The following is a 141,592-nucleotide window of genomic DNA, read 5'->3' on the forward strand; positions in this document are numbered from 1 at the left end:
AGATGACACCACCCTTATGGCAGAAAGTGAAGAAGAACTAAAGAGCCTCTTGATGAAAGTGAAAGAGGAGAGTGAAAAGTTGGCTTAAAACTTAACATTCAGAAAACCAAGATCATGGCATCCTGTCCCATCACTTCACAGCAAATAAATGTGAAAACAGTAACAGATTTTCCTTTTTTGGGCTCCAAAATCACTGCAGATGGTGACTGAGGCCATGAAATTAAAAGACGCTTGTTCCTTGGAAGGAAAATTATGACCAAACTAGACAGCATATTAAAAAGCAGAGACATTACTTGTCAACAAAGGTACATAGAGTCAAAACTATGGTATTTCCAGTAGTCATGTATGGATGTGAGAGTTGGACTATAAAGAAAGCTGAGCACCAAAGAATTGATGCTTTTGAACTGTGGTGTTGGAGAAGACTCTTGAAAGTCCTTTGGACTGCAAGGAGATCCAACCAGGCATTCCTAAAGGAAATCAGTTCTGAACATTCATTGGAAGGACTGATGCTGAAGCTGAAACTCCAATACTTTGGCCACCTGATGTGAAGAACTGACTCCTTGGGAAAGACCCTAATGCTGGGAAAGATTGAAGGCAGGAGGAGGAGGGGACAACAGAGGGTGAGATGGTTGGATGGCATCACTGACTCAATAGGCATGAGTCTGAGCAAACTCCAGGAGTTGGTGATGGACAGGGAGGCCTGGTGTGCTGCAGTCCATGGGGTCGCAAAGAGTCAGGCATGACTGAGCAACTGACCTGAACCGAACTGAAATGAATCAGTGAATTTAGCAAAGTTGCAGGATACAAAATCAAGACACAGAAATCACTTGCATTTTATAGACTAGCAATAAAAAATCAGAGAGAGAAATTAAGGAATTAATCCTATTCACCATTGCAACAAAAAGAATTAAATATATAGGAATAAACTTCCCTAAGGAGACAAAAGAACTGTACACAGAAATTTATAAGACACTAATGAAAGAAACCAAAGATGGCATGAACAGATGGAGAGGCATTCCATGTTCCTGGCTAAGAAGAATCAATATTGTGAAAATGACTGTACTACCAAACACAATCTACAGATTCAACGTGATCCCCATCAAATTACCAATGACGGTTTTCACAGAACTAGGACAAAAGATTCACAATTCATGTGGAAACACAAAAGACCCCAAATAGCCAAAGCAGTCTTGAGAAATAAGAATGGAGCTTGAAGAGTCAACCTTCCTGACTTCAGATTATAGTACAAAGCTACAGTCATCAAGACACTATGGTACTGGCACAAAAACAGAAATACAGACCAAGGGAACAAGATAAACCAATTCTTAAGGGAAAAGATAATCAACAGATGCTAACTCTGAGATAACCCAGATATTGGAATAGAAACCACAAGAGACAACCAAATGGAAATTTTATAACTGAAACATTCAATATCAGAAAAAATTTTTTGAAGTCACTAGGTGAGTTTAATAGCAGAATAAACATAACAGAGAAAGCAGTCATTGAAGTGAGAACAGATCAATAGAGATTACCTAATCCAAAGGGCACAGAAAAGAATTTTTTTAATTAACAGAACCTCAGTGACCTGTGGGGCAATAAGAAAAGCTCTAATATTTCTATCATTGGAATCCCTGAATGAGAGGAGTAAGAGACAATTGGATAAATAATAAATAAAATATCATGCCTGAAAGATTCCCAAACTTAAGTGAGAAAGCATACATTTACAAGTTCAAGAGGTTAGTAAGTCCCAAAGAGGATAAGTCCAAAGAAAACCAGGCACAGGTACAGATGAGCCTATTTGCAAAGCAGAGAGAGAGACCCAGACATGCAGAAGAAGCATATGGACACCAAGGGGGGAGAAAGGGGGTGGGGTGAACTGGGAGACTGGAATTAATACGTATACACTACTACTCATAAAATAGGTGACTATGAGAACCTACTGTGTAGCATAGGAAAGTCTACTTGGTGCTCTGCAGTGACCTAAATGGAAAGGAAATTTAAAAAACAAGGAATATATGTATACATATAGCTGATTCACATTGCTGCATGGCAGAAGCTAACATAGCATTGTAAAGCAACTACACTATAATAAAAATTAAAAAAAAAGAAATTAAAAAAAAAAGAAAACGCAAACTTAATCAAACTTCCACAAATAACAGATAGCGGTCATTAAGGCAGTCATAGTGGAACTGCATGTGGCATAGACAGCAACAGAAATTTAAGGAACCGTGAATTCCTTAGAAACCACAGACCAGAAGACAAGACACCATCTTTTCAGAAAGAAAATAACCACCAAGCCAGAATTCTATACCTAGCAAACACGGCCTTCAGAAATGAAGATGAACTACAGATATTCTTAAATGGAGGGAGACTCAGAGAAGTCTTAACCAGCAGACACGCTCTGAAAGGAAGACTGAAGGATGTCCTGGCTGAAGGAAACTGATGCTAGAGAGAAGCTTGAACTTCAGGAACAAAGGAAGAGCAGCAGACACGGCAGATATTTGGGTGAATATAACAGCCCGTTTTTCTCCTCCTAAGTTCTTTAAAACACTTGCTTGTTTTTAAAAATGTATTATATTATATGGGAAGTTTCAGTGTATACACATGGAACACACAACTATAACATCAAGGGTTGAAGGCATCTATGTGAAGTTGTAAAATATTAATGCTGAGAAGACTGTGAAGAAATTAGGCGTGTATATATATATATATATATATATAAGAATTAGAACCTAATAATTCCTAGAAAGAGTTAAAGTGAAAGTGTTAGTCGCTCAGTCATGTCCAACTCTTTGTGACCTCATAGACTGTAGCCCACCAGGCTCCTCTGTCCATGGAATTCTCCATGCAAAAGTACTGGAGTGGGTAGCCATTCCCTTCTGCAGGAGATTTTCCCAACCCAGGATCTCCTGCATTGCAGGTGGATTCTTTACCATCTGAGCCACCAGAGAAGCCCCTTAGTTTCTAGGTCAACAACTAAAACACAACATAAAGAGAATCAAGAGATAAATTAAAGTGAAGCAATAAAATCTATTTTTAAAAATCCAAGATAGGGCAGGAAGAAAGGAACAGGGAAATTTAAAATGAAGTTATAAAATAGTGAAAATGATAATGAAATGAAATAATGAAAATAGTGAAGTGATAGACCTAAATCCAACTTGTGTGTGCTATGTGTACATATAGTGAACCTTCCCAAGTAAAATAATACTTTAAAAAAATCATATATTTTAAAGAACCTAAAAGGACAAAAATGGTTTGTTATATTTATATACGGCTCAGCTGGTAGAGAACCTGCCTGCAATCTGGGAGACTTGAGTGCGATCCCTGGGTTGGAAAGATCCCCTGGAGAAGGGAAAGGCTACCCACTCCAGTATTCTGGCCTGGAGGATTCCATGGACTGTATAGTCCACGGGGTTGCAAAGAGTTGGACACGACTGAGTGATAATCACTTTCACTTTCGTATTTGTGTTGATTACATTAAGTATATTCAGGAGCCTATTCTTGAGTTTTTATTTATCACACTGTCCTATTTAGGAAGCTATCAGGGAGAACGTTCCTTTAGCAAGTTTTCTAGCTCTCATTCACATTGGTACTTGGGTTACTTATCAGGTTTCCCATTTTCCACTGGCTTCTAGGAAGCTACAGGAACCTCCCCATAATATTAATAAGGATTTCTATGGTGAAAGATCTTGTGGTCACATAAGTTTGTGAAACACAGACTAAAGAAAACTGAGAAATTTCTTTGTTCTGTGTCATTTAATCTTTATAACTACCTTGGGAATTGGTACCATCATTATGGCATTTTTATAAATGACAAGAAAATTGAGTCTTTAGAGAAGTTTAGACTACTTGCCCAAGGTTAGGGCTGGAACATAGAATGTCTGACTTGAGTCTGCCCTCTTAAACAAGTAGAAAAGTTATGTATATGAAGCCCTGGCACAGAGGAAACACTCCTCCTTATGGCATGGGCAACTCAAAGGCTTCTCTCAAGCCTGGCTTCACGAAAGGAGGAAGTGTGGTCCCAGCCCAAACCAAGGCATCCAGCCATCCCTACTCCAGCACTTACCTAAGTCCTACTTGGGGATGCTCCTGCCGAAGCCAGTTTTATCCAAAGCTGCTCCTAGTGACCCACTAACTTCATACAACTTCGATCAACTTTTTTTGATCCCCTAATCCTCACTCTTTTTCTCCTCAGTCTGACTTCCGTCCTTTGGAGGCTTTCTTCGAGAGGTAAATTTTCAGGACTGAGGAAGAGGGCTTCACAGACTTCGAATGCATCATGGAGATAACTGCTTATTGGTCACTTGTGTGCCCATAGAAGTGGAGGAGGCAGAATCAGACAGATTTTTTTTTTTTTTTTGCTAAATCTCTTGTATACTCCCCTGTAGTAGAATTTGGCATCCATACCCTTTCCCTGTGCTGAGATGGACAGAATGGACTTCCCTCACTCTTAACTTTGGGCTTGCCCATGAAACTTGCCGTGGGCAATAGGTTGTTAGTAGATCTGATAGGAAAGAAGCTTGAAATGGGATTCCCCCTCCAAATGCCCTTAGAACTCTGGTGATCTGTAATCATGGCCCAGAATCTCTTTTCTTCATGGTCCTCCCAGAAAAATTATTGTCAGGCTTGCAGCCTGAAGTCCAGCTGCCCATCTGTTTTACTTTTCTATTGCTGCATAAAAAATTACTACAAATTTAGTGACTTAAGACAACTCATTAATTATCTGACAGTTTCTGCAGATGAGAAGTCTGGGCACAGCATAGCTGGGTCTCCTCTGCCGAGGATCTCACCAGGCTGAATTCAAAGTATTTGCAGGGGCTGTGATCTCATCTGAAGGCTTGATGGGGAAGAATCTGTTCAGGGTGTGGGCAGAATTCAGTCCCTTCTATAGGACTGAGGTCTCCTCTTTCTTGTTGCCTGTCAGTCAAGGGTCACTCACAGCTCCTAGAGGGTGACCTCACATCCTAGCAATGGCCCTTTTGTAAGACAGCAGCTTGCGTCTTTTTTTTTTTTTTTTAGCAATTTTTTATTGTGCATTGAGATATAACTGATTAACAATATTGTGATAGCTTCAGGTGGACAGCAAAGGGACTCAGCCACACATACACATGTATCCATTCTCCCCCAAACTCCCCTCCCATCCAGACTGCCACAGCATTGATAGCGCGCTTCTTTAAATGCCGCAGGAGACTTCACTGAAGTCTGCTGTGATGCAGTCTTCTGTAATGTAATGTAATCACATAAGTGACCATCCCGTCATCTGTGCCAGATGACATGACCATATCAAGATAGTGACCATCTCCTCATTGTCACAGATCCTGCCCACCTTCAATGGCAGGGGACTATACAGGACATATATGCCGGGAGGTAGGAGTCTTAGTGAACTTCAAAGGGTTCTGCCTGCCGCACCATCCATGCCTAACTCAGTCAAACCACCATTAACCCACCAGATGGTGAAGGTGAGAGTGAATGCTTATTGTAAGCTGCTGGGTTTTGAGACAGCCTATTCCACTGGCTGACTGATTATTGTGGCAATGGCTGGCTGATACACTTCTTTTCAAGAAGCATTGTCCTCCTATTTCAAACAGTGTCCGATTCCCATTTGGGGGAGGCAGTTTGCTATGCTGGGCAGGGTACTGGGACCAGTGAGGTCTGGGTTTGAGTCTCTGCTCCTCTCTCTCCTGCCTGGGGGCCCATTTCCTTATCCAAATAGTGGGACCTGCAATGCCCACCTCATTGGGATGTCGGGAAGGTTAACTAAAACAATGGATGAGGACCACCTGGCACAGAGTAGGCTCCACAAATGTTAGTGTTTTATCTCTCTCAAGGTCATATTTCTAGCCAACATCTCCTTATCTTCAGAGAGTGGATGTGATACGCCTTCTGGGAGGGGCTGCTGCACGGCTGCCACCTGTGGGCCACCTGGATGGCATCTCATCACCAGCTGGGGAGCTGACCTGCAGGGCTCTCTGACCTCAAATGGGCTCTCTGAGCCAGATTGTGGAAGACAGCCCTCCTTGGTTTCTGTGGAGTAGAGACCCTGGATATCCACCCTCAGACAAGACCCCGCCTCCATCTCTCCAGCACCTTAAAGTTTTAAGCTAATTTAAAAGTGTGACATGGAAGCCTTCTTTTGGATAGTTCGGTCTTTCCCACTGACCAGCAGTGTGAGCTTGGGCCAGTGCCTTCAACTGTCTGACCCTTGGTTTCTTCCCCAAACATTGAGGGCGAGAGTCCCACCTTACACGGCTGTTATGATGGTGATGAGACAAAATCTGTGTGCCTGGGCCACCACCGGAGCTCTGCAGATGGAGTTCCTGTTCCTGCAGAGACTGTCTATGTCTGTCCTTTTATTGCTACTCCCTGCCCTTCCAGACCTCTTAGAGAAGAGTGCAGAAGTGGTGCTTAAGGAAACGTTTGCTTTCACCTTCTCTTCCCTCATTTAATCCTCATGTAGACCCCCTGCAGCAGATGTTGTGGTCAGGAGGGTTTTTCCTAACAGTTCCACCTCTCACCTCCCAGACACAGGATAGATTACGCTTCCCTGCTCCCTTTCAAGTTCACTGTGGCCATCACACTTGCTTTGGTTTATGAAGGTGAGGAGAAGTGACCTAAGTCCCTCCAGTGGAAGCTTTGGGAGATAGTGTGCGACTCGCCACCTCTCTCCTTCTGGTACCAGTGACCAGTAACATCAAGATAATGTCCACTCTCTATTAGGCTGACTGTGACAAGTCTTGAACATGAATATGAACAAGGAAAAATGTAAACCTCTGGTGTTTTGAGCCCCCGAGATTTGGGTTGTTGCTACTACCTTCCAGCCTTGTTATAGTGTGACAGATTTTATCTCCACCTGAAGGATGACAGGGAGTAGCTTGTCTACAGTCTCACAGAGGGCACCTTGAACCAACGATGGAGCTTCACCTGAGACAGCACACTTGATTCATTCCAGGGGAGAGAGTGGAGGTGTCCGGAGGCCTGAATGCACTCTCCTGATGCCTCTTGCAAGTGAGTCCCTGCTCCCTGCCCCGGACATTTACATGATCAGGAGGGATTCTCTGTGCAGAGGAAGTCAGTGCCAGCCTGGGGAGTGAATGGGGTGGAGTTGTGGAAGCTGCGTTCTTGGGAGGACAGACATTCTAGACTTAACTTTGCAACAGACAGGATTGTACTCAGAAACCCCAGTCTCTGTTCTGGGTTTCCTCCCATCTCAAGGCCCATTTATCTCCTGTCTCAGGAAACTCTTTCCTTCACTAGTAAATTTTCTCAAGGAAAGGCTGTGAAACTCACCCACCATCATGTGTGCCTCACAAGCAAGGCACAGAGACGGCTATGTTACGCAGCGTTGCTGCAGCAGAAGCTGAGCGGTACGCACTTGTCTATTAATAATGAATATCCATTCCTTGCTTCCCTTTAGGCACAGAACCCTAATTTTATTCTGGACAGTATGTGTGTGCCTGGGCACAGGGGTATGTCTGTCAGCTGGCTGGGGTACAAACAAAGGTTGCTGAATGGGACCCCAGAAAGCTCCCTGAGAGGGGTTCTCTGGGAGCCCCCAAGGGCAGGCCTGGGTCTGGGGCAACTTGACACTGTACACTTAACATCGAGCACTTTGTGTTGCACTGGTGATGGACAGCTCCTAGACACCTGGGCATGCTCCAGGCTGCTTTGGGACCAGCCTGTGGCTCAGTTTATTGTCATGCTAACCTGGAAGATCTTTAGATACCATCCAGTCTGCTTTTTAAAAAATATATGGAAATAGGGTCTTACGGGGAGAGAAAACTGTCTCAGGGCCCACAGTGAGTCATATGCAGAGGTCAGAGTAGAACTTGACTGTTTCTTGACTCTCCCCTTTATCTTCCTGATTTACTGAACAACAGTTGCTCAGTGGGGGTGGCAGGGAGCCAGGGAGATAGACATGGGTGAACTGTGGCTGAGAGCCCTGATTCTGCCGCAAGCTGCCTGGGTTCCTTACAGGGCTGGTATAGAGCTCATTGCACTGTAGGGATTCTCCGAGGAGAAGGGTGCCTGGCAGCCTTCCGATCACTCTGACCTTGGGAAGAGAACTTGGCTGGATTGAGGGGACTCAGATTCTTCCTTTGTGTGCGTGTTACCAATCCTTCATGCATATCATCTCCCCCAAACTCCTCCACCTCGCCCCTCCCTGCTCAGATGACCCATGTAAACCAGCACCCGGAATGGCCCAGGTGGCCGGGTTTAGCGCCAGAGGAGTATGTGGAGTCGATGGTGCTAGTCCTTGCCCAGAGCCCCTTTGATGGGGCCGGCGCACCCGTCCCCTAACTGATGAGAGTTGCTGCTGAGGGCTCACTGCCATTCCTTTCTCTGGAGAACTGCCTTCAGCCCACAGGGGCCACGTTAACCAAAGGTGCTTGGCCACACAAACCCTTTACCCACCCATTCCATCCCGTCCCCAGGCACAGCCAGCAGCCAGTGAATGACTGATCTGTGCAGCAAATATCCCCTGATCTCAAGGTGGGGCTGACTCTATTCTCCGATTCTCGGTCCAGAGCTCTCTGCCAGACCAGGCTGGGCCTAGACTCCAGGTAAAACCTCCCCTTTGCCCAGCTCCTTCCCCTGCCCCATCCTTCTCCTTTCACTCTCTTAAGCAGGGCTCCCCAACTGCCTGCATCTAACGGCTGATGATCTGAGGTGCAGCTTATATAATAATGACAGAAATAAAGTGCACAACAAATGTAATATGCTTGAATCGTCCTGAAACCATTACCCCTGCCTCAGTCCCCCATGGAAAAATCGCCTTCCACGACATCAGTCTCTGGGGCCAAAACAGTTGGGGACCACTGCCCTCAAGGATTTCTCTTGAAGGCTCTCCAACAATTCACCTGCCCGCAACCCTCTCATATCAGGCTCTGCTTGAAAGACAATAAGTAAACTTGTGAGCTCTCTCCCACCTTGCAAATTCTGTCTATTGATACAAGGAGAGGCCACAGAGGGTTCTATGTTTAGTGGCAGGAAAATCCTGGTGAAGAGAACTGAGGCTTCACCAGAGAGATGTGTCCACTAAACAAACATTGCTGAAGCTTTTGCTGTGTGTCCAGCATCTGCTTAGCACTGGGAGACCTAGGGGGCGCCAGAGAAATGGAGTTCCTACCCCTCGACACACACTCTCCAGATTAGGTCAAAGGTCTTCTTGACTGCCCCTCAGTCCCGTTTAAGGGCAGTCCCACATGGAGATCAATTGAGTACACGGAATCCTGGAGATGCTTTTAATTTCTTTTTAATGTATATTTAACAGTTACGCCTGAGTTACAGAGGAAGCGCTTACAAGCAGGTAGTTAAAGCAAATGCCAGTTTCTCTTTCTAATCTACTACTCCAGATAGCTGAATAAATTATGGTGCGATTATACTTAAACACACACCTTCGCGCCCACGCGGACACCCCACTCACACTCTCATGCACACACACTCGCTCCCACACGGAGGAAAATGGCTGTGAGTCACACACGGAAGCAACCAAGTTGCCATTACTAGGAAGAAGGAATGATCTAGAGTGCTATGCAGATAGTTCCTGGGTTGGGATTGGCCTTATCGATATGCAGATGTCTCTGAGCATTTGAGGATGGTGGCTGGAGGACCCCCATTTGGCCTCGGGTGTGGTGCCTCTGTGGGAGGGGAAGGAGGAGGTCAGTCGGCCTCAGAAAGCATCCCACAGTGGAGGGCACGCTGGGGGGCTTGAGGGGAGCACCAACCCGAGAGAGGCCCCAGAGCATCATGAGTTTTGGGGGCCACTGTGGGGCTTCCCAAGTTCCTGGATCCACACGTCTGAACGCACTGCCCGCTCCCTGTCCAACAACACAGGATTTCAGTGGGGTGATCAGCGTCATGAATCTGCTTTGTCCCATCCGGTGGTGGACCAGATGGAAAATCTGACCTTCTCGTTTTCCTTCTGGGCAAACCTCTCTCGATTATTCCCTCCTTCTCTTTCGTGCCCCCCATCTCTCTCCTCCTTCACGTTCCTCTGGCAAAAGAATGGCAAATGTAAATCAAGGAAAACATATGAGTAAAAAATAAAACATAGCTTGGTTCTTACATGTCACTTTTTTTTTTTTTCATAGCAAGAGAGAAATACCAAGTGAAAAATGAAGCAATAAAAATGAAAGAACCCAACAGAGCCCGGAATGTACAATCTGAAACTCACGGTATGCAGATATGTCCTTACAGATGGTCCCTGGCGCTAGCACGACACGCACTGTGGGGGTTTTCGTTCCTTCTTGTTTTTTTAGTATTTATATATATATTTATAAAAGTCAACTTCCTATAAACGAACAGCACATCACCACATTTCCAACTAATGTACAATGAGTTCAGAAGTGGGGCCCCCATAGGTAGGACCAATAGCTACTTGTGAGAAGTTGGAGGAAGCATGTTTTATTTTGCTATGGACTCTATTTACAGGGCTAGAGCGGGATTGTTTCTGGGCCAGCCTCGCCACTGGGATTCAGACCTTCTTTCTCAGCCTGTGGTCAACCCTCAAGCGTTGGAAGCTTTATAATTCTTATCCAGTATCATCTTGCTGGTGAAGCTGCAAGCTGCCAACACCAGACGGAATTTTACAGACTGAGTTGGTTAGACACATTAATACACTAGGTTTTAGGAAAAAACCTGTTAGGGTCAGGGTTTCTTTCTGAGGAGGGTGGGGCCCCTGGGGGAAAAAGTCCCACTTTCTACCAAGATGGTCGCTTGGGAGAACTCCAAAGAAGATGGACGTAAGGAGAAATCATTTGGTTTACACCCATTTTGCCATCGCAGGCAGATATTTGGGGTTGGTCCTAGCATTGGAATGTCACTTCCGGAGGTGGGGGCACAGAGCTGGGTGGTTTTGATGTCACCAGCCTGAGATCCCTGCTGCTCCTGGAAAACCTAGGGTATAAGGAGATGCAGAGGATGGCTGAGACCGGCTTCCAGAGGGAAAGACTGGCCATTCGAGGAATGTGGATAAGACTGTAGTTCAGCTTAAGGAAGAACTGCCTCCTGGCTATGACAGCTACAAAAACAGGGACCGGGTCACCAACAGACAACACGCATCCTTCCTTTTTGTCCAGAGCTTGAAGAGCCCAAAGTCTCCTGCCTTGGATGCTCCCATGGAAACTTTGGCTGAACTTGATGGGCCACCCATGGCTGGGTGTCCACTGCTACCAAAGAGTCTGTTTGTCCCCAGTTAATCACAGGCTCCTCGAAAACCAGAGATCCAGGCCACCCTGGTTGTGGTCCAGGACAGGCCTGAGACTATTGAGTCTGAAGCTGGGAAGCAGGTGAGAGCGTTCATCACAGAGGTGACGTCCATGCAGGGAACTGTCCTAGTATCTTGCTGACCCGGCTCCCCAGAAGGGAGGCGCTCAGGTTGATTCCCAAAGCGGCAGCCTGTCCCTCTGGGAATCTCCTGTGAGCTGAGGACGAGGCATGAGTTGAGCAAGGAGGTGGTGCCAGGTGCCCAGGAGGGGCCAAGCAGCTTGGTCCGGTCTGCGCAGAGTCAGCGCTGCGGCTCCCGTCTCCAGCGCCTCTGACCCAGCGGGACTTGATGCAGGTGACCCACGTGCAGATTAGGATGATGGAGACGGAGATGAATAGAATTTTGATCAAGGGTAAAGGGAAGAGTTACAAGGGAGGCCGTAGTCAGGGGCCTGAGCCACTCCCTAAAGGTCTCACCGTGTAAAGAGAAGGCAGCTGGGGAGAGCCACGGGAATGGCCACGGAAGACGACCTTGCCTTCTTCTCCAGAACCTTTGGTGCCCCTCTCTCCCAGGGGCCGTGGCTCAAAGACTGGCCACATCTCCACGCCCAGGGGTGCTGGATCAGAAGACAGAGCCATCTCAGCTGAGAGCTGAAAGATGCCAGTCTGGGTGGGACAGGGACATGCCCCTCCCGCCCCCCAATGCCAGGGGGACTCTGGCCTTGTCTGTGGGGCAAGCAGTCCCTGATGACCCGAGAACCCTTTTCCAGAGCAGATGGAGGCGCCCTTCCTAGAGGGCAGGGCATTCAGGGGATGGGCCCAGGTCTCTGAAGGAGGCTTTGTGAGAAATTGAAGCTCCATGGGCTGTGCCCTTGAAGGCAGACCGCTGAAGCCTTTGGCAACAAAGGTTTGCTGCCCACAAACAGAGCAACCCCGGTTATGAAACCTCCTCTGAGCCTGCCTCGTCACTCACATGTTCTCAAGACTTGGTCTCCTCCCCGTCATCTGATTCAGCAAATGGGAAAACTGGAGGGTCTGTGTGCTCCCCAGACCCCACCTGGGATGGGCAAGGTTGGAACCGGGGCTTCAGGGTTAGAGCCTAAAGCTGCTTCTGAATATCCGGCCTGGGTCCTGGTATCCTGGACCAGCCCACTGCCAACAAGCTCCACCCATGTGGCCCTGCCCCCTGGCTAAGCTTCTTCCTGGTCCTCCCAATCCCCTTGCTTGGGCTAGATTTCCCCCTCCCCCCAGCAGAGGTGTGTGGAGAGGTCCTGAAGACCTCAAAATTAGTGGGTGATTCCTGGGAGCATCCCAGGGCCAAGGTCCCCCCTCCTTTGCTAAGGAGGAGGAGCTGTGGTTCAGGCCCTGAGCCAGAGACCCACCAGGAGGGCTGACTCCCAGCACTTCCACCGAGATCAGCCCTCTGGGCTCCACCTCTGTCCAGGGGACTCACGGGCACTGGGGTCAAAGGGCTCCTGGACCTCATCCCAGACAGCATCCTCCTTTGGTTGCCCAAGGTGCTCTGTTCAGGGTGAGCTGGGATCTCTGGGTCTGAGATGGCAGAGGCCATGTCAGAATTTGGCTGGGGCAAGAGGGCAGGCTGACCAGAGGCCCTCCAGTGGGGAAAGTGAAGGGGCAGACTCCAAGGGGGTCACTCCAGGTCCCTAACCACAGATGAACGGTGGGCAGGCTGCCTGTCTCCAGAGGGCTGGCCACAGGAAGGGAATGGGCTCCTTCCCTGGCCTCCAGGGACCCCAGGGAGATGGAGGGACTGAGGATGGGAGGCTCAGGGATCAGTAAGGGTTAGGCTGGGACTCAGGCTGGGGCAAGGCGCCCCAGGGGCCCTAGTAAGCCTGGCCAGTTTCCACAGGCAGGAGTCCCAGCACAGCCGAGTGCTCCCCGAGCTTCATGCGACGCTGTGTGGACAGGCTCACATTTTTGGCCAGGTAATCAACAGCAGCTGGGGAAAAAAAGAGAGACTTCTAGAAATTTACATTCTTTTTGCCTGTTAATTCAATTTGTCCTACATCTATTCATCCATCCATATATCCATCCATCCATCCACTTATCAATTCACCCATCCATCCTTCTCTGTATCTACCCATCTCTTCTTCCATCCATCCATCCACAACCATATCTTTATCCATCTCTCTGTCGTCCATCCATTCACCATCAATCTGCCCATCCACTTTTTGTCTGTTTATCCACCTTTTCATCCATCCACCCACCTATCCATCAATTTATTCATAAGATTCTTTCTCTCACTTCCTTTCCGATCATTCAGCAAATATTTGCTTCCCACATTGTTTACCCAGCTCCCCTATGGGCTCTGTAGGAAAGTACCTAGGGTATCCCATTGTCTAGCAAAGAACTGTCCCTTTCCCCAACACGCCATCCCTGTTCTGAGGCACATCTGGGGAGTCCCCTGGTGGCCAGGTAGTAGTAGGGGCAAGGTCCTTCTGCGTTTTCTGGATCCTAAGCCCAGCTCACAGCTGAGGCAGAGCAAGACCTCTTACTCAAAAATGAAGAGAGCTTTTGCCAGGGAGCTGAGGGGTCCCTGCAGGAGGAAGGGCCAGGAGCCTGTAATGCAGGGAAATGAGACCTGCAGCCTTGCCAGTTCTGGTCACCCGGAGGAGAGGGATGAGAGTCTGAGGGCGTCTATTCACGTGTGTGTGAACCGTGGGAACAAGACTCTCTGTGATGGAGTGATGGACACGAACAATGCTTGTGTTTGTATGTGTGCACAGACGTGGGTGAGGTGTGTGCACCTGTGTGAGGTAAGCGGCGGGAACACAGGTGACTGCACAGCTGAGTGCCACCTCAGCCGGGCTCACACATCAGATGTGTGCAGGTGGCCCGCTTGTGTTCTGGGCCGACTCTCCTCATTGTGCCTGCCTGGGGCTGCAGCCGAAACCATCCTGGACGCGATTTGCCTGGCTTGTGATCGAGGCCCCTTGAGGCACAGACAGGCTGCCTCCCAAGCCAGAATTTGCAGCTCTGGCCTATCCTACCTTCTGGGAACCCTCCGATCTGGAGGTGAGAGGAAGCTGGAGAGAGGGCTCTCCCTTCACTGTCCCCTGCCCACTGAGGGGCCCGGTAACACTCTCCATGCCTTCCCAGAGTTGGGGGGCCCCTGCCTAGGGTGGGTGAGTGGAGTCGGGAGGTGATGGCGTGGCCGGAGGGCAAATAGGGAGCTGAGATGGGCTGTATCAGTAACTGAGTTCCAGGAGGCCCTACTGCCTAGGGGCTCAAATGCCCTACATTCAAACTCTGCACCTGTCAACGTTCAGTGTGTGATCTGGGGACATACCATGTCACCTTTCCAAGCCTCAGTTCCGCTGTAAGGCGATACTAGCACCTGGGTTGAAAGGTTATTGTGATTAGATGAGAACATGTATATGCAGCGGTCAGTCAGCCCCACGCCTGGTGCACAGGGGGTTGGATGGACGAGGGCTCGTAGGGCTGAGGTGCAGTAAGAAGGCATGCCCTTTGACGGGAAAAGGAGGAAAGGGATGGAGAACTGGGTGACTCAGCCTCCCGACTACCTCCTGCTCACGTGGCTTTGGGCAAACACTCTGTCTCTGCAGCCCTGCCTCCCTGTCTGTAAAACGGGGAGGACAAATTCCAGCCTCCTCAAGGGCTGTTTTAAGGACCAAATGAGACAACGTGCTTTGAGATGCCTGGCACAGGGGGCTCCCTGGATTCCTAAAGGATATACGCACGCGCTGGGCCTTACTGGAGGCCTGGACTCCACGCCCCTCAGCTTCCCACGCTGAGCCCCCAGGTGCTGCCTCCAAGGTTACTCAGCCTCCAGGCTCCTAGCTGGTGGGGCAGAGTGGTGGTGGCCCACCTTACCCTTGCCTCGGGTCCAGCCCTTACTCTGGGGGAGGGTGAGAAAACCTCCCATCTCTGGTCTCAGGGGGACCCAGCAGCTGTGACCACACTGTCTCTACTACGTGGGGTCTGTCTTATCTGGGTTTCAGATCTCGCCCAAGAGGAGGCCATGTTGTCAGAGTGGTAACAGGAAGTGGGGGGCAGGGAAGAGCTGATGTTTCCCCAAAGCTGACTCTATGCCAGTCCCACTCTAAGCATTTTACATGCATCATCTCACTTAATTCCCCCAATACCTCTATGAGGCTGGGATTATTACCATCCCCATTTCACAGATGACAAAACTGAGGCCCTGCCCTGAGAGGTTGCATAACTTGAAAGATCCCAGCGTTCCTAAATTGTGGAGCCGTAATTCAAATGCAGGCAGTCTGATGCTAGCTGCTAACCACCCCTGCCAGCTCCACCTCTTGCAGAATCATCCCGGGTCCCCACACAGCACTTGAGAGTGTATGGAGGTCCCTACATCCCGAAGCCTGGAATGGCCCCCTTCTCTACTCCAGGCAAGGTAAGGGGTTTGTCTAAGGGCCAGCTCTTCTGCAGGAGTGGCAGAAAGGTCTGGCTTTGAATAACAATGATGGAAACTGCCAAGTGCCAGGCAGACGATATCTCATCTAATTCCTTCAGCTGCCCCATGCTTTAGGCTACAGTTGTTCCCACTTTACAGATGTGGAGACTGAGGCTCAGGAAGAGCCACCGGCCCAGAGGCACATGTGGGCTGGAGGCTGCTTGCGCCTCTGGTCACTCTGTCCCTTCCGCTTTAGTCTCTCCCTGTCACCAGCCATGGCCCTGCACGCTGTAGGGACTTCCCCAGGCCCTGTTGTCAAGACGACCAAGGAAACACCAAGAAACACCGAACTTTACTGACGACTCAGCCAGCTTCAAGGGCACCCGTCATCCCGCAGAGCCTGCCTCTCCCCGGGGTGGGGCCGGGGTCCCGCGAGGGCAGGGCTATGACATTTCTCATTACAGCCTGTCAGTGGCCCTTCCTGTCCCTCTGTCTCTCCGAGCCTCCCCTCCTCTGCCTCGTGCCCGAGCCTGGGCTCTCAACGTCTCAAATTAGATTAATCAGGAGTTGGCAGGAGAGGTGGTGGCGATGCCAACCAGTAAACAAATCTCAGCCGTCAGCATCTCGTCAGCCAGCGGCCCCAGAGGAGGACCCTTCTAGACACAAATTCTTATTGGACTTGTCAGATCTATTAAAATTCTTTTCACACTTCTGCGTTCTATCAGCCCCATCATTAGTACGGCCCTGGCCTCTGGGAACACCAGGGCCATATTAATCTGCCGTGCGCCCTGTCCCTGCCCCCTGCCCCCTGCCCCCTCCCCCTTTAGGGACAGGCAGAGACGGACGGAGGGACGATGGTGGCAGGGAGCAGCGGGGGAGGGTGTGACGGTGTCCCTGGGAAGAGGAGAGGACCGAGGCGAGGCGGCTCACTCTCCTGCTTTGGGGTTTGGTCCACCCGGCCCAGGCACACCTGAAACTGAGGCTCCCCACGGTCAAAGGGGTGGCCCTGTGCGCCCAGACAGGCACTGTCTGCTGGTCCCAGCCAGCCTCTCTGGGACCCCCTTTCCTCATCTGCGCAGAGGGCATAACCCAGTACCCTGCACCGGCTGGCGGTGAGGACGGGGTGCCAGACCCACTCAAGAAGTGATCACTTCTTCCTTTACACACGTGCGTGTTGTAAAGTGACCCCCTGGAGCCAGTACAGACACACAGTAGTGAATACTCACAGAGAAGTAAGCCTCTGCCCACACACAGATGAGTGTGAGCTTGTGAACAGGACTCCACACCCAGGGCTGGTGTCCATCATCCCTCAGCATCTTGCAAAGTTTGTGGTTTGACTCAAAAGAGAACTAGGTTTGAAGTTCAGAGACCCCACTTTCCGTGGGACCGTGGGGAAAGTTCCCGGCCTCTCTGAGCCTTAGCATCTGTAACCTGGGGTTTTTGAGGATTACACGAGATGACGAACGCGCATCTCACCCAGTGCCCAGCGGGCTAACTCATGCACAGCACAGGTGTGGGCAGATGCCAGGTGCCCTGGGCACACACAGCATAGCTTAGAGCATGAGGCTGTCACACACGGACTATGGTGAATTCAGCTGCTGTGGACATGGGGAGGTGGTCAGTGGGAACCCCACGTGTGTCCCTGGGCTGTCCCAGGACGTCACAGCCGAGGGGGGTGGTACCATGGGAAAACATCGAGACAATGGAATCGAATTCCTGGGCCCCCATTTCACAGATGGAAAAACTGAGGCTCAGAGAGGCGGGTGACTTGCCCACATCAGGGTGGTGGTGGGGCAGACTCTCCTTCAGTCCTCTCCTAGTGTGCCCTGGGAGCCTCTGTGGGCTGGGTGGGGGAGAGGCTCTCACCTCTGTCGGCTGGGTGGGGGAGAGATCTCACCTCTGTGGGCTGGGTGGGGGAGAGATCTCACCTCTGTGGGCTGGGTGGGGGAGAGATCTCACCTCTGTGGGCTGGGTGGAGGAGAGTGGAGTCTGAGCTGGGGTACCCCAGGGGAAGGGCTGGAGGAGGTGGCCCAGGAGGGGCTCTGAGCAGCCCCTGGCGGAGCCAAGGGAGGCAGGGTGGGGCTGGAGGGGATGACGGGGGCGGAGCTGGAGGTCGGAAGGGTGAGGAGGTGTCGGGGGTGAGGAGCGGGGCAGGGAGGAAACCGGGGCCAGCTCTTCCCCAGCGACGGGGAACAGAACTCCCTTCTCGCCTCCCGGGCCCTTTCCCTTTTGATTCCCCCCTCCCTCGTGGCCCCCATGCTGACTTAGGGGTAATTTTATTTCCGAGCTGGGCAGGCACCCCTGGAGTCGGGCACGGGCTCCGGGTGTGACTAACGCCTGCCTCGGGCCGGGGCTGCGGCTGCCGCTGGAGCCCGCTGAACTCTTTATCAAGAGCACGTGTGTCCTGCTCCGTGCCCGGGAACGCAGGCTGGGGCCCGGGGCCACCCCGGCCCCTCTGCAGATACTGCCCTGCGCACGTGCACGCCCAGCTCTCAGACTCGCAGGCGCATGCACACACTCACACAGACACAATCACACACACATCATGAGCTCACACCCAGATGCACACCTGGATACCAGTACACACAGCCACACCTGTACCCACGCTCAAGCATATCCATACCTGTAAGTATACTCTGCACACACATGGACTCCAAACACACACGCTCACTCCAGCATACACACATGGCAAACGCATGTCTACACATGTACACACAGCCACACATAGTCCATATTTACACACATGCACACTCCACATAGCACAGCAGGTCACACACACAGGCAGCCACACACACACCTAGCCACATGATCACACCTGAACGCACGTTTCAACACACACGCGTATGTTATGGCCACATATACTCACATGACCAAATGTGTACATGTGTTCACATACAAACCCACGTGCACACAATATGCTCATTCACACACACATGTAAATCGTCGTGTGCACAGATACACTGTGTCACTCACACACTCATGGATCCACATACATACGCCTGCTCACCTAGACACAGAATGTGTGCACTAACACGAGTGTGCCAAAACACACACACAGACACAGACACAGACCGCGACGTACTCTTGACACGGACACTCATGCTCACCTAGACACACGTACGTGAACACACGCCCCCAGAGGGAGGAGGCCATGAACACAGCTGGGAGGTGGAGGCCGGCACAGCTGGCCCGCATTTAGCCATGGAGGCGAGGCTGTGTGGGGGGTGGGGGCGGGGGTGGGTCAGGAAGCAGAGGTCAGGGGCCAGGCCAGGGCTGCGGAGGGGCAGAGAGGGCCCCGGGCTGGGAGGTCACACCCTGCTGCCACACGCCCTTCTGATGAGTTTGACACCAGCAGGTGACGCCTTTGCCCGGGGCCGGGCTGGGGGCCACGTGACCTCAGCCCCCGCCAAGCCTGGCTGTCGGGAATGGCTCCACGGCCACCCAGTCCACCTGGAAGCTGGAGGTGGCGGCCCCGTCTGAGGGCCCACCGCCTCTGCTCCAGACCAGAGGCCAAGAGCATGGCGCTAGGGGTGGGCACCAGAGACCGCCTCATGGTCTGCGGAAACCAAAGCTGGGGTGGCGTGGGGGAGAGCGCTCGAGACACAGCTCTGCCCTGGGGGTGTGGGGGAGAAGGAGAAAGGGGCACGGTCTGTCCCCTGGCTCCCCAGCACTCGGCATGTGCCTGCTGCAAGTGGGGAGCTGCAGTCACCTTCCAATCTGATTTTCTCTTAGATTTAAAACCTCTAATTTGCTTTAATTTAGTGGTTGGGAAGATCCCTTGGAGAAGGCAATGCCTACTCACTCCAGTATTCCTGCCTGGAGAATTCCACGGACAGACGAGCCTGATAGGCCACTGTCCCTGAGTCTCAAAGACTCGGACACGACTGAGCGACTATCACAATCACATTCACAGTGACTGAGAAATTTTTCAAAATATTTGAAACAACTGGAGTGTGTAAATCTACTTCCTCCAGTTGTAAATTTCATGAAACAAAGACAGATCTCATAGTTCCAGTGAAAACTTAGTAACTGAAGGAAAACGCTCTGGATTTCAAAAACAGTCTATGAAAAAAAGAATGTGAAAAAGTCTTGTCATCATGTCATGTGGCTTGCGTATTGAAATGATCATCTTTTTAAGATATCCCAGGTTCCCTAAGAAATGTCAGTAAACTCATCCTCCTTGTAAAAGGTGGCTAGGAGGAAGTTTTAAACGATACCGGTGGCCCGTATCATGTTTCTACGGACAGCCAGGCTCCAAGACAAGAGGAGCGTGAGTGCAGGGTTCCCGGGCTGTATCAGGTCAGGACGGCAGTTCTGCCTTTCTGGACCTCAGTTTCCTCACCTGTGCAATGGGCACCCCCACCCAACACCCCCTCACAGTTCTCTACAAGCAAGTGGGAGGTCCTTGTGGCGGGGGGGTGTTGGGACAGGGAGAGGAGGGGACGCCTGGGGCACCAGGCACTCACTCTGGCCGTACTGGCCGTACTGGTAGCCAGCCACGGGGTCCACGCTGTAGCCGGTGGTGCTGTAGGTGGGCGGGCAGTATGACTGCGAGGTGGGCAGGCTGTCTCCCGGCTTGATGGAGTCCGCCCGCTGGCTGCAGCTGGCCGTGATGGAGGTGGCGGAGTCCAGGCCGCCGTGCAGCGGCGAGATGGAGAAGTCAGCCTGGGGCTGCGGCGGCACCGCGCTGGGGTTGCTCAGGATGCTCATCACCTGTGGGGAGAGAGCGTCAGGGCAGGGCAGGCAGGGCAGGCATGCGGGGCCCCTGGGGGACCCCACAGAGGCAAGCAGGGCGCAGGGGCGATGCTGGGCTGGCCTTGGACAGACCTTCACTGGAGTGTCTCCCTTGAGGGCCCTGCAGCCTTGCGATCCTCCGTTTACCTGGCTTACTTGCCTTTGTGGGGAAGATGGTTGGGGGTTTGTCTGGTTAAGTCCCGGCCCTGGGAGCGTCCCTGCACTGATAGCTTTGAAGGCAGGGCAGGCCCAGTCTCCCTCTCTGTTCCCGGGGCCTGAGGGGCACCTTGCGCTTGTCTGCTGAATGCAGGAATACACGTGTGCATCAGTGAATGAATGGAACAGCTAACTGTGTCTCTTCCATCAGACAGGGAGCTGCCCCAGGAACTGCGCCTCCCCATCAGACTGGGATGCCCCCATCTTCCGACACAACGGTTAAACACTCTGGATCTGTCTGGCGTCACCCCCAGTCCTGTACTACGCCTACTACACTCTCGACTTTGAATTTCTGCCGCTACACGGCCGGTGCTTCCAAGTGCTTTCACAGATGTCTGTGACCATCACCCCCTTCTTCACTTGGCACGGTTTGGCAGACAGGAAGTCACTATGGGTGATGGCAAGCCCAGTTCACGTCTCTAGAAACTCAGCTGAAAGAACTTGGTGTTGGTTCACTGGTGTGCTCACTTATTCATTCAACAAACACACACGGATGATGACTATGGCTCCAAGCCTCAGGCCAGGCCCCGGGACTTCAGAGGAGGAAGAGCCCTGGTACCTGACCTTGGCCCAGGGAGAGGGTCTGGGTCTGGGGCGGGTGGCAAGTAGCGGCAGACCACCAGGATCTGGAGTGACGAGGGGCATGACAGAGGGGGTTGTGGGTGCCTGCAGGAGGGCACTCGGGCATCCCGGGGGTCCAGCTCTTGGAGGGAGGGGAGGGGTCAGGGGTGACCTGGCCAATCCAGAGAGGACGGGGCGGGGGGGAGGGAGAAGCAGTCCTGTGGACCTGGCCTGCCGGGCACCCTGGTGACCTCCTGGTGACGCCACCCTTCATGGGAGGGAGACCCCAGGCCCCGGCGAGGCCCGCCTTGCTGACAGCCTGCTCTGCACGGAGCCGAAGGGCCACACTGCCACCCACGTTGGGCACTCGGTGTGCTCTCTGATGAGCCCACCCGCCCCCTGGGGAGAAAACGGACTCTGCACATTGGAGCGACGAAGTTTTGGCCGACTGGACGCCTTGTGAAAACTTTCACCTTCTCGGGTCTGACTCATCCCTGCTCCAGGCAGGAGGCACCGATGTGGAATCCTCAGGCCAGGGTCAGATCCTGAGCTCCTCCACATGCTAACCCTTAACCCCTACGACCACCTCTATCCTCAGAGCGGGGCCGGCAGGCCAGGATGGGCTCTGCATGCGGGACGTGCTCAGGCATCAGCGGCCCCAGGTCCTCTGATCCTCCTTCTCTTTCCCTCCTCTTAGCAACGGACTCGGTGTGACTGCCAGTGCAGAGCCCTCCAGAGACGTGTGGGGCGGAGTCATGACGCCCATTTCTCAGATGAAGAAACCGAGGCCCCCCCAGAGCTGTGTCTTCCCCAGACCTCACAGCGGGGGTGCCAGGGCCTGACCCCCCTAGCCTGATGATGTCAAGTCTGACTCTCAAGGACGGGTTTTAGACACGTGACCATGATAGGGGTTCTCACTCCAGGTGGGGGTTCCCTGGGGGTGTGGGGTGGGATCCCAGGCCCGCGGGGGGCCTGGCTCCTCAAGAATACTGCAAGTACAGCCTCCCCTGACTCTTCCCGCAATGCACCCCGCAGGCGCCTCTCAGCCTTCCTTTCAAGCCCTCTGTCCTTTCTTTCCTCAGCCCACCCCCAGAGCCGAAGTCAAGGGCACCAGGCCTGCTGGGGCTGGCCTTGTCTCCACCGCAGCTGGGGAGCTTTGGGTGGGACTTTGCAGGGTGTCCGCCCAGTGGGGTGGCAGAAACACAGGTGGAGCTGGGTTTGTTCTTTCCTGACTGTTGCGGCGGGGTCCTGGGCCTGAGGAAGTTGCTGGGTGTGTGTGTTTGGTGGGTCTGCGGGGGCGGGGGACACTCAGGAGTCTAACTCTGCCCTGGGGTTAGGAGACCCGATTCTCTTCTAGGTTGCCTGTCAGCTTCCCGGTCTAGATCTCGCTTCCATCTGAATTAAGAAAATCACCCTCCCTCCCATTGTCTACCCCATATAAACACTAACGCTGCTCCTCCTTCAGGGAGCCCTGGCCTCAAGAACAAACTTAGGGGCTCAGGGAAAACACACAGGTCCCATTTCCCTTTCTTCGAAAGGATCACTGTGGGGTGGGAACCCTCTCGTAAGAGTTTGTCAGTTCTGATGAGCCTCTGATATAATCCTTCTCTTTACATATCACCAAGATGCCAGGCCCAGCAAGGATGGGATGGAGGAGACAAGTCAGGAGGTATTTGGGGAGAGAGGAAGGATGCTTGGGAGGACAGGCTGGAAGGTGTGCACAGATCCATACTCATCCTGCAAGGCAATAGCCACCCAACAAATCTGACTACGTTGCTCAAGAATTATCAGTGGCTCTTTGGAACCTCCCAGATGAACAGGGCAAAGCTCCGTGTGACTGGACCTCCACTTGCCTGTCCCAAATCCCCCCCTCCTTCCTACCTTGCAATTTATGGCCCAGCTGTCCCAAACCACATAGTATTTCCTAAAGACATCCTTCCTTCCTTCATTCACTTACTCATTCATAAGACACTTCACAGAGCATTACTATATGCCAGGCTAGAGACAGGGCTCAGCTATGAGCTCTCTGAGGGCAGAATGGAATTGTGTTTCATCCATCACTGCAGCCCCGGTGGCTACACTGTACCTCCTACAAACTATAAGCTCAGAAAATCCTGTCAAATACATGCATGTTCACTTAACAAATATTTATTGAGCACCTAATATGTGCCAGACAGTGCACCAGGCATTGAGATACAGTAATGAAGAGTAACAGCTGCATGACCTCCAGGAGCTGCCAGCCAGTCAAGTGCAGGAAGATGGAAACAAACCATATAATTTCCAATACTGATAAGTGCAGTGGAAGAAAGACAGAACATGTGGAGTAGTGAGGGGAGACCTCACTAGCAAGACCAGAGAGAATCGGCCAGGGGAAGACAGAACCGAGAGTTGTCCGGGTGGAAGAGGCAGCAGGTGCAAAGGCTGGAACACGCCCAGCAGGTCTGAGACACAGCAAGGAGGTCGATGCTAGCCTTCCTGGAATGCTCTGTGAGGAGGGGTTCGTGTGGTGCCCAGTGGCTTGGGGGGCTTGGACCCTGGGCCGTTAGGAGACAGCTCAGAATCCGCTCAGGCCCAGGGAGCTTTCCCTGTACTGGGATTTGTTCAGTGGGATTTGCCCTGCAACGTCAAATCGGGTCCACATCTGGGCTGGGTGTGAATGGGGGCTGTGCAGCATCTGCTCGCTCTCTTCCAGGGTGCCCGGAAGTCTGGGGATCAGAGGGCTTCGCCTGCGTCCAGCCTCCTATCTCAAGGCATGAGCACGTCCAAGCTGATGGGGTCAGACCCCTCTAAAGAGAGGTGGAGCATGGAATGACTTTTCCAGCAAATGAGCTGTTTTACCCCCATTCTGCAGATGGGGAAATCAAGGCACAGCGACGTGAAAAGGAGTGCCTGAGATTGCACCGTCAGGAAGTGGCAGAGCTGGGACTTGAAGCCGTGTCTCCCTACCCCTCGCTATGATCCCTCCCCACAGCAAGCTGAGCCAGACAGCATGGGGAGAGAGGCCCGTGGCAGCCCCGCAGGGCAGAGCTCCACAGACCTACAGGGCCCTCGCCAGCCTCGGGCAGGCTCACAGACCCCCACGGGTCCCCCTTCGCCCAGGGAAGCAGGAAGCATTGGCCCACAGTTAGGGGCCCAGCCAGAGGTCTGGGGCCTGCAAACTTTTGAACTTGAGGAAGTCCTGATCTGATGCGGTAATCACCCCCCTCAAGAATGCTATGGCCTCTCCCCCAGTGGGTTTTACTTTTTTCCCAGTGACCTTGCTTTCACTAATGTATTACTTCTTGGTACCTTACCGTTACTAACTCAAAATCAATACCGACCTCCACATCTGTAAGGTTTTATCTGAAGGCCGATCTCTGGGCTGTCCATCAGGCTGAGTGGCAGCCGTCCCTTCCTCCCCATCCCCCGCCCCCCGCCCCCTTGGTCTCCCTCTCCTCTAAATCAGTCCCAGCCTCCACCGGACTAAATCAATGAGGGTCCGGCCTCACCTCCCCGCGCCCCCACCTTCCGCCCGCTGGGGAGAGGCTTGTAGGTTTTGGGGGGTGGGGGCCACGGGAACCCAGCAGCAGCCCCCCTTCCACATCCTTTGCTCACTGCCCCCTCCCCAGGGACCTGCCGGCGCTCCCCTACTTTAAAAGAAGGGGATGGGAAAATGTAATTAATTCCCTCCGTTCCTGAGCTGGCCCCGAGGGCCTGGGACCGGGGAGGCTGAGCTGTGAGATCTGCACCCTCTGTGATAACCGAACGTGGCTTTGGGAGTGAGGCTGCAATTAGAAGGGCGATCACCATTGTGGGCCCTCCATGGCCCGGCTTGGGGTGGGCGAGTGGGGGCTGTGGCGGGATGCAGGCGGGCAGGGAGGGGAAGGGGCCGAGACGCGTGCGGGCAGGACGGCGGACCTCAAGGTGAGACTGGGGCTGGAATAACGCCAAGGACCACAGGACCAGCAACCAGGCAGTAGGTCAAGAGCCCCACCTCCTCCACACCAGGAGACCCTGAGGCCCGAGGCCCTGGCCAACAACAGTTTCACCGAGGGCACTTGGCCAATCAGGGCTCTGAGGGGTCTCCTTGCAGCGCTGGGAGGCCAGGATGTCTGCATGAGCGTCCACACTCTGCCGCTGACTAGTTCTGACACTGGGCAATTTCTGTAACCTTCCGTACCTCAGTTTTCTCATCTGTATAATGGGAGCGATAATAACTGTTGCTACCTATAGGGTTATTGGAAGGATTAAATGAGTAAACTCACATAGGATGCTTCAGCCAGTGCCTGGCACATTACTGATTCTTGGTAAATGCAAGCTCTCCCCCACCTCTCCCTCTCCCCGCAACTTCCAACTGGATTACGTGTGCCATGGCTTGAGAGAGGGCAGATCCAGGAACTCCTCGCTGTCAGGGACCCTGTCTTTCGTCTCTCTTCTGCCCCAGGGCGCATGGCAGCCAGCGGGTGCTTTCTGAATGAAGCGGCACTCTGCTTGCACTCTGGAGAGGAGCAAGATGGGCCTTTCTTGCCCAAGGAAAGGCCACACCTGCTCCGGGGGATGGTCTGGGTGGGGGAGGGCAGTTCATGGCCAGCCTTGGCCCCCAAGGGTCCTTGAACCTGCTCACTTGTAGACAGTGATGGCGAATCTCGAAGTCCCAGTGGAGAACTAGCAAGGGCCAGAACTCTCGTACCTGCACAACACACACACCGTTCACAGGGACACACACCTGAATCCCAGAAGCTGAGGCAGCTCAAAATGCCTCTTCTCCAGATTGCCAAGAAGCCTTTCATCAAAAGCCCAATAAACCGGCTTGATGAACCTCGCGTATGCCCTTCCGCCTTTCTTAGGCTCATCAGTGCACTTGCACACAACACGCGTGCGTGTAGATGCACCCAAATACACACAGGAAAGCTGGGAGGCACCCTGGAGACGGACCTCAGCTTCAGAGGTGGGGAAACTGAGGCTCCAACAGGCTCGGCGGCCTGCACTCATGCCAAGTGTCGCAGCCAACGAGCGGCAGGGTAGCCAGTGCCAGGACCCACGACAGTCACTCCTTCTGGCCCCAAATGACCAGCTGTCTTGGCACACTGAACACTTTTGTCTCCAAGTCTCAGAAGCGACTAGACCTCTGCCTGGCCCACCCTCTTACTAACTCATCTCTCTGACTTCCACAGGAGCTGGGAGGGGCGTGTTTGGGGGGCAGCCTCTCCCTCTAGTCGAGGAGAGAAGGTGAGGGCTCAGCCTGCCGGGGAAGCAATGCAGTTTCTGTCTGCATGACATGAAGGCTGTCTCTTGGGGGCCAAAACTGCCCAAGCCTGGGGCCAAGGTGGGGAAGCCTGGCTCACGGCCCGCCCTAGTCCCGCAGGGCCCCGAGTCCATCCCCGAGTCCCGCTAGACCCCACAGGGGAAGGCTGAAGGCCGGGCAGCAGGCACAGGGTGGCCCCACGAGGCTTTGTCTGCTGAGATAGCTGCTTTTCCGCCTTGGCCGCCCGGTGCAAACGCCTGCAGAGTCTTCTAGAACACTGATGCCAGCACCCTGTCCCTTAGAGCTGTGCTCCCCAACCTCTTTGGGACCAGGGACCAGTTCCATGGAAGGAATTTTCCCACAGACCAGGAAGGGGCAGGTGGTTTCAGGATGATTCAAGCGCTTTTGCATTTATTGTGCACTTCATTTCTAAACCAATGCCTCCACTGATCTGACGGGAGGTACCAGTCCGCAGCCCAGAGATGGGGGACCCCTGGCTCAGAGACGCTGAATAGTTGACCCGAGGGTCTGGGAATCGAGATTTTCAAAAGCTCATTCCCCAGGTGATTCTAGAGCTGCCAAGTTTGAGAATCACCACTCTCAGATCATCACTATTATTGCTACACACACAACATGATTACACATCCACACTCACATGGGTGAAATCATGGGCTCACACACAGAACACACACAGACACTCACACTGAGATAGGCACGGCATTACACAGACGGACCAACACGGACACACAGAGGACACGCGTGAGCAACGGCCTGCCCCCACGCCATCCACACGCTGCACGGATGCGCACGGGCTAACAGGCCTGAACACATTCGTGCACACTGCAGCCTCTCAACTCCGTGACCACCAGCTCACTGAGGCCAGCTTCTGTGCCTACATTCACCTCTGCCCACCCCTGCCTGCTCACTAAGGCCAGCTTCTGTGCCTACATTCACCCCTGCCCACCCCTGCCAGCTCACTAAGGCCAGCTTCCGTGCCTACATTCACCCCTGCCCACCCCCACCAGCTCACTAAGGCCAGCTTCTGTGCCTACATTCACCCCCACCACTCCCATGGATGCGCAGACACACATCACAGATGCGCCCCGCCCGTCCGGCCGCCGGTCCCCAGCTCCATGCTGGGATTAGTGCAAGCGAGAAATCACCCACCCGGGCTGCCGCCCCCCGCCGCTCCCCCCTCTCTGGCACTCAGTTCTTGCTAAGAGGATCGGGGCCCTCCCCGCTCCCTGCCCCCTGTGGACAGCGGTAATGGGCTTCGGGTGCTGACTTTGAGCTTCCAAACAAGATTTCCTGCAGGTCTCCCTGTCCCCCGCCCGCCTTTCGTTTCCTTCCATCTCTGCTTCATGGCCCTAGCCCGCCACCCCCTCCACCAGACACAACTCACACAGCAGTCCCCCCGCCCCCACCAAGGAGAGCTGGTACCCCGGCAAGCACCCCTCCCCTGCCCCTGACTCCGGTGCCCCTCTCACTTGTCCCCACCCAGCCCTCCAGAGAGGCCATTCTCTTGCACAAGCATAGAACGCTATGGTTCCCAAAGCCATCTCCCTGTAAGCCTCAGAACTATTCTATGAAACTATTAACCCCATTTCTCAGATGAGGAAACTGAGGCTCAGGAGGATCTCAACCAGAATAACCTAGGGGATGAGTGACAGCACTGGGGCAAGAACACTTGACCCCTGACTTCTAGTCCGGTCCTCTAGCCCTGCGCTGGCCGTGGTTGTCATCTACCATAGATGGTTCTGGGTCATTCTTAACTCTGTGTGCGTGCGTGTGTGTTACACGGGCCCATATGGGGACACTGCATGTTTGAGGGCAGTGTGGGAAGGCACATATGCACGTTCACATGAAGGGCTGTGTGTACGTATATTTGAATTTTGCACGTGTGTCTGTGAGTCCGTGGGCACACGTGTGGGCATTCCGTGTGCATGTGTGTCGTGCATGCAGTATTCTATGAAACTACGTGACAGTGCGTGACAGTGCGTGCATGTGTGAGTTCTGTGTGTGAGCTCATGTGAGTCTCGTGTGAGAGTACTTGCATGCCCGTGAGTGAGCACCATGAGTGAGCCTCACATGTGAGTGCTGCTGTGGATGCTGCCCACGTGTCTGGGCAAGTGTCCAGCCTGCCCCCCTCGGTGGCCTCTCTGAGGGTGCCCCCCGAGGTCTGGAGGCCTCAGAGGCTCCCGGAGCACTCAGGAGAACTGCCACCTCCGGCCCCGCCCCAGAGCCCACCGGCTTCTCTCTCCACTCCATGGGGTAGCTCAACGTAAGTGAAAGTCGCTCAGTCCTGTCCCACCCTTTGCGACCCCATGGACTGTCCATGGGATTCTCCACGCCAGAATACTGGAGTGGGTAGTCTAGCCCTTCTCCAGGGGGTCTTCCCGACCCAGGGATAGAACCGAGGCGTCCCACATTGCAGGCGGACCCTTTACCAACTGAGCTGTCAGGGAAGCCCAGTTCAACACAGGGCGCCCGAAAAGACTTCAGGAGTCAGGCTCTGTTTGATTGGAGAGGAAAGCAGGGAGGGTAATTTCTGCAGAGCGAGGACTCAGCCAAGACCTCCTGTAAGAGCCTCCTGGTGTGTGGAGGGGGACACGCAGACAGGGGAAGCCAAAAATGGGCCTCTCTGAGAGAGGATTTTCAGCCCGACTGGGGTCCCCCTTTCTGCCCTGGCCGCAGAGCGACCTTGCCCCTGGGTCTGACCAAGAGCTGCTAGAGGCGCAATGAGCGCCCTCTCCCCACTGCCCATCGCACAGCGGGTGTCCAGCCGGCGCTTGTGTGTGTCTGTGAGTCGTGGGCATACTGTGTGTGGGCATATGGTGTGTGGGCATTCTGTGTGCATGTGTAAGTGCTGCTATGTGCACACGTGTACACGTGTGCGTGTGCGGGTGTGAGTTCTGTGCGTGTGCTTGTGAGTGCGTGTGAGTGCTGTGAGAGGCCTATGTGTGCGAATGTGTGTGAGCATGAATTCACACCTGTGACTGTGAGTGACTCTTCTGTTTATCCCCAGCACAAGGCCTGGCATAGACTGGATGGATGAAAAGGAAGGGAAGGTCCCTCCCCTCCCCTCAGCTCTGTGGGTGTCAGAGCCCCCTCTTCACCTCAGGGGTCCTGAAGGCGTAGCTAAAAGCTGTCTAGAAAATGGGGGTGCACATAGAAATGGGGGTACATTTAGAAAATGAGGGCACACATATAAAATGGGTGGGGTGCACAGAATGCCTTCCAAGAAGCTAAGGTGCTCTCTCTCACACACATTTCCAATGTTTGGTCAATAAGATGTCAAACTGTATCCCTGGAAACATCTAGAAATACCGGTGGGGGAGGGCCGCCTTGGGCTTCCCCCTCCCTCGGTGGACCCCGGGTTGGCCCCAGCCTGAAGGCGCTCGGTGCCAGGATGGGTGTGCGGGGCCCCGTGCTCCGGCCCCGGGACCCGGCGGGTGCTGGAGCCGAGCGGGTGCGGAGGGTTCAGACACCGTCTCCGATGGTGCGATAATGGGGGGCCGGGATTAGCGCAAGTCCGCTCGGAGCGGCGGCAGGGTTGGAGAAGGAAGGGGCCGATCGCCGGGAAAGATATGACTATTTAAAGATAATGATTGCATAAATTTAATTAGCACACTTTCACGCGGCAAATGGCCGTTTTGTAATTAATGTATCTGGCCTTACTAAGCATGAAGGATGCCATCTCCTCCCCCTCCCCTCCCCTGCTCGGCGGCCCTAATGAGAGACAGAGAGCAGGAGACAGAAGCAGTCTGTCAGCGGCTCCAGGTGTCGGGGGCCTAATTGGCTGAGCTGGGGGGGGCGGGGGGAGGGGGAGGGCCGCGGGGGAGGGGGAGGGGGCCTCGCTGACTTTGGCCGGGCAGGCTGGGAGAGAAGGTAGGGGACAGGGTGGCCTGGGCTCTCGGCGCCCCCGGCGGGGTGGGGGAGCTCCCTCTCAGTAATTACCCGAGACGGGACGCAGATTGGCCATGGCAGGGAGTGAGTGGTGAAAGGGAGGCCTCGTTAGAACCTGGGCCGACAAGCTGGCACAGATCACAATGCGTTAGGGACTCTCTGCCCTGATGGCTCAGGCCCTGCTGGCCCTCTGGGAGGAGCAGCGCCCCGAACGTGGAAAGAGGGAATGGAAAGAGGAGCGAACCTCAATCTTCTCGTCTATATAAAGCAGCCCCTCGTGATCCAGAGGCTCACAAGGAAATCCGATCCAACCCTTCCATCCGTGAGCACCTACTATGTGCTGAGCACCTACTATGGGTGCGGAAGGCACTGCCATTCACTCCTTAGCACAGCCGTCGAATGATGTGACTTCAGTCTTGGAAGAACTGGAACGCATTTCACCACCCACAGCACCGTGCTATGCCTATCGGGGCAGCCTGGATGCTGGCTGCGTGCGAAGCATTTGTTGAGGCCTTCTGAGAAGCAAAAGAAAGGGCCAGCCTGAAATCGTCTTGTTGAGTCGCTAAGTCAATTCGACTCTTTGCGACCCCGTGGACTGTAGCCTGCCAGGCTCCTCTGTCCATGGGATTTCCCAGGCAAACATATCGGAGTAGGTTGTCATTTCCTCCTCCAGGGGATCTTCTGGACCCAGGGACCAGACCTGTGTCTCTTGCGTTAGCAGGGAGATTCTTTAGCACTGAGCCACCAGGGACACCTGATCAAATCATTAGGTTCAGTGAAATATGGGTATTGGCTCTTCCATGTTACAGATCAGGAAACTGAGGCTCGAGGAAACTAAAAAACTCGCCCAAGTCTGTACAATCGGGAAGTGGTGGGCTGGGATTTGAACTCAGAAAGTTTAACTCCAAAGTCGATTCTCTTCCTAGCATTTTCCTCCTGCAGGGCCAGCTCGGTACCTCGCCCCGCCCCAACCCCATGGTACCATTCTTTGCAGGCTGCCTATGAAGCTTGCGTGGTCCCACGGGAAGCCTCTTTGTTAGAGGGGTACAGCAGTCAATTGCAGCAATGTTCCCCAAAGTTAGAGCTGCCTGGTTTTCTTGTTGGGGGAGCAGCTGATGGGGTCGAGAGGGTGTCAGTGGTCCTGACTGACCCTTGGTGGCTGTGTGCGCCCACCTCTCTGACAATGACCCTCCACCCGCTTCACCAGCTGTCCTCTGCCAGCCTCCGCCACCAGCCCCTGCCAGGTTTTCTTGGAGGAGGGCAGGGCAGAGAGGCCTTGAGTCAGCCTCGTCTGGGTGGAGCAGGGCCCAGCCAGCCCTCTCCCGGACCAAATTCAATTTCGAAGCTTAATGAGTTTGCAGAGGAGCCGGGTGAGCTCACGGACGCCACTCCTTGCCGGCTGGGTGGTTCCCGGTCGGGCCACCGAGCGCGCAGCGGCCCGAGCAGGGAGAGCCCTGGGCTCCGTCGAAGAGTGGCGGGGGCACTGAGTGAGTGAAAAATGTCAGAGCAAATTGCTCTTGACAGCGTTAATATCTGCACCTCATAGCAATAATTACATGTAAATAAATAGCAAAATCACACTCAGCTGGAGGCAGCTTGGGGAGGACAGGCACTGCAAAGGACCAGCTGGGGACCCTGGTCGCTCTGCTCCATCCTTTCTTCCCTTCTGAGAAGAGTCTCTGCTCCCCGCCCCCCTCCAACCAGACTGCACTGCAGCAGAGAGCAGAGACAGCAAGATCCTGGCTACCACGCTAAAAACGGAAGGGAAAAGCAAATGTTTGAGGCCCCCCGCGTTCTCCTCCACCTAGAGGGACAGCTGGGCCAAGCGTCCTCCCAGCCTCTTTCTCTCCTCTCTCTCTAAACATACATTCCGTCTCCTGGTCTCTCTAGAGAGACGCTGCTGAAATCCACATCTCTGCCTCAACCTCTCTCCTGGGCACTGCCCACCTCCCCTTCCGGCCTTGACCTCCACACGTCCACTTGGACCCGAGTCCTCCTTCTGCACGCCCTGCACCTGCTAGGATTACATCAGCCTCTGGGTCACCCAGACTCCGCACATCCAGCCATCTATGCCTCTCTCCCAGCCTCGACATCCACTCTGCTGCATGGCGTCACGCACCATGCCAAGTCACAAGATGACATGGCACAGCTTCCTGGAGCATCAACTTCCCCTGGTGCTAATTAATTTTATTATGATGGCCAACAAATATGGCTCCACAGCGGCAAAGCAGGCAAAATGAGCATGCGTTTTAAAGGTAATCCGTGAGCAGTCTGTGACATGCTGCTCACGACTCCCAGGGCCTTCTCGGGGGGCACATTTTGGACTCTGGAGTGAGCCTCCAGAAGCCCAGCGTGCCCCGAGTTGCCTCTTGTTGCCATGTGTGGGGACCTCTGGGGGCCTTCTTGGGGGGGCACATTTTGGACTCTGGAGTGAACCTCCAGAAGCCCAGCGTGTGCCCAGAGTTGCCTCTTGTTGCCGTCTGTGGGGACCTCTGGGTTTGGTTTGGTCTGTCGTCTGTAAAAGCAAGGACTGTGTCTCATCTACGTCTGGATTCACAACATTTAGCAAAAGCCCTTTAGAGGCGTTTGAGGGAAGACAGAAAAGAAACAAAAAAAAGTAACAGGCTTGAAGGAAAGCGAGGAGGGAAGAGAAAGGCATCGGAAGGTGGAAGATGGTGAGGAAGCTGCTGTCCAGGGAGGTGACAGTCCCCAGACGGGCCTGGGGTCACAGGTACAGAATGGAACTTGGGGGTCCACCCTCTCCTTCCCAGAGGACCCAAAGGCTGCTTCTGCAGGGGGACCCAATCTCCCTCCCACTTCTGGCTCGCGCCATAGTGAGTTCCCACGAAGTCAGCGCTCCCCTGCCCCGGGAGAAGGAGCTCAGAGGGCCAGCCTGCCAGCTACTCCTCCGCCCTGCCTGCCTCGCTGCACAGGGCAGGGACGCAAGCTCCATTCTTCGAGAAACAAATATCTTCTCCGGAGCAGCCCCCGCGTCCCGCACCATCTTGTTTAGCTCACCGACTAATCCACTTATCGAGGATAAAGCGCCTGTGAATCCCCATTTGATAAAGGCAGCCACAAAATTAGCAGAAACGTGCCCACGGCTCCGATGTACCAAACAAACAAGAGGCTGGGGACGGCCATGGAGAGATGTTGTCTCTTTGCCGGCCCCAGGCTGGGAGAGATGCAGGATGAGATAGGAGCTTTTCGGCTGGCACCCGGGGCTGGGAAGGCGATGCCCTGGGTTGTTTGAGAAGGGGGTGGGGGAAGTAATCAGAAAGGAGTGCCCACCCCATCCTCTAAGGCATGCACCCCAATGCAGCGGGCTTCCCAGCTCCCAACACAATCCAACTCCACGACTCTGTACTGACTGCACATCCCAGCTAACACAGCTTCAGCGCTGACTCCATGCCAAGCAACATTCTAAGCATTTCCTGTGTCAACCTACCTACTGCTCACAACATCCCTGCGAATCAGGCACTGCTGTCATCCACTTTTTTTAGGCGACGAAACTGAGGCCCAGAGACGTCAAGTCACTTGCCCAGGATCACAAAACTGTAACCTCTGCTCCCACCTGGAGCGTTATCATCTAAAGCGCTCCCATTCAACCACGACCAATTGGAGCTCCACCTGCGTCTCCAAGAACGGTCCCCGACTCTGACAGCAGTCCCCAAATCACCTGGCAGTATCCCCAGCTAGCCACAGTCCCCGCCTCGGCCACTCGCGTAAGAGCCTTCAAGTGACTGGAGGCCGCATGCCCCCATGTGGTTCGATGACTGTCAAGTTACCTCCTGGGGTAACTGCCAGAGCCAGACTTGATCTTCTGCGCCCAGGCTCGCATTTAGTGCCTCTGTCATCGGGGCTGTAGGGACCTCCCCGCAGGCCCTCAGAGGTCCCTGTGCTTTGCCCCGAGGGGCTTTGGGTGCTTTGCTGACATGACCTCCTAACCGTGGTTGCAGGTTAAGGATATCACAGAGACAGGGGAACAGGAGCTTGGATGAAAAGTCGGCTCATCTGAATTTAAGTGGCTCCTCTGAGGCCGGCTTTGAGGGAGGGTCTTCCCTGCTCTCGGATCCAGGAGGAGGGAGGACCAGTTGGACTCTGGAAGGCTCAGACCCTGTGCTGCCCACACACCCACCAGCTCTAGGGTGGGGAGCAGGGGCAGGTCCCAGCCTCGGGAGCGGGGACATTAATCACAGGGGGGCCCCTGTCAGGGTGGCATCTGGAACTAAAGAGAAACACTCATCAGAAGGCCAAGACTTTTCACCCCTGGTTCCGGGGGCTGGGAGACCAACCACCGCCACGCCAGGAGGCCAGGGCTGGGAGTGGGGCTTGGGGTGAGGTCCCTGCTATGGACATCTGGCCCATCGGTGTCCACGTGAAGAGGAGAGGGAGCCTGGACGGCAGCTGGGCTCCAGCAGGTTCCCACACCCCCTGATGCGGGAACCCAAGGAGCAGCGCCTTCCTTCCCCAAAGCTATGCAGTTAGCAGGGGGTGGGACTAGGAATCAAACCTGAGTCTGGCTGCAGGGCCGGGTCGGAGCTCCCGCATGCCCTCTGCACTTGCCCCCTCCAGCTCTGGAGTCCCCCTGCTGTCTGGGATCCGGGGCCCACCCCACTTCCGTGAGCTCATCTCCCTGCAGCTGTGTCTCGACGCCATCACTCCCGGCTCTCCGTCCTCCCCGCCTCGCCGCTCCTGGCTTCTGCCTTCTGCTCCCTGTCCTCGCCCCTCTCTGCACAGCTCTGACCCTGCTGTTCCTCCTCCTTTTCTTTCTCTCTCTCTGTCTCCAGGCATCTCTCTTCCCGTCTCTATTCCTCTGAATGCTTCTCCCCCAGATTCTCTCACCGTCTGCCCACCTCCCTCCCTCAGCCTCTCCTCCTTCCTCTTCCTGACCATCCTGCTTGCCTAGCTGAACCCACCTCCCTTCTCTCCATCAGCATCTCACACCCCGATCCTCTCTAAGAGTCTGTCCACTTCCTCGCCCCTGTGCCCACACACCTCCAGCAGGCAGCGCCCTTTAATCAGCCCTGGAGCTCGGCATGCCAGAGTTGAGGTCACCAGGTTGGAAGGCGAGGTTTCAACCCTGGTCCAGCAGGTTGTCAGCCCAGGCTGGAGAAACCCTCAGCCAGCCTCCCCTGCTTCTTCCCCTGAGGGGTTTTGGCACCTTTCTTCCAAAGCCCCTTCCTGTCTCCTTCCTTTGTCGCCCAGGGTGGACCATTCTGAGTCACTCCAGAAGCTCAGGAGGCATCTAAGAGCTGGGAAGGCACAACACGGTCATTCCGGTCAGTGCTTCTAAACTTTCCTGCACGTGGGAATCCCCCGGGAGCTTGTCGAGGTGCAGAGCAGACCTGGAGAGGCGAGAATTCTGCTCTGACCGCCCGGCATGGAGGGAAGAATTTAATCGCTGGCATCGGGCAGACCGGGCTTTTGAATTCTGACACTGTCCCTTGCTGCTGACCCTGAGCTTTGCCTCTTCGAGTCTGCAAAATGGGCATGACGATTGCGGGCCCTCAGAGCTCAGTGAGGACCAAACAGTTAATGGGGGTGGAAGCACATCATTGGCCCCTCTGGTTTGGAACAGATGGGGGATTTCTTGTCATTATTGAGGACTGTGTAAAGGTGCTGGAAGAAAACCCCATTTCTTTGGGGCTCAAAGCAGAGTGGGACCTCAGCTGGGACAGGCACTTCCCCAGAGGCTTAGACAGGGAGACTGGAATTGGCTGGGGGTGGAGTCAGCATCCAGGGCGTTCAGGGAAGGACACCAGGGGAGTCAGGGGTGGGGATGGCTGTTCTGTGTGACAGTGAGAAGGCAGCCCCCAGGGGGCGGCTCAGGAGCTTCTGCCCCGGGGCGCCACGTCTCAATTTCGGCCTGGATGCGCACTTTTTGTGTAACACTCGACAGTGTTCTCATGGGACCTTAATCCTCTGGTGCCGCAGGTCAGACCCCCGTCTAGCAGGAGCGTCAGCCTCATGCTGGGCTATCATGCTCTCTGCTAGCCCCCAGCAGCCCAGCAGGGTGGAGCGACAGGAGCTGGGGAAGAGATGGGTCTCCCTGTTCAGTGCGCTCAAAAAGGCTTCCCAGGGTTTTGTGCCAAAGTGGGGACTGCCCATGCAACTTGACTGCATTCGCTGTCCACCGATCAGATCTGCAAGGACCTGGGCATGGCCAAGCTCACTGTGCCCTAGGAAAGGCCCAGCTATTCCCGAGTCTTTCTAGGCAGTGAAAAGTGTGCAGCGCTATAGGACGTGTCTATCATAAAAGGAACGAGTGGGTTAATTACTTCAAGGCAGTCGTCTATCCTGGAGATTGCTGAGAGAGGTCTCAGTCCTGCCCCTGAGTAACTTCCTAAAGAAGGAGGCCTGAGGGTCAAGGTGCTGACGAGAGGTTGACAAGGTGAAGGCTCCCTAATCTGCTGCTCAGGATGTGCCAAACCTCACAACAGCTGCCTCGGACGGGGCCTTCTTTAAAATATAGACTCCTGTCCTCCACCAGAGAGTCCCTTGGACTGCAAGGTGATCAAACCAGTCCCTCCTAAAGGAAATCTGCCCTGAATATTCACTGGAAGGACTGATGCTGAAGCTGAAACTCCAATACTTTGACCACCTGATGCAAAGAGCCAACTCATCGCAAAAGACCCTGATGCTGGGAAAGACTGAAGGCGGGAGGAGAAGGGGGAGACAGAGGATGAGATGGTGGGATGGCATCACCGACTCAATGGACATGAGTTTGAGCAAGGCTCCAGGAGATGGTGAAGGACAGGGAATCCTGGTGTGCTGCAGTCCATGGGGTCTCAAAGAGTCAGACATGACTAAGCAACTGAACAACAACAACAATGACCTATCAGGGTGGAGCCTGGGAATTTCTGTTTTTAACAGGCATTCCCAATCATTCTGATGCACAGCTTTGGGAACCACTAACTGAGTCTCCTAACCTTCCGAGAAGCCGCTCTCCAACAGTCTTGTCAAAACCAGATCCTGCCTGTACCCCTAAGATGAGGGTTTGCCTCCCCTCAACTCTGCCCAGCAGCCCCCTCCCGCATCACCTGGACCCTGGGGGCTCTCCCTGTCCCAAACAGACCAGACAGCCCTGGCGGCTTAGGATGGGATTGTGAGGGTTCCCTTTTGCACTCAGGTTACATAATCTGACCTCTTATCGCCTCCTGGATTTCCACGGTGGACCCCAAGGAGCCAAGGAAGGCGGAGGTCTGTCCAGCCGAACCTGGCGGCCGAGGAAGGCGTGTGCTTGTGCGGTGGGTGTGGGGGCCACAGACGCTGTCCCGCCACCACTGCCCTCGTCTGAGGCATCTCCTCCTCTCTGGGGGCTTCTGGCTCTTGCTTTGCCCGCTCGACTATTGCCAAACTAACTGGAAGGCCTCTGAAGGCAGGGGTCCCGGGGAAGGCAAACCCGGATGGATGCCCAGTGTCAGCGCAGCTCCACCCGTGCCTACCGGACCCCGCTATGCGCCAGGCTCTGTGCTGAGGGCAGGCCCCCAGAAAAACCTGGCTCTTGCTTAGGGAGAGAGCAGAATCCAGAAAGTCAGCATCCAGAGGCAAAAGTGCTACCCCGGGAAGGAGCGCAGGTCACTGAGACTGGAGGAGGGACGCTTCTCCTCGGAGGAAGTGAAGAGGGGTTGGTAAGTGAAGGTGGGGCGGCGGGAATGCTCTATCAAGTGCATCACCGGCTGCCCGGGGACCAAAGGAAAGCAGGGTTGGGGCGAGAAGAAGGAAGAAGGGCCCGTCTGCTGGGCGCGCTAGCTGCCCGGCCTCCGGTCCCCCCCAGACTACGCGCACCGGGCCCCATCGGCCGCCGCCGCCCCGCCCCGGCCGGACGTTCCGGGGGCGGCTGGACCCGCCGCCGCTCGGCCGCCGAGCCCGCGCGTCCTTATCTCGGGGAGACAGTTGTTGGGAATCACTTTGACTGAGTGGTTTTGTCTCCCCGCATTTTCCACTGTCAGGCGGCCTCGGGCCATGGATCAAAGGCGCGGCGGCGGCGGCGGCGGCGGCCGCGCGGATCCGCCGTCCCCCCTTCCCCGCCCGCGCCCCGCTCCCCGCCACCCCCGCCCCCGCCGCGCCCCAGGTCCGCTGGGCCCGGGACCGCGCCTGACGGGAGCTGGGTACCGAGAGATGGGGGGGAGCGGTGGGAGACAGAAACGGGGGCGGGGGGCTGGGGGAGGGGAGGGGGAGGGAAGGGGTGCAAAGGGGGAGGGGAGGGGGAGGGCAGAGGGGGGGTGCAAAGGGGGGAGGGGTGCATGGGGGGAGGGCCCGGCAGGGAGGAGAAAGAGGTGTTTGGGGGGAAACCGGGAGAGGCTGTGCGAGATTAGGGGACAGAGCATGGGGGAAGTTCTGGGGGAGGGGGAGGGCAGGGGAGGGGCGGGGGGAGGGAGGAAAAGGGGGTGTTTTCGGAAACCGGACAGGCCTGAGAGATTCGGGGACAGAGCACGGGGGAGGGTCTGGATTTGAGAGAAGGAGAGATGGAGAAAAGCAGCGTGGGACGCAGACAGGGCCAAAATGGGCGGCGGGAGGAAGGCAGGGGCAGGGGCCCTGAGCGTGGGGGTCGGGCCGCCCGCCTTCCAGACACCGGGCTGGCCCTCCTGACTCCCAAGGAGACAGGAGCACAGAGTGGCCGTCTCTGACTGAATCACCCACGGGGGGTGGGGGCCACGCTCGGGCCTCCTGGGGGACCCTGGCTCACGTCTCAGATGCTCCCAGAAGCCCCAGGAGAGGAGCCTCCTCCCCCTGGTTCCTTCCCATCAACTCCGACCCCACAGAAACCCCCTCCAGCCAGAGCAGCTCAGAACACCTGTCCCAACGACCAAGGTGTTGGAGAAAGGTTCCCACCTGGGGAGAGGGCTCAGCAGGGAGGGTCTGGAGGGAGGGGGAACCCTGGAGCTGAGGTTGGGGCAGGTCAGGAGCCTAGACCCAGAGGCAGGGAGGAGCAGGAAACCCCAAAGGTGCCAGGAAGAATTGGCCTGGGGCCCCACACCAGCTCCCCCATACGGCCTTGGGAGCCCCCATCTGCAAGTAGCTACGCCGCAAGCTACCAGATGCCGACTTGCTGTGCGTCTATCAGCACACTCACTCCTCAGACTAGCTCTGAGATGGGGACTATTTATTGGCTCCACTTTACAGAGGGGGTAAACTGAGGCAGACAAAAGCCTGTTCGGAATCGCCCAGGCAGAAAAGTGACAGTGATGGGGTGGGGCCCAGGCCCAGGGATCCCAGAGCTGCTCTGCCCTCCTACCTCTTAGGGCCCTGGGAAAAGCTGAAACCAAAGGGTTTTAAGGACCTCAGAGGTCTCACCAGCGAGTGGAAGACAGACTACTTTTGTGATGTGTACTGGCCAACAGCATGGTCTCTGGGGCCAGGTTCAAGTCCAGGCCCTAACACTTGTTAGCAGCTGACCTTGGACAAATGAATTAAACTGCTTGGTGCCACTGTCCCCCACCTCGTCTGTAAGACAGAAATAATTCCAGGTCCTCCCCTTCCAAAGTAGATGTTATGACCATTAAATGGGATAATCCGTATAACGAGCTTAGGACAGCATCTGGCCTGTGGTGTTAGTGCCCCCAAAATTGAGTTATTACTATTATTACTGAATATTTATCTAGTGACACTTGGCTGACAAGGGTCTGCATAGTCAGTCAAAGCTAAGGCTTTTTCCAGTAGTCATGTATGGATGTGAGAGTTGGACCATAAAGAAGGCTGAGTGCTAAAGGATTGATGCTTTTGAACTGTGATGTTGGAGAAGACTCTTGAGAGTCCCTTGGACTGCAAGGAGATCAAACCAGTCCATCCTAAAGGAAATTAGCCCTGAATATTTATTGGAAGGACTGATGCTGAAGCTCCAGTACTTTGGCCACCTGATGTGAAGAGCCGACTCACTGGAAAAGACCCTGTTGCTAGGAAAGATTGAAGGCAGGAGGAGAAGGGGGCAGCAGAGGATGAGATGGTTGGATGGCATCACCGACTCAATGGACATGAGTTTGAGCAAACTCTGGGAGATGGTGAAGGACAGGGAGGCCTGGCGTGCTGCAGTCCATGGGGTCGCAAAGAGTCGGACACGACAGTGGCGGAACAACGTTTGTCTAGTAATACAGGTACTTTTAATGCCCTGATAAACTGTGATAAATGTACAAGGAAAGCACAACTAACCCAGCATGAGGGGTGAGGAAAGGCTCCTGGAAGGGGCCAGGTCCCAAACAGTAAGTAGGAGTGGGTTTGAGATGATGACAGGGTTGTGGAGGAGACCCGGGCAGGGGATGTACCAGGTACAGAGTCTTGGAGGCAGGAGAAGTCTGGCTCTCTGGGGACCCTCAGAGTCTTCCCTGCCTTTCCTGTCTGGGGACTTGCCTGGCCTCCGAGGTCCGGTATTGTCCTGCCATCTCAGAGTTCTCCTACAGCCAGGGACCCCAGGGATGGACCGGCCCAGTCCTGAGTCTGTGTGCTGTATTCGTTGCTAATCTCTCTTACTGTCTTCCCTCTTCGGCTGGGACGGTCTGGTTCAGCACACTCCCCGTGCTAATCAGAAAGAAGGACCGATTCCTCTCTTTGCATTCTTCTACCATGCCAGGCAGGTCTGGTTGGCTGAACCCCTGGCCTGGTGGGAAGCCCGCCAGCCTCAGCCGGGGCCCCAGAAGGTTGGGGAGGGCAGGGAGGAAGCACAGGCTGGAGAGAAGGGCTGGCCCCTACCCGGAGCCCAGGACTGGGGCTCGTGAGCTCCTTTTACAAAGAACTCCCGGGAATCACAGACTCTGCGCAGGAAGGATGGTTCCTAACTAGTGGGTGGCCCACCGCATTCACGGCACAGATAGGGAAACTGAGGCCCAGGGGGGCGAGGCGTCCACCAAGGTCACACAGTGAGTCAGAAGTAAAGTCCAGAGGGAACTCAGATTGGCCACTTTCCAGCCAGTGACCAGCCTGGGCTGGGCTGAGCCAGGCCTCCGGTCCCAGAAAAGAATGGCTAATTCAATTTCTTTCTTTTTTTTTCCTTTTCCATTATGGTTTGTGACCGGATATTGAATATAGTTCCCTGTGCTCTGCGTGGGACCATGCTGTTTATCCGTTCTATGTATAATGGTTTGCTAATCCCAAACTCCCAATCCACCGCCCACCCCGCACCCCATTTCTAATCAGGGCAGGGAGACGCAGAGAGGGACACACTGCCACTTAGTGAGCTCCTCCCCTGCGCCAGGCACGGCACCAGGCATGCCACACGAACCATCTCACGTATTTCTTGAAATCCTACCGGGTGACTAGTATTGGCCCCATCTTCCGGATGAGGAGACTGAGGCGCAGAGAGCTCATGTAACTTGCCTGTGGTCACACAGCGAGTACGTACAGACAACCTGGGACCCAAAGCCTGGTCTGTATGGTCATCTCACTGAGCCGGTGATGTGTCTGAATTAGACACTGTTTCAGCATTTGCCATATTAGTTGCTGCGTATTGGAAAAGACCCTGATGCTGGGAAAGATTGAGGGCGGGAGGAGAAGGGGACGACAGAGGATGAGATGGTTGGATGGCATCACCAACTCAATGGACATGAGTTTGAGTAAACTCCAGGAGTTGGTGATGGACGGGGGGCCTGGTGTGCTGCAGTCCATGGGGTCTCGGAGAGTCAGACACGACTGCGCGACTGAACTGAACGGTCCAGTCTGCACCAGCCTCCTACTCCTTCACTGATTTTCCTCTGAGCAAATGCTGCAGTTACCCCTTTGAGAAGCCTCCTCCAAGAAGCCTGCTTTGACCATGCCCTCCCTTTTCTGAACTCCTTTGCTCTTGCTATCAGATCTGACCAGAAATCCCGCTCAACTGTCAATAACTCATTCTCTCATTGTTCTTTGGTGAGTCTCGCCCAGAATAGACTTGGGAAGAGCAGAAACAGCCGTGTATATTTCTTTTCTGCGCCTCCCTATACTTTGTGTTGGGCTTCCCAGGTGGTGCCAGTGGTAAAGAACCTGCCTGCCCATGCTAGGCAATATGAGAGTCATGGGTTCGATCCCTGAGTCGGGAAGATCCCCTGGAGGAGGGCATGGCAACCTGCTCCAGTATTCTTGCCCGGAGAATCCCATGGACAGAGGAGCCTGGCGGGCTACAGTCCACAGGTACGCAAAGAGTCAGACACGACTGGAGTGGCTTCACGCACACGTGCATACTCTGAGTTAATAGCAGGTGGTAAACACATGGATGAAGGGCATTGCATGCAATGACGTCCAGACTAGCTCACCAGCTGCCTCGAAAGCCTTGGGCACAGACCAAGCTGCGTGCAGTGTGGCCTGCAGTGCGCCGGGGGGCTCACCAGCACTTGTTGGAGGCTCACTGCGGACCAGATACCAGATTCTGTGTGTCACCAGGATGGACCGTCACACACACACTATGAAGACCATGGTCCCTCCGTCCAGTGGTGTATGGAAACATCTAGACCTCCCCTTCCCTGCTTGATGACACCAGGCCCACGGGGAGGGGCAGAGGCCAGCTCCCACCTATACCTCCTCAAGGAGGGAGGTCTTGATTGCTACGGATGTATGGTGGACCAAAAAAAAGAGAGAGAGAGAGAATCGGAGCATCTGTGGGGGGCAGCCCTGAACCCGCGGCTCTCGTCCAGACTCAGGGAGGCAGGTTCAAGATCCTGTCTTCCCAGAATCCCATTCAGTCCTCTAAGAATGGAGAGAAGCCCAGTGTGTGCGTGCTAAGTCGCTTCAGTCGTGTCCGACTCTTTGCAACCCCATGGACTGTAGCCCACCAGCCTCCTCTGTCCATGGGATTCTCCAGGCCAGAATACGGGAGTGGGCTGCCATGCCCTCCTCCAGGGGATCTTCCCGACTCAGGGATGGAACCTGTGGCTCCTGCACTGCACGCAGACTCTTTACCACTGAGCCACAGGGGAAGCCCAAGGGGTGCCCTCCATGCTAAAAAGACCCCAAAGTCGCCAGGAAGCCAGGCAATAAACCAGGCCCTCCAGTTCCTAGCAGGACTTGCCCATAGGCATGGCCTGCTCCCATCACTAGTGTTCAGGAAAGTTCCCCATCCAGGTCTCGCCCGTCTGTCCCCCACCATCCCCCGTCCCCTTCACCCAGGAAGAAGGGGTGAGAAAAGCAGAGACATAAACACGGGTCTGTTTTCACAGGAGATGAGGGCCTCTCCCTGTGGGCTGGCGCTGGGCTCTGACTGACGTGAGCAGGTGGCTGTGTCTGGCGAGCAGCCTCCAGGGGGGAAATAACTGAGCCTTTCCCACTGAGGTAGGTTAACCGTGGACAAAGGGAAGCTGGGTGTGAGAGCAGGATCTTGGCAGGGTCTGCCCCCCTGGGGGCTGGGAGGGCTGAGGATGTCTGGGACCCCAAGGCTGACTCTCTGAGCACGCAGCTCATCCTTGTCCTGTGCTGGGAGTCAGGCGGAAGGGGCACTGGGCTGCAGGGAGGCCTGATTAGCTGAGTGGACACTCCCCACTGCCCCCAGTTGGTACCCCCATCAGGGCTATGACTAGGGCTGGCAGATCTGTGACTGGTTGGGGGCGGGGGGTCTGGGAGCTGGGCTGTTACTGACTCAGTGAAAGCCAGTTGGGGAGGGCAGATACTGCAAAACGGCATTTGCTTTAGCTCCAGGAAAATCTGGCCACAGACTCTCGGTCATTTTCCACAAGCTCACCGCTGACCCTACGCCATCACCCCTGGTCATCGTGAGAAATGGGTGTGTGAGTGGGTGGCTGGGGTGACTCAGATAGCTTTCCCCTAATCCTGGGGAAAATCAGCGTCCTTCCAACCGGGGTGGGTCACTCCTTCCATCCCAGCTCATCCTTTCCCGGGGCCCGAGGGCGGAAGGGGACAGATGGCCTTTCCTGTGCTCTCCACTCCCTGCACCCTGGCGTCCTCCCTTCCCAAGACTGGAAACCAACTCAGGCATTTTCCAGTACTGAGGGGAAGGGGGGAAAAGTCAGAACAGATGGAATGCCAGTACAACAGAGTTGGGAGGTGGGTGGAGAGCTCATTAGGCGCCTGCCGTAAGGCAGCCCGCTCCAGTGTTCTTGCCTGGGAAATCCCATGGACAGAGGAGCCTGGTGGGCTACAGTCCGTGGGGTTGCAAGAGTCAGACACAACTTAGCAACTAAACCACCACCACCACCACTTGCCAGGCACTGTACTCAGATTCTCCTTTAGTCTTCACAGCAGCCCCGGAAAGGTAAGCATCATCACCACAATTTTCAGATGATGAAAGGAGGCCCAGAGAGGTTAAGCCAGTGACCCAGGGCCACACAGCAACTTGGAAAGAGGCAGAACCAGAACTCCAACTTGGCTGCTCCCTGGCGGAGGCTGTGCAGTTTCTCTTGCCCCAGGCTTCCCGAGAGAGACCTCCCGGGACAGGGAGAGCCTGGGAGAGACCCTGAGAAGGCGAAGGGAAGGAAGCTGGAGGCAGAGGAGCTGCTGGGAAGGGAGGAGAGGGAAGGGCGGGGCAGGGCCCAGAGGAGCGCTCACTCGGCTGGGGTTAAAGCCCCATGTTCCTACAACCCGCTAAGCCGGAGAAATGAATTCTGATCCCTCCAAAACCCAACCTTGGAAAATGTGCGAGAGAAGGGTCTCCTTTCAGGGGAGCGGGAAATCCTTCACACCTCCTCCCGACGCCCCGGTAATGCCAGGATGTCCCCAATCTGCTTTGAGGAATGGAGAGATTAAGAATAATAAAAAAATTGCAATAAAATATGTGTGAAGGAGGGGGTAATTGTGGACAAACGCAGCATTCAAATTCATTTTTCAGCTCTTTTACACACCATTTCAATCTTATTTTCTGCTTGTTAATGAGATCTTGTTGCCTGGGCTAGGCAAAACCTTCCAATATCAGGACGTAATTGCACATAATTTTCTCTCCTACCAGTGATTTGCATCAGTTTTTTAAAAATTCTGGGCTATTTAACACCCCACGATCCCCCTCCCCATCATCCTGCCTACAAATCTCCTACTCCCTCCTCCTTCCCCGTTCCTGGTCCAGCAAGACTCATTTTAAATGCTTATTATAGACGCAGTGTCGCCAATAAAGGAGAGAAAAAAAACACACACACAGAGAGGAAGTGAGGGGGAGAAAAAGGCGAAAGGGAGTTTCCAGTGGCCACTGCGTGAGGGGCCCAGGCTCAGGGGTAAGATCAGGCTTGACCTTATCCAGCCGAGGGCGAGGGGCAGGTGAGATGCGTGGGCCAGGCGCACCTGCTGAGTCCCATCGCCACCACTCGCCTGCTCTGTGACCTTCAGCAAGTCACTTCACCTCTCTGAGCCTGTCTTCCCAAGTCCCAGGGGGCTGGAGTCACTTCCCAGAAGCAAAGGGCTGATAAGGGCCATGGGATCCGTCCATGATCAGCTGATGGATTGTCCTTCCTTGCTGGATCAGGTCCCCTGGAGGCCTCAGTGCATGCCAGAAGGGTCGCAGTGGAGAGGCATTCAGGAGACCCCACAATAAAGAACTGGAAGGCTCTGAGCTTTGTCCCCACTGATCCAGGGAGGAGGAGCTGGGCTTTTTGAAGACGTAGACCATGAACCTGGCCATGGCATTAACTGCCACTGTGGCCTCAAAACGCACTTTCCCCACGTGGATCACAGGACCAACCCTCCGCGGCAGACACGAGAGAACAGCACAGTGGGCTCTGGAGCCAGGCCAGTCGAATCCCGGCTCTGCCACCTTTCCAGAACCTACCAAGGGGCTGGCAGGTGGCAGGGGCCTAATTAACGTCTGCCAGACGGGCGGACGGACGGATCAAAGTTGAAAGTTAGTTGCTCAGTCATGTCTGACTCTTTGTGACCCCGTGGACTGTAGCCCGCCAGGCTCCTCTGTCCATGGGATTTCCCAGGCCAGGATACTGGAGTGGGTTGTCATGCCCTCCTCCAGGGATCTTCCCGACCCAGGGATGGAACCCGGGTCTCCTGCACGGCAGGCAGGCTCCTTACTGTCTGAGCCGCCAGGACAGTGCTGCATAGCTCCTTTTCCTCAGCTGTAAACAGAGGTCGCCAAGCCTGGCTGGACGAAGCTGGCCCAACCTTTCGCTCATCCACGGCTGGCCCACGGTAAGCACTCGCTCCACGGAAGCCGTCAGCATATCTCTTACAGGAGATACGGTGATCACGACCAACCGTGTGATTGACTTCACACTTAGAGACTACTTTCCATTTTTCATTAGTTCCGTGGGGGGGAGACCGTAAATATGTAAATCCTTTCGCAGGTTCCTCCACGTTAAGCTCCAGAGAGGAGCCAAAGGGGATGACGCCCGGGGCGGCGTGATGGAGCAGGCAGAGGCGTGGTGGCAGAAACGCCTGCTTCCCAGGAAGGCGCCCACGGCGGGGGGCCACGGGCCCGGGGTTCCAGCTCTGCCGCCACCCCGACGCTGGGATCTGGGCGATTTTCTCCCCCTCTCTGGGCCTCAGTTTCCACTTCTGACTCGGATGAGAAGCTGCCTCTAAGAAAGCCTGGAGGAGAAGGCAGCCCCAGCTGCGGGCTGCTCCCCCGGAACACGGTGGCACAGGCCCCGCAGAAGCCCTGGGACAGGCGGCCTGCCCATGTGACCATGAGGGCCTCCAGCCCTCGTGACCCTCGAACCAGCAGATCCTTGCTCCTGATTCTTTGCTCAGAAGCTCAGATAGGTCAGCGCTGATTATGAGTCCGTGGCCTGTCTCCCCCGTCACACTGGGAGCTCTCCAAGGCACAGCTGTGGGTGCTTCCACCATCAGACTGGGGCGTCCACAGACAAGGGCTCCTCTTCCGTCAGACTCTGGGATCTGAGCACAGAGCCCCCGAGTCACTCCTCAGGGCGGGGGCTGTGTCTCCCTCATCGCGCTGGGGGATCCAAGGAGCCGAGCGGCCCCTCTCTCTCCACCTGTCACCCTTGAAAGTGTGCCCCGCTCACGACTCCAGCGCAAGGGCTGGTACGAACTGCTCCATCTGCAGGAATCGCATCACCCAAAGGGGTGTCACCGAAGGGTCCTTTGGTCCTAAGTTCTCCTCAGCTGATTTCTAAGAGCTGCTTCCAAGCAAAGCCGGGCCCGTTCACCTGCTGCCTCCCTAATGCTGCCAGGCTGGGCTCTGGGGGTGAGTGAGGGCCTGGGCCCCGAGGGAACCAAGCCTCAGGGTCATCTACACCTCTCAGGAGGCTGCTGCCCGTATGACTCAGCTCCGTCTATTGGCCCCTAACCTGAGGTCCCAGCCTCAGTGTTCTCATCCACAACATGGGCTGAAGGAGCTTTTCTGTCCTCTGAGCTGGAAGGACCGTCTTCCCGAGATGGTTTCCCCTCACTGCCCGTCAGTCTCTCAAAAAGAAGGCAAGGGTGTGCGTTTCTGCGAGGCAGGAGGGCATGTGGGTGGGTCAATCTCAGGCTCTACAAATGAGAGCGGGACCCAGGCTCCGTCCCTTGGCGGAGAACCCTTGGGCCCACCCGTCCCAGGACCACACAGATAAGCTGGAAGCGTGAAGACGCTCAGACAGGGGAGGACGTGCATGGAGAATCAGAGCTCAGAAAAGCCGAGAACGTCCACCTAGGACCCTGAAACAGCCCCTCGCACCTTCAGGAAGCATTTGCAGCGTGACCCCAGGGGGTCCACACCTGGAAGCCACCCGGCCTGCCCTGACGTGTGTCTGCCCCGCCTGCAGCCCCTGTGCTGCCCTCCAGCAGCTGCTCACCTCCTGGCCCCCTCTGCCCCTGTCAGACCCCCTGTCTGTCTTCACACCTTTGATGGGAACCTCCGGACGGGTCTCCAAAGTTCCCTCGATCCATCACGCCCCACACGACGGTCCACCCTGAGGGGTGGGGCGGAAGCTGGGGCCTCCCATATGACTGTCCACCCTGAGGGGTGGGCGGAAGGTGGGGCCTCTCAGAGGAGGGCAGGGGTGCGGCCAGCTTTGGTCTGACTGCCCAGAGCAGCGGGTCAGGCTCTCCCCTTCCCTCCTCCTACCCCCCGCCTGACGTGTCTGGGCCCAGACAGCACCTGGAACCTCCTTACCCTTTAATCTCAGTGCTGAACCATGCTCCCCAAGCTAGGGGCCCCTTAATTTGCTAGTCTTTCCTCTGCCCTGTGACGAAAGTGCTGCTTTCAGGGCTAAAGCTCAGCCCACAATGAGACAGGGGCCTGAGGAGAGCAGCGGAGGGGAGCCAGGTGCCCTGGACGCGTGGGTCCAGCCCAGCCAGCGTGTCCTGTGCCCCCTCTGTGAGGGGCGCTGGAGGGCCCACTCAGACTCCGCTCCCCTCTTCAGATTTCCTCTGATTTGTTTTGCATCACGAGGCTGGGCCCGGGCCCCATTCTCGGGTATGGACGTCCTGGGTCTCTGCAGTTATATCCCTACCCGGCCGGCTGCTGATCCCGTTGTGTCTAAACCTGGCTCTGGAAGGTTAGCTTGGCCAGTTAGTCCCTGGCACCAACGAGATGGAGGTGGTGGCCTTGAACCCCAAAGAGGACAGGTAGGCTCCACTGGAAAACATTCTGGTGGCAGTCTGCATCAGCCCCCCAAGTGGGGCCCGAGAGCCTTGGAGCTTCACCCCGGGGAGCTCTGTCTTCAGCTGCTTCCGTTCACTGGGCACTCACAAGTGTGCGCTAGACCTGGGCCAGGAGCTTTATCTAGGTCTCCTCAGTCAGCCTTCCCAACCCTATGAGGTGTGAGCTGGCATCACCCCCACTTCATGGATAAGAAACCTAACCTGTAGAGCGGGGAAGGGACCCTGCGTGTGTGCTCTCTACCCGTCCGCTTTCCTGTCCACGGAATGGGGTGATGCTAGCTCCTACCACACGCACAGGATGGAGCTGAATGCATGCTCAGTCGCTCCCGACTCTGCCACTCCATGGCCTGTAGTTCGCCAGGCTCCTCTGTCCATGGGATCACCCCAGCAAGAACACTGGAGCTGCCAGGGGGTCTTCCTGACTCAGGGATTGAACCCATGTCTCCAGTGGCTCTCCCACTGCCTGGTGGAATCTTTACCACTGAGTCATCTGGGAAGCCCCAGTAAGCCCTCAATGGCACACATTAACTGCGGCGAATAGGAAAATCCCCCAAACACGCAGAAAATTAAAGGGCATTAAGCAAGGGAAATATTTTACACCAACGGTGGCTCATTTTTTCTATTCGGGCCAGATAATAAATGTTTTAGGCTTTGCCAGGCCATGTGATCTCTTTGGAAACCACTCAACTCTGCCTTCACCCTAGCACAAAAGCAGCCATAAATATGTAAATGAATGGACATGGCTGTGTTCCAATAAAACTTTATTTACAAAATCACGTAGTTGGAAGGAAGTAACTTGCGGGGATGCAGCTGACCTCTTTGGTCCCATTTTTCCCTTTACGTACCAGATTTCTCATATTACTATATCGTCCTGGCAATGGTTGTGGGGGCAGGGAGGCAGAGAACTAATGTTTATTTGACTCCTATTTTATGCCAGCTCTGTGCTGAGTGCTTTGACCTGTTAGCATGTGAAGGCAGAGAAGGTCCTTCTTAGGAGGTTAGCAACTCTTTATTTAATCACTCTTGTTTAATGGGGGATACCCCAAAGCTCAAAGATGCTCACTAGCATAACTCCCTGAACAGTGGGGCTGGGATCCCACCCCCGCTCCAAGCCTCACCTGTTCTTACAGCTGTTCAGGTAAGTTTGCATCACACGTATTCTCACCACAGACACAAGAGAGGTGTCTCAGAAGGAGGGAGGCAGGGTAAAATGAGTCTTGGATTTAATTCTTTCCCTGTGGATGTCTGAGAGCCTGTCATAGCAACAAACATGAACTCAACAGTTCTTCCAGTTCGCTCTGATTTCAAGCATCACTGAGTCCTGCTCCCCAGGCTCACCAATAACCACATCAGCTCCAGCTTGTCTTTCCGCCTTCATCTAAAGATGGTCCCACCACCCCTAACAGCTCCATCAGGCATGGAGTGACTTAACCAGCAGCCAATCACATGTGAGGGAACAGAGTTCCAAGACCCAATGGGAGCAGAGTTCCCGGGCTAGAATCATGCCTCCGCCCAACATCCCCGCCCGACTGATTCTCTCCACCAGGAGGTGGTGGTCTTGCCTTTCACTCGCTAGTCACTCCTGGTGACCAAAGGTGGGAGATGGAGCCCAGGATGGAATCTAAGAAGGACTACTGCTTCTAGAACAAAGCCGCAACCACAGTTCGTATCCCCTAGGAAATAGCGCAAGGCTTCCATCAGTGCGCTGAAAACGCCGACTGTTACGGTCTGCACAGTCAGGAAGCAGGCGATGGGCCAGATTAACAAGCTCTGGGTGGTGAGAAGTATGGAAACCTGTGACGGAAACCTTTTCTCTGCAACTGCCCACTGGGTCACCGGACTTGCAGATGACAAACCCGGGGTGAAAGGCTCACAGAACGACAAGTGAAGGTGGGAGAAGCCCACCCCCACCCAGCCTCCCACGCACACCCTCTCGAGTTGACCAACAGCCAGCGGTGTGGCGGAGACCAGAGACTTCTTCCCCAAGAGGGAGCCACCTGCGTCCCCCTGAACCCTCGCTGGATGGGCTGGCAAGCCTCTGGCCCCTGGGACCCTGGACAGAGAGGCGGGGCCCCCTACCTGAGGTGACAGGCCGTTGCTGACGGGGTTCATGTGGTTGGAGGCGGCCGCCGGGTTCATGAAGCTGTCGGAGTAGCTGGAGAAGCCGTGGCGGGCTCCGTAGGCAGAGCTGGTGTCCGCGGCTGCGGCCGCCGCGGCCAGGCCCCCCTGGTGCATGGTAGACGGCGGGAGCGGCTGGGGCCGGTGCACGGTGCTGCCCCCGTCTGCAGAGAGAGCCAGCAAAGGGCTGAGCCAGCAGCCTGGCCCCAGAGGGTGAAGCGGGGCAGGCACCTCCCGTCTGGAAGGCAGGTCCCCAGCCCCCTTCTCTGGACCTCCATCCAGCAGAGGTGGGTGGGGGGGAGGGGGCTGCCTTCTCTCACTACTGGGGATGGAACACCCGGCTTCTGAGCAGGACACCAGGAACTGGCAGGTCTCGACTGATAACCGAGCAACATTCCAGACAACTTCTCCACACCTACTGCACACCAGCCCTGTTCTCAGTGATTGGCACATAGTAGGTGCTCAATAAACCTTATCTGGGCTAAAACTCAGATCTCATTGAGGACTCTGTCAGTCTGTTTGGGGCTGTTGGATAACGTTTGGTGAGCACCAAAATCACCAGTGCTTTCACAAACCCCATCCAAGGGTATGAAGCAAGAGTGATTCCCATTTTACAGATGAAGAAACTGAGGCTCAGTGGGATCAGGGCCCACCCTGCGCAAGGCGATGTGGCTAGGGAGCAGGGGCCAGGGTTTGAATCGCCACTCTGTTCCTAGCCTCTGGGCTGCTCTTCTCTGTCACAGCCTTGCCACGTGGTCTTCCAGCAGATGGGACCTCCACCGTGGGCGACGGTTCAGTTTCTCATCAGGAATCACAAAGAGGCCTCTCTCCCCAGCTTCTAGAACTCCAGCCTGCCTGTCCTCTAGGAGGAAGCCACGAGGCTCCTCCATGAGACAGAAGTCAAGCAGTGGGTTCCTGCTGTGTGCTAGCGGGGTGGAGTGGAGGGAGCAGGCAGAAGGCAGACAGCGGGGCATGGGCCAGGGAGGAGGGGTGCTACCCTTCTCTACCTACAGGGCCCACCACCGTCTCTTCCGAAATTTAGTAAGATCCAAGAGATTCATGTGACTTTTATAGTTTGAGAAGCTCTGTTAAACGTGCGCATGGAGGCGACCTTGCTTCTCTTCACCTGGATGCAGAGGCAAGAGGTTCAAGGGCAGGACACCATCTCTTTTATCTTCACTGTCCACATCAAAGCAGACAAACACGGTCATTAAAGAGCAAGAAAAACAAATAACCTCTCTCCCCTCCTTCCGCCAAAGAAAACAATTTTTATTCCTTCTTTGTTGAGGAGGGAAGGAGTGGGTGAGGGCAGGGTGGGGAGCTAAGCGGGGGATGAAGGGGCGGGGCGGGTGAGGGGCATGGCCGAGATGCCAGGATGCAGCTGAGACTCACCTTGGGAGATGGTAGTGGTGGGGTAGGTGGAGTCCGGTAGCTGGTAGGGGGGCAGCGTGGGCATGCCAGTGGGCGGGAAGCCACCTGGCAGAAGGTGGTTGAACGCTGCCAGCTGGTTGGCTCCTGCCTGCTTACGCCAGCGGGCACGGCGGTTGCTGAACCAGACCTGGGGGACGGAGAGCCGAGCGTTGAGCCCTCAGCCTGGTTTCCGGCAAGGCGCTGAGGCACAGCTAGAACCGGGCCCCTGCGCCATCACCCTGCGTCCAGCCAGTGTCCTCCTCCAAGGAGAGCCCCACCTTGCTGCAGCTCAGGACAGTTTGCGAAGCACGTTCATGGGTAGGATCCCATTCTGTCCTCATGACCTCACTACCCAGGGACAAAGTCGTTGTTATGACCCCCATTTTACAGATGGGCAAACTGGGCCCCAGAGGGGGGGAGGGGGCTTGCCCACGTGACAGGGTGGCCCGAGCGACTCTCAGCCCAGTGCTCTTTCCATGCAGCTGCTCCTGCCCTGAAGGAGTCAGTGGATGACCATCCTTGTTCATCCATGTTGCACACGCCTCATCTCCTCCAGGAAGCCCCCAAGGAGGAGGCCACACATCCAGAACCCACCTGAATGAGACCCACCTGCCAGACTCGGATGCAAAAGCTAGTTCTGCGTCTGGAGCCTGAGGCCCTGCTTGGCTCACGCTGCACAGGCCCCCTGAGTTAGGAAAGCCCACCACCCCCACGCCCACCCCCAAACATAGGGACTCACTGATACCCTAAGATCTCCGAGTCTCCCTTTCCTCCGAGCCCTGTGCTCGCACTCCCTACATCCGTCCATACGCAGACCCATGAGGCCCTCCCTAGTCCCACTGACCCAGGGGGAAACTGAGGCTCACAGAGGTGGAATCACTTGCCCACAGCCACATGGCTAGTCTGTGAGGTCCAAAGTTCAGTCAGTCTGACTTTCTAGAACCCTCTTGTCTGGATTTGCAGCAAGTTCCCTGGGATAGGCCAGAGAAATATGAGACCGAGTGTACAAATCGGGGCTCCTGAGGGCTGGTGCTTCTCCACCTTTGGACTTTGCACACGCTGTTCCCTCCATCTCAAACACTCTTCCCAGTGCTGGCTCCTTGGCCTGCAGGGCTCGCAGAAACGCCTCCTCCTGCTCCAGTGGGCACTGCCTGCCTCAAAAGTACTTTAGGCCAGTCCCCACCTCCTTTTCTCAGGAGGCCTCCAGCTGTGAGCTCCCTTACCCGAACAATTATTGTCTTTATCCGTTTTTCTTGTCTCCCCTCTGGCCCTAAGCCCCACAGGCAGAGGCCAGGCAATCCTGGCCCCCTGCTCACATGTCTGTAGGAATCCTTGTTGAATGAATGAATGGATGGATGGTGGGAGGCAGAGATGACTCTGGTGAGTCTCTGCTGGTGCTGCCCTCCGCCCTCTGCAAGGCCCAGTGGGGAGTCCTCCCCTTCATGGGTGAAGGCCTAGGCCTCCCCTGGCACAGATCACTTGAGACCCTCAACCCTCTAGTCCGCGTCTGCTGCTGACCTGCGGGAGGGGGAGTCTGAACGGGGGTGGAGGTGTGTTTGTGTCCCCTTGGGTCATTTGTCTTTTCTCCGAGGGGAGAAATGGAATTCGGTTTTCCGAGCTGGATGGACAGAGCTGCTGGCTCTGACCCGTTTAGGGTTCACAAAGGAAGGACATGTGGTGGCCAAATAAAGATCAGAAAACTGCAGGGCCTGGCTGCTCCCACCTCCCCAGGGCAGAGAGGGCTTCCCCAGGGGCATCCAGGGCAGATGAACGCTGGCCAGGCTGACTGAGGCCCTCTGAACAGCTCTGTTTTAAATCAGCATTTCCCAAAGGCTGGGGCTCCTGCACTCCAAGGTGGAGACACCTCCCCAGAGGCGAGTGACACAGACATTAGATAACCTTGAACCACTCCCATCTCTTCAGGGCCTGGGGTGTGTGGAAGAGAAGGTCTCAACTGGGTGCTCAATGTCCTTCATGCCTTCCTAACACTCATCAGGGCCTCCCTGGTAGCTCAGCTGGTAAAGAATCCGCCTGCAATGCAGGAGACCCCAGTTCGATTCCTGAGTTGAGAAGGTCCCCTGGAGAAAAGAAAGGCTACCCATTCCAGTATTCTGGCCTGGAGAATTCCATGGAGTCGCAAAGAGTCAGGCATGACTGAGTAACTTTCCCACACACAACATTCATCAACCTCTCTTTTTAAGACCCAGAAAGGATGCCCTGCCAGGTGATGCCTTCCTGAAAAACCTTCCCAGGTTGTCTCGTTTTCCCTGTGTGTGTCTCTAGTCGCCTTCCTTCTATGAGAGGGATGTGTGTGTGCGTGCGTGTGCGCCCAGTCGCTCAGTCCTGTCTGGCTCTTTGCGACCCCATGGACTGTAACCTGCCGGGCTCCTCTGTCCATGGGATTCTCCAAGCCAGAAAACTGGAGTGGGTGGCCGCTCCCTCCTCCAGGGGATCTTCCCGACCCAGGGATCAAACCCACGTCTCCTGCATTGGCAGGCGGATTCTTTACCCCTGTGCCACCCTGAGAGTGATATGCATGTTTATTTTAAAATACACTGATTTTATTTTATTTAAGGAAGTGAAGATATGGATATTGCAAAAGTGGCCCAAATCCTGAAGATGGTGGAGGATGATTTATGTTTGGGATACTCTGCTCTGGTTTTGTTTGTTTAGCGAGGGTCATCTGCAGATAAAGAGGACTCAGCTAAGGCAGAAACGTTCTCCCGCCTTCTCTCCTCGGCCGCCTCGCTCCTGCTTTCCTTACTTCCCTCCCTCCCATCTCCAGGCGCTCCCGGGACTCCACTCTGCGTCAAGCAGGACAGGAAGGACAGAGGGTGAGCAGGACATGATCCTAGCCCTCAAGCTGCCCTTGGCCTGGCCATATGTCAGACATGTCAAAGGACAGCTGCTCTTCAGTACAGTCAGCTTAGACGGCTGGCGTGTGAGAGGCCATGAGGAGGTCTGAGGAGGGGCTTCCAACTCCTCCCAGAATCCAGGAGGACTTCCTGGAGGAGAGGACATGCCTTTTGCTTTCTCTTTCTCTCCTCTTCTTCCTCACTGTCCTATTTCCACGGGGCTGCCCCCAGTCCAGCAGGCATCTCCATCTTCACAAAGTGTGACATCACACAAGAGTAGGGGCTCTGGAGTCTGATCAGTTGCCTGAATTTGAATTCTGCCAAATTCTGTTATTCCTCTGAGCCTCACTTTCTTTGTTGCTAATAGGCTCAGTTTTAAAGAATCTGCCTGCCAGTGCAGAAGCCACAGGAGACCCAGGTTTGACCCCTGGGTTGGGAAGATCCCCTGGAGGAAGGCACAGCAACCCACTCCAGTGTTCTTGCCTGGAGAACCCCCATGGACACACGAGACTGGCGGGCTACAGTCCGTGGGGTCGCAGAGAGTCAGACACAGCTGCGCGACCGGGTACATGCACAAATGATAGCCCTACCTTCTTGGTGGTTCTGGACCTCAAGGCAGTTAACACAGGCAACGTGCTTATTTAGAACAGCATCTCCAACACTTATTTTGCTGGAAAGCCTCCGACGTCTGAACTGGAAGGGCTCTTAGCCAGTACGGACTGCAAGCTTCCTATTTACAGGTGGAGAAATGGAGGCTCCCAGAAGGACGGTGGTGGACCCAGAGCCCCACCCAGAATCTTTGATCAGGGTTGAGTCGTTTGAAAACAGAGGCTGAGTTTTATTACTCATTTTTGGTCCTTCTCTCCAGCTCTTGCCCTGGGAGCAGGACACCATAAGAAGAGTCTGATGACTGGGCTGAACGTCTCATCTGGCCCTCCTTCCAATGCAGCCCCGAGGAAAGGAGCACACAGACAGACTCGAGCTTGGGTCCCAGGACAGCCACTTATTACCTGTCTTTAGGAAGTTGCTTCTGCTAGTGAAAGGTCAGGCTTCTCATTTGTAAAATGGAGAGACTGACTGTCCCTGCCTCTTCTTAGGATCATGGTAAGGATGATGAAGATAACGCATGTAGGGCGTTGAGCAGCGTGCCTGGCACACGAGAAAGGCATCATGAATGTCATCCAGCGGAACGAAAAGACTCAGTGTAAGTTATTAATTAGCGAGTCCCTCCAGTGCCTCCCAAATGGGATTCGGTTCAGAGCTCTACCCCGCCTGCCCCCAGGCAAACAGCAGGGCTCCAAACTGGGACCAGATGAGCTGCACGCAGCCCTGGTCCCTGGATGCTGCTCATCTGGAGGACGGGATGTTCTCCCAGGCCTTGTGGGAGACACCTGGGCTGGCCTTGGGGGCTCTCAGCTCTCAGCCTCTGTTTCTAGAAGAGACATGCAGGCTTCGGAATCTCGGAGCTCAGGACGAATCAGATTTGTTTACCTGCAAGGAAGATGTCTGAGAGGTGGGGGTCGGGCCCCCAGATGCTTAGAAATGAAGACCCCTCCGGGGAAAGGAGTCACCGGTCGCCAGGCACGTGTCCTGCCTCGTGCCCCTTTCCCACCCTTCCCGGTGGGGGGGCTTCCTGCAGACTGAGATGGGCATCTCCACACTGGGGGTACCATATAACCCCACACAGTGCTCTGTGGGTTTCGAGGGAGGTGCCTGACCCTCTGCTGGGGGGCAGGGCTGGAGGGGAGGCAGAAGCAGCGAGACAGGAGTGACGAGGTCCTGCCTAACCTGCGCCTACCGGCTTCCTTGCTGATTTGGACACCAGCCCTGTGACAGCGGGGCTTTCTGTCTGCCAGGTCCCTGGTGCCTAGGACAGTGCCTGGCACACAGGAGGTGCCCAGTATGACTGCTAGATGAATAAGCCTGGAGGTGCGAGGGTGGCCAGAATTGGGCCCACTAAGAATAGGTGAACTTTAATAATCACAGCCCCTACTCAGGGCACTTCCTGACTCTGTGTGAGCCTGTTTACATGTTATCATTTAGTCCTCGGAACGAAGCGGACCCTGTTACCATCATCTCCGTTTTGCAGAGAAGGAAACCAAGGGCGAGGGAGTAAGTGATGGAGCTGGAATTAGCACCAAGGCATCTGAACCCTCTGGCACCTCCCAGTGCCCCTGAAACGCACAGGACTGCCAGATCCCTGAACTATAGGCTCTTAGAATCAGAGGCCAAGACCACAGAAGCATCCAGCCCTAAGATTTAAGCAGAGCTCAGAGGGCTTCAGGCCCCAGGCCTCCCTGTCCACAGCAGGAACCCTCTCACCGGGGCCTCCCATCCCCCGGACATCGCACTTCAGCTTGAACACTTCTGGAGACGGTGATCTCAGCACCTCCCGAGGCAGCTCTGACTGTCAGTAAGCCAGGACCCTAGAACTTTAAGGAGCCTTCATGCTCATTCAGTTTGGCCCCTTTATTTATAGAGGAGAGATTAAGTCTCAGGAAAGGAAACTGATCTGTTGAGGGTGATACAGCTGATCAGAGGCAGAAACCAGTGGGAACCCAGCCTGTGGCTCCTGGTCTCCCCCTCCCCAGCTCCATTCCAGGGCCTCTCAGAGCAACTGCGTCCTCCAAGCCTTCTCCTCTCCAGGCCAAATGCTCTATTATTCCTGTCTTGATTTGGGGGGCGGTCAGTCTGTTCATTCTTTAAAACTCAACGTGCATCGATCCCTTCTTTGCTGGGATCAGGCCCAGTTCTCAGGCCACGAGTCGGGGGAGAGCCAGCCCTGCCCTGGGGCACTGAGGGTCTGCGAGGGGACCAGCACGTGGAGCACGGCTGCCTTGGCCCCCGCGCCGGGGATGTGCCTGCCTTCTGCTGCTCCCCCTGCTCTCAGCGCCCCCTCACCCTCAGACCTTGAGTGGCACCTGTTTCTGAGTCCCCTGGGCCAATAAAAGCACTGCCCTGACAGCCAGGACGTTTTACAAGGCGCGGTCAGGCTTCAAGGTGGTGGGAAGCAGCCGTGGCCGCCAGACGTAGGAATGAGAAAGCACCCAGGAATGTGCCCAGGAGAACAGCTGCAGAGGGATCAGAGGCGGAGGAGGGAGGCCCGGCCGGCAGCTCGGGTGTCACCCCGAGGGGAGGGGGCTGGGATGAGCTGAGCTGGCTGCGGCCGCCCATCCGCGCCCCCCAGGGTCTCCCTGCGTGGCGGCCCAGGGCCCCCCACTGCAGGAGTGGTGCGGTGGGCAGAGGGAGGTATGCTGATCCCCCGAGTGCTCAAATGCCCGTTTGCTTCTGGCACATTACTGCTTTCAAATGCCAGGCTGAGTCCATTTCTCCTTCCCAGAAGGAGAGAGCCTGGGCTTGGCACGCACAGGCCTGAGCTCTGCACGCACACCCCCGGTGCCGCATCACTTCTCAGTGACTGTGCCTGTGATGAGTGGCCAGCCTGGCCTGACAAGGGGCTCTGAGGTTCCCTGGGGTCCCGTGGGAGGAGCCCCCCAGCAGCGGCCACAAGGTAGATGGCCGACAGGAGCTCTTGGATCCCTCTCGGATAAGACAGAAGAGCCCCCAGCGAGTAGCTGGGGGCAGCCCCTCGGCAGACTCAGCTCCCCATTCACGGAGGGGCCAGGCCAAGACGGGCTCCCACAGGAGCTGTTCATCAGCCTCCCTTCCTCCTCCACCCCTCCCCCCGCCCCGACCCAGCCAGGCCCCCAGAGGCTCTGACTTAGAGAACTACAGACATCGTGCAATCTGAGAACTCAGCTTGGGGAGAGGAGGCGGGTCCTTCCCCCATCCCCACTGCAGGCCTTGAACCCTAGACAGACATGGCTCTTCCTGTGCCCCACCTTCCGCAGGCCCACCGATCGAGCACCAGGCGCTTAGCAGGTGTGGATGTCTACAGGGTCTTCAAAGTCTGCTCACGCTTCCCCGGATGCTTCTAACTGGCCAGGAATATGCGTCCAGGCAGCTTGCATGCTTCCCATAACAGGAAACTCATTACCCATCCTAGGAAGCTAGGTCTGTTCTGGAAAGTTTGGTCCTGAATCTTTCCTCCCCTCCTCAGAGATCTGGAAGTGTTTCTATTCCCTGAGCCCCCTCTCTTGTGGCTGAACTAATGTCCTTCTTTCCTCCTTCCCTTGCCCTTTCCTCTTCTCCCTTTCTGTCTCTCCCTCCATCCCTCCTTCCTTCATCTTCCTGAAGTTCTTGTCGGAAGGAGGAGGGAGGCAGTCCAAGTCCTCCCAACCCCTCCTGGCTTCCCTGGGGCTGTCCGAGGATTGGTTAGTCAATCGATTAATGTTTGCTGTCCATTTACTCTGTACCAAGTGCTGGGGGCATTACTTGTCTACACAGTCCCTGGACCACTTGCCACAGAATCCCCACTCCTACTCCAGGGGCCCACTAAACCCCCTGACCCTGGTCACGCCCTCCAGGTCTCCAGATGACATGTGTGCTGTGGTGCACGCTTAGTCGCTCAGTCGTGTCTGATGCTTTGTGACCCCGTGGACTGGAGCCCGCCAGGCTCCTCTGTCCCTGGGATTCTCCAGGCAAGAATACGGGAGTGGGTGGCCATGCCCGCCTCCAGGGATCTTCCCCACCCAGGGATCGAACCCGGGTCTCCTGCAGCCCCTGCACTGCAGGTCCTTTCCCACGGAGCCACCGGGGAAGCCCGTCCAGACGGCGCCCGCAGCACAAGGCCCCGGTGCCCCTCACCTGCACGCGCGCCTCAGTCAGCTTGGTCCTCTGCGCCAGCTCCTCTCGGGTGTAGATGTCTGGGTAGTGGGTCCTCTCGAAGGCCTTCTCCAGCTCCTCCAGCTGCTCGGCCGTGAACGTGGTCCGACTACGGCGCTGCTTACGCTTCAGAGGGAGGTCGGGTTCTGACTCCACGTCTGAGCCCTCGTCCAGACGGTTCCCTACAGCCAAGCAAGAGGACAGGAGAGGGCGGGGGCCCAGTGAGATGGACGGGAGCTGTGTGCCCACCTTCAGGCCTCCACAGCACTGAGGGTCAGATCCCTCTGAGTACAGGAAGGACGTCCCTCACGGCGCTGTTTATCAGAGCAAAGACTGGGAGGCAACCTCCCTGCCCACCCTGCTGCTGCTGCTGCTAAGTCACTTCAGTCGTGTCTGACTCTGTGCGACCCCATAGACGGCAGCCCACCAGGCTCCTCTATCCATGGGATTTTCCAGGCAAGAGTACTAGAGTGGGGTGCCATTGCCTTCTCCTCCCTGCCCACCCTAGGGGACTGGTTAAATACCTTATGGTCCAGCCATTAAAAAAAAAAAAAAAAAGCACCCTGTAGTTGGGCATTTAGGTTATTACCACTGACGTGAAAGGATGGACATGAAACAGGACTCGGGGGATGCATTTGTCATAATTCCTAGAACTGAACTCTCCAAAAAGGGGAGAATTTTTCCCATTTATTCACTGCACCTCAATCAACGTGACTTTTAGAAGAAGGCAAGGCACAAACCAGTGTGCAGAGCTGAAACCCACTTTTGGAGAAAGCACGCATAGCACATTGTGGAACACCACACTCAACAGATGAACAAACGCGAGCCTTCAGGATGACCGGACTTTTGTTTTCTTTTTGAAATTTGCTTACAGTTTAATATTCTTTAAACGACAATCACTTAGACGACGACGCGATCGCATTTTGGGAAGACACTGCAGAAACTAAGTGAAAGGGGAGCAGGAAGAGAGGCAAGGACCGAGGAAGCAGGCAGACGCTTGTGCCCGGGCTGGCAGCCAGGGAGCGTGGGTTCCGGGCGTGCTTCTCCCCCGGATGCCTTGCACTCTGACCCTGGGTCTCGGACCCCCCGTTCTTTGCCATGAAGAGTTTAGACTATGTGACTCCACACCCAGGCCCTTGCTGGGCCGTTCCAGGATCGCTGAGTGGCCTTGCAGGCTGGAGGGGAGACCTCGCCTGGTGATCTGAGTAATGACTATGACTCCCCCCCCGCCCCATCATCCCCAGTAATTCCCACCCTGGAGCCCAGGGGTGGATGAAGGCCTTTCTTCCTTTGCAGAGAGAGCTTGGGGGTCTGGGGCCAGCCCACGTCCTGACTCTGGATGGGCTGTCAGGCCAGGGACCTACTCCTGTTCTGTGTCTGGGAGAGGAAGGTGGCAGGAAGGGCTCGATCAAGCTCCTCAACAGTCAGGGCTGAACATACCTTGGGGACTGAACTGACTCTGCCACAAAGCTTGGGCCTCTTGCCATCCCTGATCTGGCAGAAGGAATGCTAGCAAGGGGCATGCTGGGGCTCTGAGACTGCGCCCTCAGGAGTCCTGGGGGACCTAGAGGGGGCGAGGAGAAGGGGGCTGGTGAGAAGAGGAAACCAAGGACGAGAAGTGGGAAAGCAGGCAGGGACGATTCCCCTCTCCCCACGCCTGCGTCTCCCTTTCCTTGCTTCGCTTTCCTCTCCCTCCTTTTCCATCTCCACCTTCAGCGTTCCTGGAAGGATGCTATGTTTTCTCCTTCCCCCTGCGGAGCACTGACACAGCACCAGCCGTGTGCCACGCACAGACTATGCACGCAGGCCGTGTTCTGGGAGATAGCCTGGGTTGAGCCTCAGAGCCTCAGCGTGCACGCGCCTGCACTACAGACGGGAGGAACTGAGTCACAGAGAAGCAACCGAAGCGCCCACAGTCTCAGTGAGCACCCGGATCCACACTCAGGCCCTGCTTTCCTGGTTCCCGTCCTGTTCCTACCAATGGCCTCAAAGGTTGCTGACCCGAATCGGTCGAGGCTCCTCCCACAAGGGACAGCCTTCTCCCAACCCTGAAAACAACACAACACCCAGTGCAGCTTCTTAGACGCCAAGTGAAGGCGAAGGAACAGGCCTTCCAGGCTGGGGGAAGAGTGTGTGCAGAGGTCTGGCGTGTCAAAGGGCATGGCGGGTGATGCTATCGTGGGGCGGCGCCCATGGCTGGCAGGCCTCGGGCAAAGCCCCTTTTTCCCCCAGATCACCTATCCATCCTGCTGACACGGCCATCTTCCCAGGTGGCGCTAGTGGTAGCCCCCGATATGCAGGAGACATAAGAGACTTGCGTTTGATCCCTGGGTCAGGAAGATCCCCTGGACGAGGAAATGAAAACCCACTCCAGCATTCTTGCCTGGAGAACCCCATGGACTGAGGAGCTTGGTGGGCTAGAGTCCAGGGAGTCACAAAGAGTCGGACAGGACTGAAGGGACTTAGCCAACATGGCCACTGGGAAGTCATCCCTGCCTTTCACTGGCCACCGACGATGATGCTACGTAGCAAGGAACCAACGGCAAGGGAGACGTGCCTTCATCGCTGCCTCTCTCAGCCCTAAAGGCAGGGACCTGGGGTGGGTCCAGCCCCTCCCTCTGCTCTCTCCCAGCTGCCCAGCTCCCCATCACTGAGAGGGGGCCTCGACGGGCACAGGTGGCATCTGGGGTGCCTTCCCTAGCACGGCTGGGGCTCAGAGCCAAATACAACTAATCCCAAGGATTCATTTCCTGTAACTCACTGCATAGCTTCAGTTTTCTGACATTGACAAGGAGAGAGGGCCCTTGGGGCCTCAGAAGGAGGAAGCAGAGGTTGGCAGGAAGGGAGGCCCGCCCACAGACAGGGAATGGGACAACCGGCTCTGTCCTCTCCTGGGGACTTTGGGCTAGGACAGCAGCTGAGATGAGGAGTAGGGTTGCCCGGGGCAACGCCTATGGGCAGAGATTGAACTTGGAGCTGTGAGGTCAGATTGGGGAGGAGATGCGAGCCCCAGTCTGATGGAGGAGGCACAGCCCTGTCGTGGGAGAATCTCCAGCCTGATTAAGTCTCAGTTCAATTTAGAGCAGTGCCATCCAACACAACTCTTCTGTCATGTGGAAATGTTCCAGGTCTGTGCCGTTCCATATGGTAGTATCAGCCGCCTGTGGTTCTGATCGCTTGAAATGTGTCTAGCACAAGGTCTGACTTTTTCATGTTTTCATTTTCCTGCAAACTTACATCACCACACAGGGCTGGTGGCCACCCAAAACGACAGCATGTCTTTAGCACCACTGGTCTCTCTTTAACAAGGAGAGGACAGGCTTCAAGCTCTTTCTGCCCACACTAGTCTCCGGTAGAATTTAATGACCTCGGTTGTTTTTAGGATTTCGTTTGTATGGGTCCCAGCTGTTTGTGGGCTCCCCAGGTGGCACCAGTGGTAAAGAACCGCCCGCCACTGCAGGAGACACAAGAGGTGCAGGTTCCATCCCTGGGTGGGGAAGGTCCCCTGGAGGAGGCGTGGCAACCCACCCCTGTGCTCTTGCCTCGAGAATCCCATGGACAGAGGAGCCTGGCAGGCTATGGTCCATGGGGTCACAAGGAGTCAGACACGACTGAAGAGACTTTGCACGCACGCATCTGTTTATAGGATGTGATACGTGTATTCCCTTTACAAGATCAGTTTCCTTGAATTCGGTTTTTAAAGATACCTTTGTACCGAGTAGAATATTCCTTAATAATAGGGCAGGCTGGAATCAAAGTCATGCACGCAATCAGCAAACGACCAATGCAGGATAGGTTCAAGGTACTTCTGATACCAGACCTTGCCCAGCCTCAGAGCCTTGCCATCCCAATGACTTCGGGCTTTCTAGGTGACTCGTGGAATTCTGCGTTTATTTCTCCCTTCGTCTCCCTGTCCTTCCTGCCCCTTACTCAGCACGGATCTGGGAACTTCACAGGCCCAGAGACACACCTGGGTGGAAACCTAGGCCGGGAAAGGCAGAGCAGGCCCCTACAGGTTTCTGCTGATTGAGAAGACCCAGGGGCTTCCCTGGAGGTCCAGGGGTTAGGACTCCATGCTTCCACAGCAGGGGGTGGGGGTTCAATCCCTGGTCAGGGAACTAAGATCCCACATGGGCAAAATGAGTAAATGTAAATGAAAGAGACAAAAATACGATCACTCTAAAAAAGAGAAAAGAATGGAGGGGTCGCAGTAGGATGCTGGTGGTTGTAGTGACAACCTTCTGGATGCTGAGTGGGGAGAGCAAGGCCGGGAGATGCAGGGAGAGCTCTGGAGAGTGGGGCTGGGGCCTGTGACTTAGGCCCAGGGGAGGATCTCCCACCTCCTCTTGGCCCTTCCCAGGGGAGGATCTCCCACCTCCTCTTGGCCCTTCCTGGGGGAGGATCTCCCACCTCCTCTTGGCCCTTCTCGGGGGAGGATCTCCCACCGTACGTTAGGTCTGTCTCACTCTTCCGTGTGCCAGCCTCACACAGACCTAGGAAGCACACTGCTGGCTCTTTCACAAACAGGGAAATGGAGCACAGAGGGTCAGTAACTCGAAAGAGGCCGCACCACCAGTAAGCCACGCTCGTTCCAGGAGAGGGATGGGGAGGAAGACACACTGGGAGGGGGTCTGCAGGGCCCCCAGGGCAGCTCTGGTCTGGTCCAGAGTCCTTTCCTGGGAGGCCTGACACCTGGATTCTCAGGTCTGTCTCCTCCCTTGCTGCGTGGCGTTGGACACGTTGCCTCCGCTCTCTGGACCTGTGTTGTCTCAGAGGTAAAAATGAGGATAGTGCTACATCCTTGCGTCCCTCCCTGGATTGCTCTGAGAACAGAATGAAATAACTACTTTCAGAGGAATCTGGAGCCTGTAAAGGGCACATGAAGGATTACTATTATTACTATTAATTATTGATGATGATGATAGAGAAAAAGGAGGCTCAGGGCACTGCTGCTCACCCAGCAGAGCCCACAGGGTAAAGTCCTCCCCTGGAGAGCCTTCCTGGGCCCACCCAGGCCAGGCTGGTTTCTCCGCTCGTCCTTGGAGCCCTCAAAGCTCCTTGGAGACAGCAGGCTGGCCTGTGTCTGGTGCTCTAGGTCCCACTGGACCGAGAGGAGGGACACAAAGAACTCAGATGCCACCACCTCGCCTTGGTTTCCTGCATGCTGCCCCTCCCCGTCCGCACCCCTGGGAACCCTTGAGCCTCTGAAGTAAATTAATCCAAAGGATTAGGTGGACGTGGCCACAGAGAGGCCCTGCTGGCTGGAGCTGAGAGCCACACACTGAAAGCCTCTGGGTGCAGCCTGGGCCGCCAGCACGGGGACGGGGACACATGGAAAGCATGGGCATGGGCTTGCATCCATTAAAGAGGCTGGATTTGGGGGGCGGGCCACAGGGGAGCAGTCTCCCAGGCAGCTTCGGCTCCTCCTCCTCTCTGGCTCTGAAGCAGCTGTAGGTGGACAGGCCCCACAGTGGGCGGGACAGAGCCTGGAACGGATCTGGAGATGACCCTAGGCAAGGAATATTGTGAGGGACCCTCTCTCTGGGTCCCCAGATCCTGTCTCACGTAGGGAGGTGGGAAGTCCAATACAGTTCCTCCCTTGGAGCCCTCCCAATCTTAGGAGGGTGAAGCGGCCTCTGTCTCAGGAAACTCCCATCTGCTGGAGGAGCACTACTCCCAGGTGGGCTGGGGCCAAGACGGCCGTAAAACAGGGAGACGGCTCCGTGTGACTGGAGAGCAGCCCGAGGACAGAAAAAGAGAGGAGAGGCCTCAACAGGCCTGCTCCGGCCAGAGTCCAGCCCAGGCCGGGCTGATGCAAGTGGCCAGAAAACCACTGGGGGCAGCCCTCTGGTTCTTGACCCCAGCCTCTGCCCGCTCCCTCCAAAGCTCCCTGGCTTTCACAGACGCTGACTGGGAAGGCTTCAGTTATGCCAGTGAGGCCCCACCACCCTCAGGCCTGCCCACACATCCAGATTCACCCCTCGCTCCCTGTCCAGCTCTCAGCTTCCTAAACGACCCAGCCAGGCTGCCCCACGCCTCCCTGCCTTTGAATTCCAGCCCCCTCTGCTCACAACACCTCACCCTTCATTGGCGCACTCCTGCTCATCCGGCAGAACCCAGCTGGCGGGTGCCCTCCTCCCCCGCAAGTCTTTCTGGGTCCATGCAGGCCAGGCTGGTTTCACTTGCGTCTCATCCTCGGAGCTTTCAGAGCTCCTCAGGAAACGTCAAGCTGGCCTGTCGCTGGGTCTCTCGGTCCCACTGGACCAGGAGATCGAGGAGTGCAGCAGAGATGGGGCCTGGCACCCAGCAGGGGCTCCGTAAAGCCTTCTTAAATGGATAAGGGTCAGCAGAACGATCACAGAGTTCCTTTCAAACTGACACTCTGGAGTAGTCACCACTCTCCCCTTGCACACGCACTCCACAGCTTACAGGCCTTTTCAATGTTCCGACACAATCTCTCCCGACAGAGGGTCAAGCAGGCGGGATTAGCCCCATTTTACCGATGGTGGGTGGAATCAAGGTCACCGAAGCCGGGAAGACCACCCAGGACCCAGGACTCCCAGCCCGGTGGAAGCCAACTTTGCTATAATTCCAAGGTGATGGAGAATTCCATTTTGGATCATGAGAGCTAAGGCACCTTCTGCTCAATCCTACTCCGACCTTCAAACTTTCTCTGTTCTCCCGTTTGCCAAAGGAAAAGTCTGGAAACAGGATGGTCACAATTTCGGGACCTACCCACCTCTCTCAGAAGGCAGGAGGGACATGACCACCTCCAAACCAAATCCTTGTCATCCCAAAGCTGCGGAAGGCAGCAGGGAGACCCTCATCTCAGCTGCCCCCAACTCAGAGATGCCTTCCCATCCCACTCCTGAGCACCCCACCCCCACCCACGCAGCCTCCCAGCCCAACCTTTATTACAGTTTAACATAGGCCGGCCCGGAGCCGCGGCAGAGAAATGAATCACATAATAGTTGATATGCGTTTTAATCAAGTAATTCGGGCAGAGCCGAGAGCCGGCGAGTGCGGGCTGGGTGTCCCTGAATACCAAGCAGGCCTGAGCGCAGGTCTCGTAAAATGGAAAAGTCATTTACAGCTCAGCTGGGGGCCGGCGAGCAGGAGCCGCGGCGTGCGTCCCCCCGGTCTCTCTGCGTGAACTGCTCAGCTGTGACCAGCACGTGGTGTGCGCAGCTCCTAGGGTCCCTCTGCGGGGTCTGGGCCAGGCCGCTCACAAGGGGCCGGGGGACTGGGGGTGGATACAGGCAGGGATCGGACCCCAAGTTACGCCTCCCTGGAAGTGACCCCCGCCCTGTCCACCTCCTCTGCCCAAACTGCTCTGGGGTACCCATCTCAGCACCACCCAGGCATCCAGACTGCAGACCGTTGGGGTCCTTAACAACCCCTTCGCTCTCCCATCACGCCTCCCAGGCAGCCAGCCCAGCACCCAAACCGGGAGATGCAGCGTCCTTCTTATCTGCAACCCCACCGCCACCCCACGCCGGTCCAGCCCCAGAGTCTGTCCATCTCTCCCCGGACTCCCACGGTCATCTCCTGCCCCAGCAACTGTCAGCCTTCGCATAGGCTGTGCCCTCTGCCTGGAGCACCCCCTCATCCTCCTTCTGGCCTGCCCTGTGCAGCAGGCCACCAAAGAGGGGCACTGAAAAGCACAGGCCCCTGACACAGTTTGCCTGGATTCTGCACACTTCACGTGTTTCAATATGGATAATGATGGGACTCCCCTCCCCCTGCCCCAAGGGCCACTTTCCTTCCTTTACGGTTTATCCACAGTGCGCACCACAGTCAGAGGTGCTAAACGTTCCTTTTCATTGCCTGTCCCCACCCCCTCCATCATCCTGGTCATCACTCGAGTCCAAGTTCCAAGCAGGTGGGCGTTTCCTCTGCTGAATCTCCAGGGCTTGGCATAAAGTGGACACCCGAATATTTGGTAAATGACTGAACGAGTAAATGAGTGAGTCTGTTAAGGCCATGAAAGAGTGCCAGGGACAAGTGAGTGCTCAGCATGCGTGAGCTGCCATCCGTTTTGGACCACTCCTCCAGGAAGCCTTCCAGACACAACCTCTCCATCTGAGTCTGGAGTGCCTGCTTCTGCGCCCTTGTGGCTGGGGCTCAGCCAAACTGTCCACATGGATTCACTTCCGTCCTGCTCTCCCAGAGGCCTCCTGAGGGGACTGGAGGCACTGGTGACGTGGGGATCCAAACAGGTTCCATCTGACTCCAAGTGAAACGAAGTCCCTCAGTCGTGTCTGACTCTGCGACCCCGTGGGCTGTAGTCCACCAGGCTCCTCTGTCCATGGGATTCTCCAGGCAAGAATACTGGAGTGGGTTGCCATTTCCTTCTTCAGGGGATCTTCCCAACCCAGGGATTGAGCCCACTCCTCCTGCACTGCAGGCAGACGCTTTATCCTCTGAGCCACCAGGGAAGCATCTGACTCCAAATCTTATGCTATTTCTCAGCGACTGACTGACACCCAGTGTCACTCTGCCAACTCAAGGAGGGGAGGAAATCGTGACAAAACTTCTTCTCTGGGAAGTGTCCATCTAATCCCAGCAAACTCCAAAAACAAAACAAAACTCTGACCCTTTGGTAGATGACTTGCATTATAAAAAATTGTGTCCGTTGGGGTATTCTCTGACTGTGGTTTCTGTGGTCACAGCAGAGTCCTGTCCTCGGGCACTAGAGGGCGCTCTTCGTACACTCCTGCCAGGAAGGGGCATATCCAGGAAGAAGGAAGTAGTACTGCTGGAAATAGCAGTGTGTTGTTGCCGTTCCAGAATTCAGAGCCACGTTTTTCCTCATGATGGATCCAGAGATCCTGCTGCCCTGAATTGTGAACCACACATTGTGAAGCACAAATCATGTTTAGAGGAGAAGACAGAGTTGGTAAAGGGCTGGAGCTGTCTGAGCCAAGGGCACTCAGTCGGCAAAGACTTCCTGGGGACAGAGTTTAGAAGCAGGTTCACCTCCTTACGGCAAGAGGGTGAGCTGAAGGTAGGTGCTGGGCAGACAACAGAGTTTGCTCTAACGGGGGGATTGCCAACGGGGCGTCTTCTCAAGGAGTGTCCCCGAGGCTGCAGACACTGCGAGAACGTGGGCAGGATAGGAGCTGTAGGGTCAGATGGACCTGGGTTTGAATTCTGGGTCTGTCTCCCACCACTGTCGATGTTGAGTGTGTAACTGACCCTCTAGCCTCATTTTCATCCTTTCTAAAACAGGGGCAGTGATGCGAGGCAGGGAAGAAGGGAAGACAGCCGTCTGGAGGCTGAGCTCTGGGAGTGTAGGTGACTGAGCTGAGCTGAGCCATCTCTCCTCTCATTCAGACAGGAGCCTGGCAGGTGGGGAGCCGGGCCTCTGGGCTCAGCCCTCAGCCTGCTGTGTGGCCCTGAATATGTCACTCACACCCTTGGAACCTCTATTTCCCCATCCGCCCACTGGGAGAAACGCCGTCCACCTGCCCCTCAGGGTACGGATGGAGCTGCATAGATGGAAACTTTGAGAAACACCACGGGGCACCCATGACTCAGTGATCACAGCCTGCTCCCCCACTAACTCAGGAAAGCTGCTTCACTCCTCTGGGCCACAGTTTCCTCTTCTGCAAAATGAGGGAAACCACAGCACGGACCTCACAGAGTCGTCACACATGGAAACTGGCTGAATTACTGCAAGACAAGGCTTATAACACTGCCATGTACACAGTAAGTGCTCAATATATGTTAGTTATTACTGTTATTACTACCGGTGCCTGAATACAAGAACTTCACCTATCTCAGCAGTCCTTGGAGGGAAGCACATTTGCCCAGCACCAAGCACAAGGAATGCATGAATGAGTGAATGAATGCCTCGCTGTCATTTCTTCCTTATCCTCCCATGGTGGAGGATGTCTTTGCACAGACACAGTCACACGCACAGATCCCACATCCCATCCACAGGGGTGGGCCATCACAGACACACGTGGTGCCCACAGAGAGGAAAGGGTGCAAAGGTCTCAGGTGAGCCGTCCAGCTGGGGCACCAACACTGGCAGGGCCAAAGGGGCCAAGCAGGGTGGCAGGCCCCCAGGAAGCTGGCTCGGGGCAAGGCCTCAAAACCAGCCAAGGGGAAATGGCAGCACCTGGGGCCCCGGCAAGCCAGATGCAGCCGCCCTGCATGGCAGTGAGGGAAAGGCAACCTGGCCACCCATCCGCGCCCGCAAAGCCTCTGTGAAAAGACCATCTGCCCAGGGAGCCAAGCCTGCCGGGCCCCCTTCCGCCACCTCCTGACTCCCCTCTCCCCCTCCTCAAAGCTGTAGCCGCTAGAAAGCCATCACGGGAAGTGGGGTGGAGAACCTGGGGTTTCAGAGCCTGGTTCCATCCACCAACCCTCCTGCCTCCAGGCTCAGCCCAGAGAAAGGGCTTAAACCCGGGGCTCATGGAACCCCAAAGGCTGGGCTCTGTGACCACACAGAGCCTCCTATAGCAGGAGTATACAGTAAGTGCTCAGTATATGTTAGTTATTATTGCCACTGCATGAAGGCCACAGGAGAGTAAACTCGAAGAGAGCTGCCCATGGTTGGGGCTCTGCGCTGCTCCTGTAGCAAGCCACGTGGCCCCAGAGCAGCCCTAAGAGACGAGCACTTCCCTGAGCCCTGTGTTGTGGATGGGGAGGCTCGGGAGGAGTTGGAGCAGACTGATGGCTGCGCCTGGGCAGCCTGCGCCCAAGCCCCATCCTCACCGTCGAGGTGGCCCTTGTGAGCCTGGCATTCAGGGTCCTCCCTGTCCTGGCCCAAACGTGCCCCCCTGCAGGCTGTGGCCAGGCCTCCATGCCCTGCAGAGGCTTGGGATGCTGCCCTCACACCACTTCCTAAGGTCCCACTTCCCCCATCCTTCAAGCCCGGACTTGAAGCCCGCCTAGTCCAGGAAGCCCTCCATGACTACCAAACCCTGAACACCCTCCTGAAATCCCTGTGCCATTTGCCCCCCATGGCCTTGACTCCTGCTGGGGACAAACAATTAAGTTTTAAGGCCTGTGTTCTGTTTATGAATATGCCTTATCATCCAGTCTGTAAGAGGTTTATTTGAACTGCTTGAGAATGGGACCTAGGTCTCCTCCATCAAGCTGGGGACACCCCAGAGTAGAGGTTATGCCTCCGCAATAAGACTGGGGGTTTCTTAAAGTTCTAATCTATTGACATGTTTCTTCTTCTATAACTGGGGGTGACCCCAGGGCGGGGTGACTGGGCACACCTCTGTGTTCCTATCACTCTGCTGCTGCTGCTAAGTCGCTTCAGTCGTGTCCGACTCTGTGCGACTCCATAGACGGTAGCCTACCAGGCTCCCCCGTCCCTGGGATTCTCCAGGCAAGAACATTGGAGCGGGTTGCCATTTCCTTCTCTGATGCACGGAAGTGAAGAGTGAAAGTGAAGTCGCTCAGTCGTGTCAGATTCTTAGCGACCCCATGGATTACAGCCTTCCAGGCTCCTCCATCCGTGGGATTTTCCAGGCAAGAGTACTGGAGTGGGGTGCCATTGCCTTCTCCTAGAATGTTCTTAATAGTATCCAATACAAACTGCAGCCGTCAGTTGAACAAAAACACCATGGACCTTGCCATCAGCAAAACGAGGAGAAATGACTCAAGTTTCCCCCGAGTCACAGGTTCTCTCTCAGGACCCTGGACTGATCCCTTTTCCCTCAGGACTCATTTCTGGCTGTCCAGTGTCCATCTGACCCCGCCCTCATCTTTCTTTGAATGGGCCTCCCAGAAAACTCTAACATCATATGGAACATTAAGGGACACCCACACACACACACAAAAGCCAGGGCAATTCAAGTCCACTACCATGAAAACAAGCGGATTTCTGAGAATCTCGCCCCTTTGGAAGGGAACCACTCTGTTAGAGGCAGACAGGGCTGTGAGCTGATTCTAGGACGCGGGTTTGAAGGTGAACCAGCATCGCTGGGAAAACAAGCTGCACCATTAACATTGCTTAATGGAGGCTGGCCTCCCTCCCTGGAGACAGAAAGCTTTACCTGGGAACCCACCTAACAGGACAGACTTCCCCCTCCGCGGACCAGGAGCAGAGGCCCCACCCGAGTCCCGTCTCCCCTGCCCCTGGGGACTCCAGATTAAAATAAAGAGGGTCCCTCCAGACGCGCCACCTCACCCCTGCCACAGGCAGCTGAGACCACAGCTGGAGGAGGGGTTATTACTTTACCCAGAGCAGGGTCCCCAGGGAGCCTGTGAGCTGTTTGAAAAGACAGGGGGCTTCCAGATTGGAACTCTGACCTGTGTGTGGCTGGCTTCACCTCCAACTTGCTGTGTGACTCTGGCAAGTCCCAAACCCTCTCTGGGCCTCCTTTGCCCATCCCTGAAAGCCAGAGGTCCTCCTGGGTCTCTGAGAGTGAGCCTGAGAAGGGGGCTGGACGGTATCTGATTTATGTGTCACTTCCCACTCCGGAACCCAGCACAACTCCTGGCATACAGTAGGGCTTGGGACATGCATCTGTGGCTAGATGAGAGAATGCTGGTGGTCGAGGGTAGCAAGGAGCTTCAGGGGGGACTGGGCTGCTAAGGAGGGGGTGCAGGGTGGGCTATGGGATGCCCCAAGATCATCTGATTCCTGCGGGGATAAGGAAGGATGGACCTCATGGCCCTGGGGTGCGCACCACATGCTGCCTGGCCAGTGGTCCTGGACCCTTCTCCCTCTCTTAGGGGAAGGGGGTGGGCAGGCTCGCACCTCCGTCCCCCTTCCCATCCCTGCCCTCCCCTCCCCGCCTCGCCCCTTCCCCTCTCCCCATCCCCTGTGTCTCCGGCTGGTCGCTGGGCAGCGGGCCTTTCACGGTGCATTCTCCCACTGCCCCTCCCCAGCCTCGCTCCCCGGCAACCTCATCCTGTTGTGCCCCCATCAATCTATGGCAGCCCAGCCCCTCCAGCTGGCCCGGCTGGGCCGTTCCCAGGCAGAGCAGGTCCACAGTGGAAGGTGGTGGAAAAATGTGGACAAATTTCTGATTTGCAACACTCTGGGAAAGAGTTTATTGCCATTGTTTGAGGACGAATGTATAAATAAAGCAAGGCGAAGATGGCAGGGGGAGGCTGATGAAAGGCAGAAAACGAGAGATTTTATGGCCATAAGGAGCGTACCCTAATGGTGATTTTTGAGGCACTAGACCATGGTAGTTACTTAGCCAAATGATCGCTGTGAAGCTGGGCAAGGCGGCTTATTTCTTAATTACTGTTACGTATCATGTCAGGCGGACGCCCCAGCCCGGGAAAACTTGGTCTCGAAGCAGACACCCGCTCAGAGCCAGGTCCCAGGGTTGGGACGCTGCTGGGTCCGCGGGAGGATGTCACTCACCCGCCTCGAGGGCAAGGGGCTTCCCAGGACCCTCTCTCTGTCCAGGCTCCTGCACCCAGACAGTAAAGCGTCCACTCGACACACAGGGGTCGAACACGTGTAGGCTCTGAACCAGCTCCGGGTGACACAGCAGAGGACGGAATGGACGAGGTGTCCAGCTACAGAAGACAACAGCAAAAGCGGCTGGGGCTCATCTGGGGCTCCTCCCGCAAAATGAGTCAGCAGGCAGGACAGCGGAGGGGGGGAGGCAGGCGGTGGGGCCGGAAGGCGGTGGAGGGAAGAGCAATGGCTTCGGCTGTGCCGCAGGGGCCAGGGACCTCTGTGAGCCTCTGTCTCTCTCCCTGAGAAAAGAGGGGGCAGGACGAATTTCCCTCCTTTCGGCTCTAACATCACATGGTTCTGAGATGCTGGGATGCTGTGATTCCATTATTTTTAGAGTTGGTGGGGTTGGTTTCTTTCCAAAGTGAACAGCGTTTGTCCTGTGAAACACTCTTGTCTTTTTCTGGTGGTTTGCGTCTGTCACGTCTCGCAGTGGCAGAAGGAGCAGGGGAGTTACGGTTTATTCAGGGTCTGCTCCGTGCCAGGAAGTCAACACGCGTTGCGTCCTTGCCTGAAATTCTCAGTCATCTCTTGCAGCCGGGGCTCGTTGGTGAACGCTCAGGAAAGGGCGGAGACCTGCTCGGATACTAAGTGGCAAAGCCTCCCTTCAGCCCAGGTGGGTCCCACACCAAAGCTAACGAATGGATTTTAAGTAAACCTAAACCAAACGCCCTTGCCAGCAGCTCCTACAAGGGTGGTTCTCAAGCTTTAGGGCATCAGAATCCTCGGGAAAGTGAAACTTGCTCAGTCGTGTCCGACTCTTTGCGACCCCATGAACTACACAGTCCATGGAATTCTCCAGGCCAGAAGACTGGAGTGGGTAGCCTTTCCCTTCTCCAGGGGATCTGCCCAACCTAAGTATCAAACCCAGGTGTCCCCCATTGCAGGTGGATGCTTTACCAGCTGAGCCACCAGGGAAGCCCAAGAATACTGCAGTGGGTAGCCTCTCCCTTCTCCAGCAGATCTTCCCGACCCAGGAATCAAACCGGGGTCTCCTGCATGGCAGGCAGATTCTTTACCAACTGAGCTATCGGGGACTCAGATTTGAAACAGAGATTGCTGGGTCGCCCAGGGGAGTTTCTGATTCAGCAAGTGGAGCCTAAGAAGCTGCATTTCCAACAAGTTCCCTGTGGACACCACGCCACCTCTGCTGCTGGGGGCCGTGCTTTGAGAACCCTTGCTCCACAGAAATTCAGAGAAAAGTAACAACAGCTAATAAACAAAAACCACACTGCTCCAGGGAAATGGAAAAACATGCAAGTCTTCTTACTCTTATCAGAATGGGAGTAGACAGGCTGAAAGAGACCGCAGACTCTCATGGCACCAAAACCCTAGGTCTTTTTCAGAATGATGAGGGAGAAGATGGTCAGCCCGAAGAGGACCAGCCAGGGAGTCAGCTCAGCAGGTGGACTTTCTTCTCTGTGGTCCTGCGACCTGCCATGGTGGCTGGGTCATCAGACCCGGGACAGACCACTGGCAGGCCTGGAGCCCTACACAGGGCCCTGCCTGTCCCAGCTCCACCCCAGCCTCTTCCCGCTCCTTCTATCTACACTGTCTCCCCTCCTAAGCTCCCTTCCTTCTCCCACCATCTCTCCCTTCACCATCAGCAATCGGGTGGGCACTATTACTAGCAGGGGAAAGGCCTGCCACCCACCCAAACAGCGACTTTAAATGGTTTTCAAAGTCAGGGACCCTGACCCACCTTCCAGCCTCCCAGCTTGAATTATCTGGAGAGTCGTTATTTATTTCTGCTCCAGAAGAACAAGGATTTTGTTCACTGCTTTAATTCCCAATGCCCAGAAGAGAGCCTGGCCCATTCAAAAAGCTCAACACAGATTTGTTGAATGAATGAATGAGTGAATAACTGCACATTTATGGAACGAACGCACAGCCCTCTCCAACAAGCTCAGATCTCTGCTACGACTTGGAACGCTCCGACAGATGCCGACGAAGGCTTGCTCTTCAGGCCAACGTGCTCGTTGGTGAGGTTGGAATCACCCCACACAATGATCTCATTAGAGATGTATTTATGCATCGTCAGACACCTGGCACCGCGCTGAAAGCCCCAGCTAGCCAGCTGAACAGTTCCAAGAGGTCTGGAGGAGCGCTGCTCCGTAAACCAACACACAGGTACTCCACTGAATCCCTCCATCCACATCCAGATGGCTAGTCCACTCAGAGGCGGCCCAGATGCTAATGCACCGTCTGAACGATGCTCACAAAACAGCCTCTGCGGCTGCCACCGAACCCCTTGGCCACCCTGGACTGCGAGAGTCTCCCTGCGAATAACACCTTTGGAAATGGGTGGCTGGAGGAGCCTGTTTTAAAAGGAGTTAAAATCCAATTTGATCCTGCTGCTTACGCCTTTTCTAGTTTGATGTGTTTTTGATAAAAAAAATGTTTTTGATCAATAAAAATAAAACCTGTTACTCACACCCTGGGACAATTATTGCTCTGGCCTCAGTTTGCTGAATCTTGATAGAATAAATAATGTTATTTTCCCCAAATGTGGACAGCCACAGGTTAGGTCCGTTAAACCAGCAGGGAGGGAGCGGAATCTGAAAACACACTGGTTCTCAGAGGGCAAAACCGTGCTTTGAGGTGGTAAGCGGTTGGGCTCCCCAGCTTCCCAGCTCTGGGGACCGAGTGGGGATAAATCTCCATGAGGATGAAGCAGCAATAACAGGCCCTCGCGATGGTCTTACCTGGCCAAGGGCTGTGCTAGGCACGCGTAACTGACATCCTCCCACGAGACTCAAAGCGGCACTGATACGGAACTGATTCTAAGGACAAGACTCGGAGAGGGGCAGTGACTTACCCAAGGTCACACAGCTGGCCAGGGCTTGGACCTGAGCCACCAGGAGTCTGAGCACGCGGTCGGACCCCTTTGCCCCCATCTCCCTTTCACTGGGTGAGGGCAGTGACAAGGCCCGGGACAGCGCGGAACAAGCGCAGGCCGACGCCTCTTTCTCTACATGCTTGCCTTCTCCCCCTCTCCCCGCAGTGCCATCCTGGGCTCGCTCCAAATCGCCCTGAGACGGCTGCTGATCAGACCAGCGCTCTCTGTCTGGCCTGGGGTGGCGTTGGGGGAGGGGCTGCAGCCGTCACCACAGAGGGGAACACGGTGGGAAGGTCTGGATCCCGTGCAACGTGAGTCCCATGGAAGGACCCACATCCACTGTCAGCCACGGTCCCGCTAGGTATGAGCACATGTGCTTACAATTCCTGGGACCTTTATTTCCTGTTAGATATTTCTGAACAAAAGAATTGATCTTCTACCGAAAGAACCTGACGTATCCGGCAAGAGGTTAGGGGCGGGTGCATTGAAGGAGCGGGGATGGCTTGGCAACCTCAAAGGCTGAACTAGACAGGTAATACCAGGCGCCTAGGGCACCCGGTGGCTACCTTCAGAGGGTCAGTGGTGAAAGAGGGGGAGATGGTCCAGGGATTCTGAAAGTGAGGGGCTCGATCAAGGTGCCTGGAGAGTCGGAAGGTGTCAGTGACCGTGGTGTGGAGATGGACACTGGTGGCAGATGAAGAAGGAGAGAAATACACAATCCCAGGGGCCCAGCATGTGTCCAGCTTGCGTGCTGTGTGCTAAGCTGCTTCAGTCATTTCTGACTCTTTGCAGCCTTATGGACTGTAGCCTGAATATTCATTGGAAGGATTGATGCTGATGTTGAAACACTAATACTTTGTCCACCTGATGTGAAGAACTGACTTATTTGAAAAGACCCTGATGCTGGGAAAGATTGAGGGCAGGAGGAGAAGGGGATGACAGAGGATGAGATGGTTGGATGGCGTCACCGACTCAATGGACATGAGTTTGAGTAAACTCAGGGAGTTGGCAATGGACAGGGAGGCCTGGAGTGCTGTGGTCCATGGGGTTGCAAAGAGTCAGACATCACTGAGCGACTGAAATGAACTGAACTGAACTGGATTGTAGCCCACCAGGCTCCTCTGTCCATGGGATTTCCCAGGCAAGAACAGTGGAGTGGGTTGCCAGGCCCTCCCCCATGGGATGTTCCCGACCCAGGGATAGAACCCACGTTTCTCACACCTCCTGTGTTTCAGGCACGTTCTTTACCACTAGCGCCGCCTGGGAAGCCCTCGGGGGATCTTTCCCATCCAGGGACCGAGCCTGAGTCTCTGGCACGGCAGGCAGATTCTTCACCCTCTGAACCACCAGGGAGGCTCCGTGTCCAGCTTGGATGGTATTAAATACATTGCCTCCTCCCATCCTGACAACTTGAGCAGAAAGGAACTGCATCGTTCCCATTCTGAAATGAGGAGACAGATGATCCCACGAAGGCTCTAACTCAGAGACAAGGCAGAGCCCGGATGCAAGATTCGAATCCAAGCCAGCTGAACCCCGGTGACACTGGGAAGGGGAGGCCTCCCCCAGAGTCTGACTGTTACCCTTACAGCCCTCCTAGCACACGGCCACAGGGCGCCCCCCCGCCCCCACCCTGCCCGGGCCGCCTGCCCTCTAATTAGATTCCCCTGGAAATAAAAGTGCATTGTGCCGTTCTGCTGAAGGCAAACGGATTTTACAATTTCTTTTCTTTCCTCCTCTTTAATAACTCGCAATGTCTCAAGGAGGTTTTACTTAGGGTCTGCACACTGGAAAATTATTCTCTCATGCACTCGATTTTCTCTTGAGGAAAATTGAAAACTGAATTTCTCTTCCACCGCCGGCCCCTGCTCCTGGCCGATCATGAGCCCAGAATATGCTAGTCCGTTCCTCAAACCCTCCTTGGAACCTTCTCGACCTCGAAAGCAAGGGCCCCCTGCCTTCCTGCCCCACAGCCTGGAAAGCCTGGCAGCCCCGCTCATCTAGGGAACAGCGAGCAGTCTTTCAAAGCTGAGCGAGCAGGCCGGGGGCCGGGGAAGGGAGGGGGCGCAGCGGTCTGCTCCACTTTGAGATGCTTTTTGCCTCCGGAGAACTGGACCGGCTCCAGCCACTTTTGAGGTGGGAGCTGGGTGAGGCAGGACTTTTATTGGTCCCATCGGGTTCCCGTTAAGTGTCAGGGAATAAATCATAAACAAATGGGTCCCATTTCCATTTCTGAAAGTATCCCAGCCCTGCCTTGGCCCTCCGCATTGAAGGGTACATCCCTTTAAGTGGTGCCTGATGGCAGGAGGAGCCAGGTGGATGGTGTCACCTCAGTGGCCGGGGGGCACCCAGTCTTCAGCCGGACCCACGGCCACGTGTGGCGGACAGTCAGACGGGCAGACAGAAGGGCGCCCCTGGGGGGCGGCGGATCTGGGCTCCAAGTGGACAGGTTTCATAAATTAGCGTTTGAGAGCTCTTGCCCAAGGAGGCAGCAGGGTGGAGGGGAGGCTGAGTGCAGAACGTGCCCAGGGCTGGGCTGGGCGAGGGTGTGGCTGGTGCGTCCCCGGCTGGGGGCTGAGAGGGTGGAGGTGGGCACGGCGGGGCCTTGGGGCCGGGGGCTCAGGACTCATGGGACAGAATGTCTCTGGTATCATAAGCATGGTGACACCCCCTTCACCCCCACCTCCCGGCTCCTACCGCCCCGGTCCCACAGTGTGGGGTGGAGACGGGAAAGCGACTCAGCTACACCCATGCGCGTAATTCATCTGACAATAACGGGGACCATTTGCCAGGCACCCAGGTCCAGGCACTTACAATGGTCTCATCTAATCCTGGCAGTATTCCCACCAGGTAGGCACCGTTGCCCCCACTGTACAGAGGAGGGCTCTGGAAAGCAGAAACACCATTCCCAGCTGTTATTACCGCCCCCAGGAAGCACTTCCTATGCGCCTGGCACTGTTTAAATGTGAATAAGTGAACTCCCCTAACCACGGCAACATGTGGCAACGACTATCATTCCATTTGCAGAAGAAGACCCCAAGGCTCAGAGAGGCAAAGCGTGAGCTGATCCCAGGTCCAGGGCACACACTGACCTCTCTGTGTGGGGAGGGGAGGCTTTCCCAGGTGAACTCGGTCTCTGATGTTTGAAATCCTCTTTGTCAAGAGAGTCTGTTGGTTCAAGCTAGGAGACCTGAGAGTCCCAACTCATTAGGATTCAACTTATAGTTGCAAAAAACCGAGACCAGAGAGGGAGTGTGACTTGCCTGAGGTCACACAGCAAGTCAGTGGGAGAGCTGCACTGGCCCTCCTCTAGAGACCTGTGGACACTCTCGGGTATGTGAGCAATGGGGGGAATGGTGGCCAACAGCAGGCCTCCCAGACAGGGCTCTGCAAAGGGTGCTGCCAGTACAGCCGCTGTGTAGTTAAGCCCTGGGATCACTGACGCAGGATGCACGCTCTGAGCTCTGACGATGCCCTGATCCCTCCCAGCCCTCCCCTGCAAACCTGGAAGCAATTCTATTGGCTGCCACCCCTCAGCTGAAGACACTGCAGGCCTGGGAGTTGGGAAGGAGAAAAAAAAAAAAGAGAGGGGGGCCAAGTGCCAGGAACTGAGTGGCGTCAGCCAGGCTGGGGGCTGGAGCGCCCTTCTCGTGCCTCCCACGTGGAACTAGAGGTGGCTGGCAAGACGTGGCTTTGGAGACCAGCGAGCTGGGAGTCTGAATCCTGGGCGAGCTCACACTGGCCCCGTGGCCTCTGAGCTCCAGCACCTGGGAGACAGGCAGGTGCCCAAGTGACGCAAGGCTCTGAGGACAGGAAGGCAAGGGAGATACTCGCTGTCCCTCACCCCCAAGGAAAACGGACTCAGGTGCGGGCTGCCTCCCCGTGGGCCCCGACATGCTGCAGGAAGAAACTTGAGGAAGACGGGCCTGGCTGGGGAAGGGGCTCCATGGCGGCTGAGTCACTGTTTGCTGACGGTTACCCGAGATGTGCCCAAACAAGAACCAGGCAGCGTCCTTCTCCAGCACCGCCAGACACACCTGCCCGTTCCAAAACCAGGACAAAGGCAACCCTCCTTGTGGAAAAAGGCGTGCCAACCCGGCACCAAGCACGGCTCCATGATGGGAGCTGCGATTATTTTCACGAGCACTTAACGAGCACCTACTCGGCCCCAGGCACCTTCTTGCATGCTCTCCCTCCTAAGCTGCCACCCTGCCATCTCATGGCTCCCGGTTTTGCAGGCGAAGAGGCGGAAGCTGGGAGCGTGTGGCTCAGGCATCCATGTGATGGAATACCCACAGCTCTGACTCTGGGCTCTCATCCTGGGCCACTTACTAGAATCCTCAGGGGAGCCTTTCAAATAAATACTGCTCCCTTCTGATGTAATGGTCTGGAGGGGAAACTTGGGCAGTGAGGTTTTTTAAAGCTCCCCCATGTGACTCTTCCATGCAGCTAGGGCTGAGAAGTGCTGCTCTGGGGCTCCTGGGCCTTGCTCCTGAATTTCCCATCTCCTAGTTAGCTCTGGAGTTGAAGAGACAGATGGTTAAAAGCTCAGAGGACTGGCATGGGAAGTGGGAGCACGTTTGCCAGTGGCCTCGGCTGGAGGAAGAGCTAAGTTTGGACTCTCCCTAACTGACCCCTGGTGCTGGCTGGGTTGGCTCAGGGGCCCCAGCCGAAGGTTACAGGTGGGCAGGAGCTCCTGGGACTGGACTGGGGAGGTCATTCACACCATCCTCCTGCCTCCACCACATTCTTGGAGTAAATCCCACCCTGGCCCCTAGCTAATCTTCCTCCCCGCCACCCTCTACCCAAGACCTCATGACTTGTAGAGACTAGTGGGTGGGCATTTCCTTAAGTGTGACCTCAGTCCTTCTAGCTGCACCCTCCAGAATCCGTCTCCTGGAATCTGTCCTCCTGGGCTCCACTGTTGTGGGGGGATCTAGCTACACTTCTTGGGAAAAGGGTTTCCCTTTATGGGGCTGCTGCAAAGTGAGGGATGTATTTAGTCCAAAGAATATTTCCTTCCCTTGCAAGTCTCTAACAGAGGACAAAAATGAAGACCAGTCACAGAACAAACTTCTCCCCAGCCCTTCCCTTTCCGTAAGATTTAGCACTTGACCATCTGAGAGTGGGTGTTGTTGCTGCCCCATTTACCAATGGGGAGCAGGCACAGGGAAGTCCAGCCCCACTGCACACTTGACTAGCTGTGGCAGGGTCAGGACCTGAACCCAGCTCCTCCTCAACTGAGCTATTGAGTCAAGGGCAAGCAGTCAAGGACCTGTCATCTTTGGGTCTGCAGCAGGAGGGAAGAGAGTCAGACCAAAAGAAGGACTGCCCAACCTTAGATGTCCCAAGTCCTAGAACCAGCTGCTAAGAGGGAGCGGTAGGATGTCTCAGGGGGCTCTTGTGAATGAGCCCCAAAGCACGCCTGCCCCCGATGCCTACCACTGGAACCAGGCTTCCAGATGCCCCCCGCCCCCCCCCCCCCACCAAGCAGCCTGAATCTCCCCCAGGTGAGCCCGAGGGGAAATTCAATCCTGTTTCCTTTTCCCTGAACTTGCCAAGAGCTTGTTTGCTCTGAGAGGCCCGTGAGGCCTTGGCTTCCCCGGTTTCAAATAATTGACTTTCACAGCCTGTCTTCAGGTGGAACGCTGCCACGCACCACCTGGGCGAAAGGTTGAACCCCGAGGACTTTGCCAGGGAATGAATGGGGAGGTGTCCTAGCTCTGAGATTGGGTGGGTGCCTCCCAGAGTCAGCTCGGGGCCCCATTGCGCCCTCCCCGACCCGAAGCCTTGCCACGGTCACTGGCTGCCACGGAGTTGGCTCCTCCTGGGGGCCTGAGACGGGCAGAGTGGGCTGAAGGCCCCTCGCACCCTGGAGGTCCTACCGGGCAGCTCCTAGAGGGAGCGTGTCACTTACAGCTGTGCCCCCCTGCGCCGTTTGCCCTGCTGGGGCTGGAGGCAGAGAGCACACTTCCCCACACCCAACAACCCCTTCTCTGCAGGGCCTGTGGTCCCCACAGGCCAGAGTGCTCAGGTCCCCCTGGACTGAAACCAGACCCCTGTGTGTGATGGGACGGGGCGGGGGACAGGCCTGAGGTTTGGAGTTGCAAAGCTGGGGGCTCTTCTCCTCCAGATCAAATCATCATTTCGAAACAGAATCATTATTCTCAATTGGCAGAAAACAGGTGCAAATTTTCTGCACCAACTGGGGCTTCCCTGGTGGCTCAGCTGGTAAAGAGTCCGCCTGCAACGGGGGAGGGCTGGGTTCGATTCCTGCGTTGGGAAGATCCCCTGGAGAAGGGAAAGGCTCCCCACTCCGGTATTCTGGCCTGGAGAATTCCATGGACTGTATAGTTCATGAGGTCACAAAGAGTCGGACACGACTGAGTGACTTTCACTTCGGGTGCAAATAACCACTCCTTGCTTTCTCCTGCAGGAAACTCCATCATTTCTGCAGCTGAAATGCCCTGCTCCCCAAGCCTGCCCGTGCCCATGTCTGTCTAGCTCCAGACACAAGACACCTGGTCCCTCAGCCTTCCGTGCTGGCTGGAGTTCTGGGAAGGACACGCACCATAGGTGTGTTGTCAAGGCTACTGGGGCGGAGAGCTCCAATTTCAACCCCTCTCAGTCTGCCCCGGAAATAAAAATAATCAGCTGCCACATTTGTCGAGAGCTGCGTCCAGGCTCCCTGCTGTGTGCGTGCGTCTGCCATCCAACTTGCTCAGCCACTGTCTGTGATGGGATCGGAGTGAGTGGACACGAAGGAACTCAGGCCCAGAGAGATGAGGTCACTATCCCAAGGACACACTGCACAGTCAGGATTGGAATTCAGGTCCAGCTGGCTCTGGAGCCTGGGAGCTCAGCTACCACCCTACACTGCATGCTAGAATCCCTGGAAGCAAGAGGTGGTATCTCAGGCTGGGCATGTTCAAGAGCCTGGCGTGGTCCCTGGGGAAGGCAACACATTGTCCTGTTTCCCTCGGGATTTGGGGCTCACCTGTCATATGTTCAGGGGAACAGTATGTGTCCAGGGGAGCAGATCCCAGAATAGGAGCCCCTGGCCTGCCCTCCTCCGGGCCTTACACTTTTCATCTGTATAATGGGGGCAGAGAGCTAGCTGACCCCAAAGCTCCCCGCCCCAGCCCCGGTCTGACACTCTATCACTTACTGTGAGGCTCTGAGTTACTGATGTCGCCCTTCAGGCCTCAGTTTCCCCTTATGTAAAACAGAGTGACAACCCACAGCGGGTAGTGAGGATCCCAGCCTTGGAAGAGCTTCGCAAACTGCCAAGTGAAAGTGAAAGTCGCTCAGTCGTGTCCGACTCTGCGACCCCATGGACTCTATAGTCCATGGAATTCTCCAAGTCAGAATGCTGGAGTGGATAGCTTTTCCCTTCTCCAGGGGATCTTCCCAACCCAGGGAGCGAACCCAGGTCTCCCACACTGCAGGCGGATCCTTTACCAGCTGAGCCACAAGGGAAGCCCAAGACTACTGGAGTGGGTAGCCTATCCCTTCTCCAGGGGAACTTCCTGACCCAGGAATTGAACCGGGGCCTCCTGCGCTGCAGGCGGGTTCTTTACCAGCTGAGCCACAGGGGAAGTGCTGGCCGTAAGTGGACTCCGGGCGTGGCTAGCTCACCCTCAGCCCGGGAGCACCGCCTCCCGCCTCTCCCCACGCTCTGTCTTCCCTTTTCCAGGTCACTGGCTCCCCGTTTGTCACGCCTCCTGCTCTCCTCTGGGTTTGGAGGACTCTCAACAATTGGGAAGGGGAAACCCAGGTGTGGCTGCAGGCCATCGGGCGGGCCAGGAGAGGGGCCACCACCGCCTCAGAGGAGCGAGATCATCTTTCCAGCAAGACGGAATCAGTCCCGGCCCTGCCACTAATTAGCTGTGTGACCTTGGGCAAGTCACTTAACCTTTCTGGGGCCTTTGCCCCTCCATCTGTGAAAGTGAGAGGGTCAGACTAGATGCCTCCCGAGCTGACACATGAGACGGATCTGATGCTGGGGAAGCTCCTTTCTGCTCCAAATCACAATCCTAGTGCCAATGACCTGGGGGAGCTGGGAGCTTCCTGATCCTGGATGGGAAAGGGAATCAAAGCCCCAGGACCTCACATTCTTCATGATGGGTGAGGGGTGGGTGGACATCTCTCTTTCTCTGCGCCCTCTCTTTAGTGGGAGGGAGAAGGAAAGGCGGTGGTACTATGAACGAGCCACCGAGGATGGGCTGGTAGCAGCCGGCCCTGACGTCAAGGCCACGTTAGAGTCTTGCAGCAGTTCCTGGCCTGTCGGGAGAACGTCTGCACTGCGTATCTTTCCCATGGGGCCAGGCAGTTCTTATCTGGAGTCTGTCCTCTGAACTCAGCAGTTGTATTTTAGGATGGGGCCAATTCTTCCGCACACTCCAGAATATTCCAGAGGACTTAAAAAATTCAAATTCCAGCTCAGCTACTTTCTATCAGGAGGCCTGATGGAACCCTCTATTTCCCTGGTCCTCAGTCTTGCCATCTGTAAAATAGGGGCAGCAGTGGCTCCTGGAGTTAGCAGGCGAGAGTCACAGGCCCAGGGCTAGGCACATCAGCCCTCACCTGTCAGACCAACAGCAACAGAGCAGCTGAAGAGCCCACGGCTCGTGAGGCATCGAGAAGGGAGCAGCTTCTGGTACCAGCCTCCAGAAAATGATGTCCTTGACACACGAACTGCTTGAGCCTAGAACAGGGCACGCCACCCATTTAGTCAAAATAAATACATGCATGGATGTGCACATTTTCCTGCAGAGAAATACCTAGAAGATCAGACTCCCAAATAATGCCCAATATGTAACTCTGGGGGATAGAAAGAAGGAGATAACTTTCTACATCCTCCTATGCTTGGCTTCTGTTTTCACGTGAAGCGGGTAATTTTTTATAATGAAGAACTAACAGGTGCTTCCCTCGCGGTCCAGAGGTTGCGAATTCACCTGCCAACGCAGGGGACACAGGTTTGACTCCCGCTCCAGGAAGATCCCGCACGCCATGGGCAACCCCACGTGCCACCACTCCTGAAGCCTGCGGGCCCCGGAGCCCAGGCTCTGCAACAAGGGAAGCCGCTGCAGTGAGAAGCTCGCACCCACAGCGAAGAGCAGCCCCTGCTCGCTGCAGCTAAGGAAAGTCCGAGAGCAGCGGTGAAGACCCAGCGCGGTCAAAAAATAAAACAAATAAATCTCTGCTTAAAAAAAAGAAAGAACTAATAAGAGGTTAGAAACCAGCTTTCTTTTTTCTCATTCCAAGCAGAAGTCTGACCTGCATCTATCACCTCTCTTACAGGGCAAGAGAACACGCGAACCAAAGCAAGAACAAAGCAGTGACTGCAAACTCCACAACTTGACGACGGTTCCCTAATTTTTTCACATCATCACGGAGCATCGCTTAGGCGTCCTACAAGGCTGCTGGGACGCGGCCATCATCTTTGGGTCTGTTTTGAGGACAAGGTCACCAAAGAGAGAGTGAGAGGCTTGGCCAGGGCCCCACGCTTCAGAGGGCTCACTTCAGGCTCCGGGAGGTCAGCCCCACCCCCAGCCCCCAACTCAGGGAGCTCATGGAAGAAAGGCTGCATCTCTGGCCCTTGAGTGCCCACCCTGTCCCTGGCAAAGCACCCATCCCTGTCATCCAGTCCCAGGGCAGCCTCTGAGGACATTGGTGCTCGCTGAGACCAGGCTGTGCTCGACCAGGGACCAAAAAATAAAGAAGCCACTCTCCGGGCTCTGGGAGGCTGGCTTCCACCCCCTCCCTGGAAACGTTCCTTGACTTCAAAACAGGCTGGAGTGTAAAACCAACAACGCGTCCTGTCCCCATAAACAAACAGGCAGCCGCTTACCCCCCTCCTCCGCTCACCCCCTGCCACTCGAAGGCGCGGGCAGAGGGCAAGGCTGCGCGCCATTGTCCCGGGTAATTAATTGCAGTAATAAGGAGCTGCCCTCCGCTTCAAAGGCCAGCCGGCCGGGAGCCCAGCCCTGGCTCCTGCGTGTGGCCAGAAGGCAGCGTGGGCCCTGGGCGGACCTCTGTGCCTGCACCCTGACGACCCACTGCGTGCCGGCTCCGCGCCAGGCCGTTGGCTTTCTCTAAACTGTCCATTGGGTCATTCATCCTATCTTACAGGTGAGAAGACTGAGGGTTAGAAAGATTCTGGAAAGACGCACCGGAGGCGTGAGCTTGAAGAAAAGAAAGACAAACTCATCTCCCTCCCCTCTCAGCCTGCGTGCCCCACCTCAGGCACTGCTCACACCATGGGAGGGGCATATCCTGTCTGTCTGTCTGTCCCCCACACCAAACAAGGGGCCCCAGAGGGCAGGGATGTCCCAGGTCATTCTCCACTTCAGCCCAGCGCCTGGCGCCTAGTCAGAGCTCAGCAACGACCAGCTGACGGACTGACAACAGGGCACCAGTGATTATTCTCAGTCACAGCCCCCCATTCTGTGGCCCCTGCTTTCAGGGCGTCAGCGATTATTCTCAGTCACAGCCCCCCATTCTGTGGCCCCTGCTTTCAGGGCGTCAGCGATTATTCTCAGTCACAGCCCCCCATTCTGTGGCCCCTGCTTTCAGGGCGTCAGCGACCATCCTCAGTCGCAGCCCCCCATTCTGGGACCCCTGCTTTCAGGGCACCAGCGACCATCCTCAGTCGCAGCCCCCCATTCTGTGGCCCCTGCTTTCAGGGCACCAGTGACCATCCTCAGTCGCAGCCCCCCATTCTGGGACCCCTGCTTTCAGGGCACCAGCGACCATCCTCAGTCGCAGCCCCCCATTCTGGGACCCCTGCTTTCAGGGCACCAGCGACCATCCTCAGTCGCAGCTCCCCATTCTGGGACCCCTGCTTTCAGGGCACCAGCGACCATCCTCAGTCGCAGCTCCCCATTCTGGGACCCCTGCTTTCAGGGCACCAGCGACCATCCTCAGTCGCAGCCCCCCATTCTGGGACCCCTGCTTTCAGGGCACCAGCGACCATCCTCAGTCGCAGCCCCCCATTCTGGGACCCCTGCTTTCAGGGCGTCAGCGACCATCCTCAGTCGCAGCCCCCCATTCTGGGACCCCTGCTTTCAGGGCACCAGCGACCATCCTCAGTCGCAGCTCCCCATTCTGGGACCCCTGCTTTCAGGGCACCAGCGACCATCCTCAGTCGCAGCTCCCCATTCTGGGACCCCTGCTTTCAGGGCACCAGCGACCATCCTCAGTCGCAGCCCCCCATTCTGGGACCCCTGCTTTCAGGGCACCAGCGACCATCCTCAGTCGCAGCCCCCCATTCTGGGACCCCTGCTTTCAGGGCGTCAGCGACCATCCTCAGTCGCAGCCCCCCATTCTGGGACCCCTGCTTTCAGGGCACCAGCGACCATCCTCAGTCGCAGCCCCCCATTCTGGGACCCCTGCTTTCAGGGCACCAGCGATTATTCTCAGTCGCAGCCCCCCATTCTGGGACCCCTGCTTTCAGGGCACCAGCGACCATCCTCAGTCGCAGCCCCCCATTCTGGGACCCCTGCTTTCAGGGCACCAGCGACCATCCTCAGTCGCAGCCCCCCATTCTGGGACCCCTGCTTTCAGGGCACCAGCGATTATTCTCAGTCGCAGCCCCCCATTCTGGGACCCCTGCTTTCAGGGCACCAGCGACCATCCTCAGTCGCAGCCCCCCATTCTGTGGCCCCTGCTTTCAGGGCGTCAGCGATTATTCTCAGTCACAGCCCCCCATTCTGGGACCCCTGCTTTCAGGGCACCAGCGACCATCCTCAGTCGCAGCTCCCCATTCTGGGACCCCTGCTTTCAGGGCACCAGCGACCATCCTCAGTCGCAGCTCCCCATTCTGGGACCCCTGCTTTCAGGGCACCAGCGACCATCCTCAGTCGCAGCCCCCCATTCTGGGACCCCTGCTTTCAGGGCACCAGCGACCATCCTCAGTCGCAGCCCCCCATTCTGGGACCCCTGCTTTCAGGGCGTCAGCGACCATCCTCAGTCGCAGCCCCCCATTCTGGGACCCCTGCTTTCAGGGCACCAGCGACCATCCTCAGTCGCAGCCCCCCATTCTGGGACCCCTGCTTTCAGGGCACCAGCGACCATCCTCAGTCGCAGCCCCCCATTCTGGGACCCCTGCTTTCAGGGCACCAGCGATTATTCTCAGTCGCAGCCCCCCATTCTGGGACCCCTGCTTTCAGGGCACCAGCGACCATCCTCAGTCGCAGCCCCCCATTCTGGGACCCCTGCTTTCAGGGCACCAGCGACCATCCTCAGTCGCAGCCCCCCATTCTGGGACCCCTGCTTTCAGGGCACCAGCGATTATTCTCAGTCGCAGCCCCCCATTCTGGGACCCCTGCTTTCAGGGCACCAGCGACCATCCTCAGTCGCAGCCCCCCATTCTGGGACCCCTGCTTTCAGGGCACCAGCGACCATCCTCAGTCGCAGCCCCCCATTCTGGGACCCCTGCTTTCAGGGCACCAGCGATTATTCTCAGTCGCAGCCCCCCATTCTGGGACCCCTGCTTTCAGGGCACCAGCGACCATCCTCAGTCGCAGCCCCCCATTCTGTGGCCCCTGCTTTCAGGGCGTCAGCGATTATTCTCAGTCACAGCCCCCCATTCTGGGACCCCTGCTTTCAGGGCACCAGCGACCATCCTCAGTCGCAGCTCCCCATTCTGGGACCCCTGCTTTCAGGGCACCAGCGACCATCCTCAGTCGCAGCTCCCCATTCTGGGACCCCTGCTTTCAGGGCACCAGCGACCATCCTCAGTCGCAGCCCCCCATTCTGGGACCCCTGCTTTCAGGGCACCAGCGACCATCCTCAGTCGCAGCCCCCCATTCTGGGACCCCTGCTTTCAGGGCGTCAGCGACCATCCTCAGTCGCAGCCCCCCATTCTGGGACCCCTGCTTTCAGGGCACCAGCGACCATCCTCAGTCGCAGCCCCCCATTCTGGGACCCCTGCTTTCAGGGCACCAGCGACCATCCTCAGTCGCAGCCCCCCATTCTGGGACCCCTGCTTTCAGGGCACCAGCGATTATTCTCAGTCGCAGCCCCCCATTCTGGGACCCCTGCTTTCAGGGCACCAGCGACCATCCTCAGTCGCAGCCCCCCATTCTGTGGCCCCTGCTTTCAGGGCGTCAGCGATTATTCTCAGTCACAGCCCCCCATTCTGGGACCCCTGCTTTCAGGGCACCAGCGATTATTCTCAGTCGCAGCCCCCCATTCTGTGGCCCCTGCTTTCAGGGCACCAGCGACCATCCTCAGTCGCAGCCCCCCATTCTGGGACCCCTGCTTTCAGGGCACCAGCGATTATTCTCAGTCGCAGCCCCCCATTCTGGGACCCCTGCTTTCAGGGCACCAGCGATTATTCTCAGTCGCAGCCCCCCATTCTGGGACCCCTGCTTTCAGGGCACCAGCGACCATCCTCAGTCGCAGCCCCCCATTCTGGGACCCCTGCTTTCAGGGCACCAGCGACCATCCTCAGTCGCAGCCCCCCATTCTGGGACCCCTGCTTTCAGGGCACCAGCGATTATTCTCAGTCGCAGCCCCCCATTCTGGGACCCCTGCTTTCAGGGCACCAGCGACCATCCTCAGTCGCAGCCCCCCATTCTGGGACCCCTGCTTTCAGGGCACCAGCGACCATCCTCAGTCGCAGCCCCCCATTCTGGGACCCCTGCTTTCAGGGCACCAGCGATTATTCTCAGTCGCAGCCCCCCATTCTGGGACCCCTGCTTTCAGGGCACCAGCGACCATCCTCAGTCGCAGCCCCCCATTCTGTGGCCCCTGCTTTCAGGGCGTCAGCGATTATTCTCAGTCACAGCCCCCCATTCTGGGACCCCTGCTTTCAGGGCACCAGCGATTATTCTCAGTCACAGCCCCCCATTCTGTGGCCCCTGCTTTCAGGGCGTCAGCGACCATCCTCAGTCGCAGCCCCCCATTCTGGGACCCCTGCTTTCAGGGCACCAGCGACCATCCTCAGTCGCAGCCCCCCATTCTGTGGCCCCTGCTTTCAGGGCACCAGTGACCATCCTCAGTCGCAGCCCCCCATTCTGGGACCCCTGCTTTCAGGGCACCAGCGACCATCCTCAGTCGCAGCCCCCCATTCTGGGACCCCTGCTTTCAGGGCACCAGCGACCATCCTCAGTCGCAGCTCCCCATTCTGGGACCCCTGCTTTCAGGGCACCAGCGACCATCCTCAGTCGCAGCTCCCCATTCTGGGACCCCTGCTTTCAGGGCACCAGCGACCATCCTCAGTCGCAGCCCCCCATTCTGGGACCCCTGCTTTCAGGGCACCAGCGACCATCCTCAGTCGCAGCCCCCCATTCTGGGACCCCTGCTTTCAGGGCGTCAGCGACCATCCTCAGTCGCAGCCCCCCATTCTGGGACCCCTGCTTTCAGGGCACCAGCGACCATCCTCAGTCGCAGCCCCCCATTCTGGGACCCCTGCTTTCAGGGCACCAGCGACCATCCTCAGTCGCAGCCCCCCATTCTGGGACCCCTGCTTTCAGGGCACCAGCGATTATTCTCAGTCGCAGCCCCCCATTCTGGGACCCCTGCTTTCAGGGCACCAGCGACCATCCTCAGTCGCAGCCCCCCATTCTGTGGCCCCTGCTTTCAGGGCGTCAGCGATTATTCTCAGTCACAGCCCCCCATTCTGGGACCCCTGCTTTCAGGGCACCAGCGATTATTCTCAGTCGCAGCCCCCCATTCTGTGGCCCCTGCTTTCAGGGCACCAGCGACCATCCTCAGTCGCAGCCCCCCATTCTGGGACCCCTGCTTTCAGGGCACCAGCGATTATTCTCAGTCGCAGCCCCCCATTCTGGGACCCCTGCTTTCAGGGCACCAGCGACCATCCTCAGTCGCAGCCCCCCATTCTGGGACCCCTGCTTTCAGGGCACCAGCGATTATTCTCAGTCGCAGACCCCCATTCTGTGACCCCTGCTTTCAGGGCACCAGCGACCATCCTCAGTCGCAGCCCCCCATTCTGTGGCCCCTGCTTTCAGGGCACCAGCGACCATCCTCAGTCGCAGCCCCCCATTCTGTGGCCCCTGCTTTCAGGGCACCAGCGACCATCCTCAGTCGCAGCCCCCCATTCTGGGACCCCTGCTTTCAGGGCACCAGCGACCATCCTCAGTCGCAGCCCCCCATTCTGGGACCCCTGCTTTCAGGGCACCAGCGACCATCCTCAGTCGCAGCCCCCCATTCTGGGACCCCTGCTTTCAGGGCACCAGCGACCATCCTCAGTCGCAGCCCCCCATTCTGGGACCCCTGCTTTCAGGGCACCAGCGATTATTCTCAGTCGCAGCTCCCCATTCTGGGACCCCTGCTTTCAGGGCACCAGCGACCATCCTCAGTCGCAGCCCCCCATTCTGGGACCCCTGCTTTCAGGGCACCAGCGACCATCCTCAGTCGCAGCCCCCCATTCTGGGACCCCTGCTTTATCACATCTTTCTTTTGATCTTTTCCCTGCAGCATTCCTGAGCCCCTAATATGCTCCAAGCTCATGCAGGCTGCTTCCAGCCACACTATTTCACGGAATCCTTATTAAAACCCCCGAGAGAACAGGAACCTTAGCTCCATTTTACAGGTGAGAAAACTGAGGGTCAGAGAGAAGAAACACCTTCTTCTCCGGGGAGAGCTGGCTGACCACTGCTTCTCCCCTAATTCTTTCTACCTCCCGATTGCCCTCCCACCCCTCCCACCCTCACCCGGCCCCTCCTTGGCCGGCGTGCTTCCAGCCTGGGTCCCCCCCACCTCTGAGCGCCCTTCTGTTTTTTCGCTCAGGATTCCTAAGTCTAAGGAGCCGGGCTTGTTTATAGCCCTGCCTGCCCTGTTGCCTGGGTCCCAGCTCAGGTCAGCTCTCTGGGGCTAGGAGGGACTTTTGAACGTGCTAAATACAGGTTACAGGGGTCAGAAGGTCACAGCCCTTCCTTGGGGGACGTTTGACTTGAACCATCCATGAAATAGCGACTGTTATCTCGGGGGGGCGGGCTGTGGGGAGGAGAGGCAGATTTCTTAAATTATGATGATGCTTCGACCACCTCCCCATCTCACCGCCCCCAGGCAGGCCTCACTCACCCCCACCCCGCTTTGGTCTCTCTGGGTAGATGCAGCATCTGGATTTCCCGTTTGCTTCCCTCTAATTCCGCCCTTCAGCCAGAAAGGAATACAGGGTCTGGGGGACCAGCAGGGCAGAAGTGAAGGGAGGAGGGGATATTTGCTGGAGGCCTGCTTTGCTCTGGGCAGACTGGGGTTTGAAGGGGTCTCAACTCCCTTTCACAGACCGGGTGACTCGGTGGAAATCACTGGTTGGCGAGAGGCAGGGCCGGGACTGGAGCTCGGTCTGAAGCTAAGTGCTGGGACCCCCAGGGTGGGCCGCTTGGTCAACACGCCATGCTTCCGCTGCAGGGGCACGGCTTCCATTGCTGGTCGGGGAACTAAAGCCCAACGAGCCACGCAGTGTGACCAAATAAAGTCAGGACCGAATCACCAAGTCAGAATTGGGCCCACCCTGGCGACCCCTCTGCTGGTGGAAACTCCCCCGCTCCAAGGCCCTAGCCCCAAGCTCCACTTCCAGGAGCAGCCAGAACCATCCTCAGCCACCCAGCACAAGTACGCAGGCCCAAGAGGCCTCCCCAGACGCTGCCTCAAAACACAGAGCCCTCCATGCTTTTCCAGAGAAGAAAAGCCCCTCTTCCCTTCCCACCCCGCCCTTTCACAAAGCCGGGACGAGGCTGAGATGACCCCACTCGATGCTGACATAGCTGAGCCTCAAAGAGACTTGTCCCCCGAGTCTGCCCAGGACTGAAGTTTCCCTGGGAATGTGAGAGCCCCAGTGCTGACCCAGGACAGCTCCATGCACATCAGGGCAGCCTGGCCCCCCCAGAGAGGGGAGGCCCGATGCAGAGGCTCCGAGGCAGCAGCATTTTCCTCCCACCTGTCTCAGCTTCCGTCTCTTCCCCTGTCCATCCCTTTCTCCAGGGAACAACCACCAGGGAGGAGGACTGCCAACACCCCTCCTGGCTACAAGGGAAGTTACTCAGAAGGTGAAGGCAAGGCATCCGGGTCTGATTCTCTAGCCCGCGATCATGAGGCTCCCTTTTCAGGCCCCCTCAGTACTCAGGCTAAGACAGGTGTGGGAGGGAGCGAGGGGGAGGAGGGGAAGGGGAGGCAGGGCGGGAGAGATTGGCCTCGCTCCCAGCAGACGCCTGGTGCCCCTCTCGCCTCCACTGCCCCCTGTCTCAGGAAAGTTCCAGATTTAGGGGGCAGGTCTTGAGCACCTACTCTGCCTACGGTATTGAACCGAGCAGAGGGGGTCAAAACAAAATAGAATGCAGTTAACTAGTCCTCGCCCTCCAAAATGTTCTAATCTGGCCCAGGAGATGGAAGCACAGAACTATACCCACTAGGACAGTGAAACCTTCAGGACATACACGGGTACATGTACACATACAATACACAACACACACACGCAAGTGCACACACACTATTGCCCACGTGTACTCGCAGTTGCCCACACGTGCACACACATACAAGTGCACACACTATTGCTCACATGTACTCACACATGCACACACGTGTACACATACACAACACACAAGTGCACACACTATTGCCCACATGTACTCACACACGTACACACACATGCACACACATGCACACATGCACAGCACACACAAATGCACACACTATTGTTCATGTGTACTTGCATACACACACATGCACACACATGTACACACATGTACACACATACAAGTGCACACACTATTGCCCACGTGTACTCGCATTTGCACAGACATGCATGTACACATACACAACACACGTGCATACACGCTATTGCCCATGTGTACTCACACACTCACATGTACACACAACACACACAAGTGCACACACCTGCCCACATGTACTTGCACGCACGTATGCACACACATGCACACATGTGCACATGAACAGGGCACACAAGCACACACACAACTGCCCATGTGTACTCGCATATGCACAAACATGCACACACATGTACACACACAACACACACACTAGTGCACACACATTATTGCCCACATGTACTATGCACACACATCCAGACCCATACACAAACACATACACACTCCCCATCCTAGGTCGAGGGCACCTGGAGTTTTCCCCCTTCCGGTGGCTGATCTGGGCGATAGTCAGGAAGGGGTTCTGACCCCACTTCCAGTCCAGTGCCCCTGCCAGCTCTTCTCCCACAGCCCTGCACCCCAAGATTCAGGCCTCTTCCAGACGACTGCTCTCCCAAAACAACACCAATTCTCTCTGATCTGAGTCAGCCAGCCCGCTTAGAAGCCTGCTTATCACTGGGACTAAGATTCGCTTTCGGCTTCAAACTGCGTCCTGAACGCAGACCCTGGAAAACAGGGAGAGGCCTCAAGCGTCAGCCAGGCTCAGAATATACCCCAGCGGCATCTTCCTCCTCTGTCTCACTTCCCACCCACGACTGGGGTGAGTAACCCCATCCTCGACATGAAGGCTCCCCTGAGGGGTGACGCACACCCGCACCTCCAGCCCCCGGGATGCAGTAAGTGCTCAATAAACACAGTTCCGAGGAGGCAGCGAGATGGGAGGAGACCCCAGTCTCTAGCTTTTCTCCAGAACTACCCACCCTGGGGTCCCTGGAAGACTCCAGCAGGCTGTGCTGGGCAACATATGGCCGGGGGGGGGGGGGGAGGGGCGGGACAGCAGGTGGGGGCGGGGAGGAGGCGGAGGAAGGCTGCACTTAGGAAAAAAGGAAAACCCACACAAAACCGGTGAACCCCAGCCGACTCTTTCCACTGCCGCAGATGCACACTAATGCGGGGGAAGCGGGACGGGGCTCCGGGCCGGGGGAGAGAAGCAGCCCCTTTCAGCAGGCCGTTGTCTGGCTTGATCTCGTCACTCTGAAGAGGGCCATTGAGGGGTATTCATGCGTCGGCCCTGGGGACAAAAGGGGCCGGTACACGTACTGACTGCTCAGTTGCCCGCGGGCCTCGGGGCCTTTGTCTAACCTTCCCTTAATAAACTTTTGGGAAGAGTTCATCAATCCGCCTCAATAGCTGATGTTCTCATTTTCGGAGAGGGAAGAAAAATAGCAGAAGGCTGGCGTGGCTTTTTTTTTTTTTTAGGAGGCATTCTCAATGAGAAGGGGAATGGAAAAGAGAGAGAAAAGGAGAAAGCCGGCAGACACCCCACTCTAAAGGGAAAAAGAGCACATCGCAGCCAGAGCCACAGATCCTAGATGGGCACCCAGACAAAACCGCTGTTCACAGGGGCCCCAGGCCCGCCTGCATCTGAGCCTCTCTGGGTCACTGGCGCTGGGTGCCCTGGGCTGGAAAGGCTGAGGTCGCCGCTGCAGGGAGTCGGGGTGAGAGGAGACGCTTCTTAGAAGGAACATGCGGCTCGGGAGGGATGACAGGCAGGCGACTTCTGTCCAGTTTCTGTGTGAGACCTGGGGTCACGTGGCCTCCTTCCCATGAGGCGGTTTTTAAAAGCGGGAGGAGGTGTGTGTTTATTTTCTTTAATTAATCAAGAAAGTGATGGGATGAGGTGGGTGGGCAGCTTTTCCTCTTCTGAGCAATGTTTCCTTCTGCAGTTTCGATCCCCAGCCCCATTTCCCTCTGAAGCTCTGCTGAGGTGGTAGGAAGTGCCCCCGTGCGTGCGTGCGGCTAAGTCGCTTTGGTGGTGGCCGACTCTTTGTGACCCCATGGACTGTTGCCCACCAGGCTTCTCTGTCCATGAAATTCTCCAGGCAGGAATACTGGAGTGGGTTGCCCTCCTCCAGGGGATCTTCCCAACCCAGGGATCGAACCTGCGTCTCTTACGTCTCCTGCACTGGCAGGCAGCTTCTTTACCACCAGCTCCACCTGGGAAGCCCAGAAAGTGCTCCCCCCGCTCCTCCCCAAAGGAGTAAGATCCAGAAATCCGCCCCCCCATTTCCATGATGCACGGTGAGGTAAGGGGAGTGGGCTGAATTGGGGGAACAGGACAGACAGTATATTCCAACATTTCTACCACGCTGGACGCTGCACTAATTTTGACTCGGCATGTGTTAACTCACTTCTCACCACTGTGCTACTTTCTAACACACATTTTTTTTTTTTCCCTCATTTTACTTGGGGAAACCAAGGCTCAGAGAAATGATCCCTGACCTAAGGTCCAAACTCAAGTCTTCTCTAATCCACATTTTCCAGTGTTAAACAAAGCTGCCTCTTACATTTTAAGGTGTTATTTAAAGTCATATTAGCTACAGAAGTCACACTTTTAAAGGTGCTGGGCATTGTCATAAGACTCTATGAACTTATTCTCCCAAGAGCCCAGTGAGACAGGTCCTTCGTTACAACGCCCATAATAGGAAGTGTGACTGCAGCACAGAGCAGAAAGAGCTGCCAGACCGCCCAAGGGGCAGAATCCGACCTGAGCTCAAGCCTGTCCTGACTCTGGGGCTCCACCCGGGTCCCCACGCTGCTGTGAGTGTGGTGAAAGGCAGAAGCAGGAAGATGGAAGCAGATGAACAGAAGAACCTGACTTCTACCCCGACAAGTCATGGTTTCCTAGGTCCTGGTTCAGTTTTGCAGTGCAGGCTCCCAGACACACACACACACACACACACACACACACACACACACACACACCTCCTCAAAGTCTCCCCAGTGGCTCTAGTTCAATGTTTTACAGGCCTAATGAGTGTTGACAAGTTTAATGAGTTTGTTTTAAAGAGGGGAGGGGGGACCTGGTCAAACTGAGATTTCCGAGTCAAATGAATTAGTGGAGGCCGCCAGACTTCAGCTGACAGGCCTGGAAGCCCTCCCGCAGCCCGCAGCCTTGAGCCGCAGACCCTGGCTCCCTCAATGGGAGCAGGGCCCCACACCAGCCAGACACCGGGGGCTTCGGGGGCCTCGGAGCGGCCCTCGGGTGCCCGGGTCCCAGTCAAAGCCCCCCTTTCCACAGCCCCCCTCCCTGCCAGCCCACCCCAGAGGGCCCCCCTTCTGCAGGACTCTCCTCCCCCACTGAGTCCCCAATGAGAAATTTGATTCAAACCCAGTTTGGCACTTGTTTGCATATTGATTGCGTGGTAATTAAGTGGCTTCATCTGAGGAGGGGACGTGCCACCTGCATTTCTAAGCTTCCCAGTCAAGGGCTGGGACAGGGCGGTAGCCCTTGTTTCTGACCATGCAAACTGGAATCCAGGGAGCCCAGCTTCTGGATGCTAGAAGGGACTTATGTCATCCTCCTTTAAAACAGTATTTTTTCTTTCTTTTTTGCGCTGTTGAGATGAATTGGGAAGGAGCTTGCACAAACCTGACCAGCTCCAGATGAAAGAGCAGAGTTAAAATTAAATCATAATAATTATGCCAAAAAGAAAGGAATACATATGCGCTTCTGATGTGACTGTGTCACGGTAAGCCTGTGCAAAGCGAGCTCAGTTCTCCCTTTGATTGGCCCCTCTTGGGGGAGGTGGTCGGGGGGCTGACCTGAAAGCCAGAGAGGCTGGGATCAAACTCCTTCCGCTGCTTTTTCTAGACCTGATCTTATGCAAGTGACTTTAACCTTTCTGGGCCTCAGTTCCTTCATCTGTAAAGTGGGTTTAAGAAAACCTGTGATACTCAACAGGGTTGTGGGCACCTTAAGGAGGGCGATTGCCCGGCACACGGTGAGTCCTCTGCCCTGCCGAGCTCGTCTTCCAGAGCTGCATCGGGGTTTGATCCCTGGGTAGGAAAGATCCCCTGGAGGAAGGAACGGCAACCCACCCCAGTGTTCTGGCCTGCGGAATCTCAAGGACAGAAGAGCCCGGCAGGCTACAGTCCATGGGGTCGCAAAGAGTCAGACATAACTGAGCGACTAACACTTCCTCTTAGCTGGAGAAGAGCCCGACCTGCCCACCTGGAGCTGTCACAGCCTTGCAGCCTAGTCCTGCTAGCTCCCAGCCCAGCTGACCTTGCTGTTTTCTCTCCACCAGCCCTGCCGCCTGTGAAGTTCTCCAGGCGCACATGGTCACCTCCCGGCTTGCCAGGAAGAAGTGGGTGAGCCGAGATTCAGGAAGGAGAAAGGCTCTGCATCGCGGTGAGCTGGTTTTGCTTTATTCTGCTGTGCTTTGTCGTCCACTAAGGAGATCAGAGCTGGAGCTGATACATCTCAGGCTGGGTCACAGCATCCAGCTGGGATCCCAGCCCCCCCGGCCCCTGCCCAGCCTTCTCCTTCTCTCTCCCACATGTGATTATTTATTGGCTATTCCCCCTGGAAGGGGTGCCTCTCCCCTTCTTTAACTTTCCCCTAATCTCTGGTCTAAGGCGGGGAACTTGTGAGCAGTGTTCTCTGGAGTGAGAATTTCTTTACAGGCTGTTTTCCCTTTCTAGCTGGGAGGAGGAGGGGGCGGGGCGGGGGGGGGGAAGGCTGGGGGGATGGGTCACTCCGAGTCAAGTGGGCAGACCCTGAGGACCGCCTCTCTGGACAGGACTGTGGTGCCTCTCTGGTGATTTCTTCACTTCCTAGGTCTTGCCATTGTTCAGGGCTGTAGCCAGCTGCGGGCGTTAATCTTCGGCATATTTGCAATCCCAAGAAAGAAAGGCCCCTCGTGCAACAGGGCTGGGCCGGGGGCCGAGGGAGTGGGCAGAGGCTGACGCCAGGGTGAGGAGGGGGACAAGCATGTGACCGCACACACGTCCACCCGCCAGGCCCCGGGACAGAGGCTGCCGCCATGCATGCTGGCTTGTGAACCTTTTGTTGTCCCTTAAACCCTTCCTGGGGACCAGAGGAGAGAGGCTGGAACGCAGGGCAGCCCTGGTTTTCCTTCTCGGCTCAGCCACTAACTAACTAGGCGGCTTCCGGCAGCTCAAGTCTCTGAGGCTCAGTTGCCATCTGGAAGATGGGGGCAGGTGTGCTTAGACCCCAGAGAAATGCACTGACCTCTCCCATGCACAGCGGAAATGATGTAACCCCAAGAGTACACACGCACCCAGGACCGTCCCCGTGACATCGCCAAGACGCACACCCATATCTACACATCCACACACTCCACCCCTGAACACACTCACACGCCTGAACACACTCACACGCCATCCTCACACCTCACATCACAAGGACACACTCACACATATCAACATCCCAAGACAAAGCCCCTGTCCTGACTTTTCTGGAGGTCTAGTGGCTAAGATTCTGCACTTCCAAGGCAGGTGCCTGGGTTCAATCCCTGGTTGGGGAACTAAGAATCCACATACCGAGCAGTGTGGCCAAAACCAAATTGATTTAAAAAGAAAAAATCCAACCATAGCCAACCCTACCTCGCGCTGACTCCTAAACATGATCCATCAGCAACCATGTGTGCACAGTACTGCCGCAACAACACACACACGGAAAAAACACTCCCTGGACGGATCCCAGCGTCTACCTTCTAACACACTCCCAAGGCCACCTTCGATTTCTCAGTTCAGAGTCCCAAATGCAGATCAGAAATGGGGCAGGGTACCCCATTAAGAAAAACAGATCTTCAAGCCGCCTTCTTGCTGAATCTTCTGTTAATGACAAGCCCCTGGCTCTAGAGACGGGGGAGCCACTCCCCAGGGACACAGGACGCTCGAATCAGTGCAGGGCATTCCAGAGTCAGGTGCCTGTGAAACGGCGGCGCCAGAGCAGGAAGAGTTCGCAGCGCACGGGTTCTGTTTCTGGCTCTGCCGTCTGCTAGCTGTGTGTCTCTGGGGAATCCAGCAAACCTCTCCGAGCTCTGCTTTCGTCTTCAAAATCGGGATAATAAATACCCACAGGGCAGGGTTGAGGGGTTAAGTGAGATGAAGCATCACAAGGGGGATAGGCCAACAGCATGCTGTTCCAATGAGACACCCCTATCTGTCTGTGCCCCAAAGGCTGAATACTTCCTTGTGCCTCATGCTTTGAATCTATAAGCGGGCATCGCAATAATCCCTCCTTCAAGGTGCTCTTGGGAGGATTTCATGCATTCATTCCTATAAAGGGCTTAACCCAGTGCCTGACCCATAGTCGGCTCCCAATGGGCTATTCTCCCAAGTAGATGTTCAATAAATGGCTGCCTCTCTCTTGCCATCCAGGCCTTAGGTCAAATATCACCTCCTCCAGGCAGGCTGCCCTGATAATCACTCTCCTAGCCTACCCCACCCCACCCCACCCCACCCCACCCCACTGCACCCCGTCAGTCACTTTGTCTTAGGACTCTGCTTTATCCTCTTCAAACCTTTGTCCACCTTCTGAAAGTATTTCCTGACTTGGGGATGTGTATGTTGCCTCCCTTCCCCCAAGGTGCAAGATCCAGGAAACCAGGGTTTTGTGTGGTTCGGGCTGTTGTCCCAGGCCCTGGCACAGTGCCCGGCGCACAGTAGGTGCTCAGCACATCGTTGCGGGAATAAAGTGGTAGTTCTAGCTCTGCCCCCTGAGGCGCCGGTGGTGAGGGAGAGGAAGGAGGATGGTGGAGGTTGCAGGCCGAGGAGCCCTTCCTTCTCCTCCCATCCTCCACCCCCTTGCACCCCGCCGCCCCCCTTCCCGACCTGCCGGCCCAGCCTTTCCGCTGCCTGCTGCCAAGGGGCCCAGTGAGCCTTGATGGGTTTACCTGGGTGTTAATCCCCCAACAATCCCCCCTGGCCTGACCCTAGAGCCAGCCTCCATTCTTGTCCTGGGTCTAATTAAGTGCCTGAAATGCCACTTCCCCTTTCAAACCAGGCTGCTTTTCTCCAAGGCGAGGCAGGTAAAGCCCAGCCTGCCGCTTTGAAGCCGAGGAGGCCGGAAGCCCAGGCAGGTGCATGGAGGGGAGGGGGGAGCGCTGAAGGGCCTGGGGGGAGGGGGCACCTCTGTCTGCCCCTCACCAGAGAGGACAGATGCCTGCAAAGCCCCCACCTAGGAACGCTCAACCTTTCGAGGCTCTCGAGCGCTAGCAGGCCCAGGAAACCTAAGGGATTCTCCCTTAGGGAAATGCATACACACAGACAAGCGCCCATGAGTGAAGACTCTGTGCGGGGGGCTCCACGGTCCCCTCCGAAGCCTCTGTGGTCCCTGGGTTAAGCTGACGTGATGTCACTTTCCTTTAAATATACATCTAAATGGATGGATCGATGAATACTGATATAATCTAGATATATGTATATACACTGAGATAGCTATACCCCAGTCTCAACAAAGTTATCTCTAGGGAAGCAGAGGATTCTCGCTAGAGAAGTAGATGATTTTTTATATATTAAAAAACATTTTTTATTTTATATACTTTTTTCTGCTTTGAAATATTATGAGTATTTTGTGGCTTTTGTAATATATTTTAAAATTCATATGAAAAGACATATGCATAGGTATTTTCCAGCCCCTGATAAAACAACGTGTGTTTGGCTCGGGAAGCTCTCTTCTCAGCCACTTTTAGGGACCCCCTATGCCACACGGATCACTGTCAGGCCTGCCTGTTATCTCATGTTAATCACACCTGGGTGCCAGCCACCTTTTCTCCCTCTCACTCGTTCACTCCTGTTGTAATTCTTGCTGTCCACTGGCTGGATGGGAAAACCAAGCCTCAGGGAGGTGAAGCGACTCTCTCGGGGGACACGGGGCAGGGGGCTGGGTCTGGGTCTCACTGGCTCCTTTCATGGCCCAGCAGTGGCTGCCTCGGGATGGGAGGGCTGGAGGCCCGGAGCTGAGATGAGGGTGAGTGTCTGGAGGCCATCCCCGCGGCGTGGGCAGAGCTGGGCACAGGGCAGGAAGGGGGTGCCTCAGCCCTGTGGTTCTCAGCATGGTGCCTTGGCAGGACGCCCCTTCAGTGAGGGCAGTGACAGTGATCAAAGGTGAGGCGCCCAGAGACTTGGAAGGACGTTCCCTGCACGGCGTCTGGTCTCCCAGTCTGGAGGTCGGTCTCTGTTCCGACTCTGTTCTCAATTTGCTGTGCGACAGGAAACAAGTCTCTTTCCCTCTCTGGGCCTCAGTTTCTCCATCTATAAATAGGGCGCTGCACTAGACCAATGGCTCTCAACTGGGGTGGCCATCAGAACGACCCAAACCCCACTCCCCGCAGAAGTCCCAAATCGAGAAAGCACCAGGTGTGTAGGCTTGGCAAAAATGCCTGGGTGACTTGGGCACACCCTTCTGCCCTCCTGGCCTTCCATCTCTCCTACCCTATACTGAATCCTCCTTCCAGGACCAAGCCAAGACAGCGCTGCAACCCAGCCACACCACCAGTGTCCCAAGGAAGCACAGAGAGGGCAACCGCCTCCCCGTGGTCACACAGCAGGCTGGGCAGGGACTCCCACGGTCTGGAATCTAGCCCAGCTCTGCCTGCTCTCCCAGAGAGACCTCCCAGCCAGGAGAGAAAGTTCCCTAATCAGGGCAATAGAAGAGGAGGGGGAACCATTTGTCACCAGATAAGCAATATCAGCTTATCTCTGAAGACCAATGACCACAGCCTGGGGCTCGATTCCAGGCATAAACAGAGCTCCTCCCTCCTCCCCTCCAGAGTAGCCGGGACTACTGTCCTAGTCTCCAGGACAAAGCCCCATCTCATCAGAGTTTCCTCTATCGATAATTCTGACTTCCTCCCCCCGCCACCGCCCAGTGCAGACGTGCTCAGGGCATCCGTGCTTGGTGGACGTTCACAGACTGCATCACCCCTGAAGCTCCTGCATGGAACCCCAAGGCTCCAAGGAACAGCGTTAGAGAACTGCGAGGCTGGTTGCACCTTGCCATTGCTCAGACAGGAGCAGGGACCAGAGAAATTGTGTCGAGTTACATGGCAGTTAGTGCTGAAGAAAGGGCCTCTTCATGGGAGGATCTGAATTCCAGCCCTAGCCAGGATACTGTGGTTACTTTCCCTTGGGGCTTTATTTTCTCTTGCTGCTAAGAGGACTCTTCCCAGACCCTCAGAAGGCCAAATCGGCAGCATCCCTCAAGTCTCAAGATCCCAGTAGGTGTTCATGGGAAGCAGTGGGCGGGGGTGGGAGGGTGGGGGGGTGGGGGTGGGGGTACCAGCTTAAGCCACAGTCTCCCTGGGGCCTGAGGATCTAGGGTTCGTGAAGGATGGGGAGGCTGCTGGGGGCTGCATTGCTCAGAAGTGGCAGGAAGCACAGTGGGGTTTGTGCTCTTCAGCCTTCTTGGGGAAAGAGGCATCAAAGTCCTGCAGACCCTACTAGGGAAGAAGCCCCACGGCCTTCTTCCTTGGGCACATTTCTCCGTGCCTCAGTTTCCTCCTCTGAAATAGAACTTGAAAGCATGCATCACACATAAAGAATGCTGTGCCCTACGGATGGGAAAGGGCGTTGTTTCCATGCCCTTCCCCCAAAGCCTTCAATTCCTGGAGATGAGATTTCCACCAACTCATTCTGACCCTTTACCAAAGCAACTGCCAGCAGACCAGGTTATTTCTTCCTCCTTTGGGCTCTCTCTGGCTACAGCCTCTGAACCTCAGCTTTCCCATCTGTGAGATGAGCTGATGGCCGTTTTAGATGTACAGGCTCTACCGCCTTACCCTTTGGGATCTCAGCCTAGAGAGGATTTCCAAGCTCCCTTGAATTCACCCAGCCAGCCCCGGTCTCAGCACACGTGGGCATCAGGTGGGAAGAATCTGGAAACAACTGCTTCTCTCCCTGCCTCTCCATCGAGGCTGGGGCTCCCCTCCCCTAAAATCCCTCCGCTCATCCTCTGTGCCTCTGTCTCACATCAACCTCCCGGCTGGTCTCTGCACACCCTCCCGTACACACCCTGCTCAGTCCACCTCTGCCCGGCCCTGGCTCCCTACTGCCCTCGGAGTGAGGCCTAACGCCTCCACTCTGCCTCGAGGAGTCTACAGTCGGGGCTCTGGGGGGATCACCCCCAGCACAGCTCGCAGGAAGGAGGGCTTCATGAACACTTGTGGAATGAAGGGACACACAGCCTGGGCCAGGGTGTGTACCTACTCCATCTCAGAATCGAGGAGCTGGGACTGGAGAGGGGAGGTCTTTGGGGGCCTGCTTCCTTTTCCCCTGGAGGGTGCTTCCACCATTTCCTCAGTCACCGCATGCTGCCCACCTTCCTCCCTTACCTGCCAAAGCTGCCTTTCTCTGGGAGTGGGCAGCGCTCTTTAGGAAGGGAAGTCTGTCTGCCCATCTGACAAGCCTGTGGAGTTCTATTTTTGCCTTCTTTGGCCTCTGTTGAATGAGGAGCTGCCCGCTGACAGCTGATTTCTTTCAGTTAAGGAAGAGCTCTATTCGTTGGCACCCAGCTGAGTACCTGCCCTCCCCCCCACACACCCCAGTCCAAATACAGTGATCGCTTGTAGCTTTCTAGCCCCCATTATTTCTGAAGCCAAAGGACAGTGGGCTGTAGATGGAAAGAAGCCTTGGAGAAGAAGAGGTGGAAAGGATTGGAGAAAAATATCAATCGGTCCTGTGATTTATGTCATTATATTGCTGACTCTTTCCAGCGCACTTCACAGGTGTCATCCATGGGGCCATTTTACAGATGGGGTCACTGAGGCTCTCAAGGGAACTCACTCAAAGGTACCCAGACCGTGCAGAGGTCCAGGACTTCTCTCATCTCCTCTCTCCCGGCCTCTCCCTCAGGCCCCTCCTCCAGGGCCTCTCCAGAAGTGGCCTCCGCCCACCAGGCGTCACATCGCAGGCGGCAGGTGGACCCGCGGGGGCCACGCCCTTCTGTTCAGGAGGAGGAAGGCAAGGCCTGAGAGTCAGGGCCACAGCGCTAGCCAGCACTGCCTCACCCCAGACAGCTCTCTCCCTTCTTCCGAGCCCCCTCCCAAGACAGCCAGCGACGCCAGGCTCCGGTGGGACATCCCCAGCCCCGGGGGCCGCCAGGGGCGGCTGACCCAGCAGAAGCCCCCCAGCCCACCGGGGCCTGGCGCGCCCGGGCCGGGGCTCAGGCTCGCGGTGGGGCTTTGCGCGTCCTGTTTTGTTCGGCCCCGGCCCCCCTCCCGGGCTCCCAGCGCGCCGGTTCTTGACTTCATCCACTAAGTCAATAGCCCGGGCGCGGGCAGGCCGCTCCCCCCGCGCCGCCCCCCGGTTTTCTTCTCGGGATAATGGGGGCTCTTTGTGGCCTAATCAGCCTCCTGAGGGGCCGGGAGGCCGGGAGCGCTTCCCCCGCGGCCGTCGGTGAAAATGAAAGCGGGATTAGGCCGGGGCCTCGGCCCACACCATAGTAAAGCGCCACCAGGCATTCGCCCCTTCAAAGCCCCTTTCGGGGGTTTGGTTACTTTATTTCTAAAGTTGTTTGTATTTCTAAAGTGGCCATTGAGGCGCGAGCGGGACGGGGCCGACAGGGCGCTGGGAGGAGGGGGCTGCCAGGGCGGGGGAGGAACTCCCCCTCCTTCCTCCCCCCTTCCTCGGACTCGCGGACCGGTTTCTAAAGAGCCTTTCCCGGCCCTGCTTCCCGCCCGCCTCGCGAGGTGGGGAGGGGTCTTAGCCCCACTAATCAGATCGGGAAACTGAGGCTCCGCGCTAGAAGATGCGCTCCGGCATTCAAACCCACCGTGCAGCCAGGGGCGGAAAGGGGGGTTTGTGTGGTTTTGTTTTGTTTTTTGGTGAGGGGGAGACGGCCAGGGCTCTCAGCTCCGAGCGCACCAGCTAAATCCCTTGCTGTCGCCTGCCTGTACAGGCCACCAAAAGGAAAGTCCCGACCTAAACACGAGGCGACCCCCTGAGGGAGGGAAGTTCTGCCCCACCTATTCAAGAAAGTTCCAGGACCTTCTGTCTTAGGATTCACTCTCCACACTTCGGATAAACCCCAGAAATGGGGGCGCAATAATTCAGAATCTTCCCCCGTCGCCGAAGATGGGAGGGGTGGCAGAGATTCTGCACGTGGACTTTCCCGGCAGCTGGAGGCAGAACAGAGAAGGGATAGAGGTGGGGGTGGGGTAGGGGGGCGGCAGAAGGAAGGAGACTAGTGCGCCCCTTCTCCCAAGTGCGGACGCTGGGATTTCTTTATTTCTGCCGGACTTTTTGACCCTCCGAAGGGTGAATCCGCGCTCAAAAAGTCCAGACTAGGAGGAAAACTGTAAGGATGAGGGTCGCCAGAGGGGGAAGGGAGGGGGAGCTTAGTGCAGATTCTGGGGTCAGGTTCGAGGCCTGCAGCTGGACCAGCCGTGGGTCAGTTGTACCCGTGGATACAAGAGAGATCCGGAGATACAGGCTTTTTATAGGTTTTCATTGGGAACTAGAGAGTTCCAGAAGCTTCCTTAAGACCCTGAGAAGGTTCGTTAGGACGCCTCCGACCCCTCCCAACGCCGAAACTGTCGCTCTAGAAAGAAAACTCTAGCGTGAATCCCATGTTCTTGTCTAGACAGCACAGAAAATTCGGCGCGGGCTTCGAGGATCAGCTTCCAGGCAACAGGAAGGCCTGGCCGCATCTCCACGCACAAGTAGAAACACACTGCACCGAAACCCACGGACACCCACTCTTGCCGGCTCGACACCTTCCCCAGCTGCCCGGAGTCCTGCGGTCCGAATTCCAGCCCCAAACCATCACATCCTCTCCACCTGTCACCCCGGGTGACCCGAGTGGAGAGGGCCCCGCGGAAGGATGGCCGCCCACTCGGCTGGGGCTCTGTTGGGTCTGGGTCCCCCGGAAAGGGCCCCAGAGGGGTTCAGGGGGAGTTTCCAAGCTACCTCTCAGTGCCGGCGCCCCACCCTCTTTTCGGTCCGGCCCGGGGCCTCTTTGATCTCCGGTCAGACAAAGAGCACAGGGAAGGCCGGCGGCTCCGGGCCCCGCGGCCGGCCGGTCCTCCTCCCGCTCGAACCCGCGGCGCGCTTGGAGGCACCGGCGGCTGCCTGCGGCTGCCCAGATGAGCTTGGAGGCTGCGTGCCAAATTCAGCCACGACCCCCAAACACATCCTGCTGTTGTGCCTGCCCTTCCAGCTCCCCACACACACTTCATCCCCCCACACACACTTCATCCCCCCACACACACTTCATCCCCCCCCACACACTTCATCCCCCCCCCACACACTTCATCCCCCCCTCCGCCAGCGTCCACGAACACCCAGACGTACACAGGTAACCAGGCAGGTAGGTAAACACACACAAACACACGCACTGAAGCGTGTCTGTTTATCACCAGCCTTTAATTTTGTGTCTCTACCAGCTGGCTCAGAACTCCACCAAGGCAGGAGGCCTTTTTGATGTCTCAGGGATCCTGGGCACTTAACACAGTGCCGGGCCCTTAGCAGATGCTCAGCAATTTTTAACAGAAAGAATGAAGACTTGGGCCCCTGAGAAGGTGTCTTTCCCCACCTCTTTTTTCCTCTCCCTTTCTGTTTCTCTCTCTCTTTCCCAGGGACCAAAAGAGGCGCACGGCGTTTGGGTTTAGTTCTGCACACAACAGCCTCCTAAGGACCCCTCCAACAACCACATAGGGGTGGGATGGTGGGGGTCACTGCCTCTGTTTTGGAAAGAGGAGGAAGCAGCAAGGGCCAGAGGCAAGCAGGTGCTCAGCCTCACCTCTCGCCCCACCCCGCCCCACCCCACCCCACCCCACCCCACCCCATCCCATCCCATCCACCATCCATTTCCTCCTCCTGGAAGCCTGCTCCTGGAATCCGCTGTTCCCTCAAGAATACCGGAGTCACCAGAAAACGTGTATGTGAAGTTCTTACTGGGGTGTGGCCTCTAACAGCCCAGAGAGAGATCATTTATGTTCCGTCTGTAAAATGCCTCCTGTATGAACCTCTGTGAATGGGCAATTTCTCAGGGTGCTAGCCGATTCTCAAAGGGGTCCAGAGTCCCCCAGAGGATGAGAACTGGTGCAATTCTCTGTTTTTTCACGAAAACAAAAAAAGACCCAGAGGAACCTAAGAGAGCTGTTCAGGATTTCCTTGCTAGTGAGGTGGGGAGTGGGGGTGGCAGAACCCTTACTCTCTCGGTCCCCCGCAGCGCTTCCGGCCCCTCCCGGATTCGCCCTGCTGGGTTCAGGCGGAGACTGGGGAGAGCAGGCCCTCGGAGGCGGGAATCCAACTATCAGCCGCTGGGAGCCGGTGGGTGACTGGATCCAGAGCAGCGCGAAGCCGGCAGCTCGTCCAGTTCTGTAACTCACGCTGCTCACCCTCCAGTCTGCGCGTCCGAAGCTGCGAGTGGAGATGATGGCCTGGGCGCCATCTCCTCCCCAAGCTGGGAATTTCGAAGGGGGCGTCTGCTAAAAAACGGAAGGCGGTGAGCCTCCGTCTCTGGGCTGCGCAGCCCGGACTGGGACGTTTCTTTAGCAACGCTCCGAGGAAGGGTTCTCCGCCCCCTCTCGCTCGCGGCGAGTCCCGGAGGGGCCTGGCGCGCGGGCCGGCCGCTTTCCAGCACCCGGGTCGGCCTCCCGCCCGCCCCGCCGGCCCGACTTGCTCGCCTCTAATTAAGCGGCGGGATCTCAGCGAGCCGCCGGGCCGCGCTGTAATATGATGAACTGCCTTTGTGCCAGTGTCACCGAAAGCTCTTCTGATAAGGGCAGGCCGCGGAGGATCAAAAGGACGGCAGCGGCTCGCCCGCCTCCCGCCGCCGCCCGGCCCTGCGCGCTCGCCCTCGCCGCCCGCGCGCTGTCTCCGGCCCCGCGGTCCGTCCTGATCCGCCCGGCCCAGGCCCGCCTTCTGGTGCTTAGGCGCCTCTTTGTCCTTCTTTCTGCTGCGGCGCGCCTCCCTCGGCCTGCGCGAACGCTCTAGGCAAGGTTCTCTCCTCCCGCGCTGGTCTTTCTCTGAGTTTTCTCGCGCGCGCGCTCTGTTCCGACGCTCTCCACCCTCTACCTGACTGTCTTTCGTGCCCCCGCCCTTCCGTGGCTCTGGGTCTCCCGGGTCTCTACTCGTCCCTCGTTTCCTCTCGACCCGGGCTCGGGCCCAGCACAGCCCGAAGCCCCGGGCGACCGCATCTTGGAAACGTCCACGGGCTGACTCGCAGCCCCAGAAAGCTGAACCAGTTCATTCCTAGCCCCTGGCAACCCACGCTCACTCAGCTGCCCAAGAGAGCCGCCCAAGGCGCCCTGGAATGCCCTCGGGGCCTCTGGGGAGCAAGACTTGGGGTGTACGCAACTTCCCCTCATCGCTCCCTCGCTGCTGTGCTCCGAGACGCCTCACCGCTCCCCAGGGGCTGAAGTTTCAAGTGGAGCCCCCACCCCCCGCACCCCCTTTCCTATACCCCTTCCTTTGGCCCCCACCTCCCCTTTGCCCTCGACCCCTTCTCTTCCTCTTGCAGGCCCCTCCCCTTGGCTTGCTCCTAGTGCCCCCTGCGCGCTCTCCGGACTCCCCCTCTGCCTCGCCTCTCCCTTCCCCCCACTTTGTTTGAAGTTCTGGAGAGATCTGTCTACTAATGGGGAAGTTTCCCCCTTAGGTCACCGTTCTGCCTTGATTCGATTTGGGAAGGCGCGTTCCCTCCCTCCCTCTACCCGACCCCAGCCGGGGCCAATCGCTCCGGAGCGGGTCAGAAAGCGCTGACCCCATTTCCACCTTTCCTCTTTCAGCCAGAGCTGGGGGAAGGGGCGGGAGGGCGCGGGGAGCGGAGAGAAGCAGAAAGGCCCGCGACAGCAAAAACTGAGAAAGGAGGGGGGATTGTCCCAACCTTCCAATCCCTCTTACCCCCAACCCCAACTGGGTTTCCTAATCACCTCCTTAGTCTGGAGTGGGAGACGAAGAGGAACTATTTTTATGGAATTCCTGGAATGTGTCCCCCTTAGTCATGGCCTTCAAGGCCCCAAAGTCCCTGGAGAACGTCCCCTTTGGGGTGTCTTCTATGTCCCTCTTTATAGCAGGAACGCTTCCCCTCACCAGGGACCGTCCATTATGTGGTGTGAGTTCTCTCTGGCTTTGGACTCTGCTTGTCCCAGGGCCAGAGCCAGGGCGCGGGATCCTGTACATTTCGTGTTTATATCCTTAGTCCCCATTAGGAGTGAAGCTTCATCAACTTTGCTGATGATGGTAAATAGAAACGCCAAACAGGCAACCTAGAAGGAAATCTCATTTGCTCAGTGCTCTCTCTCTATATATAAAAATACGTATGTTTGTAAATAATATTATTTATATAAAATGTAGTGTGTGACAACTATCATTTTCAGAAAGACGTCCTTTAAAAAAAAAAAAAAAGCCCCAATAATCACCTTACTGCTTTAAGGCTAGTTATATGTGCTTTTAAATCCTTCCATGTAAATTCCACTGAAAAATTTGGAAAGCTGTGAAAGGGGAGGGGGCCGCGGGAGTGGGAGGGGGAGGTTAATCCGGGTTTAACGCTGCGATGCCGTCTTAGGACCAGGGTTAGCCTGATTGCGTTATCTCTTCCCAACATTTGAGACGCCCATATTTCACCCAGCCAAATAGCTCGGAGAACAGCGCAGATGGCCGCCGTGGTCGCGCCTCAGGAAAATGTGTTATTAATATCTAAATAACTTCCCAATACTGTCTGGTAAATCTCCTCTCCACCATTCCAAATGATGAATTCGTTTGAAGTCTCCCCCCAGCCTCATCTTTTCAATGTCTCTCTCTTCTTCTTAGCCAGGCTTATTTCAAACTGGTAAATATCTAATTCCTTTAACGGCTGTGCCGTGCACACCAAGTCTTTTAGGTACAAACGCCTGGAAACAGCCGGTGCGTGGCGGTGCGCGCCCCGGGGTGAACAGAAAACCCGCGCGCCCTCGCAGCGGGGGACCCCACCCTGCTCCGAAACGCGTTCAGAGACGGGGGACCGCGCGGGAGCCTCAGTCTGGGAGCCGAGCTCCTTCCTTGGCGCCCCGGGGACCCTCTCCCGGTTCCCTGCGGAGTCCCGAAGGCCTCCCTCCTCTGCAGCGCGCGGCTCTCGGCGGCTCGCGTCTCCGAGACCCCACCCGCAGCCCTCGGAAGGCGGCCCTCGCTCTCTGGGGCGGGTAATTACCCTCCGCTCGCCTGCTCTCGCTTGTTTCAAGGTTGTTTTCTAAATGTCTTCTATTAGATTATGTCCGTTCATTCCCCCTCCAACCTTATCTCCTTCTGTCTCTTCTCTCTCTGCCCGTCACACTCGATTTAGGCACGAGTTTATCTGGCAAACAGTTTGCCGACTCTGTTTGCCGTGGGTTCTGGGGCTGCGAGCGCGCGCGCCAGGGCCGCCTTTGTAACAGCTATCTCATTGTTGTCCTGCGTTAGTCCCGGCTCCCTCCGCCCCCCTCTCGTCTTCGGTTGGGGGGAGTAGAGGAAAGACAGGGGGAGTCTTGTCATCCCAGTGTGGGTTCGCCCCTCGCCCGGGGCCCCCTCCGCCGGGGTAGATCCCCCCTCGCCCCGCGCGCCCCCTCTCCGCTGCCCCCATCCCCCCACCGCCCCAGCGCGGCACAGCCCTCGCCCCCTCCCTCTCCCCCTCCGGTCTCACTGAATATCCACCGCCGAGCGCTGCCTAAAGCCGGGGAATTGCCTGACACCCTCCCATCTTCCTCCGAGCCCCCATTATGCGAAGCTGATCCCACTCTGAACAGCCTCAAATCCCGCCTGGACTCTGTTTGATTAGATTGCCAACCCGGGGTAATCCTTTGATTTGGTGGAGTGTCAATTACCTTTCTCTAAACACACATTTACAGAGGAGGGAACTTGTTGGTTTAAATCAATGCAGATTGTTTCTTGATAAATGGACTCTCTTCGACCCCTCCCTCCTCGCTCTTCCAAGGGCCTCTCTCCCTGGGGGCCCCTCCCTCCCCTTTCCCCTTCTCGCCTATCCAGTAAACAATGCCCCTTCCAGGTGTGAAGCCGAAAAAACGGTGTGGGCTGAGGGGAGCCCTGCCCCCCCTCCCGCTATTCATTCGCTCCCCCGGAGCCTAATTAAATTTGGCAGGTCCTTGTACACACAATCAAAACAGCTTCCTCCGGTGTAGCAAACGACCGAAAACCGCATTAGCAGCTATCGCTGCTGCCAAATTAAATTGTTTCCCACCTCCTTTTACAAGTGTCTGAAACCCAGACTTCGGGCTCTCCCCTCCTTCCCCGTCCTTCCCCGTCATTTCTCACTGCACACCTGAAAGTTTGCTGCTATAAAAATGAATTAAGGAAGAACGCAAAGAAATACAGATCTGCCTCTCACACACACCTTGGCCCCCCACTTCAGATGTCAACAGATTCTCAGATGGACTTGGCCCCCTCTCCGCGGGAGAATGCACACTCTTCTTTTTAATCTTGTGACTTTCCCCCTTATTTCATATTAATTGTGACCCAGCTGGGCTTTCTACCCTACAGACCAACTACGGTCTGATCTGGTCAGTTTCAGCCTAAACTTGTCAGATGCAAGAGGCCTCTTACTGATTACTACAGTTGCTACTCTTTTTCTAAATTATTTCTTCACACTCACTCCCTCCGCTTCTCACAGAAGAATGGTTTGACTCTGCAAACCCCTATCAAATTTCCCACAAGCATCTCCCTGGACTCAGGTTGGGAAAATCTTTTTCTTTCCCCACCCCTCCTCAAATCCTTTTCCAGGCGGTCCCTGCCTGGGTCTGCCCTGATTCTCCTCGGAGAAGGGGTGAGGAGGAGAGAGGCCAAGTGGCTGAGGGCAAGAAACCTTTCCAGGTGTGCTGAGTGTGGCCGGAGCCCCTATCCACAGTGGTCTGAGAATTCTCACAACCAACAATCCTAATAACTCAGCCTTAACAAGGATAAGAGCAAAAAAAAAAAAATATGAACAGCCTCATGAATATCAGCCCAAGGGGAGCAGAAGTGAGCTGTTCAGAGATGAAAGTGCACAGAAATAAAAGCTCAATTTAATCTGCTTTAAAACCCTTCAACTTAACGTTTGTGCTTCAAACTCTGAGAGTGAGGACTGATTGCGGATAAATAGTTTCTTACCATGCCTGGAAGCTATTACACCCCTCTCCAACACAGTTTCCTATTCAGCAGTCCCAGTTTTCATTACCAGCTCTAATAAGTCTTAACATTATTAAATGCCAAGCGGACGATAGGAAAAAACGGACTCAGGGAGGGATCTCTCTTTAGCGCTTAAAGAGGAGAGCTCTTAAACCCCTTCTTGGGCGACTCCCCGCCATGAGAGGGGCAACCCCCGGAGAAAGCATTTGTCAAGAGCAAGAAGCCAAAACAAAGTTTGTGGGTGTGCACCCCTCCCCCTGCTCTGCCCAAGGGGATCTCTGCCTCTCCCCACCTGGCCCACTTGGGTGGAGGTTGGGAGGTCTTTTCACCTTTAACTTGGCCATGAAACTGACTCCCGGGGCCTGGGAGAGAGATGAGAGTTTCCAACTGGGTGGTTCAGCAGGATGCCAGTCCCTGGCCAAGGTACTCGAATCCAGAGCTGATAGGGACCCTTTGTCCACAGATGGAAAGACAGCCCTCTCTCTTCCCCGCTCTCACATCAGCCATTCCGCCCGTCTGCGATCGCACCGCACATCCACGCAGAATCCCACGATTCCATTCCAAAGGCCGGTGGGCAGACAGCCACACTGAGACACGTGCACTTACACGGCCATCCAGCTCCCAGCCACAGGGTGCCACACGCCCACTGTCACTCCCAAACCACACAGCTTGCTGGACACCAGGCCCACCACTTTCATTTCATTTCTGCAGCTCTGCTCCTAGACGCCCAGAAGCGCCAGGACTCTGCAACTGCCAGCCTCCTCCTGAAACCCTTGGGGACCTGGAGCTTCCTGGTTCCACTCAGGGAAAACCTCTGTCCAGCGAAACTGCTTGTCCGCTGGTTCCGTAAGCCAGGTCAGCACTAGAAACCCCTGGATTCCTTTGAGCCAAAGGCATCGTCAGACCGGACTTGCTACCCTCTTCCTTTCTTTCTCTTCCGTCTCAGGAGAAATGAGTCTGTTGTGCTTCCTCACAGACTGAATTGGACATACCCCTGCTGCACACACACACACACACACACACACACACCCCTAAAAGTCTCTCCGAACAAAACCAAACCTCCTCTTTCCTCCCAGGGCGCCTCTCAGAAGATGCGTCTGCAGCGCTGCATTGGCCAGGAAAGATTATTCAAGTTCTCGGTCCCCTCCCAGCCCCCCACAAAGGAAGTCTGACTAAGTCCCTTTTTATCCCAAACTGAAACACGGAGTGGGTCCCCACGCAAGGATCCTGGGCTGCCTCTGCCCAGCCAGGGGCTCCTTGGCAGCAGCGGCCCCCCCCCTCCGCAGACCCCAGGCCTTCCGCAGGCCCCGCACAGCGGGGTGCCGGGCACAGCCCGCTCCCTTTCTTTCCTGCCCTTTTGTCCCAGTGGGACTGGGCTCTACTAGGGGCCCTGAATGTCAATAGCCCGCCCATTCCCCAGCCCCAGCCTGCTCTCACACTGGGCTGCCCCTGCTTCCCCCCTCCCTCCTTAGACCAGGCCTGTGGGGGCTGGGCTTCGCTGGGACTTGTCTTTGGAAGCGGGGCTTTGTCTGTGAAGTTCATCTTCAAGGTTGGGACAGACTACTGAAAACCAGAGGGAGATGCGGGTAGAAGTTCCAGGGAGGCGGGGAGAGAACCTCAGTAACCCCTTGGAAGGAAGCTCCAAGAGAACTGTGCACTGGAACAAGTTTCGGGGTTCAAGACACTCCTCCCCGACCTTCTCCAAAGCCACTTTTTCTATTTTTATTCGAGGTTATAAAGGCCACTGCCTTTCCGGCTTGCCTGCTGTCTCCCCGCATTGTGTCTGGGGGTTTAGCTTCTCTCCCTGGTCCGTCTTTGTGATTTGGGGTCTTGCGTTTTTACTTATTTTTCCAGGCCCTCCCTCCCCCACCCAAGCACGCTGACCCAGTCTCAAAGAGACCTACGGAGGCAGTGGTGATGGGGAAGGACTTTCCTTTCTCGTGAAAAATAACCCTTCAGTAAACAAAAGCACACCCCCCCTTTCCTGGGCCTGCAGGCGCTTGAAAGAAAAATGCCTTCCCTAGCTCATCTCCAAAATACAGCCCCGCTAAAAGCGGGGACAGGGCGTGGTGGAGCCCGAAACTCTCCCTCCCACGGGGACCCCCCGCCCACCCTAGGCATCTGGGAACTTGGCCTTCACCCCTGGGCCCACCAGCGCGTGCCCGAGAGGAAAGCGCCTTAAAAATGTACGCTTCTGCCTCCGCGCTGTCTGTGCGGCCCTGGCGTCGCGGGTCGGAGAGTGAGGCGGCGGCCCACGCGGCCCGCGCTAATTTTTATTGATTGCAGCGGTCAGTCAACTGTCAGGCGGGGTTTCAAGGGACCGTTTAAAGAGCGTGTGCGGGTCTGGTTAACAAATTCATTTAGGGAGCCGCGGGCCGGCTCCTCCTTCCTCGCCCCCCCCCCCGCCCCCGCCCCTTTGCCCGTTTCCTATAAATAATAGATCGACACCGGACTACCAGCCAAAACGCCGGCCCCGGAGGACGCACGGCCCGGAGCCCTCGGCCGGAGCGGGCGCGCCAGGGTGCGCGGTTCGCGGCCCCCGGAGCCCCCACGCGCTGCCGGGGTCCCCGGGGACGACTGGACCCCGCTCTGCCGCGCAACGGCGTCGCGGGAGCCGCTCCCGGCCCGAGCCGAGGGCGCCCCGGGGGGCGGGCGCTCCCCGCACACCCCGACAGGCTCTCGTTCCACCCGCCGGTCCGGTGGGACGGCGCCGCCGCCGCCCGCACGCCGGCGCACGAGGAGCCCCGCGTGCTCGGGCGCCCCCGGCCCCGGGCGGCTCCCTACCTTTGTCGCCCAGGATGCCGTCGATGCTGTGCTTGGCTTTCTTCTCGCCGTCCTCCTCCTTCTTGTCCCCTTCGTCCTCCTCCTCCTTCTTCCCGAACTTGATTCTGAGCACTCGGCTAATCGAACTCACTAAACCTCAGAAATTCAAAGGCAAAAGAGCGGGTATAAGTCGTTGGGGCCGCGCAGGCCGGCCGCCTGGGGCGCTAGGAGAAGTCTCAAAGCGCATTTCCCCTTGAACACACTCAGGGGGACTCACAGCCACCCTCCCCCCATCGCGGGTGACCAGCTACACTCATCCGGAGGCACAGGCAGGTCACCCACGTGGAGACTCCCCGGGGGCACGGACCCCCCAAGGCTGTGACAAGAGGCCCCCTGGTGCCAGCCTGCCACGCCTGTGCACACCTGGACTTTGCGCGATCACACACCCTCAGTCAGTCGGTCAGTGAAAGTCTCCCAGGCCTGTCCGACTCTTTGCGACCCCGTGGATTATACAGTCCATGGAAGTCTTCAGGACAGAATACTGGAGTGGGTAGCCTTTCCCTTCTCCAGGGGATCTTCCCAACCCAGGGATCAAACCCAGGTCTCCCACATGGCAGGCGGATTCTTTACCAGCTGAGCCACCAGGGAAGCCCGAGAATACTGGAGTGGGTAGCCTACCTTCCCCTAGTCGCACTCATACCCACCCCACCCCCCAGGACCTCCCTGGGGCCCCTCCAGCCCGCTCGCTGCTCCCCACACTCAGGTGTGCATCGCAGTGGTGCACCTGAATGCTCGGGTACACACAGACACAGACACCCCTGAATGCTCAGGTACACACACACACATACACCCCTACACACACACAGACACCCCTGAATGCTCAGGTGCACACACACACAGACACCCCTGAATGCTCACGTACACACACACACATACACCCCTACACACACACAGACACCCCTGAATGCTCAGGTGCACACACACACAGACACCCCTGAATGCTCAGGTACACACACAGACACCCCTGAATGCTCAGGTACACACACACACATACACCCCTACACACACACAGACACCCCTGAATGCTCAGGTGCACACACACACAGACACCCCTGAATGCTCGAGGGTGCACACACACACAGACACATACACCCCTGAATGCTCAGGTACACACACAGACACCCCTGAATGCTCAGGTACACACACAGACACCCCTGAATGCTCAGGTACACACACACACATACACCCCTACACACACACAGACACCCCTGAATGCTCAGGTGCACACACACACAGACACCCCTGAATGCTCGAGGGTGCACAGACACACAGACACATACACCCCTGAATGCTCAGGTACACACACAGACACCCCTGAATGCTCAGGTACACACACACACATACACCCCTACACACACACAGACACCCCTGAATGCTCAGGTGCACACACACACAGACACCCCTGAATGCTCAGGTACACACACAGACACCCCTGAATGCTCAGGTACACACACACACATACACCCCTACACACACACAGACACCCCTGAATGCTCAGGTACACACACAGACACCCCTGGGGGCACCTTCCCGCCCACGGGCAGCAGATCCGGGGCCTCCACATTTGGGGCCCACTGGTGGCTGGGGCAGCAACAGCACAGAAATGGTGACCTGGAGAAAGAAGTCCAGGGAGCTTGTGACCTACCCTTCCAGGATGGACTCAGCCCTGTGGGCCATTCTCTGCGAAGGCCCCAAGGGAACTTCGCTCGTCACCCAATTTTGTAACTTTCTGCTCAACTCCACCGTCCCCCCTCCCTCCCTTCCTCCCCTCTCCCTCCCTTCTTCTGCTCCTCTCTCCTTCCCTAACTTCGTTGCCTCCCTTCTTCCCTCTCCCCATCTTCCTTTCGTTGTAACCCCCTCCTGTGCCCCCGCCTCCTCTGCGCTCTGGCTCTTTTCCTCCCAGCTTTTCTCCACGCTCCCGGGCTTCCATCACCTCCCCTTGCCCCAGCCGCAGCCCACGCGGCTCGAGCCCTGGCCCTGGGGGCTTGGAGAAAGAGCACACAGGGTGAGGACTGGCGCGCTCCGCGGGCTCAGCTGCCTTCTCACCTGAGGGCACGGTGCTGCGGTCACAGTGCCCGTCCTTCAGCAGGCGGTCTCGGATCTCCCAGCTAAACATGCCCGGGTTTTCCCTCTTGTAGTCCTCAATCTTTTTCTCCACGTCCGGAGTCGCCACCTGCTTCAGAGGTGGAGGTGGGAGAGTCGGAGTGGGAAGATGGGGTGGGGGGAGGGAGACACTTTTAATATCAACCTCCCAGGAGCCCCAGGGCCAGGCTGACAGCTCTGGTCACCATTCCTCCATTCTGAGACTGGCTTCACCCTTTCCAGAAACCTGTTCCTGGCTCCCAGGAAGGCTGCTGGGGTTGGGGAATGTAGAATAGGATAGCTAATAAACTAAAAACCTAATTTGGACCCCCCCCCCACCACCACCATTATTCCAGGCAAGACTGAAGGAAGGTTTCCCCATTTGGGATGGTAATGGGGTTCTGGGCAGCTGTAAGGACAACACAGGAATGACTCATTGGCCTTTTGGGAAATCTGGCCCCCAGTTACCCCCATCTCTGAGAAATTCAAATAATGGAGGAGCTCTGTGCTTGGGGACCTTTTTCCACGGTACTGCCCATAGGTAGCATGTAGACTTACTCCCTACTGCTACTGGATGACACGGGGTAGAGTGTGGCTCCAGCCAGGACCCCCAGCCACGGGAAGGCTGGCTGTCAGCTCTGCGGCAAAGACACTCACTCTGGGCTTGCTGCCGCCAATGGCCCCGGGCCGGATGGACCCAGTCTCCTGGTAGCGGCAGAGGATCTTGGAGACGCAGCCGTGGGACACACGCAGCTGGCGTGAAATGACGCAGGGCCGGATGCCGTGGTGGGCCATCTCCACGATCTTGTGGCGGATGTGATTAGGCAGGGGTCGCCCGTTGATGAAGACCCCACCCAGCTGATTGACCCGGCCTTGGCCAAGCGGGGTGGACACTGGAGAGGGAAGGGGGAGATGAGGAAAAAGAGAGGCATGAGCTGAGGATGAGAATACTGAGAACTGCCCTTTGCACTTCAGTTTTGTTTGAGCTCCAAGACCCCTGTAAACAGATCTCCATTCCCCACATTTGGAGCTGCTGCAGTTCAGATGTCAGGGGGAAAGCTGCTATGAAGCCAAGGGAAGGCCCGGCAGGGATGGGGAGACTCGCGGCTGGCTGCCAGAGTCCCCCCAGATGCCACGTCCCCAGTCCTGCCACGCCACGGGGGAGGAGGATACACCTGGGGGGATCTGTGTCTGAGAAGGGGAAAGAGAGATGCAGAGGGGAGAGCCCAGAGACCGGTGGAGCCTGGGGACTCGAACCGATGGCCCTCTGGACCGGCAGCTTGGGCAGAGGGCTGCTTGCCTTCTAGAGAGGCTGATAACTGGTGAGATGGGGCCCATCTGGTTGGTTCCATGCTCTAAGTGGTCAAGTCTGATTCATTTGATATTGGCCCTGGAAAGACGGGCTGATTACTAGTATTTACAACTCTGGCTTGTGCAGCAGAACTGTCCTACCCATAACTGGATGGTCGAGGCACAGCAGAGGGACCGGCCACAGAAAGCCGTTGGCTGCTGCCCCTGGGGGCTCCTGACTGCCCCTCTAGGGACTCCCTCTCCTTCCTACCCCTCTCTCAGTTCAGATTTCGTTTGGGGATGATTTGGGGGTGATTTGCTCCACTGTCAGCAAGCTCCTAAATCAAATACTCATTTGGCTTCAGACACCCATGAACTGTCCCTGCAGGTTCGGAGAGGCCGGTGCACAGATGGGCCAGAGCCCCTTCTGGGAACCAGGAAGACACGCGGTTTGCCGTGTGAGCCGAGAGGGGAGTATGCGGAGGAAGCTTTCACGCAAAGCCCACACAATTTCTTCCCAGAAGGTTGGGGGTCGGGGGGACACCCGGTGCACTAATCCAGCCTCCCTCCCCCCAATTTGGGGACTCGGCGGCTGCGGAGATCTGGTAGATTAGAACGATTTCACAGCCCGGGGAGTGGAGGGAGCTGACAGTATAATTGAAAGAGGCTCGGTAGCTGAGCGGTTCCTACCGCCTCCTCCCCTCGCTCTGCCGCCCCCCGCCCCCCGCCCATGGAAAAGTGGGTGCCTGAAGCCACCCTCGGATTTAATCAGAAATCGTGCGTCGCCAAGTCAGAGTCACTCGGTCTCCGTGGCGGGATATGCCATTAGCGCTGGAGAGCTCTCGAGCGCCCAACTTTATATTCAAGAGCCTCTTTAGCGACCGGCACTCGGCTCTCCTCAGTATTCTCCGTCATGTTGGGCAAATATTGTCCTAATCCGCTGCGCGGCCGCGGCCGCCTGTTTTACTTGCATTCGCTACAAGAGAGCGCTGCGACAAATCCCCGGGCCGGCGCGCTCTCCCGCCTGCGTGGCTGCTGGCGCGCACTTGATCACGGAGCCGCTGTCCTCGCCGCGGTCTAATTCCGGGACCCGCGCCGGCTAGCTGCCGGAGGGACAGCCCCCTCCCCAGATCACAGGCTGCCTGCCCGTCCTTCCCCTCCTTGCCTTCTTTCCCTTCCTCGCGCACAAGTGGCTCATACAATTATCAGAAGAGTAATTAGAAATAAAAGTCGCACCTATCTCTAACCACGTCTGACATCCTGGGCTACCTACCCCCACAAGCCAAGAGATCCCTCAGTTGACAGGTCGAAGACCTAATATTAGTTTTAACAGAAAGCAAAACAAAAATGCAGGGAAGGATCTCGGTGCGCTCCAGCCCTCGCTGGAGCCGAGAACCGGTTCACTCCCGCCAGTCCCTTGGCTCATCCCCGGTGCTGGGTGTTTAGGGAGGAGACCTTAGGAAACTAACACTTTCCCCTTGTCTGGACATTTCCGTGCCCTCTCGCCGTCTTGAGGTCTCTCCCGAGGGATTTCTAGAGTTCGGAAGCCCGAGTGGAAAGTTTCCGGGGGGCCGAAATCGTTACTGTTTATTATTTCACATTAGCTTGTTTCCAGCCTCGAAGGCGAGGTCCTAGTTAAGACATATAAAACATCACACACTGTTGGTATTTCGAAATAAAAGGGATTGTTAAACCATCCCGGGGTGAAAAGAACAATTCAAAACAAGAGTAGAAAGCCCCGTAGCTGGCAGAACACGGGAGAGCCGAGAAAGTAGTAGGTGGAAAGTATCTGAAAATAGTGGAATGAGTTGAGATCCGCCAGGACTTGAAATTGACTAGGAGTCGAGATCGCCTCGGAGTTCAGCCTGGCGGGGAAAGGCCGCAACCCAGGACGCGTGACGCTGGGGCCGCCGGTCGGTGAAACCCACGCGGAAACGGACAAGTGTGGGTCCCCAGAAACTTCCTGGGTCGGGCGCCGGGACTCGGACTCAAAAGGGAAGGGAACCCCCCGGCGCCCCCCTTGCTGGCGCCACCGCCGCCCCGCGAAGATTGCCACCTCTCCGAGGACTCGGAGGCCCCGGCGGAGGAGGGAGGCCACCCCGGGCGCTCTTACCTTCCAGGGGAAACCCCGTGCGAGGGTAGTTCTGCCCGGGAGCCGGCCGCACCATCCTGGGTACCGTGCCGGGAAGCGCCGCCATTCTTCGCGCACGCCGGCGGCGGGTCCCGAGTCGGCAAAAATCGCGTCCCGTCCGCTCCCCTTCCCCCTGCCGCGATCTCTTTCTTTCCTCTTCTTCTTCTCCGTCTCCTTTTTTTTTTTTAACCTCCTCCCCCTCCCCTCGGCAACCACTCCCCACCCCCCACCCCCGGCAGCAGCCGCTCGCGTCCAGAAGCCGGGGAGGGCGGGGTGGCGGTGAGGTTGGGGGGCGGAGGTCGGGAGGCTGGGGAAAGAGGGGAGGTGGCGACGAGGAAGTTCAAACAAACAAGCACAGCCACCCCGAGGCCTCCTCTGCCCGCCCCGCTCGGCCAGAAGTTGTGCGGGCGGATGCGCGGGGCAGCAGCGGGGGCCGCGGCCCGGAGGCCGAACGAGGCTGGCGGGGGTGGCGAGGGGATCGCGGCCGGAGTCCGGGCCCCCAGCCTCGGACTGGCGAGGGCCGCGCTCCCGCGCTGCGGGCCACAGTTTCTGAGCCGAGCGGCTGCGGGCTGGATTCCTGTTCCCGTATTTATTTATATATTTATCCTCTCGCTCCCCCGCCCTCTCGCCTGCTCTTCTCCACGCCTTCTTTCTCCGACCACACTCGCTCCTCGCGGACGCGCCAGCTTTCACACTCCCGCCCCCCCCCCGAAGATCTGGGGAGGGAAGAAGGAACCTCTCGGGTTGCGGGGGCCGAAGAGGGGGCGACAAGGGGGTGGCGGGGTCGGGGGAGGCGGGGGGAGGCCAGGGGAGGCGAGGGGCGAGCGATCCGCTGGGTAAGTTGCGCAGAAGTGCTGGCTGTAGCGCGCGGGAGGCGGCGGCGGCGGCGAATGGGACGTGATGGGTTCGGACTTTTCTTTTATTCATGAGGAGGGCAGGGGGCCAGGGCGGAAGGCAGCCGAGGACCAATAACGAGAAGAAATCTACGAATTTATTTTTTTTCTCCTCTGTTTTTTAATCCTCGACTCACCTCCCTTTGGGGGGAGCGTCTGAACCGCCCGTTAAAATAGAGCAGAAGGCGGGGGCGTGGTGGGGGTTGGGGGGGCGAGGGAGAAGGGGAGGGGGCCCCCAGGCCCGGTGTCTTCCCTTGACGGATGGGCCCGGCGGCCGAGCCCCCAGCCCCCAGGTCGCCCACAGCCCGGCTCTGCAGTCCGGCTGCGTGGGAACGCCTGCCTCCCGTCGGTGGTTGCCTCGAATTCTCTCCTCAGCTCTAGCCTCCCAGAGTCGGAGTCCAGCTGGATCTCACGTCTTCCCCCTGGCCTCACTCACACACTCTGACATTTCTGCCATTGGGGTCCACCTGGAATTGGCCTAGGTGACCTGGGGCTGGGGGTATGACTTTCTCTGTGAAACTGCCTCTGAGCCCCGGTCTCCTATTCTTGCCTGGCCTCCTGCAGCTCTGGGAAGCCCAGGAGGATGGCGGGGTCTGGGGCTGGGAAAGCCCTCTGCTCAGTGTTAGGGACACTCTCCCTCTTCCCCTCCCCTCCCGGGCCCCCAGTCGTCACCCGTCTCCAGCCAGGATTAAACTCCTGCCCCTGCTAGCCCACAGCCAGAAGCCCTCTCCAGCAGGTACTTCCCTGCCTTGAGGCGGACCCGCAAGGCAGTGCCCAGGATCTGGGGGTCCAAAGGGCTGGGACGTGGGGGGGAGGGTACCCCTCGAGACCCCTAGTTCCAAGGTCCTCTGCTGGTGGGGGGGAGGGAGCCCCAGTTAATCACTGAGTGTGGGAGGGAGGTCCTGCCATTTTGCGCTCTCCCCACCTTTCCCAGGGCCGGACTGACCGGACCCTTCTGCCAGGGGGATGCCGAGTCCTGGGGGCGAAACGCCCTCCCAGCGGGGCAGGACGCCACGACTGCGGGTCTTTTGTCTCCCCCGAGAAAGAGTGTCTCCGGCCCAGCGCTGGAGGCCAGATACAATAAAATAAACCCAGCCCCCAAACTCGCCCCCACCCCCAGCCTGCCCCCTGCCCGCCCTCTCCCCGTGCTGGGGTCAGCCCCCTCCAGCCCTGTCCTGGGAGCCTCCTCAGGCTGGCCCCGAGTGCCCCCTCCCCTCCCCCTTGCCTCACCTGTGACCTTTGCCCCTCTAAGCCTGTGACGGTCTCCTTCCTCTCCCCTCTACTCCAGGACTGGGGGCTCCTCCGGCAGGAGGTGAGGTGGGGCGGGGGTGGGGGAGGCCTTCCAGAAATGGGGGCTGCGGAAAAGCTGTTACACTCATGCCCCCTCGGGGCCCCAGAACTGAGGGGGGGAAGACCAAGTAGCTTTAAAATTGGAAAGCCCCCGGCTCCCAGTCCCTTTAGGAAACCAAGGGGCCGGGCTACCTGAGTTACAGGGGCCCTGCAAGGCTTTCTGTGACCCTTTCCCCACTGAATCCGCTTGCCCCCAAGAGAGATGAGAAGGTGGCATTTTACGCCGCAATGTGTGAGTCTGGGGACCATGAGTCAGCTTTGAGCCAGTCCCTTTCCCATCTCATCTGTGTCTGGCCTGCCTTGACCTCCTGAGGTGGCTGCATATATACACACAGGCATACACACAGACATACCTATGTAACACACACACACGCACACATTGTCCATCTGCTCGTGCGCCCATCAGTAATCGCCATCGTGGTGAGGGAGCGCCTACACCTCCTGGCCTCTGCGTGTGCGGGTGGAGAGGGCCGGCCGGCGTGTCTGTGTGTGGACAGGTTCCTGTCCACATCTGAGTGAGTCGGGGGGGAAGGGGTGTGTGTGTGTGGGTGTGTGTGTGTGTGTCTGTGGGTGTGTGTGGGGTGTGTGTGTGTGTGCGTGTGGGTGTGTGGGTGTGTGTGGGTGTGGTTCATGTCCACATCTGTGTGTCGGGGGAAAGGGGTGTGTGGGGGGGGGTGTGTTTGTGGGTGGGTGTGTGTGTGGGTGTGGGTGTATGGGTGTGGGTTTGTGGGTCTGCGGTGAGTGTGTGGCTTGTGTGCCCACTCAGTGTGTGCTTCTAAGTGAGGGTCAGTGCCAGCGTTTAGTCTCTGCCGTCTCTTCCTTGTTGTTCGAGCGTAGCTCCCAGCACCCATCAGGAAGGGGTGAATCGGGATTCGGTCGATCCCCGGGTGAGAGAAGCCCTCCGGAGCGCGCTGAGCTCCATCCGGTCTCCGCTCACTTGGCCGCGGGCGTGGGCTTGTCTCCGGACCGAGTGGGGCGAGCACGCAGCCAGTCCTCTCAGTTCAGGGCCCCAACCGGTGGCTGCCAAGGACGTTGGGACCCCAGGCGACCCACTCGGGGCCATCTAACTCTTGGCCTGGTCCCTGCCTTCCGCTGCTGCAGACGACTCAGCGGGGTGGGTTCAGTCAATCGCGAGGGAGACCCCCCCAGCCGGCGCCCCTAAACCCGGGCTGGCGATCCAACTCTGGGTTTCCGAGGCTGGGGGATCCCGTGGGCTCCCGCCGGGCCGGCGGAGGGGGAGAAAGAGGGGGGTGTCTGTCGGAATGAGCGTGGCCGTTCTTGCCTGTTGGAGACCAATTTCACAAATGATTTTTGCAACAATTAAGAAGTGTGGCGGGGTGAAATGGCGATTTCACATCCAGCAGGGGAAAAGGGGGGTGGTTCACCTGGGCTCCGGGCGGCACCGCTGCACGGGGAGGGAACACTCCCCCTCCTCTTGGCCCGGAAAGTGTTCCGGGGCTGGAGGCAGCCCCTCACCCCAGTCTCTCTCTTTCCCTGTTTCTTCCCCTCCACTCCCGCACACACTTTTCTGCCCCTCTCCGCCCCCCGCAGTCTGTGTCACGGGCTCCTCTGTCTTTCCCCCCAGTCCGCTCTCATTTCCCCTCGGCCTTTCTGACTTCTCCCGGGCTATCTCCTCCCCGCCTCTGCCCAGTTTGTCCGCCGCGTCCCCCACCGCCATGGTTTCCCGAAGTATGCACTGTCCTCCTTGGCTCTCTGAGCCTGAGTCCCTTTGGCTAGATGGGGATCCACAGCGACCTTTGGGAAGACACCTTCCTCTGTTTGGCATCCGCCTTAAACCCCAGGCCCGGCCCAGTGTGGTTGAGCACCCCACTCCCTGCGGGAACCAGTGTCTCCTAGCTGTTCTAAAGGCTTGAGCAGTGGTTCTCTACTCCCACCTTGTCTGGTCTAAGAGCTCCTCCTCCTCTTCTTTAAGGGCCACAACAACGCTAAAATAAGGCACCCCCACTCCCCCACATTCCCCAATGGAACCCTCCAACCCCAATTGAAATGGGAAAGACAAAGGCCCAAGGGTTAGGGGCAAGACCCCGGGCTGACTTCAGCTGGGGAAGTTGGTCTTTCTCTGGCTGTGAATTGATGAGACTCGCGAGATCAGTTATGGCCGCCACTGGGGCTCCTTTCCCGGACCCCCAGGGGGCCAGGGGTCTCTCCCCAGCCCAAGGGAGAGGACACTCTTTCAGATCCCTGTGCAATGAGCACTTTTTGAAGGCGATTACCCAATAAATCTTCCTTTAAAGGGTGATAAATCCACCTTGAAAACCAAGAGTTTTGATTTTGGCAGGGCCTTTTGCATTTTCTGAGGCTCCAGCCGAAGACGTCTACAAATGGAATTATTCAGTCTTCAAATGTTTGATAATGAGGGAGGTGGGGGCGGGGAGAGAAATGGAATATCCACGAACAAAGGCCCCTCTGGTGGCAGCTCCGGGCTCTCTCCGGTTCCGGAGGCCAGAATTCCTCAGGGCCGTGTTGGAAGAGGCACCTTTCCCCCTACTCCCCAGCATCTTTTGCTATTTTTTTCCTCTTAGGAAGGAACACTCTTCTCAGAGGGACCTTGAAATATTTGCCCAAACCCGAGGAAGAAGAAAAGCAAAACAGGGGTGTTTCTGGGCTTGACATTTTAATTTCCCCCAGAAAAACAGAATGGGGTGCCTTGGATTCCAGTTCCCAAGGTAAACAGTGACAGCACACTCATAGCGAGGCTTCTCCCAGGCCTGCTGGTCCTTCGGCTTCAGGCGGCCTCCTCCTTCCTTCTTCCTGGGGCTCTGTCCTCCTCCTCCTCCCCCTCTTTCTCCTTATTCTCAGGCTGGTCCTGAGAGCCTCCTGAAAACTTGGAAGGAAGGACAGGGAGGTCGAGGCGCCTGGGCCCCTCACTGGCCGGTGGCCTGTCCGCTGGGGCCGCCCCCTCGTCCTGCTCCACCCACTCTGGACATCCCTGTCTTGCCCCTGCTTTCCCACTGACTTTCAGAAGTGCAGCGCTGCCCCATATCTGTACACACCTTCCCTCTGCCCGTGAATCTCTCTTTCCTTGCCATTTCTGGGGTGGGCAAAGGACCTCCCCAGGAAGAGGAGAGTGTCCCTCCGATCGGGTCCCAGTGGCCTAAGGGGCATGGAATGGGGAGTTGGTGACTGTGTGTCAGAGTGTGTGCGTGAGGACAAGTGAGCTGAGTGCATGTATGCGAGTGCGTGGGGACATCTGTATGCGGGCATGTGTGCCTGTGTGTGTGCGCACAGATCCGAGGAGGTGGAAGTGGGTGTGCCACAGAAAGCCCTGTGTGCCGGATCCGTGGAGGAGCCTGGGGAGGGCTGTCTCCTCCCAAGCCCCTGGCTGCCTGAACAAAAGACCACGTGTCGGATGAAGATGGACTGGCATCACTGACCGCTTCAGTTCATTTCTCCAAGTTCAACTTGCCTTGAGTCCAGCGTTAACGGGTTGTCTACCGTGCTCAGACAGTTACCTTATCACAGCTGAGCATCTGTGGAACCGGCAAAGCGTTTTCATTAAACAAATCCAAAAGGGGTGGCGGCGGTCTGCTCCAGCCAGCCTAGAGCTTGTGGCTGTGCACACGTTCCAAGGAAGCCCACAAGCCCAGTCAAGCTTTCCTTCCAGGCCCCCAGGCTTTGGAGGGCTGGGGTGGGACCGGATTGAGGATCCAACCATCAGGCACTGCTGGGTTCCCACTTCGGATGGGCCTGCTGCTAAGGGGAAGCTGGTGGAATTGAGTTCCTCGGGTCCCCAGGGTTTCTCTGTCCTCCTCTTCTAGAGAAGGCCCCTCCTCCGTCATGTGGGGAGGGGTCTTTCTTCTCCTGGGTGCAGGAGCGCTTACTCTGTGTATTTCCTGCCGTCAGCTAAGTTCCTTAGTAGATGTTCAGTAAATACTCATTGGATAAATGGGTGGGGGAATGAATGAATTTGGCACAAACAGGATGTGTGGACTTGAGAAAGGATGGGAGACCTGGGCTTGAATCTTGTGAGGCCAGTGATTTGTAGGGATATTGAACCTTTGGTGTGGCTTCTGTGCGCCAGGTCTTTCTCAGTCTCTTGGAGCGTGAGAAGGGTGACTAGCCACACGTGCAGAGAGAAAGTAGCGCAGGTGGAGCTCGAAGCCTGGCTGACCTGTGCCATCCAGAGCAGCAGTGGCGCACTGGGTGCCATCACCCAGGCTAGCGTCCGATCTGCAGGCGGCACTCCGCGGGCGCTGGCTCCCTTCCTTGCCGCTTCCTCCGTACGGTCTCTTCCTGCAACCGGTCTCCGTTTGACCTTTGTTGTTCAATCGCTAAGTCATGTCCGACTGTTTGAGACCCCACGAACTGCAGCACATTAGGCTTCCCTGTCCTTCACTGTCCCCTGGAGTTTTCCCAAACTCATGTCCAGTGAGTCAGTGATGAGTCGGCCACTGGGTTCCTTTTGCATTTATCTCTGGGGCTGAGCGAGGGCACAGGGTGCTCAAGAAAGGGCTAACCTGAGTGACCGTGTCACACTTTGACCCTGAGCCCCAGGGTAAGTAACTAGTAGTGTTGAACGGTAGCCCTGTGCCAGGCACCCAGGAAAGCCTGTTTAGTCTGAAAGCCACTCCTGGTGGTAGATACCAGCATCTGTATTGTACAGAGGGGGAAGCTGAGTTTCAGGGAGGTCCAAGGTCAAATTGTTTCCGGAGCTATTTTTCCTCTCTTCCCCAATGGCGTATTGGACGCCTGCTGACCTGGAGGGGCTCATCTGGTGTCATCTCTTTTGCCTTTTCAAACCAGCCGATCCTAAAGGAAATCAACCCTGAATGTTTATTGGAAGGACTGATGCTGAAGTTAAAGCTCCAGTACTTTGGTCACTGGCTGTGAAGAGGTGACTCACTGGAAAAGACCCTGATGCTGGGAAAGATTGAGGGCAGGAGGAGAAGGCGGTGGCAGAGGATGAGACGGCTGGATGGCATCACTGACTCACTGGACATGAGTTTGGGCAAACTCCAGGGGACAGTGAAGGACAGGGAAGCCTAATGTGCTGCAGTTCGTGGGGTCTCAAACAGTCAGACATGACTTAGCGATTGAACAACAAAGGTCAAACTGAGACCGGTTGCAGGTCGAGGAGCCATCAGGTGGTAGGGAAAGGATTCTAACTTGGTCCTCCTGGACTCTGAAGGCTGCTCTCTGTCTCGCTCCCATTTCTTTTCTTGTTGCACCAGTTTCCCCTTTGGTAAACTGGATGATTGCCAGCTCCAAGCACAGAGACTGGTACTTGGGGGGTGCTCAGAGATGCTACTGAAGGAATAAATGAATGGAATTGAAACATCCTAATGACCAGAGGGCATTATGTCCTGTACGAGAGTCCGTGGGGGTGAGGAGGGGTGGGGAGGGGATGGCAGGACCAGACCAGAGCATGCCAGAGCTGGGAGGAGCCTTTGAGAGGACCCTGTCCACGCAATTCGCAGGTTCAGGAGAACAGCCCCCTCCTGGGGGCCCTGGGGAACCCAGAAGATGCTTAGACCAAGGGAGGAGGTGGCCAGTCTCGAGGGGGCATTACTCTGCAGCCCCGGGAGGTGCCGGCCTTCACCAGAATGCACAGAGGGAAGGGAGAGAGCACTGCACATTTGTCTAGGTGAATTAAAAGCACAATCCCCATTTCCCAGAGGGAGCGGTTGGTTCATATTTATACATTTAGTCTTACAGGTGTAAAATAGGTTTCCTTTATGCTTATATAATAATTTTTCATTTGAATTTCAAGGCTTTATTCCCTTCTTTGGATTCAAGTCTTCCACCTGAACCCAATTCTCTCCATAACCATTAATTCCTTCATCACAGAAATGAATTCCATCTAATTCTCTATAGTGGCAGTTAGAGGAGATCAAAAAGGGCCTTTGCACAGGTCCCCCCGCCCGCCTCTACCGCCGCGGTCCCAGCTCTCCTGCTCACCCCACCCCCACCAATGCTGGCTTTCAGAAACCAGAGCTTGGAGCAGAAAACCTTATTTCTCTCACTCAGTAAGTGTGCGTGTGTGTGCATGTGTGTGCGTGTGTGCATGTGCGTGCACGTGTGTGTGTGCATGCGAGTGTGTGTGCGTGCGTGTGCGTATGTGCGTGTGCCTGCATGCGCGTGTGTGCGTGTGCGTGCACGTGTGTGCACATGTGCATGCATGTGTGCATGTGTGCATGCGTGTGTGTATGTGTGTGCGTGCACCTGTGCGTGCGTGAGTGTGCGTGCACGCGTGTGTGCATGCGTATGCACGCATGTGTGCACATGCATGTGCATGCGTATGTGTGTGTGCGTGCACATGTGCATGCCTGTGTGTGCGTGTGTGTGTGTGTGTGTGCGTGCGTGTGCCCATGAGTGTGCTATAGAAAACGCTGCTCAGTTTCAGAAAGGCAACAACAGCAGTAATAATAATGATGGCTTATGATGAACCAGACACCTGCTAGGCACTTCATAAACATGATACTTTTGAAAGCTCCTATGTTCTCGTGAAGGAGGGATTGATATCTTCATATTACAGAAGAGGAGATGAAAGTCCAGAAATGTGAAATAAATTGCCCAGGGTCACACTGCTCGGAGGTGGCAATGTTTTAAATTTCTTTTAAATTATTAAGTATTTCACGCAGATGCAATAGAGTGGGCGCCTGTAGACAACTTCCTCATGCTCTCCTCTGCCGGATTATTCCCTTTCTTCTCCTTCAGAAGAAACACAGTCATGAATTTGCTGTTATTTCTGTACACGCTGAAGGAGGCTGACTAATAGCCCCCAAAGATTGCTGTTGTTCAGTCGCTCAGTCGTGTCTGACTCTTAGTGAGCCCACAGACTGCAGCATGCCAGGCTTCCCTGTCCTTCACCAACTCCTGGAGCTTGCTCAAACTCAAGTCCACGGAGTCAGTGATGCCATCCAACCATCTCATCCACTGTCGTCCCCTTCTCCTCCTGCCTTCAGTCTTTCCCAGCATCAGGGTCTTTTCCAATGAGTCGGCTCTTCATATCAGGTGGCCAAAGTAATGGAGCTCCAGCTTCAGCATCAGTCCTTCCAATAAATATTCAGGGTTGATTTTCTTTAGGATGGACTGGTTTGATCTCCTTGTGGTCCAGGGGATATCAGGTCCTAATTCCTGGAACCTGTAAATGTTACCTTAAAATCAAAAAGGATCTTTGCAGATGAGACTTAGCTAAGGCTCTTGAGACAGGGATTTTCTAGGAGGGTCCTAAATGCCATACCATGTGTCCTTCGAAGAGAGGGGAAGGAAGAGATTTGATGCAGACAGAGGAGGATGGGTCACTGTGACTGTGGAGACAGACTGGAGTGATGCGACCACAAACCGAGGAATGCTGGCAGCCACCGGAAGCCGAAGGAAGTAGGGATGGTTCTCCCACAAAGCTTCCAGGGAGAACGTACTTTATGACACCTTGGTTTCGGCCCGGTGACTGTGTGATCCCCAGAACCGTGAGAGAGTAAATTCCTGTTGTCCTAAGCCACCAAGCCTGTAGAGATCTGTTACCACAATCACAGGAAAGTAAAATGTATCCTTTTATCATCTCACAACCTTTTACATTGAAATACGTAGTCTTCACAGTTTATATAATGCTATACGCAGGCTTCATCCTGAAACTTGCCTTTGTTTCCCAGCGTAACGGTTCTGAAACCCACCCTCACTGGCGCGAGCAGCTGCCAGGCTCTGGCCTGGGGGCTGTGCCGGCTCCTCACTGCTCTTCTCGCGCGGGCTTTTCTCCAGCTGTGCCGAGCGGGGCTGCTCTTCGCTGCAGGGCGTGGGCGTCTCGTGCGGTGGTTTCTCTTGTTGATGAGCACAGGTTCTAGGACCCGAGGGCTCTGGGGTGCGTGGCTTGGCTGCTCTGAGGCACGTGGAATCTTCCCAGACCAGGGATCGAACCCGTGTCTCCTGCATTGGCAGGTGGATTCTTATCCCCTGCAACACCAAAGAAGTTCCAAATAGTGTTGGTTCAAAGACAGGGAAGTATCTAATATCCTGGGCAAATACACTTGGATCTGGAGTGGCCTGATTTTCGCCTCTGTGAAATGTTCTGCTGGGTAGAAGCTGAGATGTCTCTGGCTGCCGTGTTCTGTAAGGGCAGGCCCATACTTGCCCTCCCTGTACCCCCAGGTAGGGGACCCGGATGAACACAGATTTGCCATGTGTTGGGAAGGCTGGGATCGTTGCAGCAGGCAGAAGCTATGGGAACCTGATATCAAGTGAACTTAAGGATTCCGTGCCTCTGAGACCTCAGAAGAGGCAATGTTCCCAGACATGAAGAGCAAGACACTCAACAGGAACATTCAAGTGGAGACAAGAATGTGTGTGCACGTGTGCATGGTGTGTGTATGAGTACATGTGCATGTGTGTGTGCTAGTGTGAGCTCCTTGAGGTCACAGATACAGTCCGCCTCCCCCACCACCCTGACCGGGACCTAGGAAACAGTGATTATGTGCTGAGCAAATGAAGGCGTGTGAGTGTGAGGGTAGGAACCAGTGGGAGATCTGTCCTGTATGTTTATAGTATGTATGATGAATTCAAGTTGATACACGTTGGTATAAATTGTAAGGTTGTAAGCGCTTCTGTGAAATTCATCTAGGATTTGCATCTCACTTGAACACTTTTACAATTTATGGAGTTTTCATGCCAAGTCGCTTGAGTCGTCTCCAACTCTGTGCGACCCCATAGACGTCAGCCCACCAGGCTCCTCCGTCCCTGGGATTCTCCAGGCAAGAACACTGCAGTGGGTTGCCATTTCCTTCTCCAGTGCATGAAAGTGAAAAGTGAAAGTGAAGCTGCTCAGTCGTGTCCGACTTGTAGCGACCCCATGGACTGCAGCTCATCAGGCTCCTCCGTCCAAGGGATTTTCCAGGCAAGAGTGCTGGAGTGGGTTGCCATTGCTTTCTCCAGGAGTTTTCATGACCATGTTTTAAAAGCTTGATTCTCTGCTGAGAACCACTGCCAGCAGGTGAACTGAAGAGGATGGAGCAGCTTCCTGCCCGTCCCAGGCTTCTCGGGAGCTTGAGATCCAAGCCAGATAGCCTCGAATAAGAAAACCAGGGGATTGGTTCAAGATGGCAGAGTAGAAGGACGTGTGCTCATCCTCTCTGGCCAGAGAACCAAAATCGCAACTAGCTGTTGAGCAACCATCAGCGGGAAGGCACTGGAACCTCTGGCCAGAGTACCAAAATCGCAACTAGCTGTTGAGCAACCATCAGTGGGAAGGCACTGGAACCCACCAGAAAAAGAAGAAAACTTGATTCTCTCCTAATGTGGCGTGACATAGAGGCAGGCTGTTATTCTCCCGAGATGAAGGAAAGCTGAGATGAAGGCATGAAGCAACTATCCTGGTGTCATAGAGCAAGCAGGTGGCAAAGTGAAAGTGAAGTGAAAGGGAAAGGCATTCAGTTGTGCCCGACTCTTTGCCACCCTGTGGACTATACAGTCTGTGGGACTCTCCAGGCCAGAATACTGGAGTGGGTAGCCTTTCCCTTCTCCAGGGGCTCTTTCCAACCCAGGGATGGAACCCAGGCCTCCCACATTGCAGGTGGATTCTTTACCAGCTGAGCCACCAGGGAAGCCCAAGAATACTGTAGTGGGTAGATTATCCCTTCTACAGCAGATCTTCCTGACCCAGGAATCAACCTGGGGTCTCCTGCCTTGCAGGCAGATTCTTTATCAACGGAGCTATGAGGGAAGCCAGTTTGCAGGTAGGTCCAGTGAGTGGGATTCTGCAAGAGGACCTAGGCCTTCTATCTTGATGAGCTCCGTTTTCATTTAGGTTTTGGTCCTCAGGAGCTGTGTTTCCTGGGGCAAGTGGCATAACCTTTCTGAACTTTGCTTTCTTCATTTTAAAAATGAGCAGAGAAACACTTAACTTGTGGGGATTGCTGGGGAGAGGAGGGACTCAGCAGGGCTCGGTAAGGGCAGCTCTCCTTGCTTTTCTCAACTGAATGGTGTTTTTCCTCTTTCAGTCCTGGGTTATAACGTACATTCCACCAAAAATTATCAGGGAAATTTAGAGACACAAGCCGCCAAGCCAGTTGGCTAGCATCAACTGCTATCACCAAGGGGCCTGAGTTATCCCTTTTTTGGGGGTCACTGGGGCGTGATGACCTGTGACCTATGCGGCCAGCAGGGGTGGGAGCCCAGGAGATTTGGGGTCATCTAGGACTTCTGGAAAGATCTGAGAGACCACTTTCCAATCCGGGCTTTTTCATTATGTAGGGGCAGTAAATCAAAGGGACTGCCCCAGGCTGCAAACTTAAAAGGGCCCTAGGCTGACAGAACTGGGCAGGGGAGATGAGGATGGGGAGGAAGCTATGGCCCCCCTGGCTTGTCACCAGATGGATCCGAGGAGAGCAAAGTAGCACACAAGGTGGGAAAACCCACCAAAAATCAAGCTGAGAGGTAAATGGCAAGCTGAAGAAAATACTTGCAACATCTCTGCTGTTCGCGTCTTTGCTACACAAAGAGCTCCTGCAAATCAATAAGGATGATGAACAACCCCTGGTCAATGGACACGGACAGGAAGTTTATTAAAGACATACATGTGAGTTGTTAAGTATTAGTTGCTCAGTCGTGTCTGACTCTTTGCGACCCCATGGACTGTACTGTCCATGGAATTCTCCAGACAAGAAATAATGGAGTGGGTAGCCACTTCCTTCTCTAGGGGATCTTCTGATCCAGGGATCAAACCTGGATCTCCCACTTTGCAGGCAGATTCTTTCCTGTCTGAGCCATCAATTGCCGGTCTTACCAGATATCCAGTCAGTTCAGTTCAGTTCAGTTGCTCAGTCGTGTCCGACTCTTTGAGATCCCATGGACTACCAGATACCCAAGAAACGAAATTAACCAGTTACCATGCTCACCCATCACAGTGGCAGCTATGAGGGGGAAAATGATACTGTCCAGTGTTCTTGCCTGGAGAATCCCAGGGACGGGGGAGCCTGGTGGGCTGCCGTCTATGGGGTCGCACAGAGTCGGACATGACTGAAGCAACTTAGCAGCAGCAGCAGGGTCACTGAGGGTTCTGGAAGCTGGGACTCTCATATACTGTTTGTGGCAGACTGTACTGGTATCAGTTTCTGAAGGGCAACTTGGAAAGCGCGTTTCTAAAGCTTTAGGAATGTTTAGAACCATCCTCTGGCTATCACTTTATACATTTAGGAATTTATCATGCATATGGGCAAAGATGTAAGTGTGTTCATCACATTTTTTTTCCCACAATAAGAAAAACAGGAAAAGAAACTTTTTAACAAGAGGATATTGCCAGTATGTTACAAAACATCCATATAGTGGCATACTCTGGAACCATCACAGGGACACACAGTAAAGTAACATTTGCATAATATTTCTTTCACTCCATGCTGGCAACCACTGTAAATGCTTAGCTCATTTAATACCTACAGCTGTTCGAGAGAGCTGCTAACATTACCATCCCAGCTGGAAGAGCATGAAGCACACTGACATTAACTTTTCTTGGTCTCTTACCTGGTCAGTGGCAGACCTCAGGGTGAACTCAGGTCACCCAGATGCAAGGTCTGTCTTAACTATACTCCCGCTCAGAATTTTTAATAACTTGGCAAGACGTTTATGAAATATTGAGTGAAAAAAGTCACTTCCAAAAAGGCATGATACTACATTAAAAAAAAAAAAAAAGCAAAACTTCTGCGTAGAAAAGTAGCCCCAGAGGAATGTTGACCCAAATAGTGAATAAGTGCTACCAAAGGGTAAGATACTTTTCTTCTTTTTGCCTCCAGCCACTTTCTGAATCTTCTATCGTGAGGATTTTAACTTTGAAAAAGAAAGGTATCCACTTGCAAATTATTATAAATGGGAAGAAACAGACTTTGAGCCCATGTTGGTGTCTTAGCACCTAATTAACCCCCAACCCAATATCAAGGCAAAGAAATGAGACTCGGGTCACTCTTTTTTTTTTTTTTAATAATTTTGTTTATGTATTTCTGGCCGTGCGGGGTCTTTGCTGCTGCGTGGGCGTTCTCTCGGGGCGCAGGCGAGGGCTCCTCTCCGCAGTGGTACGAGGGCGTCTCTTGCTGCAGAGTGCAGGCTGGCAGGCCCTCGGGCTTCAGTAGCCGCAGCTCCTGGGCTCAGCTGCTCCGCACCTATGGGATCTTCCCAGATCAGGGCCTGAACCCGTGTCTCCTGCATTGGCAGGTGGAGTCTGCTGAGCCTCCGGGGAAGCCCCTCGGGCCACTCTTGATATTCTCCTAGATGAGGCTCCCCTAGACCCTTGTGCTGGGTCCCTCCCTTCCGCGTAGGGAGGGGGGAAACGCTTGCTTGATTTACCTCCACACAGCACCCAAGGCAGCACCCCAACACCTCTCTCCCCGACACCCATGATATGCCAGCCTCTCCCTGACACCCACCCACGATATGCCGGCCCCAGACAGCAGGGAGCGGCGCGCCTGCAGTTAGGGGTGTCGGGGGCCAGAACCTCTGTTTGACCTGGAGTCTTGGGCCCGACCGCTGTGTTATTTGGCTCCCAGATAAATAACATATTTCCCCGCCCTGCTCTTTTGTCTGGACTGTCCCAGCAGCTTCAGGAGCGAGAACGCTGGCTCTCCAAGCGTGGTTCCCTGGACCCAGCGGCCTTAGATCACCGAGGAGCTTGTTAGCAATGCAACGTCTCGGGCTCCATCAGAAGCTCTGGGTGGCTGGGTGGGTGTCTGGGGGGTGGCGGCAAGCATCTGTGTTTTAATAGCCTTCCAGATGATTCATGAAAAGGGTGAGGGTCGCTAAGTCAGGGTCCTGGTGCTGGGTTAGAGTATTTAGGGGCGTGAAGGGGGCCATGGTGCCAGTACTGGGGGGCATGTATTTGGGGTGTGAGAGGCATTTCTCATCTTTTTCAGATGCCCCCAAAGTGACTGGCTCTGCTAAACTCGTTTTTGAAATCCTGAAGACAGGCTCTGGGAAATGAGTTAGTCTCCGCTCCCCTCCTCCTCCGTCACTCAGAACGCTGCTGACAGCTGATTAATGGGGAATGACTCTCCAAAGATTTCTTTACATATATTAGGTTAGGAAAGGCTTTGAAAACTTTTTGTGGCAATTGTGCCTGCAAAGATTCCCTCCATTGGCTGTCCTCGGGGATGGGGAAGTGTATTCGTCTCCTTGCGATTTAGACAATGACCTTGGTTCTTGAACCTCTCTGGGCAGTGCTGGACTGGGAGCCAAGGGGCCTGGGGCCCACTTGGGCTCCAGCACAGATTCACTGGATGACCTTGGCCAAGTCACTTCCCCTCTGGGCCTCAGTGGACTCCTCGGTTTAATTACAGGGTCTGAGGGTCCCTAGAAGATTGTATCCAGGATTTGGAACCTGAAAATTATTTTTTCTGCTCTGAACGTCCAGAGCTGGGTCTGGTTGAGAAGATTCACAGAGCTGTGTTGCTAGACTGATTAATTCTAGGGAAGAAACATGGAATTGTAAAGTGAGAACGTGTGTGTGTGGACTTGTGCGTTTGTTGTTGTTCAGTAGCTAAGGTGTGTCTGACTCTTTGTGGTCTCATGGACTACAGCACGCTAGGCTTCCCTGTCTTTCCCTGTCTCCTGGTGTTTGTTCAAACTCATGTCCACTGAGTCAGTGTTGCCATCCAGCCACCTCATCCTCTGTCGTCTCCTTCTCCTGCCCTCAGTCTTTCCCAGCATCAGGGTCTTTTCCAGTCAGTTGGCTCTTTGCATCAGGTGGCCCTTTGCATCAGGTGGCCAAAGTATTGGAGCTTCAACTTAAAAAGCATCAGCCCTTTCAGTGAATATTCAGGGTTGATTTCCTTTAGGATGGACTGGTTGGATCTCCTTGCAGTCCAAGGGACTCTCAAGAGTCTTCTCCAATACCACAGTTCAGAAGCATCAATTCTTTGGCACTCAGTCTTCTTTATGGTCCAGCTCTCACATCCATACATGACTGCTTGAAAAACCTTTGTTGGCAAAGTGATGTCTCTGCTTTTTTAAGTGCTGTCTAGGTTTGTCATAGCTTTTCTTCTGAGGAGCACCCGTCTTTTAATTTCATGGCTGCAGTGAACGTCTGTGCCCTAAAGCCCGCTGTGGGCTGGAATTCGTAGAAGATGTAGACAGATACAGATACAAGGAGCAGACTTCCGTTATCTTTATTCCCTGAAAGATACATTAACCAAAAAGTGTTGACTGATCCTGGGTTGGTTGCTGTGAATTGCAAAACGTGAGCCATTCGAACGTGCTCACTGGAGAGTCAAACATTTCTTCAAATGCTCATGGACACCAAAGCTTTTGCAGGGAAACTGGGAGTTGACATGAAAGCAGAGCTTCCTTGGAAAGAACTGGGAGTCCTTTAAAAACCCTCCAGAGGCAAATTCTTTATTTTCCCTTCAAGTGCAAAGTAAACCCTAGAGAGCAGCAAAGGGAGAGAGCAGTGGAGAGAGCTTCCTGAACACAAAGCCTCCCACTTCGTGTCCCAAGGTCTGGATCCCCAAACTTGGGGTGCGAATGGGGGTGGCTGAGTCAGCCGCCTCCGGCTGCAAGCCTGGTTCATCGCAGGTATCAGCGGTCTCTGCGCGTGCGTGATGTGTGAGAGGTTGGGAAGCGAACGCCTGCACTTCGTCAGTGGGGCACGTGCTCAGGCTGCCAAGTAAAGAGCATCACAGCTTGTCGTTTTCAACCCGGTGATGTCCGCTGACCTATAGCTGCGTCCCAACGTCCACTGGGCCAGAGCTAGAGCTCCCTGCTGCCAGTCTCTGCTGAGCAATGGGAGACCCGAGGTACCAACAGTGCTAGACCCAGGGCAATGCTGCCCAGCTCTAAGCCAGAACCTGGGGTCAAGGTTGCCAGTGGCCTTACTGTCTGAACCTACCCAAGGCAGTCAGTATAGAACCCATTACCCCTGTTTATTAATACATGGTGTGTGTGTGTCCAGTCGTGCCAAACTCTATGTGACCCCATGGACTGTAGCCTGCCAGGCTCCTCTGTCCATGGGCTCTCCCAGGTAAGAATACTGGAGGAGATAACCATTTCCTTCTTCAGGGGATCTTCCCTACCCAGGGATTGAACCCGAGTCTCTTGCGTCTCCTGTGTTGGCAGGCAGGCTCTTAACCGCTGAGCCAGCTATACAGATCCCAGCTGAAAATCCCAAGCCATAGTGCTAGTAAACTTCCGCACAGCCAGCCCTCCGGGGTTCAGACACCCTGGCTCACCAAGCTGTGTGACCCTGGGTGCCTCTGTTTCTTCATCTCTTTGTCTGTAAAGCGGGGCTGGTACCTAACTGATGAAATGTTAGCCGAGGTGGTGCGTGAGAGGCACTTGGCGCAGCCGCTGACATTTAGTAGTTGTATAATCAACATTTATTATTATTAAAGATTCGTCACACACGTTTACTGAACCAGATGACATTTATTGCCAAGCCACGCTGTAGCCAGAGGGACAGCGTGGACACAAAAGCGAGGGACAGTTCAAAGTGGCTTTGGCCCTGAGCCTAAGGTCTGTGTTCAAACCCCGACTCTGCCATTTTCCAGCCGTGTGGCTTTCCTCGCTGGTAGAGGTCCGTCTGCCCCCGGGAGCTGTCCAGATAGGTGGCTGAGTGGGCCGGAGTGGCCTGAATGCAGGGTTAAAGTCACAGGCAGGACTGGAGCGCTAAGGACGCGCTCATTTGAGTCTCACTGAAACAACCTCGTTTATCTCTCTTCAGCATACTTGGGGCATTGATTCCAGCAGCCCTCGTGGGCACCAAAATTGCGGGCGCTCGACTCCCTTATATGAAACGGTACGGCGCAGCAGAATACAGCTCACCCTCTGGATCCGTGGGTTCAGCATCCACAGTGACGGAGTGGGTTTCTTTTTTGCTTATTGATTTGGCCGCACGGGGTCTTGGTCGCTGTGCTGGGGACCTTTGGCTGTGGTCCATGTGCTCTCTAGTTCCGTGGCCCGCATTCAGAGTGCATCGGCTCACTTAGTTGTTCTGTGGCCCATGGGATCTTAGTTCCCCGACCAGGAGCTGAACCTGCGTCCCCCGCATGGCAAGCACCACTGGGGCACCAGGGAAGCCCCTGTATTTCCCTTCAACGGTGGTGATTCTGATGACTTGCTCAAGGACACACGACCAGCTATGTGATCAAAGTAGGGCTGGAGAGCAGGCGTGAGAGGAGGCAGGATGGGAGGCGGAAGGGGAGGACCACTGATGCTCAGGTCGCTCAGGTCGAAGAGGATGGTGCTGATTCTGGGAGGGAAGTCCATATAGGCAGAGCCAGGGAATGGAGAGGACCGCGCTCTCCTGGAGAGGGGCTGTGTGTCCCCTCGCTGCCCACCTCCCGCCCCCCAGCCCTCAAACACCACAGCCTCCCTAGCACCTGTTTTCTCTGCTGCTCTCTGCCGAGGCAGCAACTCTGGGAAGTGGCCGGCAGCCTGTGCTGAGTGGCTTCTCTGCCTGTGATCTGAATCCCCCCCGCCGCTGCCGTGACAGGCAGAGAGCGGAGATGAGTTTAGGTTGTTTGCAAGCTGGAAGCCATTTCAAAGGGAAGGCTGGTCCTTGATATTCTCTGAAAATGTTTGGAGAAAAAAAATGTTTTTGGATTATAAAAGCAACACCAGCTCTTTGCGACGTAGGACGAAATAAAGACTGCCCATCAAGAAATCATTCGCTGCGTTTTTTTCTTTTCACGTGTTTGTTTCCAGTATTTTCCCTGTACCTACATTTGCCACCCCACTATGTGCTGTTTTACTCAAATCTATAGGAAAGTATATCTCCATGCTCACAGTTGCTTTTTTATCCAGACAGCATCGTCTTCCATTGTATGGATACAGTGCAGTTCCGTTAGCTGTTCCCAGCTGACACTTCTGCGGTTGCTTTCCCCTTCCCCCAGGAGAACTAAGGCCGTGAAGATGAGCCCCCCAGCACACCTGTTGTATAAACCCTCCCCTCTCGGCCCCAGGGAAGAGCCGAGCCCCTTGCATCACTTTCCCTTCCCTTGGAGAGGGACCAACAGCCACTCAGATGCCAAATGCCTAAGGCCAGGTCCTTCAAAGAGAGGTCTCTCTCTCCTCTATTAATTGGGCAATTTGGAAACCTGGGCTTGAGTGAAAATATTATTTTTCCCCAGTCATTCTCAAATTGCTTATTCACCAAGTTCAGGCAGCCAGTCAAAGCAAGGGAAAAGCAAGCAAAGCCCCAAGCTTGGAACCAGCTGTGTCGCGCTGCACAGACAAAACAGCCCTCTGACAGACTGGCCGCAGCACCTCTCTGACCCGCGGGCTGGGCTGTTCTTTCTCCCTTCTCCTTCTCTCCCCCTACCCTCCTCCGCCTCCTTTGATTCGTTTGTTGAGCAAAGGACATTCCCAAACAGAAAGATGGAGGAGGAGGAAACAGACGCCCACACACACCCCCGCCCGCAGGAGCCACCCCAGCCCCGCTCTCCCTCTTCCTCCCTTCTTTCCTTCCTTCCTTTCTTTCTCCTCTTCCTCTGTTTTCCATTCTTTCTTTACATTTAAAACAACTAGGGGAACACACATGCGTGTATATGAACCACAGAAGGGCTTCCCTGGTTGCCAAATGCAGGAGGTGTGGGTTCGATCCCTGGGCCAGGAAGAGCCCCTGGAGACGGAAATGGCAAACCCCTTCAGTTTTCTTATCTAGGAAATCCCATGGCACAGGAGCCTGGCGGGCTCCAGTCCACGGGGCTGCAAAAGAGGTGGCCGTGACTTAGTGATTTAAGCAGCAACACCATACAAAGCGCGCCACGTTTAACCATTTTAAACTGCGCAGGCCGGCGGCGTTTAGAACACTTACAACACTGCGTAGCCACCACCACTATGTAGCTCTGGAATATTCTCCCTCCTCCGAAGGAAACCACATACCCTGTAGCAGCCATCCCTCATTCCTCCCCTGACCCCAGCCCTTGCGTGTGTGCACACTAAGTCGCTCAGCCGTGTCCGACTCTTTGTGACCCCACGGACTGTAGCCCGCCAGGCTCCTCTGTCCATGGGATTCTCCAGGCCAGAACACTGGAGTGGGTCGCCGTGCCCTCCTCCAGGGGATCTTCCCGACCCAGGGATCGAACTCGTGTCTCTTATGTCTCCTGCACTGGCAGACGGGCGCTTTACCACTAGCGCTGCCTGGGGGGCCTGACCCCGGCCCTTAGCAACCACTGCCTTACTTTTGTGTCTGCAGGGTTGCCTGCTGCAAATGTTTCCTCTCAGTGGGATCACACAGTGCGTCTCATTAGCGCCTGGCACCC

The 141,592-nt window shown here is 55.9% G+C and overlaps 1 protein-coding gene across 2 annotated transcripts; it reads right to left on the reverse strand.

Annotated features, from left to right (window-relative positions):
- Positions 1–13,049: 13,049 nt before the first annotated feature.
- Positions 13,050–121,225, reverse strand: PAX7 (paired box 7). Of its 2 annotated transcripts, none has more exons than XM_068968331.1 (9): positions 121,141–121,225; positions 118,395–118,630; positions 117,702–117,831; positions 115,617–115,745; positions 59,792–59,991; positions 52,212–52,377; positions 50,781–50,983; positions 20,068–20,314; positions 13,050–13,165 (listed from the first exon to the last, which is right to left on the reverse strand). In XM_068968331.1, the coding sequence occupies exons 1-9, from the start codon at positions 121,223–121,225 to the stop codon at positions 13,050–13,052; spliced, it is 1,512 nt and encodes a 503-aa protein (XP_068824432.1). The 2 variants fall into 2 exon arrangements, with proteins under 2 accessions (XP_068824432.1, XP_068824431.1); XM_068968330.1 differs by having other exon boundaries at positions 115,617–115,751.
- Between the last annotated feature and the right edge of the window lie 20,367 nt (positions 121,226–141,592).

Source organism: Capricornis sumatraensis, chromosome 3 (assembly GCF_032405125.1).
Source record: "Capricornis sumatraensis isolate serow.1 chromosome 3, serow.2, whole genome shotgun sequence".
Taxonomy (NCBI): Eukaryota; Metazoa; Chordata; class Mammalia; order Artiodactyla; family Bovidae; genus Capricornis; species Capricornis sumatraensis.

Coding starts and splice junctions, on each gene's coding strand:
- PAX7 (XM_068968330.1), bottom strand. CDS start 121,225: ATGGCGGCGCTTCCCGGCACGGTACCCAGGATGGTGCGGCCGGCTCCC. Junction 117,832..118,394: donor TTGGCGGCAGCAAGCCCAGA/GTGAGTGTCTTT, acceptor CCACCTCTGAAG/CAGGTGGCGACTCCGGACGT. Junction 59,992..115,616: donor CGGCATCCTGGGCGACAAAG/GTAGGGAGCCGC, acceptor GCTTGGCTGTAG/GGAACCGTCTGGACGAGGGC.